Source organism: Somniosus microcephalus, chromosome 34, assembly GCF_052327205.1.
Source record: "Somniosus microcephalus isolate GS21.2 chromosome 34, FLI_Smic_1.0, whole genome shotgun sequence".
Taxonomy (NCBI): Eukaryota; Metazoa; Chordata; class Chondrichthyes; order Squaliformes; family Somniosidae; genus Somniosus; species Somniosus microcephalus.
In genome coordinates, this window is record NC_141020.1 from 18,684,937 (window position 1) to 18,809,419 (window position 124,483).

At 50.1% G+C, this 124,483-nt stretch overlaps 1 protein-coding gene across 1 annotated transcript; it reads left to right on the top strand.

The window, feature by feature from the left end:
* The first annotated feature begins 41,206 nt into the window (after positions 1–41,206).
* LOC147096855 (tyrosine-protein kinase receptor UFO-like) lies at positions 41,207–121,582 on the top strand. The gene is made up of 7 exons (XM_085973134.1): positions 41,207–41,828; positions 86,631–86,826; positions 89,357–89,457; positions 92,950–93,132; positions 119,586–119,666; positions 121,004–121,155; positions 121,271–121,582. The coding sequence occupies exons 1-7, from the start codon at positions 41,756–41,758 to the stop codon at positions 121,580–121,582; spliced, it is 1,098 nt and encodes a 365-aa protein (XP_085829260.1). The 5' UTR covers positions 41,207–41,755.
* Positions 121,583–124,483: the final 2,901 nt, after the last annotated feature.

The window sequence follows — 124,483 nt, forward strand, 5'->3', positions numbered from 1 at the left end:
GAGGAGAGCGGCGCCGAAAATAGCAAAGTGGCACAAAAGTGTTCGAAATGGCAGGCGATATTTAGCATCGACTACGGAAGGGAGAGGTTTGAACACCTTTTGAGAAGCTTAATCCCCTTTCACAAGCCCAAGCAAGCATCACAAACTGTTGGGCTGTTCAGCCTGAAAGCGTATTCCCCACTCCATGCTGATTTGCGCTTTGGTTAATCAGGGTTGAAAGGAGTTGCATTCCTTAAATAAAATCAATTGCATCAGCTGTTTTGTTCAGTTCCCCGTTCCTGAATGCTCGCCTGCGCCACGACCTTTTCAGATTTGCTTCCACAAGCAGCAAAGGGTTTACCATCCATCGCAATCACGAGTTTCCGATCCCCCCCCCCCCCCCAGCTAGTTTCTGCTTATTTTTTTTACCAAAAGTTGTACCTGCCCCCCTTCCTTCCCCCTCGGTGAAGCAGGATTCCGACTGCATCGGGCAAGGGAGCTGAGTCCAGTCTCCGTGCGTCCCGGCCGGGATGCTTGCCAAGTGCGAGTCCAGACAGTGTGCGTCAGCAGACTATGCGACCAGGGTAAGGCATCACAGCCCAATCCGTGAGCTCACCCAATGTCTGCAGGCATTCACTTTCCAGTCAGGGGGAGTCACTACATCACAATCAGGAACAGCTACAGACCAGCCGTGATCTAAAGGAATGGCGGAGCGTGCTCAAGGGGCTGAATGGCCTCCTCCTGTTCCGCGTAAACCTGGCTGTTTTTCACCTTTCTAGCCCAGGGGTGGAGAGGGGGATTGTTTTATAGAAACATAGAAGATAGGAGCAGGAGTAGGCCATTCGGCCCCTCGAGCCTGCTCCGCCATTTAATGAGATCATGGCTGATCATCCAAATTCAGTACCCTGTCCCTGCCTTCTCCCCCTTGATCCCTTTAGCCTTAAGAAATATATCTAACTCCTTCTTGAATACATTTAATGAATTGGCCTCAACTGCCTTCTGTGGCAGAGAGTTCCACAGGTTCACCACTCTCTGGGTGAAGAAATTCCTCCTCATCTCAGTCCTAAATGGCTTACCCCTTATCCTTAGACTGTGACCCCTGGTTCTGGACTCCCCGACCATCGGGAACATCCTTCCTGCATCTAGTCTGTCTAGTCCTGTTAGAATTTTATAAGTTTCAATGAGATCCCCTCTCATTCTTCTAAACTCCAGCGAGTATTATGTAATGAGGGAGGATTAATTAGCAATCTTGTTGTACGAGGCCCCTTGGGTCAGAGCGATCATAATATGATAGAATTCTTCATTAGGATGGAGAATGAAGTAGTTGACTCTGAGACTAGGGTCCTGAATTTAAATAAAGGAAACTACGATGGTATGAGGCGCGAGTTGGGTAGGATTGATTGGGGAATGTCACTCAAAGGGTTGACGGTGGATAGGCAATGGCAAACATTCATAGACCGCATGGATGAACTACAGAAGTTGTTCATCCCAGTTTGGGATAAGAATAAAACAAAAAGGGTGACTCAACCGTGGCTAACAAGGGAAGTTAGGGATAGCATAAGATCCAAGGAGAGGGCATATAAATTGGCCAGAAAAAGCAGTAACCCTGAGGATTGGGAGCAGTTTAGGATTCAACAAAGGAGGACAAAGGGATTAATTAAGAAGGGGAAAATAGAATATGAAAGTAAGCTTGCCGGGAACATAAAAACTGACTGTAAGAGCTTTTATAGATATGTGAAGAGAAAAAGATTAGTGAAATCAAGTGTAGGTCCCTTGCAGTCAGAAGCAGGGGAAGTTATAATGGGGAACAAAGAAATGGCAGACCAATTAAATGCATATTTTGGTTCTGTCTTCACAAAGGAGGACACAAATAACCTCCCAGAGATGTTGGAGAGCATAGGGTCTGATGAGAGGGTGGAACTGAATGAAATCAGTATTTGTAGGGAAATGGTGTTAGGGAAATTGATGGGATTGAATGCCGATAAATCCCCAGGGCCTGATAATCTACATCCTAGGGTACTTAAGGAAGTGGCCCTAGAAATAGTAGATGCATTGCTGATCATCTTCCAAAATTCGCTGGAATCTGGAACTGTACCCATGGATTGGAGGGTAGCTAATGTTACCCCACTATTCAAAAAGGGTGGTAGAGAGAAAGCGGGGAATTACAGACCGGTAAGCCTGACATCGGTAGTGGGGAAAATGCTAGAGTCCATTCTAAAGGATGTAATAGCTGAGCACTTGGAAAACAGTGACAGGATCGGACAAAGTCAACATGGATTTACAAAAGGTAAATCGTGCTTGACTAATCTACTGGAATTTTTTGAGGATGTAACTGGGAAAATAGATAAGGGAGAACCAGTAGATGTGGTGTATTTGGACTTTCAAAAGGCTTTCGATAAGGTCCCGCATAAGAGATTAGCGTGTAAAGTTAAGGCACATGGGATTGGGGGCAAGGTATTGACTTGGATAGAGAACTGGTTGGCGGACAGAAAGCAAAGAGTAGGAATTAACGGGTCTTTTTCCGAGTGGCAGGCAGTGACTAGTGGGGTACCGCAGGGATCGGTCCTTGGACCCCAGCTATTCACAATATACATTAATGATCTAGATAACGAACTAGATGTAATATCTCCAAGTTTGCAGACGACACAAAGCTGGGTGGGCGTGTGTGCTGCGAGGAGGATACCGAGAAACTCCAGTATGATTTGGACAGGTTGGGTGATTGGGCAGATGCATGGCAGATGCAATATAACGTGGATAAATGCGAGGTTATCCACTTTGGTGTCAAAAACAGAAAGGCAGACTATTATCTGAATGGCAATAGATTGGGAGAAGGGGAAGTGCAACGAGACCTGGGTGTCCTTGTGCACTAGTCGCTGAAGGTAAGCATGCAGGTGCAGCAGGCGGTGAAGAAGGCAAATGGTATGTTGGCCTTCCTGGCAAAAGGGTTTGAGTACAGGAGCAAGGCTGTCCTGCTGCAGTTGTACAGGGCCTTGGTGAGACCACACCTTGAGTACTGTGTGCAGTTTTGGTCACCTTATCTGAGGAAGGATGTTCTTGCCATGGAAGGAGTTCAGCGAAGATTCACAAGGCTGATCCCTGGGATGGCAGGAATGACGTATGAGGAGAGATTGGGTCGATTGGGCTTATACTCGCTGGAGTTTAGAAGAATGAGAGGGGATCTCATCGAAACTTATAAAATTCTGACAGGTCTGGACAAACTAGATGCAGGTAGAATGTTCCTGATGGTCGGAGAGTCCAGAAGCAGGGGTCATAGTCTAAGGAAAAGGGGTAAGCCATTTAGGACAGTGATGAGGAAGAATTTCTTCACCCAGAGAGCGGTGAACCTGTGGAATTCTCTACCACAGAAGGCGGTTGAGGCCAAGTCTTTAAATATATTCAAGAAGGAGTTAGATATATTTCTTAGAGCTAAAGGTATCAAGGGATATGGAGAGAAGGCAGGTATGGGATACTGAGTTTGGATGATCAGCCATGATCTCATCGAATGGCGGAGCAGGCTCGAGGGGCCGAATGGCCTACTCCTGCTCCTATCTTCTATGTTTCTATGTTTCTATAATTGACCCAATCTCTCCTCATACATCATTCCTGCCATCCCAGGTATCAGTCTGGTGAATCTTCGCTGCACTCCCTACATGGCAAGAACATCCTTCCTCAGATAAGGTGACCAAAACTGCACACAATACGCAAGGTGTGGTCTCACCAAGGCCCTGTACAACTGCAGCAAGACATCCTTGTTCCTGTACTCGAACCCTCTCGCTACGAAGGCCAACATGCCATTTGCCTTCTTAACTGCCTGCTGCACCTGCATGCTTACCTTCAGCGACTGGTGCACAAGGACACCCAGGTCTTGTTGCACTTCCCCTTCTCCCAATCTATTGCCGTTCAGATAATAATCTGCCTTCCTGTTTTTGCCACCAAAGTGGATAACCTCGCATTTATCCACATTATACTGCATCTGCCATGCTTCTGCCCAATCACCCAACCTGTCCAAATCATACTGGAGTTTCTTGGTATCCTCCTCACAGCACACACGCCCACCCAGCTTTGTGTTGTCTGCAAACTTGGAGATATTACATCTAGTTCCCTCATCTAGATCATTAATATATATTGTGAATAGCTGGGGTCCTAGGACCGATCCCTGCGGTACCCCACTAGTCGCTGCCTGCCACTCGGAAAAAGACCCGTTTATTCCAACTCTTTGCTTCCTGTCTGCCAACCAGTTCTTTATTCAAGTCAGTACCTTACCCCCAATCCCATGTGCCTTAACTTTACACGCTAATCTCTTATGCGGGACCTTATCGAAAGCCTTCTGAAAGTCCAAATACACCACATCCACTGGTTCTCCCTTATCTATTCTACCAGTTACAGCCTCCAAAAATGCCAGTAGATTAGTCAAGCATGATTTACCTTTTGTAAATCCATGTTGACTTTGTCGGGAACATCCTTCCTGCATCTAGTCTGTTTTGCTCCTACTGCTACCCTATTTGTCATTTGCTAACTGCGCGTGGGTCAAAGTTCGGTCCTTACTAGCCTCAGCAACTCGGGAGATTTCCAGTCCGTGCTCTGGCCCCATATCGTCTCCATCGCCAAGACCACCTACTTCCACCTTCGTAATATCGCCCGTCTCTGTCCCTTGCCTCAGCTCGTCCGCTGCTGAAATCATCACCCCTGCCTTTGTTACCTCGAGGCTTGACTATTCCGACGCTCTTCCTGGCTCCTCCCACCTTGCACCCTCCGTAAACCTGAGCTTACCCAAAACTCTGCTGCTCGTATCTTTCATAGCTTGAATCCTAAGCCCCGTTCACTCATCACAGTTGTGCTCGCTGACCTACATTGGCTCCCGGTCCGGCAACGCCTCGATTTAAAAATTCTCATCCTCTTGTTCAACTCCCTCCGTGGCCCTCGCAACCCCCCTTCTTATCTCTGTAACCTCCTCCAGCCCCACAACTCTCCGAGATCTCTGCGCTTCTCCAATTCTGGCCTCTTGAGCATCTCTGATTTTAATCGCTCCACCATTGGCGGCCGTGACTTCAGCTGCCTAGGCCCTAAGCTCTGGAATTCCCTCCCTAAACCTCTCTCCCTCGCTCTCCTCCTTTAAGACTTTCCTTAAATCCTAGCTCTTTGGCCAAGCTCTTGGTCACCTGTCCTAATATCTCCATTGGTGGCTCGGTCAAATTATGTCTGAAGCGCCCTGGGACGTTTTACTGCAATAAAGGCGCTATATAAATGCAAGCTGTTGTTGTTGTAAACTGTGGTCTTGTCAGCCTGTGCCAGAGGAAGTCTCTCAATGTTGCACTTTCACATTCATCCCAGGGCCCGAATATTCAGAACATAAACAGGATTTTAATGCATTCTCTTCATTCCTTCATCAGCAAGGTGCATGTAAATTATGCACCGGAGTAAAGACAGCAGGATCCCTGCAAGTGTTTCACCCCACCCTCCCAGCTCACCCTAGCCTCCCAACTCACCCAACCCTCCCAACTCACCCAACCCTCCCAACTCACCCTACCCTCCCAACTCACCCTACCCTCCCAACTCACCCTACCCTCCCAACTCACCCGACCCTCCCAACTCACCCAACCCTCCCAACACACCCTACCCTCCCAACTCACCCTACCCTCCCAACTCACCCTACCCTCCCAACTCACCCTACCCTCCCAGCTCACCCTAGCCTCCCAACTCACCCAACCCTCCCAACTCACCCGACCCTCCCAACTCACCCAACCCTCCCAACTCACCCAACCCTCCCAACTCACCCAACCCTCCCAACACACCCTACCCTCCCAACTCACCCTACCCTCCCAACTCACCCTACCCTCCCAACTCACCCTACCCTCCCAACTCACCCTACCCTCCCAACTCACCCGACCCTCCCAACTCACCCAACCCTCCCAACTCACCCTACCCTCCCAGCACACCCTACCCTCCCAACTCACCCTACCCTCCCAACTCACCCTACCCTCCCAACTCACCCAACCCTCCCAACACACCCTACCCTCCCAACTCACCCTACCCTCCCAGCACACCCTACCCTCCCAACTCACCCTACCCTCCCAACTCACCCTACCCTCCCAACTCACCCAACCCTCCCAACTCACCCTACCCTCCCAACTCACCCGACCCTCCCAACTCACCCAACCCTCCCAACTCACCCAACCCTCCCAACTCACCCTACCCTCCCAACTCACCCGACCCTCCCAACTCACCCAACCCTCCCAACTCACCCTACCCTCCCAACTCACCCAACCCTCCCAACTCACCCAACCCTCCCAGCACACCCTACCCTCCCAACTCACCCAACCCTCCCAGCACACCCTACCCTCCCAACTCACCCTACCCTCCCAACTCACCCTACCCTCCCAACTCACCCAACCCTCCCAACTCACCCTACCCTCCCAACTCACCCGACCCTCCCAACTCACCCAACCCTCCCAACTCACCCAACCCTCCCAACTCACCCGACCCTCCCAACTCACCCAACCCTCCCAGCACACCCAACCCTCCCAACTCACCCAACCCTCCCAACTCACCCTACCCTCCCAACTCACCCTACCCTCCCAGCCCTACCCTCCCAGCACACCCTCCCCTCCCAGCACACCCTACCCTCCCAGCACACCCTACCCTCCCAACTCACCCTACCCTCCCAGCACACCCTACCCTCCCAGCTCACCCAAACCTCCCAACTCACCCAACCCTCCCAGCACACCCTACCCTCCCAACTCACCCAACCCTCCCAGCTCACCCAACCCTCCCAGCACACCCAACCCTCCCAACTCACCCAACCCTCCCAACTCACCCAACCCTCCCAGCACACCCTACCCTCCCAGCTCACCCAACCCTCCCAACTCACCCAACCCTCCCAACTCACCCAACCCTCCCAGCACACCCTACCCTCCCAGCACACCCTACCCTCCCCATCATAGCATGCTCTTGCAGGGTGCTGTCACAGCGCACACCAGAAACACTTCAATAGAAAAGTGTATCTTTGCCTATATGGCTACAAAGCAATCAGCTTCAGACTCCATGAACCATGCAACCTTTGGTAAATACACGACTTGCAACCCATCAGTTCAACGTGTGAGCCAATCACCATTCAGCGTAGGGTCGCCAACTCTGATTGGACATATCCCTGGAGGTTTCATCACATGACCTCCAGCCTCCAACCGCCCCGCCCCGCCCGGTCAAACAGCCTCTTTTAATCCATCCCCAATATTTGAATACCTAACAAACAAAAGCGAAAAATAAACACCATTTTTTTTTAATGCCCCTATCTATGATTTCTTCCGATTAGGCACTTTACAGCCTTCTGGACTCAACATCGAGTTCAACAATTTCAGACCATAACCTCGGCCCCCATTACATTTTTGCTTATATATATATATATTTTTTTCTCTCTCCCACATGGCAGCTGTCTCCCATTCTGCCAGAACATTTCACACCTAATCTAGAGCCGTCTTTTGTCTCCACTAGTCCTACCACCATCTCGTCTGGTTTTGAATACCTCTTAATGTCTCTTCATTTCTTTTGTTCCCTCCCCAGCCCTCCTTTCGATCTATTTAATTTCCTTTCCAGTTTTGAAAAAGGGTTAGACCCGAAACGTTGACTCTATTTTCTCTCCACCGATGTTGCCTGGCCTGCTGAGTTTTTCCAGCATTTTCTGTTGTTATTTATGATTTCTTTCCCCCAGGTGTTGTTGACGGCCGGTTCCTGGAGATTAATCTTCAATTCCTGGAGACTCCGGGGAAATCCTGCAGGGTTGGCCACCCCCTAGCCGCAGCACCAAGAGAGAACAGACTAGACCCTATTCACGGCCATACGATGACTCGCGTAGTGTGTGAGCTGCGCGGTTTGGACACACGCACAATGTACAACTCTCAGTCTCACAGCAGGGCGACCGTTCTGACAGGATCACTGCAGAAATTCAATCAAATACAATCGGTGCAGCATGGCGCAGTCAGTGAACTGCGGACTATGTCAGTAACCTCTGACAGGGAGCAGAGCACTGACACTCCGAGTAAACTGGGAATGAGGAACGCACAATGGCACGCTGAGATTCTATCACCCAGAGAGTGGTGAACCTGTGGAATTCTCTACCACAGAAGGCAGTTGAGGCCAATTCATTCATTAAATATATTCAAGAAGGAGTTGGATATATTTCTTAAGGCTAAAGGGATCAAGGGCTATGGGGAGAAGGCAGGGACAGGGTACTGAGTTTGGATGATCAGCCATGATCTCATTGAATGGCGGAGCAGGCTCGAGGGGCTGAATGGCCTACTCCTGCTCCTATCTTCTATGTTTCTATGTGGCTGAAGGTGACAATTCTGCTTTGTCAATGTTTCTTTGCTGATTTTGTCCTTTCCCACCTCTCTGGGTAACTCGGACCAAGTCCCGTTCGCCCATCACCCCCTGTTGCGCGCTGACCTACATTGGCTTCTGGTCCAGCAGCGCCTCGATTTGAAAATTCTCATCCTTGTGTTCAAATCCCTCCACGGCCTCGCCCCTCCCTTTCCCCGTAACCTTCTCCAGCCCCACAACCTTCCAAAATCTCTGCATTCCTCCAACTCTGGCCTCTTGCGCATCTCCGATTTTCATCGCTCCACCATTGGCGGCCGTGCCTTTAGCTGCCTAGGCTCTGAGCTCTGGAATTCCCTTTCCGCCTCGCCGCCTCTCTCTCCTCCATTAAGTCGTTCCTTAAAACCTGCCTCTTTGACCGAGCTTTTGGTCACCTGTCCTGATATCTCCTTTTCTGTCTCGGTGTCAAATTCTGTTTGCGATCTCTCCTGTGAAGGGTCTTGAGGTGTTTTGCTATGTTAAAGGCGCTATATAAACACATGGTGTGATTCGGATTTTTCCAACGGTGACAGGGGCCTTCCAACATCTTGTCCAATTGACCATATGAGGCTCGACAATGAGTGTTGGCAGGCTGTTGGGACATCCCAGCCACGGCCAATCCTGTCCTCACATGGCGTCTGAACCCGTGCACTTCCAGCGGGGGAGTGGGGGGGTTCCGAAGCTGGATAGCCATCAGGAGCAGGAAGCCAGGGTGACTTTCCCCTCCTAACTCAATGACACCACTGGGACTGAGAAGAAAATCTCAGACCTTCCTGGTCTCAGTTACACCTGGTGAGCCAGTGACGGAAGTTCCTAAACAGTCAGCTAGGCCTTGCATTTATCTTCTTCTTCTTAGGCAGTCCCTCGGAACCGAGGATGACTTGCTTCCACATTAAAAATGAGTTCGCAGGTGACTGATGAGTCCAATGCGGGACCTACAGTCTCTGTCACAGTTGGGGCAGACGGTGGTTGAAGGGGCTGGTGGGTGGGGTGCTTGGGTTGACGTGCGCTCCTTGCGCTGCCTGCGCTTGGCTTCCGCTTGCTCCCGGCGAAGAGACTCGAGGTGTATTTATATAGAGCCGATCACAAACTGCGCCTCCGACAGTGCAGCACTCCCTCAGTACTGCCCCTCCGACAGTGCGGCGCTCCCTCAGTACTGCGCCTCCGTCAGTGCAGCACTCCCTCAGTACTGACCCCCCGACAGTGCAGCACTCCCTCAGTACTGCCCCTCTGACAGTGCAGCACTCCCTCAGTACTGCGCCTCCGACAGTGCGGCGCTCCCTCAGTACTGCCCCTCCGACAGTGCGGCTCCCCCTCAGTACTGACCCTCCGATAATGCAGTGCTCCCTCAGTACTGCCCCTCTGACAGTGCAGCGCTCCCTCAGTACTGCCCCTCCGACAGTGCAGCGCTCCCTCAGTACTGCCCCTCCGACAGTGCAGCACTCCCTCAGTACTGCCCCTCCGACAGTGCAGTGCTCCCTCAGTACTGCCCCTCCGACAGTGCAGCACTCGCTCAGTACTGCCCCTCCGACAGTGCGGCGCTCCCTCAGTACTGTCCCTCCGATAGTGCAGCGCTCCCTCAGTACTGCCCCTCCAACAGTGCAGCACTCCCTCAGTACTGTCCCTCCGACAGTGCAGCGCTCCCTCAGCACTGCCCCTCCGACAGTGCAGCTCTCCCTCAGTACTGTCCCTCTGACAGTGCAGCACTCCCTCAGTACTACCCCTCCGACAGTGCAGCACTCCCTCAGTACTGCCCCTCTGACAGTGCAGCGCTCCCTCATTACTGACCCTCCGACAGTGCAGCGCTCCCTCAGTACTGCCCCTCCAACAGTGCAGCACTCCCTCAGTACTGCCCCTCCCCAACAGTGCAGCGCTCCCTCAGTACTGCCCCTCCGACAGTGCAGCGCTCCCTCAGTACAGCCCCTCCGACAGTGCGGCGCTCCCTCAGTACTGCCCCTCCGACAGTGCAGCACTCCCTCAGTACTGCCCCTCCGACAGTGCAGCGCTCCCTCAGTACTGTCCCTCTGACAGTGCAGCGTTCCATCAGTACTGCCCCTCCGACAGTGCAGCGCTCCCTCAGTACTGTCCCTCTGACAGTGCAGCGCTCCCTCAGTACTGCCCCTCCGACAGTGCGGCGCTCCCTCAGTACTGCCCCTCCGACAGTGCAGCACTCCCTCAGTACTGTCCCTCTGACAGTGCAGTGCTCCCTCAGTACTGCCCCTCCGACAGTACAGCGCTCCCTCAGTACAGCCCCTCCGACAGTGCGGCGCTCCCTCAGTACTGCCCCTCCGACAGTGCAGCACTCCCTCAGTACTGTCCCTCTGACAGTGCAGCGCTCCCTCATTACTGACCCTCCGACAGTGCAGCACTCCCTCAGTACTGCCCCTCCGACAGTGCGGCGCTCCATCAGTACTGCCCCTCCGACAGTGCAGCGCTCCCTCAGTACTGCCCCTCCGACAGTGCGGTGCTCCCTCAGTACTGCCCCTCCGACAGTGCAGCGCTCCCTCAGTACTGCCCCTCCGACAGTGCAGCGCTCCCTCAGTACTGCCCCTCCGACAGTGCGGTGCTCCCTCAGTACTGCCCCTCCGACAGTGCAGCGCTCCCTCAGTACTGCCCCTCCGACAGTGCAGCGCTCCCTCAGTACTGTCCCTCTGACAGTGCAGCGCTCCCTCATTACTGACCCTCTGACAGTGCAGCACTCCCTCAGTACTGCCCCTCCGACAGTGCGGCGCTCCATCAGTACTGCCCCTCTGACAGTGCAGCGCTCCCTCAGTACTGCCCCTCCGACAGTGCGGTGCTCCCTCAGTACTGCCCCTCCGACAGTGCAGCACTCCCTCAGTACTGCCCCTCCGACAGTGCGGCGCTCCCTCAGTACTGCACTAGATTGTCAGCCTAGATTTTGTGCTCAAGTCTCTTGAACGAACAACCTTCTGACTCAGAGACGAGAGTGTTCCCTACTGAGCCACGACTGATACTGTGGAACAACATTGCCTCAAGCACACTGAGAGGCAGCTGCCACCTAATTTGACGTTCAGTGCCTCACACTGTCTGGTTGAGATGTCAGTTAATCCCAAATGTGACACCCAGCACTCTCTTAACTCCGATCAAATAAGACATCGTCCCATTGAACTCGCGAACTGGGCCTGTGGCTGAGAAATGATCTGCTCTTAAAATGACCGGAATGCTTGATATTCTTCAGCCCCCGAGGAGGCTGATTACAGAAAAAGTTGTTCTGCTGCAGAAACCACTCGTTATTTAGGGTTGGGGAGGAATGATTTGAAAGGATTTTGAGTCAAATATCAGCATAAGGCAGTGGATCAGGTATAATGAAGCTTCGCAGGTGTATACGAAGAAGATCTAGAGGGAGAAACAATGAGGGGATGAGGATAGGTGGGTCCTCGACCCCACCATGACCCCTGCCTGGGTCAGGGGTCATTACGTAACCATGGTGGGCTCCCGGTGGGAGCGTGCCCTTTGCCCCCCTCCCCCCAGGAATATACAGGCACTCCTGGGGCCAATATTCACCCCTCAGCCAACGTCACTAAAACAGATGATCTGGTCATTATCACATTGCTGTTTGTGGGAGCTTGCTGTGCGCAAACTGGCTGTCGCGTTTCCCACATTACAACAGTGATTACACTTCACACACCATCCTGACTTGGAAATATATCGGCCGTTCCTTCATCGTCGCTGGGTCAAAATCCTGGAACTCCCTCCCTAACAGCACTGTGGGAGCACCTTCACCACACGGACTGCAGCGGTTCAAGAAGGCGGCTCACCACCACCTTCTCGAGGGGCAGTTAGGGATGGGCAATAAATGCTGGCCTTGCCAGCGACGCTCACATCCCGTGAACGAATTAAAAAAAAAACACTTCTAAAGTACTTCATTGGCTGTAAAGCACTTTGGGATGTCCTGAGGTTGTGAAAGGCGCTATAGAAATGCAAGTCTTACATTTCTTTCTTCTATCTGAAAGGGGGCAGAAAGATCTCAGAGAAAGTCAGCTCAGGACTTGGCTAGGACTGAGGCCCATAATGAAAGACTTGCATTTATATAGCGCCTTTCTCGACCTCAGGACATCCCAAATCACTTTACAGCCAATTAAATACGTTTGTCACTGCTGTGATGTAGGAAATGCGGCAGCCAAATTTGCGCACAGCAAGATCACACAAACAGCGATGAGATCATGACCAGATAATCTGTTTTAGTGATGTTGATTGAGGGATAAATATTGGCCCAGGACACCGGGGAGAACTCCCCTGCTCTTCTTTGAAATAGTGCCACAGGATCTTACACGTCCACCTGAGAGAGCAGACGGGGCCTCGCTTTAATGTCTCATTCGAAAGTCGGCACTCTCTGACAGTGCAGCACTCCCTCAACACTGCACTGGGAGCGTCAGCCCTGGATTTTTGTGCTCAAGTCTCTGGAGTGGGGCTTGAACCCGCAACCTTCTGACTCAGAGGCGAGAGCGCTGCCCACTGAGCCACGGCTGACATGTCATAACGGTAGATTTAGGACTCGGCCTGTCTCTCCATTCTCTCAGTTTGCGGCCTTCCCACCGCCCACCGCTCCAGGGGAGGCTGGAAGTGGACAAGCCCAAGAAGGATGTGGTAGGCCTCACTGTCCGATTTGTTCCCCGCTGCTAGCCGCCTGATTCAGGGTGGGATAGTGCAGGGAAATCCAGGCCTTGAAGTCTAGTTTTTCCCATTAATTTCTGTCTCAGGATGTAGTGTCAGCAGGTTAGAGACATTTTCAATTAATTTTTTTATCAGCAGCAAAATAAACATCAGAGCTTCAGCTTGGATCCCACAGTGGACCCACCCCCACCCCATCCTCACCCCCACCCCCCCTCACCCCCCCATCCTCACCGCCACCCCCCCTCACCCCCACCCCATCATCACCCCCACCCCTCCTCACCCCCACCCCCCTCACCCCCACCCCCCTCACCCCCCCATCCTCACCCCCACCCCATCCTCACCCCCACCCCCCCTCACCCCCCCATCCTCACCCCCACCCCCCTCACCCCCACCTCATCCTCACCCCCACCCCCCCTCACCCCCCCCATCCTCACCCCCACCCCCCCTCACCCCCCCATCCTCACCCCCACCCCCCTCACCCCCGCCCCATCCTCACCCCCACCCCCCTCACCCCCACCCCATCCTCACCCCCACCCCCCTCACCCCCACCCCCCCTCACCCCCCCATCCTCACCCCCACCCCCCCTCACCCCACCCCATCCTCACCCCCACCCCCCCTCACCCCACCCCATCCTCACCCCCACCCCCCTCACCCCCACCCCATCCTCACCCCCACCCCCCCTCACCCCCACCCCCCCTCACCCCCCCATCCTCACCCCCACCCCCTCACCCCCCCATCCTCACCCCCACCCCCCTCACCCCCACCCCATCACCCCCACCTCATCCTCACTCCCACCCCCCTTCACCCCCACCCCATCATCACCCCCACCTCATCCTCACCCCCACCCCCCTCACCCCCACCCCATCCTCACCCCCACCCCCCTCACCCCCACCCCATCATCACCCCCACCCCATCATCACCCCCACCTCATCCCCATCCTCACTCCCACCCATACCCGGCCTCACCCCCACCCCAGCCTCCTGTCTGGTTTTGGGCACGGCAGTAGTTTTCAAGCCTTCTTGAATGAGTTTGTTGAAGGCTCCAGGTTTGACCGCAGGAGTCCCCAGCCTTTGAAGATTATTTTGCAGCTGCAACCAAGTGCGGCACCTTGAGTGTGGCATCGGAATCTGCTAAACGTCCAGGCTTTACCATAGTACTGATGGACCTCCCGTGACATTGCTCACCGTGGTTAGCCCATGGTTAGACCACATCTGGAGTACGGTGTACAGTTCTGGGATATACAGGCCTCGGAAGGAGTGCAGCGCGGATTCACTAGAATATTACCAGGGCTCCAAGGGTTAGATTATGAGGAAAGATTACATAAACTAAGCTTCTATTCCCTGGATTATAGAAGGTTAAGGAGTGATTTGATTGGGGGTTTTTAGAATTTCGAAAGGAATTGACAGGGTAGAGAAAGAGAAACATTTTCCGCTGGTGGGGGGAGTCTAGGACACGGGGACAGAACCTTAAAATCAGAGCCAGACCGTTCAGGGGAGAAGTTAGGAAACACTTCTTCACACAAAGGGCGGTAGAAGTGTGGAACTCTCTCCCACAACAAGCAGTCGATGCCAGCTCAACTAATAATATTAAACCTGAGATCCATCCACCTGCACACTCAGCCATGATCTCATTGAATGGCGGAACATGTTTGAGGGGCTGAATGGCCTCCTCCTGTTCCTATGTTCCTAATCCAAACCTCTCTGCCTCTCCTCCTCTCTACCTCTCTTTCATCCTTTAAGACGCTCCTTAAAACCTACCTCTTTGACAACGCTTGGAATACTGTGCTCAGTTCTGGTCTCTATATCACAAAATGGAAATAGAAGCACAACAACAACAATAACAAAATAACAACAGAAAATGCTGGAAAAACTCAGCAGGCCAGGCAACATCCATGGAGAGAGAAATAGAGTCAACGTTTCGGGTCGAAACCCTTCGTCAGGACTGAGAGAAAAGGCAGGAAATGAAACAAAAGGCAGTTTGGGGGCTGGGAAATGGGGGAGGGGATGAAAGAAGAGACATTAAGAGATATTCAAGGTGAGACGAGATGGTAATAGGACAGGTAAAGAAACAGACAATGGCTCTAGATGAAGTGTGAAATACGCTGGCCGAGTGAAAGACAGCTTGTAATTATATAGCGCCTTTAACGTAGTAAAACGTCACAGGGTGCTTCACAGGAGTGTTATAAGACAAAAAAAGTAGGCCGGGAATTCCAGAGCTTAGGGCCCAGGCAACAGAAGGCACAGCCACCAATGGTGGAGCGATTATAATCAGGGATGTTCAAGTGGGCAGACTTAGAGGAGCGCAGATATCTCGGGGGTGTTGTGGGGCTGGAGGAGATTACAGAGATAGGGAGGGGCGAGGCCATGGAGGGATTTTAAAACAAGGATGAGAATTTTAAAATCGAGGCGTTGCTTAACCGGGAGCCAATGTAGGTCAGCGAGCACAGGGGTGACGGGCGAACGGGATTTGGTGTGAGTTAGGACACGGGCAGCCGAGTTTTGGATCACCTCAAGTTTACGTAGGGTGGAAAGTGGGAGGCCGGCCAGGAGTGCGTTGGAATAGTCAAGTCTAGAGGTAACAATGATTTACAATGGATGATACCAGAACTGAGAGGTTATAACTTTCAGGAAAGATTGAACAGGCTGGGGTTCTTTTCTTACGAAAAGAGAAGGCTGAGCGGTGACCTAATAGAGGTCTTTAAAATTATGAAGCTTAAGCGGAAGCTAGATAAGTATATGAGGGAGAAAGGAATAGAGGGATATGCTGATAGGGCGAGATGAGGTAGAGTGGGAGGAGGCTCGTGTGGAGCATAAACACCGGCACAGATTTTTTGGGCAGAATGCCCTGTTCTGTGCGGTAAATACTATGTAACACTAGGCAATGATACGCTGTTTTCTAAGGACAGGCGTGTTATACTATGTCAAAGCAAAATACTGTGGATGCTGGAAAAGCTCATCGACCTGAAACTGTTAACTCTGTTTATCTCTCCACAGATGCTGCCTGACCCGCTGAGTATACCCAGCACTTTCTGTTTTTAATTTATACTATGTAATGGACAGTGTGCGTTATAAATCTCATCATCATAAAGAAACTACTCATGAAATAACGCTGGACGGCCAGCTGGTGGCGCCGTCCAAGGAGTATAAATACTCGGGCGTGGGCCCAGCTTGCTCAGGGACATTTTGTAAGACAGGAACTAGTGAAGTACAACTAGACCTCCATGTTCTGAAACAAGTTGATTAAAGCCTTGCTTTATACTCGAACCAAGTGCGTAGTGAGTTTATTACGTCAGTGTGCTTATCTACTGCCAAGGTAAAGTTGTTCTCCGTTAACGGGTGAAATGAAATGTTTTCTTTTTTTACATGTGATTGCTAAGGTCAGTTGGCGAGTACAGACATCCTGGCCGGAATCTTTAACTGAGTGCTGGGGCGGGTGCGTGCGGGCCGCGCAGCAGGTCCCCATCCCGAAATTTTCAACAGCGCGTTCTGCTCTGCGCGTTTAACTCAATTACATCAAACAGTCATGTGGGTTTCCCGGCCAATTAAATGGAGCGGGTCTGATGACGCCACCGATGACTCGTTTTCAGCGCGGATATTTAAAGCAGCCTTGCACACGTCCCTCTTAAAGGTTCTTGTAGGAGTGATGAAGGTGTTTGGGAGAGCTACAAATTGCTGGACAGTTGTGTGGGTCATGGAGCCCCACAGACAGAAGGCTGCGCCACGATGCCCCGATGCCTCCCTGGAAGTGCTGGTCCGGGGAATCAGAGCACGCAGGGAGGTCCTCTTCCCTGCGGATGGCCGCAGAAGACCAGCCGGAGACACTAAGAGGGCATGGCTGGAGATCGCGGAGGGGGTCAGCAGCAGGGATGTCGTGAAGTGGACGTGGATCCAGTACCGCAAAATGTTTAATGATCTCATGCGGTCAGGAAAGGTGAGTGCAATGCCACGCTCACCTGCACCCTGATGTGCCTGTCACCCCAACCCCATCACACTGCCTTCCCGAGCCTACTCACAGAACACAGAAACCCCACAGTGCAGATAGAGGCCATTTCGGCCCATCGAGCCTGCACCGACACATATCCCACCCGATCCCCATAACCCCACGTATTTAATCCCCCGAACACTAAGGGTCAATTTATCATAGCCAATCATCCTAACCCGCACATCTTTGGACTGTGGGAGGAAACTGGAGCACCCGGAGGAAACCCACGCTAACACGGGGAGAATGTGCAAACTCCACACAGACAGTCACCCGAGGCCGGATTCGAACCCGGGTCCCTGGCGCTGTGAGGCCACCGTGCTGCCCCTCACCCCTTACACCAACCTACCTGGCAGGTGCACCCATCCCTCTCTGTCTATGCACCTACTCACCTCACTAACCACCACTAACAAAGCCGAGCGCCCGCTCAGTAACACTGACGTCATCAGGGGCAAAGTTGATATAATTGGCTGACTTGTGAAACATGGCATCGGTCACCTGGGTGATGCACGTGTGGCCGGCCGACTGTGAGAGCCCACAAATGTCTGCTGCAGATCCCTGGAAGGAGCCTGAGGGCAGTGACAGCCACTGGTAAGGCGTGTCCACCAGGTCCTCTGGGCAGCAGGTCTTGCTCCAGCAAGGTACAAATGTCTGCAATGACCTGGCCCGATACTCCTGTTCGGTCATGACCAGGAAGCTCATCCGCTGCCTGCATACCCTGTGTTGGGGGTATTGCCTTCTGCTCAGTGCAGCCCCTGTGCTGACCCCCTCTCTCTCCTGTGGAGCATCAGGTCGTTGAGGAGAAGGCTGCTGGTGTTGTGGCTGCGGCTCATCTTGGTCCGATTCCAAGGCCCAAGGTGAGACAGTGTCAGCAGCACCCATCAGTGAACCAGATGGGTTTTTACAACAATTCAGTAGTTTTCATGATCACCATTACTGATACTAGCTTTTTTAAATTCCAGATTTATTTAATTAACTGAACTTAAATTCCCCAGCTGCCGTGGTGGGATTTCAACTTATATCTCTGGATCATTAGTTCAGGCCTCCAGATTGCTAGTCCAGTAACATAATCACTATGCTACCGTGCCCCTTGTGTGATGGACACAGACCTGTATTTATTGTATTACTGTTGGATCTCCCTTGGCGTCATTCAAGCTAAATTGGGTGATAGGCTACAATCCACAAGAGAACAGTTACTTAATACTGGCATCCAATAGATGGCGGGTAAAGTGGAGGTCAGAGGCCCAATCCCTCAACGTAGTGAGAGTGACTAGCAATGTGGTGAGAGTGGCTTCCGAGGTTGCAGAAATGACCTGCCAACTCCTGAAAGCTAAATCTCTTCACAGAATGGAGCCAGCAACAGCCTCTCCCTTAGGCAAGAACGCAGGCGTAAGGTGTGTGTATTTATGTGTTTTTTTCCCCAGCTGTCACTTAATGAACTCGCACAAGGGCCACCGCGCTCCCGCCTCCCCTTCACAGGCGAGATTCCCGAGGTGCGCGAATCCCCGGCGCAACAAGTTAGAGTCCAAAGCTGAGGTTAAAAAGGCAGCTGAGGGTCTGTAAACGGGCAGTTCATGACCTGAACGAGGTCGCCGGCCGCTCCCGAGCGGGTCCAAGGCGCGCCTCGAAACGCGCCCGAGTCAAACGTGGAAGTCGGCGGGGTGGCGGCGGGTTCCCCGCGGGCTGTCAATCTCCTCGCTTTTAACCGCTGACCCGCACGCTCTGCAATGGGAAAATTCCTGCCCCTGCCTCCTGTGTTATCAGCTGTTGGGGAGTTTCTTTATAGATCCAAAGAAATGGCTTGTTTCTTGTTAAAAAAAAAATGTTTTAAAGTGTGACACCTCAAGTGTTCTATTCATTCCTGGGATGTGGACGTCGCTGGCAAGGCCAGCATTTATTACCCATCCCTAATTGCCCTTAGCTAAGAGTCAATCACATTGTTGTGGGTCTGGAGTCACATATCGGCCAGACCGGGTAAGAACGGCAGATTTCCTTCCCTAAAGGACATCAGTGAACCAGATGGGTTTTTACAACAATTCAGTAGTTTTCATGGTCACCATTACTGATACTAACTTTTTTTTAAATTCCAGATTTATTTAATTAACTGAATTTAAATCCCCCAGCTGCCATGGTGGGATTATGAACTCATGACTCGGGATCATTAGTCCAGGCCTCTAGATTGCTAGTCCAGTAACATAATCACTATGCTACCGTGCCCCTTGTGTGATGGACACAGACCTGTATTTATTGTATTACTGTTGGATCTCCCTTGGTGTCGTTCATGCTAAATTGGATGATAGGCTATTTTGTGAGGACAGGAGGTTTAAGCCATATTATTCTGTTGTGGTGGGACGGTGTCCCTTTAAGAGAAACAACTAAAATCATGAAGTAAGGATAACCTTAGCTCACTCAAACTTTGGCCCGGAAACTTGGCCAATGTAAAGTCAGTTTCAATTCCAAGTCAGCAGTGCCAGTATTAAGTAACTGTTCTCTTGTGGATTGTAGCAAAGTTTGCAGTGTAACATCTACATGTGCTGATACAACATTTTAGATATAATGCTGCTGGATCTCCCATGGTGTTGCTCGGAAGGTGCACTGTTCTATTGGGCCGGGGGGTTATTCCGTGCAATGCACATTGTATTTTTCTGCTAAGGTGGAGCTGAGTCCTTCTCAGGCCACTAAGTCAAATTGTTGTTAAGTAACCACAGGCTCAAAGATCATTTAGAGTTTAATTGCGTGGAGTTACATCGAGTCCACAGCACCGAAACATAAGGACATAAGAATTAGGAGCAGGAGTCGGCCATTTGGCCCTTCGAGCCTGCTCCGCCATTCAATAGGATCATGGCTGATCTTTGACCTCAACTCCACTTTCCCGCCCGATCCCTTGATTCCCCTAGAGTCCAAAATTCTCTCAGCCTTGAATATACTCAACGACTCAGCATTCATAGCAATCTGGGGTAGAAAATTCCAAAGATTCACCACCCTCTGAGTGAAGAAATTCCTCCTCATCTCAGTCTTAAATGGCCGACCCCTTATCCGGAGACTGTGGCCCCCCTAGTTCTAGACTCCCCAGCCAGGGGAAACAACCTCTCAGCATCTACCCTGTCAATCCCCCTCAGAATCTTATACAAGGGCCACAACACAAAAAGTGCCCCAGATTCAGCACAAAATGGTCAATCGCGCTCAGGAGATCATAAAGGTAGGAAATAACAACAGGCCAGGCAACATCCGCGGAGAGAGAAACAGAGCCAACGCCCCGGGTCGAAACCCTTCCATAGAACTGAGAGAAAAGGCAGGAAACGAAACAAAAAACAGGCCATTCGGCCCAACTGGTCCGTGCCGGTGTTTCTGCTCCACACGAGCCTCCTCCCACCCCTCTTCATCTCACCCCCATCAGCATATCCTTCGACTCCCTTCTCCCTCATGTGCTTATCAAGCTTCTCCTTAAATGCATCTGTGCTACTCGCCTCGACCACTCCCTGTGGTAGCGAGTTCCACATTCTCTGGATAATGAAGTTTCTCCTGAATTCCCGATTGGATTTATTAGTGACTACCTTATCGTTTTGGACACCCCAATAGTGGAAACATTTTCTCTACGTCTACCCTATCCAAACCTTTCATTATCTTAAAGACATCTATAAAGTCCCCCCTCAGCCTTCTATTTGCTAGAGAAAAGAGCCCCAGGTTTTCCTGATAGTGACAACCTCTCAGTTCTGGTATCATGTGCGTGAATCTTTTTTGCACCCTCTCCAGTGCCTCTATATCCTTTTTGTAATATGGATTCCAGGACAGTGCACAGTACTCCAAGTGTGGTCTAACCAAGGTTCAATACAAGTTTAACTTAACTTCACTACTTTTCAATTCTATCCCTTTGGAAAGAACCCTAGTGCTTGGTTTGCTTTTTAATGGCCTTATTAACCTGCGTTGTTACTTTTAGTTAGTGATTTCTGTATCTCATTGAAACTTATAGAATTTTGACAGGACTGGACAGACTAGATGCAGGAAGGATGTTCCCGATGGCGGGAGAGTCCAGAACCAGGGGTCACAGTCTAAGGATAAGGGTGACACAACACCAGGTTATAGTCCAACAGCTTTATTTGAAATCACAAGCTTTCGGAGCGCTGCTCCTTCGTCAGGTGAAGTGGAGAGATGCATAAAGACACAGCATATATAGTCAGAGAACACTGCCAGATGATTACAGGTAATCTTTCTAACTGCCCTTTATCGCACCTCGGCAGAGAGATAATCACAGCAATCAAAGGTGTGGATGGTGTCCAAACAGGTCAGTCAGGAAAACATTACATCAAAGAACAATGAGGTGGGGTCACAAGGGGTCAAATGTTGCAGATGCTGGGGTCTGTATGAAAAACAAAAAACACGTGAGGACACCACCCACCAGGTACATGGTACATACTCATGTGACTCGGCCAACGTTGTCTACCTCATACGTTGCAGGAAAGGATGCCCCGGAGCATGGTACATCGGCGAGACCATGCAGACGCTGCGACAATGGATGAACGGACACCGCACAACAATCGCCAGGCAGGAGTGTTCCCTCCCAGTCGGGGAACACTTCAGCAGTCAAGGACATTCAGCCTCCGATCTTCGGGTAAGCATTCTCCAAGGCGGCCTTCAAGACACATGACAACGCAAAATCGTCGAGCAGAAACTGATAGCCAAGTTCCGCACTCATGAGGGTGGCCTCAACTGGGATCTTGGGTTCATGTCACGCTACATGTAACCCCACCTGACGTAGAGTCATCCAGACTCGAGTCGTCGTTGGCTTGTTCTCTCTACACAGATGCAGCCGGACCTGCTGTGATTTCCAGCAAAAAAAAAAATTATTTTATTGTTTTTTGTTTGTTTTTTGTTTTTCATACAGACACCAGCATCTGCAACATTTGACCCCTTGTGACCCCACCTCATTGTTCTTTGATGTAATGTTTTCCTGACTGACCTGTTTGGACACCATCCACACCTTTGATTGCTGTGATTATCTCTCTGCCGAGGTGCGATAAAGGGCAGTTAGAAAGATTACCTGTAATCATCTGGCAGTGTTCTCTGACTATATATGCTGTGCCTATATGCATCTCTTCACTTCACCTGACAAAGGAGCAGCGCTCCGAAAGCTTGTGATTTCAAATAAAGCTGTTGGACTATAATCTGGTGCTGTGTGACTTCTCACAATTGTCCACCCCAGTCCAACACCGGCATCTCCACATTAAGGATAAGGGGTAAACCATTTAGGACAGAAATGAGGAGGAATTTCTTCACCCAGAGAGTGGTGAACCTCTGGAATTCTCTACCACAAAAGGCAGTAGAGGCCAATTCATTAAATATATTCAAGAAAGAGTTGGATATATTTCTTAAGGCTAAAGGGAGCAAGGGATATGGGGAGAAAGCAGGGACAGGGTACTGAATTTGGATGATCAGCCATGATCGCATTGAATGGCGGAGCAGGCTCAAGGGGCTGAATGGCCTACTCCTGCTCCTATCTTCTATGTTTCTATACCCCTAGAGCCCTCTGCTCCTCTACCCCATTCAGACTCTTAAATCCAAGCAGTATGTCCCTCCTTGTTTCTCCCACCTCAACACTTGCCTATATTGAAATTCATTTGCGAATTACACGCCCGTTGTGCAAGTTTACTAACGCCATCTTGTATTTTGTCGCAGTCTTCCTCTGTATTAACTACACCCCCCAATTTTGAGTCGTCCACAAATTTTGAAACTGTGCTTCCGATTCCCGAGTCCGAATCATTAATGTAAATGGTGAACAATGGTGGCCCCAGCACCGACCCCTGTGGATCATCACTTCCCACCTTTTGCCCCTCTGAGTAACTACCTTTAACCCCTACTCTCTGTCTTCTGCCTTCCATCCCTATCCTTTCCAAATCCTGCAGTATTTAATTGTCAGTCCTGTTCTTTATTAAGCAACGTTTCAGTAACAAAAGAAAGAATTGCATTTCTATAGCGTCTTTCATGACCACCGCATGTCCCAAAGTGCTTTACAGACAATGAAGTACTTTTTGAAGTGTGGTCACTGTTGTAATGTAGGAAACGCAGCAGCCAATCTGCGCACAGCAAGCTCCCACAACCAGCAATGTGATAATGGCCAGATAATCAGTTTTTTGTTATGTTGATTGAGGGATAAATATTGGCCAGGACACCGGGGAGAACTCCCCTGCTCTTCTTCGAAATAGTGGCCATGGGATCTTTTACATCCACCTGAGAGAGCAAACGGGGCCTCGGTTTAATGTCTCATCCGAAAGGCGGCACCCCCGACAGTGCAGCACTCCCTCAGCACTGCACTGGGAGTGTCAGCCTGGATTTCTGTGCTCAAGTCCCTGGAGTGGGATTCGAACCCACAACCTTCTGACTCAGAGACGAGGGTGTTCCCAACTTATCCCTATTAAATCTGGCTCCTCACTACGAATTATTGGCTCCAGTTCCCCTGTTTTGTTTCAGATGCTGTGTACATTGCTGTACACTCACTTAATTTTTAATAGTTATTTTATACTTATGCTCTGTAACTGTATTTGTTCTCTGACCATTTATGTTAACTTTATTCTTTACCTTGGTCTGACCTTTACTCTCATCTCCTATTTCTTTTATCTTCAGGCCTAACATGTGGCTCGGTGTCACAGTTTGTTTGATAACACTCCTGTGAAGCACCTTGGGATGCATTAAGGCCACATTAAGGCCTAGAAATTCATTGTAGCCACTTTTGGGGCGGTAAAGTCGGGCGGCCGCTAAAGTTTGCGCCCGCCGCCAAATCGAGGCCACTTCTCCGATATTCATTAGCTTCGCCCTAAGAGTTTGCTCGAGCGCTAAAACTGGCGCTGCACGCCTCTCTTTAGGCGCTAAGCCGGCGGGCCCGGGCGCTAAACCGGAAGTTGGGCGCAGGGCAGGTGCGGCGAGCTGCTGATTGACGGCAGACACTCTGGCTCCGGTGAGCTCTTAAAGGGGGAGGGTGGATTTGTTTTTTTGAAAGGCCGACACTGGTGTATTTGTGGTTTTGAGGAGGGTTTCTCTCCATCAGTTTGTTATGTGTTCCCGGCACCACACACCACACACCACTCCTCCTCCTCCTCCTCCTCCTCCTCTCCAGCCAGCCGTACCATTTCTAGTACCGGAGGGCCCTTTAATTTGCGCTCCCCGCGGCCCGCATCGGCTGTGTACCGTTCCACTTCACAGTCGTTAGGGCCGCCCGGCGCACAATGGGCCGGCGCGAGTGAAGTTCCGGTTCGGGGCGCACAAAGGGCGTTGCACGACGAAATGACGTCATGATCTGCGTGCGCAGCAGGGCGCGCGCTAAGATTTTGCGCCGGCGCTAAATGTGTACTGAAGTTGGCGCGAGGCGCAGATCGCGCTGCGCCCGGGCGCTAAGCGCCTAGCGCTCGAGATCTACTCCTCCTAAGGCGCTAACGGCTGGTGCGCCCAACTGAATTTCTAGGCCTAAAGGCGCTATATAAATGCAAGTTGTTGTTGTTGGACCAGTGTCTGTGGAACCTTCTCTACGGTAGCATAATGTCACTGGGCTAATAATCCAGAGGCCTGGACTAATGAGACGTGAGTTCAAATCCCACCACGGCAGCTCGGGAATTTAAATTCAGTTAATTAAATAAATATGGAATTATAAAGCTAGTGTCAGTGATGGTGAGCATGAAACGAGCAGATTGTCGTAAACCCTGGGTGTCCTTGTGCACCAGTCGCTGAAGGTAAGCATGCAGGTGCAGCAGGCGGTTAAGAAGGCAAATGGTATGTTGGCCTTCATAGCGAGAGGGTTCGAGTACAGGAACAAGGATGTCTTGCTGCAGTTGTACAGGGCCTTGGTGAGACCACACCTTGAGTATTGTGTGCAGTTTTGGTCGCCTTATCTGAGGAAGGATGTTCTTGCCATGGAGGGAGTGCAGTGAAGATTCACCAGGCTGATACCTGGGATGGCAGGAATGACGTATGAGGAGAGATTGGGTTGATTGGGCTTGTACTCGCTGGAGGTTAGAAGAATGAGAGGGGATCTCATTGAAACTTATAAAATTCTAACAGGACTAGACAGACTAGATGCAGGGAGGATGTTCCCGATGGCGGGGGAGTCCAGAACCAGGGGTCACAGTCTAAGGATAAGGGGTAAGCCATTTAGGACAGAGATGAGGAGGAATTTCTTCACCCAGAGAGTGGTGAACCTGTGGAATTCTCTACCACAGAAGGCAATTGAGGCCAATTCATTCATTAAATATATTCAAGAAGGAGTTAGATATATTTCTTAAGGCTAAAGGGATCAAGGGATATGGGGAGAAGGCAGGGACAGGGTACTGAGTTTGGATGATCAGCCATGATCTCATTGAATGGCGGAGCAGGTTCGAGGGGCCGAATGGCCTACTCCTGCTCCTATCTTCTATGTTTCTATGGTTCACTAATGTCCTTTAGGGAAGGAAATCTGCTGCCCTTACCCGGTCTAGCCGACATGTGACTCCAGACCCACAGCAACGTGGTTGACTCGTAACTGCCCTCTGCGGTTCAAGGAGGCGGCCCACCACCACCTTCTCAAGGGCAATTAGGGATGGGCAATAAATGCTGGGCCTTGGCAATGACGCCAACATCCCGTGAACAAATAAAAATAAAATCCCCCCTTGGGTTCCCGTGCTGACTGACAGTCACAATCTCCCCTTACTGCACCTGTGATTTGCTCTGAGGTGTAACTCCCCCTCCCTAATGTGTCGGACTATCTCTAACTTACACTCCAGCTCAACGACTCTGGGTGGGAGTTATTCAAGGCAGAGACTTTTCTGCGGATGTGGCAATCTGGGACAATCTTGCTGTCCCCAAACTCCCAAACTCCCACATTACATAGAATTACAACAACAACGTATATTTCCATAGCACCTTTAACATAGTAAAACGTCCCAAGGTGCTTCACAGCAGTATTAAAAGACAAATAAATTTGACACCGAGCCACATAAGGCGATATTAGGGCAGGTGACCAAAAGCTTGGTCAAAGAGGCAGGTTTTAAGGAGCGATTTAAAGGAGGAGGTAGCGAGGCGGAGAGGTTTAGGGAGGGAATTCCAGAGCTTAGGGCCCAGGCAACAGAAGGCACGGCCACCAGTGGTTGAGCGATTATAATCAGGGATGCTCAAGAGGGCAAAATTAGAGGGGTGTAGATATCTCGGGGGGTTGTGGGGCTGAAGGAGATTACAGAGATGGGGAGGGGCGAGGCCATGGAGGGATTTGAAAACAAGGATGAGAATTTTGAAATCGAGGCGTTGCTTAACTGGGAGCCAATGTTGGTCAGCGAGCACAGGGGTGATGGGTGAACGGGACTTGGTGCGAGTTAGGACACGGGCGTGGGTTTTGGATGACCTCAAGTTTACGTAGGGTAGAATGTGGGAGGCCAGCCAGGAGTGCGTTGGAATAGTCAAGTCTAGAGGTAACAAAGGCATGGATGAGGGTTTCAGCAGCGGATGAGCTGAGGCAAGGGCGGAGACGGGCGATGTTACGGAGGAGGAAATAAGCGGTTTTAGTTATGCTGCGGATATGTGGTCTGAAGCTCATTTCAGGGTCAAATATGACACCAAGGTTGCGAACATTGTGGTTCAGCCTCAGACAGATGTTAGGGAGAGGGATGGAGTCAGTGGCTAGGGAACAGAGTTTGTGGCAGGGACCGAAAACAATGGCTTCGGTCTTCCCAATATTTAATTGGAGAAAATTTCTGCTCATCCAGAACTGGATGTCGGACAAGCAGTCTGACAATTTAGAGACCGTGAGGGGTCGAGAGAAGCGGTGGTGAGGTAGAGCTGGGTGTCGTCAGCGTACATGTGGAAACTGACGCTGTGTTTTCAGATGATGTCGCCAAGGGGCAACATGTAGATGAGAAATAGGAGGGGTCGAAGGATAGATCCTTGGGGGACACCAGAGGTAACGATGTGGGAGCGGGAAGAGAAGCCATTGCAGGTGATTCTCTGGCTACCTTTAGATAGATAAGAATGGAACCAGGCGAGTGCAGTCCCACCCAGCTGGGCTACAGTGGAGAGGCGTTGGAGAAGAAGGGAGTGGTCAACCGTGTCAAAGGCTGCAGATAAGTCAAGAAGGATGAGGAGGGATAGTTTACCTTTGCCACAGTAATATGATGTCATTTGTGACTCTGAGGAGAGCTGTTTCGGTACTGTGGCAGGCGCGGAAACCTGATGGGAAGGATTTAAACATGGAGTTGCGGGAAAGATAGGCACGGATCTGGGAGGCAACAACACATTCAAGGACATAGAATTACATAGGATATACAGCACAGAAATGGGACATTCGGCCCAACCAGTCCATGCCGGCATTTATGCTCCATTTGAACCTCCTCCCAGTCTTCCTCATTTAACTTTATCAACCTTCTATTCCCTCCTCCCTCATATGCTTATCTAGCTTCCCCTTAAATGCATCTACACTATTCGCTTCAGCCACTCCCTGTGGTAGCGAGTTCCACCACTCTCTGGGTAAAGAAGTTTCTTCGGAATTCCCTGTTTGACTTCATGACGACTATCTTTTATTGCTGGCCTCTAGTTTTGCTCTTCCCCACAGGACATACTGCAGTCCCAACACACTGCCTGTGCCATCATTTCTCATTTTTATTTATTAGTTAGCAGTAATTTGTTTCTATAACTAATAGTTGAGGGATTCGTTTATTTGATATTAATTAGTAATTAATTGCACTGATTATTTATTAATTTATGTATATAGCAGATACTTATTTAAGGCAGATTGGATCCCTTTAATGTTGGTTTTCTCTACTTAGTTTATTTTGTCCGGTTAGATCTGTTTAGACTACAGTATTTAGCCTCAGGTCTATTTGTTTAAAATATTATGCACTGAATAGACAAACTGTTGGTTCTGGGGATTCCCACTTCTTTTATCAGCTGCTCACTGCTGCCTGTCCAATTAAACTGTTGGTTCTGGGGAATTCCACTCGTTTTTTTTCTGGCCAATTGTGGTTGGTCAGCTAACACTGATATTGGAATGTGCTTGACAATTCCAGCCTACAGTTCAGAAAGATCCAATGCTTTAAAGTTGGTTGAGGGATAAATATTGGCCAGGACACTAGGGAGAACTCCCCTACCCTTCCTGAATAGTGCCACGGGATCTTTTACATCCACGTGAGAGGGCAGACATGGGGGCCTCGGTTTACCGTCTCATCCGAAAGATGGCACCTCCGACAGTGCAGCGCTCCCTCAGTACAGGAAACTTTTTTTTATCCAGCATGGACGGGACCGACGTGGTGCCGGTTCATCAAAAATTCCGGATAACCGAACGCTATAGTAAAAGATAGGGGGAGCTGACAGCTCCGTATAAAGCAACAAACCCTGTTGCTTAGCAACAAGTGTAGAACAATGGCCACAAGTTCCAAGCGTCTCTGTAGCTTAGCAACAGCTGCAGCCACACCCTTGCACAGCAACAGATGGAGGAAGGCAAATACAATATGAAGTAAAACCTACTCCTGAATTTTGCCGGTTAACCGAGATTTCCGGTTATTTAGGTGCCGGTAAATCGAAAGTTTCCTGTACTGCACTGGAGTGTCAGCCTAGCTTTGTGCTCAAGTCTCTGGAGTGGGAACTTGAACCCACAACCTTCTGACTCCGAGGTGAGAGTTATACCAACTGAGCCACAGCTGACAATCCGTTACCAAATAGCCTGGAGATACCATGGCACTAAGGTGAGGACTACTCTCCCTGCAATCTCTTGTTTATCCCCCTACGTCCTAAGATACGATAATCATTTAATCAACCTCAGGAAGAAGAAAGACCGAGTGAACACCTCTGGGATTTAGTCCCAAGCCTGGCACTCAACCAACTGAGCTACCAAACCTTAAAAGAAGGTGGTAGATAACTAACTGGGTTTGACATGGCTTTGGTAATCGGACTATAACTGTGATCCATTAGGACCACTGGACTACGTAAGGCTGGCTGGCTCCATGCCAGTGTCCATCTTGAACAGATCTGGCCACACTGTCAGTCCTCAATAAACTTAGGACTGAAACCACACCACAAGAGTCTCTAGCGCTTGAGCTGGACCTCCATGCTTATGCCAGGAACATTCGAGCTGCTCCAGCTGCACTTCGACGTTGTACATCAATTGAACAGAGTGAGCACAGAATACCAGCTGTGAAGCTTCACACAGTGTTCTTTCCTGTTTGTTGGGACTCTCTCGCTTCTGTTGCCTGGAACTCTGTTCCTTGTATTCAGAAGTCCAAAGGCACGTATTCCTATTTCTCAGCAAGCCAGTGTTTTTTTTGATGATGTAACTGGTAGAATAGATAAAGGAGAACCAGTGGATGTGGTGTATTTGGGCTTTCAGAAGGCTTTCGATAAGGTCCCGCATTAGAGATTAGCGTGCAAAGTTAAAGCACATGGGATTGGGGGTAAGGTACTGACTTGGATAGAAAACTGGTTGGCAGGCAGGAAGCAGAAGTATTGAATTTGGATGATCAGCCATGATCTCATTGAATGGCGGAGCAGGCTCGAGGGGCCAAATGGCCTACTCCTGCTCCTATCTTCTATGTTTCTATGTTTAAGCAGAGAGTTGTAATAAACGGGTCTTTTTCCGAGTGGCAGGCAGTGACTAGTGGGGTACCGCAGGGATCGGTGCTAGGACCCCAGTTATTCACAATATATATATTAATGATCTAGATGAGGGAACTAGATGTAATATCTCCAAGTTTGCAGACGACACAAAGCTGGGTGGGCGTGTGTGCTGTGAGGAGGATGCCGAGAAACTCCAGTATGATTTGGACAGGTAGGGCGATTGGGCAGATGCAGTTTTATGTGGATAAATGCGAGGTTATCTACTTTGGTGGCAAAAACAGGAAGGCAGATTATTGTCTGAACGGCAATAGATTGGGAGAAGGGGAAGTGCAACGAGACCTGGGTGTCCTTGTGCACCAGTCGCTGAAAGTAAGCATGCAGGTGCAGCAGGCAGTTAAGAAGTGTAGGCGGTTTTTACAGTCCTTTAACCCAGATCCTGTAGCTGGTCGCCAGGAGCTATGGTGGACGCTGATTCCACCCCTACCAACAAATTACCCAGTCGCATAAACTCCTTTCGCCTGGCTAAACCAAACGAAGCTCCCACCCTCGGAATAGTCCAAAAATGTCACTTCTGAGAGACTATGCTTACCCCGGTTTCGATCGCTCTGCTCGTCGGCTTTCTCTGGTACTTGTCTTGTTGGAGCAGGAGCGAGCGAGAGAGAGAGAATGGTGGAAAAGAATCTGCCTTTATAGATAGAAAATGCTGGAAAAACTCAGCAGGCCTGGCAACATCCGTGGAGAGAAAATAGAGTCAAGGTTTCGGGTGAAAACCCTTGTCTTGACAAAGGGTTTCGACCTGAAACGTTGACTCTATTTCTCTCTCCACGGATGTTGCCGGGCCTGCTGAGTTTTTCCAGCATTTTCTGTTGTTATTTTGGATTTCCAGCATCTGCAGTATTTTGCTATCGTGCCTTTATAGATAGTCTGCCTGTCTTTTCCCACCAATCTTAAAAATCCATTTGCTTCTGAGCACTTTGGTGCTTAATCAGTGATGGGTCATCGTCGGACCCATGTGTATTGGGTTAATGGCCCTAAGTCTGGGACATATCTTTCGGTCTTTGCTGGGTGAGCTAGTGGATTCATTGTTCTGCTTCTCTTCTGAGATGGAGGTGAGAAATGCTTTGCATATTAGAGTGGTTTTTCTAATCAAGTTCAATAGCCCACTTCCTTTTTCCAGGGCTGTCGGGCGGACCCATACATACTGGATGAGTTCTTTTGTCACAGCCAACTGCCATGTGTTCTCTGGAGTTTTAACAAAACCAGTCTTTCACGTATCTGCACAGGGCGATCCCATAACAGGGAAAATACACTCCGAAAAATCCCATGAAGTCCACAAAAAAAATATTCTTGACTGAATCCATTCTTCAGAGACTTTGCGATCTCTTCAGAAGGCAAATGGCATGTTGGCCTTCATAGCGAGAGGATTCGAGTACAGGAGCAAGGATGTCTTGCTGCAGTTGTACAGGGCCTTGGTGAGACCACACCTTGAGTATTGTGTGCAGTTTTGGTTGCCTTATCTGAGGAAGGATGTTCTTGCCATGGAGGGAGTGCAGCGAAGATTCACCAGACTGATACCTGGGATGGCAGGAATGACGTATGAGGAGAGATTGGGTCGATTGGGCTTATACTCACTGGAGTTTAGAAGAATGAGAGGGGATCTCATTGAAACTTATAAAATTCTAACAGGACTAGACAGACTGGATGCAGGAAGGATGTTCCTGAAGGCGGGGGAGTCCAGAACCAGGGGTCACAGTCTAAGGATAAGGGGTAAGCCATTTAGGACAGAGATGAGGAGGAATTTCTTCACCCAGAGAGTGGTGAACCTGTGGAATTCTCTACCACAGAAGGCAGTTGAGGCCAATTCATTAAATATATTCAAGAAAGAGTTAGATATATTTCTTAAGGCTAAAGGGATCAAGGGATATGGGGCTATATTTCCTAAGGAGGCTGAAGGGATGTAACCTGTCACCCCTGATCCTCTCTAACTTTTACCGCTGCACAATAGAGAGCATCCTGACGAACTGTATCACAGTATGGTATGGCAGCTGTGGCTACTATGACCGGAAAGCCCTGCAGCGGGTAGTCAAAACTGCCCAACGCATTACCGGCACCCGGCTACCGACCATAGAGCACATATACCAGAAACGCTGTTTACGGAGGTCACGGACCATCATCAAAGACCCTACCCACCCCAGCCACAGTCTGTTCGCCCTCCTGCCATCTGGGAGACGCTACAGATGCATTCGCACCCGAACGACCAGATTTAGGAACAGCTTCTTCCCAAGGGCTGTCATCCTACTGAACTCCACAAATAAACTCTAAAGCCTGCACATCTGCCAATGCACTTTATTATGGTTATGTTTATGTTAATGTATTACAAGCCAAATGAATGTTGAATGTTTAAATGTCTTAATCTAAATGTACACTCTCGGGAGCCGCAAGCCTACATTTCGTTGTACTGCACTTGTGCACTAACAATGACAATAAAGTTGATTATTATTATTATTATGAGAAAGCAGGGGCAGGGTACTGAATTTAGATGATCAGCCATGATCTCATTAAATGGCGGAGCAGGCTCGAGGGGCCGAATGGCCTACTCCTGCTCCAACCTTCTATGTTTCTATGTTGGGTCAGGGATCTGTGTGGCCTCCCCAATAGCTCAGAAGTAAAGCCACCAGGTCGGTGTCACATAGACCAGGAAGATACTGGGTTCTGATACCTGAGCTGGATAATCTCAGTCTTATGGCCGCTGCAATTGGGTGCAGTGTTCCAGGATCGGGAAGGAATAATTGACCAGAGTTCCTGCTTCTCATGACCCCTAAGGTGGATATTGGTCGAGGACAGGATTGAGTTCAGCTGAGACCTACCCCCCCCAGTTGGATAGCCTGTCAACACTCAATGTCAAGACTCATGTGTAAATGGTATTGGAGAATAGCTGCTAGCTGTAGAACAAGTAAAGGAGTCAATGCCTTCAGAAGATGAAAGGCTGGAGATAACTGGTGGGGGAAAAAAAGGACTCGCAGCTCGTTAGTTGGTCATTTCTGTGTTCTGACCAGCCACCCTGGTCGATTTGGTGAGACTTCTGTCTTTATTGCAGTTGCTTTTAACCGAACCTTTGGTTGGCTATGCTGCCTAACTTTACAAAAAATAGAGATGCACTAGAGTGGTCCAGGGTGACCCACTTTCCAGATGTTCTTCCCTCCTGTTGGGGGCAATAAGTACCGTGCCCTGCAATCGGCCCAATTTCCGATTTGGCAAAAGGTGCCAACCTTACAGTGCCTGAGTTCCTCACACGGTGGGATATCAGCCTCAGCCGCTCCGTCTTGGGGAATCATTGAGTGTCAGCCAGTAAGAGAGAGAGAGAGAAAGAGAGAGAGAGTGAGAGACTTGCTGGGATAGCCATTGTAACTTGTACCATGGTGGCAGCTGGTCACCGAGCAATAATACCTTGCATTTATATAGCGCCTTTAACGTGGCAAAACCTCCCAAGACACTTCACAGGAGCGTCAACAGACTCCGAGCCAAAAAGAGGTGACATCAGGATAGGTGACCAAAAGCTTGGTCAAAAAGGTAGGATTGAATGAGCGTCTCAAAGGAGGGGAGAGAGAGGCGGAGAGGCTTAGGGAGGGACTTCCAAAGCTGCTTCTTCTTTGACATGAATCTTGTCATGCAGGTGGAATTGACTTATGAAATAATACTGGGCGGCCTGCGGGTGGCGCTGTCCAGGGAGAGTATAAATACTCGGGCACGGGCCCAGCTTGCTCAGGACATTCTTTAACAGGAACTAGTGAAGGACACAACTAGATCTCCATGTTGTAAAACAGTTGATTAAAGCCTTGTTTAACGCTTAGACCAAGTGCCTAGTAGTTTTCTTACGTCATTCTTCTCCTTCTTAGGCAGTCCCTCGGAACCGAGGATGACTTGCTGCCACAGTAAAAATGAGTTCTCAGGTGACTGATGAGTCCAATGTGGGACCGACAGTCTCTGTCACAGGTGGGGCAGATGGTGGTTGAAGGGGGCGGGTGGGTGGGGTGCTTGGGTTGACGTGCGCTCCTTGCGCTTGGCTTCCGCTTGCTCCCGGCGAAGAGACTCGAGGTGTTCGGCGCCTTCCCGGATGCTTCTCCTCCACTTTGTGCGGTCTTGGGCCAGGGATTCCCAGGTGTCGGTGGGTTCCAAAGCTTAGGGCCTCGATGGCTGAAGGCACGGCCTCTAATGGTGGGACAAAGGAAGCGGGGGATGCACAAGAGGCCAGAATTAGAGGAACACAGACTTCGCGGTGGGTTGTAGGGGCTGGAGGAGGTTACAGAGATAGGGAGGAGCCAGGCCGTGGAGGGAGTTGAACACGAGGATGAAGAATTTTGAAATCGAGGCGTTGCCGGACTGGGAGCCAGTGGAGGTCAGCGAGCACAGGGGGTGATGGGTGAACGGGACTTGTTGTGGGAAATCTAGGAGTGGTCTGCTCTTCTCTTCGACGGGATCTCCCTTTGGCTCTTCAACCTTGTTCATCTTCATTACTTTCAGTTTCCCTTCTCGTGTTTGCCTATCACCATCTCGTCTCGTTTTGAATACCTCTTAATGTCTCTCCACTTCTTTTGTCCCCTCCCAGCCCTGCCTTTCGATCTATTTCATTTCCTTTCCAGTTTGAAAAAGGGTTTTGACCCGAAACGTCGACTCTAATTTCTCTCCACGGATGTTGCCTGGCCTGCTGAGTTTTTCCAGCATTTTCTGCTGTTATTTCGGATTTCCAGCATCCGCAGTATTTTGCTATCGTCTCCTGGTCACTTTCTTGGCTGGTGATGGTGGAGAGATCGCAGACGGAAAGAGGAGAAAATGACACTTAACAATAAACAGGGAGTGTCAGCAGGAGATCTAACCACGGCGTCGGGGGCGGGGGGAGGGGCAACTCAGGAAGCGTCCCGGAGAGTACCGGCGCATCTGGAAACGTAACCCAGCATAGCCTCAACGCCTTTAGGAGAGTAAGAGAGGTAGAACATTTGGCAAAGGAAAAAACAAACTAAATAAATAAAAAAACAAAAGGTTGTTTTAAAAGCTGCAAATGAGTTCGATCCCAGACGGAGTTAATGCTTAATTGAGAACTGCTGGTGTTAGCAGGGTCGGTGGGGGGTTGGAATTAATGATGTGAGGAGGTGGCCTGCTTTGAAGTTAAGGCTGCTTTGTTTGTGAAGCTTTTTTGGGCATCAGTTGTCAATAGGAAGGGAGCTTTTCATTCATGTTGCTGAATGTAAACAGGCTATAAATTCAGCTTGGAATAGCCCAGCCCAGCCCAGCCCACTACAGCCTGTTCAACGGTAATTGTGATGTTCAAAGAAGGAATGTCACCACTGTTGCTTGTTAAACCATTGGTAGCCCGGTGAGTATGATGGGGAAGGGCCACAGTTTGTCATTGTTAGTGCACAAGTGCAGTACAACGAAATGTAGGCTTGCGGCTCCCGAGAGTGTCCATTTAGATTAAGACATTTAAACATTCAACATACATTTGGCTTGTAATACATTAACATAAACATAACCATAATAAAGTGCATTGGCAGATGTGCAGGCTTTAGAGTTTATTTGTGGAGTTCAGTAGGATGACAGCCCTGGGAAAGAAGCTGTTCCTAAATCTGGTCGTTCGGGTGCGAATGCATCTGTAGCGTCTCCCAGATGGCAGGAGGGCGAACAGACTGTGGCTGGGGTGGGTAGGGTCTTTGATGATGGTCCGTGACCTCCGTAAACAGCGTTTCTGGCATATGTGCTCTCTGGTCGGTAGCCGGGTGCCGGTAATGCGTTGGGCACCGAGGGTCTGGAACCAGTATATAAAAAAAACCTCGGGCCGCAGGTATCAAATTGTTGAAATCTAAATGTACATAACATTTGAAATGTAACTGGCATGAAACGAAAGAGAGTGCCATGTAATATATTCAACCTGGACTGTAGGATGTAAAATAGGACCTGTGGATTGTACTGTAATGTAATTGAACAAATTTTTATGAATAAAGTATATTTTTGAAACAAAACAAAAATGAGTAGCCCGGTGAGGTACTAAGCCATACCGAGCTAGATGTAATATTTCCAAATTTGCAGACGACACAAAGCTGGGTGGGCGTGTGTGCTGTGAGTAGGATGTCGAGAAACTCCAGGATGATTTGGACAGGTTGGGTGATTGGGCAGAAACATGGCAGATGTAATATAACGTGGATAAATGCGAGGTTATCCACTTTGGTGGCAAAAACAGGAAGGCAGATTATTATCTAAATGACAATAGATTGGGAGAAGGGGAAGTGCAACGAGACCTGGGTGTCCTTGTGCATCAGTCACTGAAGGTAAGCATGCAGGTGCAGCAGGCGGTTAAGAAGGCAAATGGTATGTTGGCCTTTGTAGCGAGAGGGTTCGAGTACAGGAGCAAGGATGTCTTGCTGCAGTTGTACAGGGCCTTGGTGAGACCACACCTTGAGTATTGTGTGCAATTTTGGTCGCCTTATCTGAGGAAGGATGTTCTTGCCATGGAAGGAGTTCAGTGAAGATTCACCAGGCTGATACCTGGGATGGCAGGAATGACGTATGAGGAGAGATTGGGTCGATTGGGCTTGTATTGCTGGAGTTTAGAAGAATGAGAGGGGATCTCATTGAAACTTATAAAATTCTGACAGGACTGGACAGACTAGATGCAGGAAGGATGTTCCCGATGGCCGGGGAGTCCAGAACCAGGGGACACAGTCTAAGGATAAGGGTTAGGCCATTTAGGACAGAAGTGAGGAGGAATTTCTTCACCCAGAGAGTGGTGAACCTGTGGAATTCTCTACCACAGAAGGTTCATCTACCTTTCTATATATATAACGCGGTTGATCTGTCTGTCTGTCTGTCTGTCTGTCTGTATGTCCTCTATACACTCAAAAGTTACACTCAAAAGTTAAAGAGCGTACCTACACATATGTTATATCAAAAGAAAGCTTATGATTATGGAAGTGTCATAGGCGTATTTACTTTTTGGTCAGACAAAAATTGTTCGGACAGTATACAAAAAACGTTCAAAAAACGGACAACTCCGCTCATTAGCGTTGAGTGACGTGATGGTTGACCAATCATACAGGGGATAGGGTTGAGCGACATGATGGTTCACCAATCATAAAGGGGATAGCGTTGAGTGACGTGATGGTTGACCAATCGGTGCATCACGGGGGGGGGGTTCATTGTGTGTGTGGGCGGGCCTAATCCTTCTGACCTGAGGTGAGTGGTGGCCATTTTGATTCCTAACTATTGATTTATTTTTCCCACTTTGTGTGTGTGGTAATGGGGATTAAATGATATGAAATATAGATTTCCAGCAAAAAAAAAGTTGGTTTTAAAAGAAAAAAAAATCAATTTGCAAAGGGGACTCGGGCTTTCCCCCCCTCGGCGGTGGATGAGCTGCCTGCAGGTCTCAGGCCTCGAAGCCTCGGCCTCTCCTCACCAGCCACGCCCGAGCTAGGCACCGTCCGTCCCGATTCCAAACCAGCGGCCCGCGGTCGCCGCCATCTTGGTAAAGGCTTCCACGGTGGGGCCGAGCGTAGCCATTGCCGCCATCTTGGTAAAGGCTGGCGGGGCGGGAGACAGCGAGCGTGTGAACATCGGCGGCGGCCCGGAGCGGGACCTGAGCTAAGGTGAGTCGGGCTGGGCCTCATGCGCTAGGCCGCGCACAGGCTGGCCCTGAGGTGCTGATCCGCACACGGGGGCTTCGGGTCACCGCGTCCGGGCCCTGAGGAAAGGGAGAGAGAGAGGGGGAGGGAGGGAGAGAGAGAGGGGGAGGGAGGGAGAGAGAGGAAATCAGGGAGACACGGGGGAGGGAGAGGAGTGACAGGGGAGGGAGAGGAGGGGGGGAGGGAGAGGAGAGGGGGGAGGGAGAGCAGAGGGGGAGGGAGAGGAGAGGGGGGAGGGAGAGGGGGGAGGGAGAGGAGGGGGGGAGAGAATGGGGGAGGGAGAGGAGAGGGGGAGGGAGAGGAGAGGGGGGAGGAGGGAGGGGAGAGGAGGGGGGAGGGAGAGGCGAGGGGGGAGGAGGGAGAGGAGAGTGGGAAGGGGAGGAGGGAGAGGAGGAGGGAGAGGAGGGAGGGAGGGGAGGGGGAGGGACAGGAGAGGAGGGAGAGGAGAGGGGGAGGGAGGGGGGAGGGAGGGAGAGGAGGGAGGGAGAGGAGAGGAGAGGGGGAGGGGGAGAGGGAGGGAGAGAGAGTAAAGCAGGGACAGGGGGAGGGAGAGAGAGCAGGGAGAGAGGGGGAGCAAGGGAGAGGAGAGGGGGAGGGAGGGAGAGGAGAGGGGGGAGGGAGGGGGAGGAGAGGGGGGAGAAGAGAGAGGGAGGGAGGGTGAGGAGAGGGGGAGAGAGGGAGGGTGAGGAGAGGGGGAGGGAGGGAGGGAGAGGAGAGGGGGAGGGAGGGAGAGGTGAGGGGGCCGGAGGGAGAGGAGAGGGGAGGGAGGGAGAGAGAGTAAAGCAGGGAGAGACAGGCGGAGGGAGACAGAGGGTGAGGGAGGGAAAGAGTGAGGGGGTGGGAGAGGGAGGGAGAGCTCGCCTTCTTCCTTCCTTTTTTCTTTCGCAGGGGTCCATCGGGCCAGACCTGAGGCGCTCCTTCCCCCCCTCTCTCTCCAGGCTAATCCCGAACTAAATCCAGCAGTCTCTCTCTCTCTCTCTTCCCCCCCGTCTCTCTCTTCTCCCCCCAGTCTCCCTCTCTCTCTCTCTCTTCCCCCGTCTCTCTCTTCCCCCCGTCTCTCTCTTCCCCCGTCTCTCTCTTCTCCCCCCAGTCTCTCTCTCTCTCTTCCCCCCCCAGTCTCTCTCTCTCTCTTCCCCCCCCCAGTCTCTCTCTCTCTCCTTCCCACACAGACAGACAGACAAACTCTTTTATATATATAAAAATTATTTCTACTTTTTTCATAACAACATGCCCTCAAAAAACCCTCGGCACCGCCGGGCACTCCAGCTCGTTAAATATATTCAAGAAGGAGTTAGATATATTTCTTAAGGCTAAAGGGATCAAGGGATATGGGGAGAAGGCAGGGACAGGGTACTGAGTTTGGATGATCAGCCATGATCTCATTGAATGGCAGAGCAGGCTCGAGGGGCCGAATGGCCTACTCCTGCTCCTATCTATGTTTCTATGAGCCCGGCGAGATACTGAGCCATACCGAGCCCGGCGAGGTACTGAGCCATACCGAGCCCAGCCTCAATCCCTGGCCTGTCCTGACTCACCTAACCTCAATCACGGCTGCAAGAGGAGACAACAGTCGGCCTTAGCTCTAGGGCTAAGAGAGGATAAATTGAGCCAGTGGTTTCTGCTCCTAATTGCTTTCTAATTGTCCCTACATTACCTTCCAAAGTATCTAGTTACTTGTAATGTGCTTTGGGACATCCTGAGGTCATGAAAAGTGGCTATATAAATGCAGCTCCAGCCCACCAAACTCATCTTCCTCTCCCCTCCCCTTTCAGCATTCCGAAGGGACCGCTCCCTCCGCATTACCCTGGTCCACTCTTCAATCACCCCCAACACCCCCTCCCCTTCCCACGGCACCTTCCTGTGCAAGCGCAGGAGATGCAACACCTGCCCTTTTACCTCCTCCCTTTCCACTGTCCAGGGCCCCAAGCACTCCTTCCAGGTGAAACAGCGATTTACTTGTACTTCTTGCAATTTAGTATACTGTATTCGCTGCTCACGATGCGGTCTCCTCTACATTGGGGAGACCAAATGCAGATTGGGTGACCGCTTTGCGGAACACCTCCGTTCAGTCCGTAAGGGTGACCCCGAGCTTCCGGTCGCCTGTCACTTTAATTCACCGCTTCACTCCCACTCTGATCTCTCTGTCCTCGGCCTCTTACACTGTTCCAATGAAGCTCAATGTAAGTTCAAGGAACAGCACCTCATCTTTCGATTAGGCACTTTACAGCCTTCCGGACTCAACATAGAATTCAACAATTTCAGATCATAACCTCGGCCCACATTTTTTCCAGACAGCAGCTGTTGATGATTCTGCGATTTCCATTTATGCCTCTTCTAGACCCATCTTTTGTTTCTTTACTTGTCCCATTACCATCTCCTTTTGCCTCGCACCATCGTCCCTTTTGTCATTTAATCTCTCCCACCTTCCACCCTATCACAGACCTTCCCTTTTGTTCTTTCCTCCCCTCCCCCCTTTCCCTGCCCCGACACTTGCTTAAAACCTGTTACATCTCTAACTTTTTCCAGTTCTGACGAAGGGTCATCGACCTGAAACGTTAACTCTGTTTCTCTCTCCACAGATGCTGCCTGACCCGCTGAGTGTTTCCAGCAGCTTATGTTTTTATATTATATATAAGGCAAATTCTTTCTTTCTTAATGATTCCTGTGGTAAGGACAGGACTGGGCGAAGCCCTCTACAGTCACATAGCTTCTCACTCACTGATCAGACTTATTTACATTACATTACAACAGTGACTACGCTTCAAAAGTACTTCATTGATGGTGAAGCGTTTTGGGGTGTCCTGAGGTTGTGAAAGGCGCTATAGAAATGCAAGTCTTTCTTTACGTGAGGAATGGGCTCTCGGCTCAGATGATTTCCGTGGGTCTGTCTCCTACCGGTTTCTATAACAGTGAGCAGACATCGCCATCCATGCCTGTCCTATGTTGTGATCCCCGGCACTGAACACTTTTTACAGGCAACTTGGCAAGAGTTTCAATATCCGAGACTGGATGGAAGCACCATCGACTGAAAGGGTTGATCTGGGCTCGTACACTTGGGGGTCTGTATTGGGCTGTTGCAGACCACGGGTAAATGAGACTATGAAAGAAAGAACTTGCCTTTATGTAGCGCCTTTCACAACCTCAGGACATCCCAAAGAGCTTTACAGCCAATGAAATACTTTTGAAGTGTAGTCACGGTTGTAATTTCAGAAACGCCACAGCCAATTTACGCACAGCAAGCTCCCATAAACAGCAATGCGAGAATGACCTGATAATCTGTTTTTTAGTGATGTTGGTTGAGGGATAAATATTGGCCCAGGACACCGGGGAGAACTCCCCCTGTTCTTCGAAATAGTGCCGTGCGATCTTTTACATCCACCTGAGAGAGCAGACAGAGCCTCGGTTTAACGTCTCATCCGAAAGACGGCACCTCCGACAGTGCCGCACTCCCTCAGCACCGCACTGGGAGTGTCAGCCTAGCTTTCGTGCAGCACGGTGGCATAGTGGTTAGCACTGTTGCCTCACAGCGCCAGGGACCCGGGTTCGAATCCGGCCTCGGGTGACTGTCTGTGTGGAGTTTGCACATTCTCCCCGTGTTTGCGTGGGTTTCCTCCGGGTGCTCCGGTTTCCTCCCACAGTCCAAAGATGTGTGGGTTAGGTTGATTGGCTATGATTAAAAAAATTGACCCTTAGTGTTAGGGGGATTAAATATGTGGGGTTATGGGGATAGGGTGGGATATGTGTTGGTGTAGGGGTTACGGGGATCGGGTGGGATATGTGTCGGTGCAGGCTCGATGGGCCGAAATGGCCTCTATCTGCACTGTGGGGTTTCTGTGATTCTGTGTGTGAAATCTCTGGAGTGGGACTCGAACCCACGACTCCAACACACTATAAAATAAAATATATTCAATAAGACTTTTAACGAGCAGATCAATCAATTTTAATTAAGAAAAATAAAGGCGGGTGTGTGTGAGAGGAGTTAAAAGCAGACTCCTCTTGTTGTGGAAGACTGAGGACTCTCCTGTTGCCAGAGAGAGAGATGAGAACGGCACAGGGGGGCGGGAGGTTGAATTAGCCTCCTTGGAATCGACAATAAAAGCTAATGGATCGAGTGAGGGGAGCAAGAAGCAGTCTGAAACCATACAGGGAAGCTCCAGGCGCCAGGAGACACTCACCTTATAAATCAAAACAAAAAGAGAAGAAACTGAAGTGGAATTTTTCCAGATTTGCTTGAGTCAGTTTTTCTGCCTTTGGTCTAGCGCCGGTTGGACTTTTACAGATGCTGATCTGTTACTTTTAAAAGTTTCAACCCAACTTTTTTTTAACTTCCCCCCCCCCCCCCCCCACCCCCACCGCTTCAGTGAAATTGATTTCTCAGTTTGTGGACTTTACGTTTAAACCGAAACATCTCTGCCCGCGAGTCACTCACAAAAGTTTTGGAAGAAGTTTGAAAAGTTTTTTTGCGAACTTGTTGTTCTTTCTCGCTCCCTCTGTGTCGAGGCGCTGGGACCGATGTGTGGGATTCGCTGAGAGGGAGACACTTTTTAAAAAAAATCAAAGAAGCTTTAGAAATCCTTTAGAAAATGAGAAGATTGTGGCTGGCATCGTTTTGCTTGTGGATTGAGACCATGTCCCAGACCTCAGGAGTCCCAGAAGGTGAGAGTTCAATAACTTTTCTCTCTCTCTCTGCAGATTTTTGTTTTGTTTAAGTTAGTTGGAGAGTTTAAAACAGGAGCAGTCTGAAACATTACAGCCCGAAGATTGGATGTGGAGTAAAGTTAACTGTTTGTGTTACCCCTTTAAGGAAATGCTTCAGTATTTATCATTTCGCTGTTCAGTTACCGTGGGAAATTGCACCGCACACCAGTTTCAATCATTCTGATCATTCCACATTTTCTGTAACAATCCCGGGGGAAGGGAGAGAGTTCGTTGTGTGGCCCCACAAGATCAGCGGTTCCTGCTTCCTGGCGGAGAGGGACTCTCTATTTAGATTCTGATTTGGGATGCCCTGGGATTGAGAGGATGTGTGTGTGTGTGAGTGAGTGAGGTTTATCATTTTTGGGGAGGGGGGGTTAGATCTCATTTTATTCTCAAAAATATATGTAGCACCTTTTTTTTGTGGAAGTATAAACTGGAAACATGCCGGGCTAAAGCAGGAGAGATTAGGATGGACGACCAGACAGGTGGGCTTTAAGGAGGAGAGGCGGAGGGGGTGGGTTTAGGGAGAGACTTCCAGAGAGAGGGAGACTTGGGCAGGGTGCCAATGGGCTGGGGTACAGTTCCCCTGGGAAGGGTGTCAGTTGATTGGGGTACAGTTCCCCTGGGAAGGGTGTCAATTGATTGGGGTACAGTTCCCCTGGGAAGGGTGTCAATTGATTGGGGTACAGTTCCCTTGGGAAGGGTGTCAATTGATTGGGATACAGTTCCATTAGGAAGGGTGTCAATTGATTGGGGTACAGTTCCCCTGGGAAGGGTGTCAATTGATTGGGATACAGTTCCATTAGGAAGGGTGTCAGTTGATTGGGGTACAGTTCCCCTGGGAAGGGTGTCAATTGATTGGGGTACAGTTCCCCTGGGAAGGGTGTCAGTTGATTGGGGTACAGTTCCCCTGGGAAGGGTGTCAATTGATTGGGGTACAGTTCCCTTGGCAAGGGTGTCAATTGATTGGGGTACAGTTCCCCTGGGAAGGCGACCAATTGATTGGGGTACAGTTCCACTGGGAAGGGTGTCAATTGATTGGGACCCCAATGGGCTGGGGTACAGTTCCCCTGGGAAGGCGACCAATAGATTGGGGTACACTTCCACTGGGCAGGCTGCCCTCTGCCATTTCACCCAAGTGATCATTCTTCACGTGCAGGCTTAGATAGTGCCGGCATCCTATTCGACCACAGGAGGCAGCGCAGCTGAGCCTGATTGTGTCCTCACATCTGCAGTTTCCAGCGGAGGTGGCTGGACGATGATGAGAAGTGGCAACCTCTAATGAGCAATTATAGAGCCCTTTTCATGACCTCAGGTCATCCTAAAGCGCTTTACAGCCAATGAAGTACTTTTTGAAGTGCAGTCACTGTTGTAATGTAGGAAATTAACCAATTTGCGCACAGCAAGCTCCCACAAACAGCAATATGATAATGACCAGGTAATCTGTTTTTTAGCAATGTTGATTGAGGGATAAATATTGCCCAGGACACCAGGGAGAACTCCCCCTGCTCTTCGTTGAAATAGTGGCCATGGGATCTTTTGCATCCACCTGAGAGAGCAGACGGGGCCTCAGTTTAACATCTCATCTGAAAGACGGCACCTCTGACAGTGCAGCACTCCCTCAGTACTGGCACTGGGAGTGTCAGCCTAGCTTTTTGTGCTCAAAGTCTCATGGAGTGGGACTTGAACCCACAACCTTCTGACTCAGAAGCGAGAGTGCTGCCCACTGAGCCACGGCTAACACTTTCGACCCCGTGCCCGCTCCCGCTCCGCAGCCTCAGGTGGCGCGACCAATGATCCCAGCCCCTCACCTCAGCTCCAGCTGTGAGGAGCGAACTCGGCACAGGCTGTGGACCGAGCCTAGGATGTCGCTGGTCCTGTATAACTCCGCTGTATACTGGGCAGTGCAGTTAGTAATCGAGCCGTCAGTGGAACCCCTTCAACTTGCATTTTATTCTTTGTTATTCCTGGCTGTGTACGCCCTGGTTCTAACAGAACGTAGGGGTTAACACAGTACAGAGTGATCAATGTTTTAATAACACTAAGAAATAACTGATAAGAACATGAGAAGCAGGAGCAGGAGTAGGCCATTTGGCCCCTCGAGCCTGCTCCGCCATTCAATAAGATCATGGCTGATCTGATCTTGGCCTCAACTCCACTTCCCTGCCCGCTCCCCATAACCCTTGACTCCCTTATCGTTCAAAAATCTGTCTATCTCCACCTTAAATATATTCAATGACCCAGCCTCCACAGCTCTCTGAGGAAGAGAATTCCAAAGGTTCACGACCCTCTGAGAGAAGAAATTCCTCCTCGTCTCCGTCTTAAATGGCCGACCCCTTATCCTGAGACTGTGCCCCCTAGTTCTAGATTCCCCCACAAGGGGAAACATCCTCTCTGCATCTACCCTGTCGAGCCCCCTCCGAATCTTATATGTTTCAATAAGATCACCTCTCATTCTTCTAAACTCCAATGAGTATAGGCCCAACCTGCTCAACCTTTCGTCATAAGACAACCCCTTCATCTCAGGAATCAACCTAGTGAACCTTCTCTGATGGCCTCTGAGCTCTCTCCACCCTGGAACTTGCAGAACGGAACTTGTTTTCGCTGTAGCATCGCAGATCGAGAAGGGGCAATAATCCAGGTCCTTCACACTAAGAGGTGAATGGACAAAGTTTGTAAGCAGGGCACTTAACTTGAATTTGAAAACAAGAACATTGCTGGAAACACACAGCAGGTCAGTCGGCACCTGTGAAAAGAACAGACAAGTTAGCCTTTCAGACATGGGACCCTGCTTCAGAACTCCGCTGTGTGTTCCCAGGACTAGCTGTTTTCCTATCTGATCTCCTGCAGCTGCGATCTTTTGCTGTTTAACTTGGTGTGTGAGAGTGGAACGCGACAACGAGGGGTTAAAGTGACTCGCAGGGCAGAAGCTACATAATAATGTCGCGTCAGGAGCTAGATTAATATCTGTTTATGAGCAGGTTTGAAAGTTCCGTCGGACGTAAATGTTCCATGGAACATTCTGGACCTTGTGCCACTGGGTCCATGGGAATGTAATCTGTGGAATGTGAAAGGTCAGGGTTGAATTCTGTTGACGGAATGTTAGACTGATGTTCCAGAGTCTTCATTCATGATTCAGAGTTGAAGACAAATTTTCAATTTTATCTTTCTAGATTCATGCAGCACAGAAGGAGGCCATTCGGCCCATGGTACCTGTGCTGGCCCTTTGACAGAGCGATCCAATTAGTCCCACTCCCCTGCTCTTTCCCCGTAGTCCTGCAAATTTTTCCTTTTCAAATATTTAACCAATTTCTCTTTTGAAAGTTATTATTGAATCTGCTTCCACCGCCCTTTCAGGCAACGCATTCCAGATCACAACAACTCGCTGCGTAAAAAAAAAAAATTCTCCTCATCTCCCCTCTGGTTCTTTTGCCAATTATCTTAAATCTGTGTCCTCTGGTTTCTGACCCTCCCCCTGCCTGGGGGAAACAGCCTCTCCTCAATTACTCGATCAAAAACCCCTCGTAATTTTGAACACATCTTCTTGGAACTGCTCGCTGAGGAGGTTTAGTGTGTGGCGAGGGTTACTGTCCATGTAAATTGGGACACGGAGTCTGTGCTTGCGTTCAAATCTCAGTGCGTCTGATATTGTTTCCCTCCAATGAGTGTCCGTATATGTACAGGAAACTCTCAATTTGCCGGCCCCTAAATAACCGGAAATCTCTGTTAACCAGCAAAATTCGGGAGTAGGTTCAGGTAAATTTTACTTCATCTTAGTGGCCGTTCCTCGATCTGTGGCTGTGCAATCGGGGTTCCTGCACATGTTGCTAAGCAACAGGGATGCTTGGTCTGTGGCCGGGGTTCCTGCACATGTTGCTAAGCAACAGGGAAGCCTGGATTTGTTGCTGTGTACGGAGCTCTCGTACCTTTTAACTATACCTCTCCGTAATCCAGACTTTTTGATAAACTGGCACCACGCCGGTTCCGTTGGTGCCGGATAAAAAAGAGTTTCCTGTACCACGCAGTTGGCCTTCGAAACTCCCATTGCCGAAACGATTGCGACAGGCTGCTCGCTGTCAGGCTGAGTATGGAAGTTTTGTTTTTGTCACTAACAGAGGTTTCTGTTCCTCTTCACAGCAACCCTTGGGGGGGTCATTGTACCTTTTAAGACCTCCATCAAGCCCATGGTGCTTGGGTTTGCCAATCCTGCAGGGGCAAAATATTAAATGTGGGGCATTCCCAAGATAAATTTTGAAGACACATTCGATAAATCGTTAGCCCATTCGTCACCGAAGAATGAAAGTTGGAGCAAGGATATTGAGAGATAAGGCAGCAACATATAGCTGCACTTAACTCCCTGGTACATCATTTGAACAATCTTCAGCAAACCTCTTAAGTGTCAGCTGTGGCTCAGTGGGCAGCACCCTCACCTCTGAGTCAGAAAGTTGTGGGTTCAAGTCCCACTCCAGAGACTTGTAACACATAAAGCTAGGCTGACACTCCCAGTGCAGTGCTGAGGGAGTGCTGCACTGTCGGAGGTGCCGTCTTTCGGATGAGACGTTAAACCGAGGCCCCGTCTGCTCTCTCAGGGATGTAAAAGATCCCACGGCACTATTTCGAAGAAGAGCAGGGGAGTTCTCCCCGGTGTCCTGGGGCCAATATTTATCCCTCACCCAACATCACTAAAACAGATTATCTGGTCATTATCACATTGCTGTTTGTGGGAGCTTGCTGTGTGCAAATTGGCTGCCGCGTTTCCCACATTACAACAGTGACTATGCTTCAAAAAGTACTTCATTGGCTGTAAAGCGCTTTGAGATGTCCGGTGGTCGTGAAAGGTGCTATAGAAATGCAAATCTTTCTTTTTTCAGTTTTGGGAGTGGTGGGGGGAGATAAAGAGGAGACTCCAGCCGCAAAACTGAATCACATTTAACTTTGAGAATGGCATACTTGTTAATTACCGGGCGGGATGGCAGACACCATGATTTGGAAATAGATACTGGTGCAAACGAAAGAAAGAACTTGCATTTCTATAGCACCTTTCACGACCTCAGGACGTCCCAAAGCGCTTTGCAGCCAAGGTGTGATAATGACCAGGTAATCAGTGAAGTGTGGTCACTGTTGTGATGTAGGAGCCACAGCAGCCAACATGCGCACAGCAAGCTCCCACAAACAGCACTGTGACAATGACCAGATCATCTGTTTTAGTGACGCTGGTTAGCCAATCTCTGGTTGTGTTGGCGCGGTTGGGTCAGACGCCAAGGAGCCGTGCCCTATTAGAGACATGCATTCAACGCTGGCAGGATGGGCAACACTGAGGTGGCACAGGTTTGCTGTGAACCTGTGTGAGTGGTGGCTGAACCTTTGCCGTGCCAGTTTGAGAAGATGTTTTGTTTTTTGGGACACTCAGCCTGTCAGGAGATAGAGTGATGGCGGTTGTCCCGGCCTGTTTTTGCTGGTCGTCTGATTCACTTGGTCATTGGAAGGATGTTCCCGATGGCGGGGGAGTCCAGAACCAGGGGTCACAGTCTAAAGATAAGGGGTAAGCCATTTAGGACAGAGATGAGGAGGAATTTCTTCACCCAGAGAGTGGTGAACCTGTGGAATTCTCTACCACAGAAGGCAGTTGAGGCCAACTTATTAAATATATTCAAGAAGGAGTTAAATATATTTCTTAAGGCTAAAGGGATCAAGGGATATGGGGAGAAGGCAGGGACAGGGTACTGAGTTTGGATGATCAGCCAGGATCTCATTAAATGGCAGAACAGGCTCGAGGGGCCGAATGGCCTACTCCTGCTCCTATCTTCTATGTTTCCAGTCTCTGTCTCAGCCGTTCATTTCTACCGCACTTCATTGCGTAGCTCAGAAGTGTCGCAAAGTCCTCACTCCCGATGGCCTAATGTGGGAAAGGCTTCACCCGCTGTGGCAAAATAATATACTAGTAGTCACGGGCTGGTCAGCGGGTTCAAAACGTTTGTGGACGAGGAACTCTCTGTAAATATCGACCGATACTCGAGGACTGCCTGTCTGAACTTCTGACAGACAGAGTCAGGCAGTGTTATCATTGCAGACACTGTTTATTAGTGTACAACAACTTGTATTTATACAGCGCCTTTAACATAGTGAAAGGTCGCAAGAAAGAATTGCATTTCTATAGCGCCTTTCACGACCACCGGACATCTCCATGCGCTTTACAGCCAATGAAGTACTTTGTGAAGTGTAGTCACTGTTGTAATGTAGGAAACGCGGCAGCCAATTTGCGCACAGCAAGCTCCCGCAAACAGCAATGTGACAATGACCAGATCATCTGTTTTTAGTAATGTTGATTGAGGAATAAACATTGGCCCAGGACACCGGGGAGAACTCCCCTGCTCTTCTTCGAAATAGTGCCGTGGGATCTTTTACGTCCACCTGAGAGAGCAGACGGGGCCTCGGTTAACGTCTCATCTGAAAGACGGCACCTCCGACAGTGCAGCACTCCCTCAGCACTGCACCAGGAGTGTAAAACAAAAGCCCCAAGTCACTTTGGAGTTGTGAGGGAATTAAAAGCTGAACCAAAGTTGACCCAAATCCTGGTCAAAGAGTGGGTTTTTCCCTCCTTAAACCCCTCCCCATCCCTCTCCTCCTTTATGAGCTTCTTTAAAACCCACCTCTCTGATCAAGCTATCTCCTTCCTTGGCTCCGTGTCCAGTTATAATCTTTGCCCTCGGGAGTTTTCGCCATGTTAAAAGCACCTCGTGAATGCAAGTTGTTTTGTCATTAAGGAGGGGGGTTAGGTGGGGGGGGGGTGGGTTTCGGGCGAGATTTCCAGAGACTGGGCCATAGGCACGGGCAGTTTATGTGCGTCCACTCATTGATATTACTGGGCGCCACTGGGCAAGAGGTTTCTGGTACAAAGGGGCCCACCGTGGAAGTGGTTTTTGTGGGTTTATGAGGTCCGCCAGCCTTGACCAGGTGGGATTGTTTCATTTCTCCCATTTAACAATCACACCACCCAACTTCCTGCTACAGTTAACTAAGGATTTGTAACGTAATCGAAGCTTTAAATAAGTTATTTGAAAGAATCAAAGACTTGCATCCCTAAAACAGATTATCTGGTCATTATCACACTGCCATTTGTGGGAGCTTGCTGTGCGCAAATTAGTTACCACGTTTCCTACATTACAACAGTGACTACACTTCATTGACTGTAACGCGCTTTGAACATAAGAACATAAGAAATAGGAGCAGGAGTCGGCCATTCGGCCCTTCGAGCCTGCTCCGCCATTCAGTGAGATCATGGCTGATCTTCTGCCTCAACTCCATTCACCGGCCCTATCGCCATATCCCTTGATGCCCTTACTAGTCAGAAATCTACCGACTTCTGCTTTGAATATACCCAATGACTGAGCCTCCACAGCCCCCTGGGGTAGAGAATTCCAAAGATTCACCACCCTCTGTGTGAAGAAATTTCTTCTCATCTCAGTCCTGAATGGCCTACCCTTTATCCTGAGGCTGTGGCCCCTGGTTCTAGACTCCCCAGCCAAGGGAAACATTCTCCCAGCATCCATCCTATCAAGCCCTGTAATAATTTTGTATGCTTCAATGAGATCCCCTCTCATTCTTCTGAATTCAAGAGAATACAGGCCTAGTTTACTCAATCTCTTGGGACGTCCTGAGGTCGTGAACGGTGTTCTAGAAATGCATTCTTACTTTTCTCTTCTACTAGCTTTTTTTTCACAATTTTTCTAATTTCTAAGTTCCCTCCCCCCTTTCTCTTTCCTTATCCAGCCTTGCAGCCCTGGAGGTGTGAACTCCCAACCCTCACTGAGTGGTTCCAGAAGTCAGCCATCCATTAGAAAAATGTAGGAAACGCAGCAGCCAATTTGCGCACAGCAAGCTCCCACAAACAGCAATGAGATAACGACCAGATAATCTGTTTTAGTGATGTTGATTTAGGGATAAATATTGGCCCAGGACACCGGGGAGAACTCCCCTGCTCTTCTTCGATCTAGTGCCATGGGATCTTTTAAGATCACCTGAGGGCAGACGGGGCCTCGGTTTAACATCTCATCCGAAAGACGGCACCTCCGACAGTGCAGCACTCCCTCAGTACTGAACTGGAAAGTCAGCCTATATTTTTGTGCTCAAGTCTCTGGAGTGGGACTTGAACCCACAACCTTCTAAGTCAAAGACAAGGATCTGACCAACTGAGCCATGGCTGACACTTAAAGTATTAGGCATTCCACACCCGTCAATCTCCTTTAGGTTTAGTATCTCTATCTGAAAGACATCACTGCTGTTCTGGAGTACAAAATACTCAGTGTAGTACTGTGTAGTACTGAAGTGGGACAAAATACTCAGTGTAGTACTGAAGTGGGCATAGTGGTTAGCACTGTTGCCTCACAGCGCCAGGGACCCGGGTTCAAATCCAACTTCGGGCGACTGTCTGTGTGCAGTTTGCACATTCTCCCTGTGTCTGCGTGTGTTTCCTCCGGGTGCTCCGGTTTCCTCCCACAGTCCAAAGATGTGCGGGTTAGGTTGATTTGGCTATGATAAATTGACCCTTAGTGTTAGGGGATTAAATACGTGGGGTTACGGGGATAGGGTGGGATATGTGTCGGTGCAGGCTCGATGGGCCGAAATGGCCTCTATCTGCACTGTGGGGATTCTGTGAATTCTGTGAAAAACCTTCTGACTCAGAGGCAAGAGTGCTACCCACTGAGCCACTGCTGATTTCATGAGTGGTGAAATTGGCCTTGGCCTTGAATGATCCACACTTTCTCCATCCATAGCAAATTTGCACATAGCAAGATCCAACAAACATCAATGTGATAATGACCAGATAATCTGTTTCAGTGATGTTGGATTGAGGGATAATTACATCCACCTGAGTAGCAGACAGGGCCTCGGTTTAACATCTGATCCGAAAGACGGCACCTCCGACAGTGCAGCACTCCCTCAGTGCTAGCACTGGGAACGTCAGCCTGGATTATGTGCTCAAGTCTCATGGAGTGGGAACTTGAACCCACAACCTTCTGACTCAGATGAGAGTGCTACCCACTGAAGCAAACTGACACTGCTGGTGTGACTTTAATCTACATATAGATTAGGCTAACCAAATTAGTAACAATACTGTGGAGGAGGAATTCCTGGAGTGTATACGAGATGGTTTCCTGGACCAATATGTCGAGGAACCATCTGGAGATCAGGCCATCTTAGACTGGGTATTATGTAATGAGAAAGGATTAATTAGCAATTTTGTTGTGCGAGGCCCCTTGGGGCGGAGCGATCATAATATGATAGAATTCTTCATTAAGATGGAGAGTGAAGTATTTGACTTGGAGACTAGGGTCCTGAATTTAAATAAAGGAAACTATGATGGTATGAGGCGTGAGTTGGCTAGGATGGATTGGGGAACATTACTTAAAGGGTTGACGGTGGATAGGCAATGGCAAACATTTAAAGATCGCATGGATGAACTACAGAATTTGTTCATCCCTGATTGGCATAAAAATAAAACAAAAAAGGTGACTCAACCGTGGCTAACAAGGGAAATTAGTGATAGCATAAGATCCAAGGAGAGGACATATAAATTGGCCAGAAAAAGCAGCAAACCTGAGGATTGGGAGCAGTTTAGGATTCAGCAAAGGAGGAAAAAGGGATTAATCAAGAGGGGAAAATAGAGTATGAGAGTAACCTTGCAGGGAACATAAAAACTGACTGTAAAAGCTTCTATAGATATGTGAAGAGAAAAAGATTGGTGAAGTCAAGCGTAGGTTCCTTGCAGTCAGAATCAGGGGAATTTATAATGGGGAACAAAGAAATGGCAGGCCAATTAAATACATACTTTGGTTCTGTCTTCACAAAGGAGGACACAAATAACCTCCCAGAGATGTCGGGGAACATAGGGTCTAGTGAGAGGGAGGAACTGAATGAAATCAGTATTTGTAGGGAAATGGTGTTATGGAAATTGACGGGATTGAAGGCCGATAAATCCCTAGGGCCTGATAATCTACATCCTAGGGTACTTAAGGAAGTGGCCCTAGAAATAGTAGATGCATTGCTGGTCATCTTCCAAAATTCTATGGACTCTGGAACAGTTCCCATGGATTGGAGGATAGCTAATGTAACCCCACTATTCAAAAAAGGTGGTAGAGAGAAAACGGGGAATTATAGACCGGTAAGCCTGACATCGGTAGTGGGGAAAATGCTAGAGTCCATTATAAAAGATGTAATAGCAGAGCACTTGGAAAACAGTGACAGGATTGGACAAAGTCAACATGGATTTACAAAAGGTAAATCGTGCTTGACTAATCTACTGGAATTTTTTGAGGATGTAACTGGTAGAATAGATAAGGGAGAACCAGTGGATGTGGTGTATTTGGACCTTCAGAAGGCTTTCGATAAGGTCCCGCATAAGAGATTAGCGTGCAAAGTTAAAGCACATGGGATTGAGGGTAAGGTACTGACTTGGATGGAGAACTGGTTGGCAGACAGGAAGCAAAGAGTTGGAATAAACGGGCCTTTTTCCGAGTGGCAGGCAGTGACTAGTGGGGTACCGCAGGGATCGGTGCTAGGACCCCAGTTATTCACAATATATATTAATGATCTAGACAAGGGAACTAGATGTAATATATCCAAGTTTGCAGACGACCCAAAGATGGGTGGGTGTGTGTGCTGTGAGGAGGATGCAGAGAAACTCCAGTATGATTTGGACAGGTTGGGTGATTGGGCAGGTGCATTGCAGATGCAGTATAATGTGGATAAATGCGAGGTTATCCACTTTGGTGGCAAAAACAGGAAGGCAGATTATTACTGAACGGCAATAGATTGGGAAAAGGGGAAGTGCAACGAGACCTGGGTGTCCTTGTGCACCAGTCACTGAAGATAAGCATGCAGGTGCAGCAGGCGGTTAAGAAGGCAAATGTTATGTTGGCCTTCATAGCGAGAGGATTCGAGTACAGGAGCAAGGATGTCTTGCTGCAGTTGTACAGGGCCTTGGTGAGACCACACCTTGAGTATTGTGTGCAGTTTTGGTCGCCTTATCTGAGGAAGGATGTTCTTGCCATGGAGGGAGTGCAGCGAAGATTCACCAGGCTGATACCTGGGATGGCAGGAATGACACATGAGGGGAGATTGGGTCGATTGGGCTTGTATTCGCTAGAGTTTATAAGAATGAGAGGGGATCTCATTGAATCTTATAAAATTATAACAGGACTAGACAGAGTAGATGCAGAAAGGATGCTCCTGATGGTCGGGGAGTCCAGAAACCGGGGTCACAAGCCTAAGGATAAGGGGTAAGCCATTTAGGACAGAGATGAGGAGGAATTTCTTCACCCAGAGAGTGGTGAACCTGTGGAATTCTCTACCACAGAAGGCAGTTGAGGCCAATTCATTAAATATATTTAAGAAGGAGTTAGATATATTTCTTAAGGCTAAAGGGATCAAGGGATATGGGGAGAAGGCAGGGACAGGGTACTGAGTTTGGATGATCAGCCATTAAATGGCGGAACAGGCTCGAGGGGCCGAATGGCCTACATGAAGAATGGGCGGAGATACATGTAGACAACAGCAGGTCAATCTCCAACAAGACAACTTCACCGTAGGTGCTCGACAAACCAGTTGTCTAACTGATACGTTGTCAGTTGCTGTTTATTAAGGGGACGTCTCTAAATTACATACTGAAACTGACCAGAAACAAGACAGGTTGCCACTAGAATCATTGGCCAAAAATGCGGCTTCGCGATTTCAGCTCCCGCCAGTGTGATTCAGGAGATCAAGTCTTCGCTGGACTCCTGGTTCTGCACGTTGAGCAGTCTGTAGGAAGTGGAGCAGTTCCCCTCAATCGCGCCTCCGGTTGGCTTTAGTTTCTCACCGGCACGATACGCCCAAGGGTTTTTTGGAGCTCTGCCTCGCAACTTAGGAAATCTCTCGGAAAACCCCTCCTCTGTTTTGCTCCTGGACATCCTCGAATACATCCACTTCCTCACCATCACGTTCCACAGGGTTCCCCTATGGGGGCGGGCGGGGGGATGGGGGCGAACTACTCACCCCCTGATTTTCTTGTATTGGCTACCCCCAATAGTCCCGGGAACAGGAATGCCTGCTCCAATTAGGATTGGCCATGGAGTCGCCAGGAATTGAAGATTGATCACCAGGATACTGCTTCAAGCAACACAGAATCACAGAATCACAGAAACCCCACAGTGCAGATAGAGGCCATTTCGGCCCATCGAGCCTGCACCGACACATATCCCACCCTATCCCTGTAACCCCACGCATTTAATCCCCCTAACACTAAGGGTCAATTTATCATAGCCAATCAACCTAACCTACACATCTTTGGACTGTGGGAGGAAACCGGAGCACCCGGAGAAAACCCACGCAAACACGGGGAGAATGTGCAAACTCCACACAGATAGTCGCCCGAGGCCGGATTCGAACCCGGGTCCCTGGCGCTGTGAGGCAACAGTGCTAACCACTATGCCACCTGGGGGAAAAAGGGAAACTAGATAAGAACATGTAGATAGAAGGCTATGCTGATAGGGTGAGACGTAGTACATTGGGAGGAGGCTCGCGTGGAGCTCAAACACTAGCATGGACCAAATGGCCTGTTTCGATGCTGTAAATTCCATGTAATTTTATGCGTTCCTGGGAGTCGCTGGCAAGGCCAGCATTTATTGCCCATCCCTAATTGCCCTTGAGAAGGTGGTGGTGAGCCGCCTTCTTGAACCGCTGCAGTCCGTGTGGTGAAGATTGTATACAACTGAGTGGCTCGTTAGGCCATTTTAGAGGGGGGTTAAGAGTGAACCAGATTGCTGTGGGTCTGGAGTCACATATAGGCCAGACCGGGTAAGGACATTATGCAAACCAGATGGGTTTTTACAACAGCCCGATAGTTACACGGTCATCATTACTGATACTACACTAGTTTTTGGATTCCAGATTTATTTAATATAACTGAATTTAAATTCCCCAGCTGCCGTGGTGGGCTTTGAACTCACGTCTCTGGATTATTAGGCCAGTGAGCTAACCACAATGCTACCGTTGATGTAGTTATAGGGATATTGGAGATGGGGGGAAAATCATAATCAACTTTATTGTCATTGTTAGTGCACAAGTGCAGTACAACGAAATGTAGGCTTGTGGCTCCCGAGAGTGTACATTTAGATTAAGACATTTAAACATTCAACATTCATTTGGCTTGTAATACATTAACATAAACATAACCATAATAAAGTGCATTGGCAGATGTGCAGGCTTTAGAGTTTATTTGTGGAGTTCAGTAGGATGACAGCCCTGGGAAAGAAGCTGTTCCTAAATCTGGTCGTACGGGTGCGAATGCATCTGTAGCGTCTCCCAGATGGCAGGAGGGCGAACAGACTGTGGCTGGGGTGGGTAGGGTCTTTGATGATCGACCGTGACCTCCGTAAACAGCGTTTCTGGTATATGTGCTCTATGGTCGGTAGCCAGGTGCCGGTAATGCGTTGGGCAGTTTTGACTACCCGCTGCAGGGCTTTCCGGTCATAGTAGCTACAGCTGCCATACCATACTGTGATACAGTTCGTCAGGATGCTCTCTATTGTGCAGCGGTAAAAGTTAGAGAGGATCAGGGGTGACAGGTTACATCCCTTCAGCCTCCTTAGGAAAGGCTCTGTTACGGGGGCGGGGCGGTTGGAGGCGGGAGGTCATGTGATGAATCCTCCAGGAGTATGTCCAATCAGAGCGGGTAACCCGAGCTCCAATGCCTGCTCCTGTAGGAATTGACGAATTCCTAACCAATAACTGAGGTCGACTCAGGAGATCAATCAAACAGATCTTTAATGTAAGACTAAACGAGTTCAAATAGTTTGTTGAGATCGATACAGGAGAACCACGAAAACAGGTCTTAACAAGATGGAGATTCCACGAGGACTGCTTGGGCAGTCACGTGGTTTGCGACGTGATGTCATCGCGTTTACCCGCGTTTTCTCGTGCTCTTAAAGGGGCCACGCCCCGTGCATACAAAACACTATATACAAAACAAAGTAATGTCTAACACCATGGTACAGGCTTAGGCTGGTGTTAGAACATCGTTAAAGGGAATTATATACAGTTGCCCGGAGTCATTCAGTGGCTCCGCCACACTCCAGCCTTGAATGAAGTAAAGGATCTCCCCTAAATGCTCAGACATTACGCTCCTCACCGCACCATTGCCAGTTACCATTCCCTGACCAGCCGTCCTCGTACCAGATTTTCACATCCAAGTCAGGCAGCTAGTTTGATGTTGTCTGAGGAAATTCTGAGCTCAGTTGGCATCCGAGTGACGACTGACGCCTCCGACTACTAACGAGCCTCTGTATCTGGGTTTGGCGAAATGTGTTTGCTGTTCCTTCCTGGCATCTGTCAGGTTGCTGGGGGGGCGGGGGGGGGGGGGTTATGTTTCTTTCTGCAGCTCCTTGGGAAATTCAGACACCACGGGACCCGGATGATGTCGTTGTGTCATCTTCCACGGCAGCGTATCACAGCTTGCCTCTGCGTTCGGGCTGGTGGTTGAGCCAGAGCCTTGAATTAAATGAGCCACGCATGGCTTTCGTCCTGGGACTCATCAAGACACACAGTTGCAATTCAAAACAGATTGAAGCTGTGACGTTAGATGTGTTCAAACCCAGGCTAAAATTGGAATTTTAACTAAGCCTTCGCCCCAGCAAACAATTTAATTGCATCTATTTATTCGAATGTGCGATAGGAATCGAGGCGAAGGATTAGTGGCAATTTGGGGTTACTGTCTTGTTTACGTTATGGATCTCCTTCAGGACCAAGTGGTTCTGTAATGCCCGAGGCTTCTGGTGTCATGGGGTCTGCCCCTCCCTCTAGTTCTCCCCTCCCACATTGTTTACATCTATATGTCTCATTTAAAATTATTTAAATCCCTCCGTGGCCTTGCTCCTCCCTATCTCTGTAACCTCCCCCAGCCCAACAACCATCTCCCCCAGCCCAACAACCATCTCCCCCAGCCCAACAACCTCCTCCCCCAGCCCAACAACCTCCTCCCCCAGCCCAACAACCTCCTCCCCCAGCCCAACAACCTCCTCCCCCAGCCCAACAACCTCCTCCCCCAGCCCAACAACCATCTCCCCCAGCCCAACAACCATCTCCCCCAGCCCAACAACCTCCTCCCCCAGCCCAACAACCTCCTCCCCCAGCCCAACAACCATCTCCCCCAGCCCAACAACCTCCTCCCCCAGCCCAACAACCTCCTCCCCCAGCCCAACAACCATCTCCCCCAGCCCAACAACCTCCTCCCCCAGCCCAACAACCATCTCCCCCAGCCCAACAACCATCTCCCCCAGCCCAACAACCATCTCCCCCAGCCCAACAACCATCTCCCCCAGCCCAACAACCTCCTCCCCCAGCCCAACAACCTCCTCCCCCAGCCCAACAACCATCTCCCCCAGCCCAACAACCTCCTCCCCCAGCCCAACAACCATCTCCCCCAGCCCAACAACCTTCTCCCCCAGCCCAACAACCATCTCCCCCAGCCCAACAACCTCCTCCCCCAGCCCAACAACCATCTCCCCCAGCCCAACAACCTCCTCCCCCAGCCCAACAACCATCTCCCCCAGCCCAACAACCATCTCCCCCAGCCCAACAACCTCCTCCCCCAGCCCAACAACCTCCTCCCCCAGCCCAACAACCATCTCCCCCAGCCCAACAACCTCCTCCCCCAGCCCAACAACCATCTCCCCCAGCCCAACAACCTTCTCCCCCAGCCCAACAACCATCTCCCCCAGCCCAACAACCTCCTCCCCCAGCCCAACAACCTCCTCCCCCAGCCCAACAATCTTCTCCCCCAGCCCAACAACCTCCTCCCCCAGCCCAACAACCATCTCCCCCAGCCCAACAACCTCCTCCCCCAGCCCAACAACCTCCTCCCCCAGCCCAACAACCATCTCCCCAGCCCAACAACCTCCTCCCCCAGCCCAACAACCATCTCCCCCAGCCCAACAACCATCTCCCCCAGCCCAACAACCTCCTCCCCCAGCCCAACAACCATCTCCCCCAGCCCAACAACCTCCTCCCCCAGCCCAACAACCATCTCCCCCAGCCCAACAACCTTCTCCCCCAGCCCAACAACCATCTCCCCCAGCCCAACAACCTCCTCCCCCAGCCCAACAACCTCCTCCCCCAGCCCAACAACCTTCTCCCCCAGCCCAACAACCTCCTCCCCCAGCCCAACAACCTCCTCCCCCAGCCCAACAACCTCTTCCCCCAGCCCAACAACCTCCACCCCCAGCCCAACAACCTCCACCCCCAGCCCAACAACCTCCACCCCCAGCCCAACAACCATCTCCCCCAGCCCAACAACCTCCTCCCCCAGCCCAACAACTTCCTCCCCCAAACTCTCCGTTCTTCTGACCTCTGGCTTTTTGCGCATTCTCTCTGCCCCCCCCCCCCCTTCAACGTACCGTTGCCGGCCGTGCTTCCACTTGCCTAGGTCCCACCCACTGGAATCTCATCCCTAAGCTTCTCCACCTCCCTCTCCTTCTTCTTTGACTTGATGTCCGTGTTCCGCACGGCTCTTGTGAAGCAACTTGAGGCATTTTCCTACGTTGTAGGCGCTTTATAAATGCAAGTGCGGGTGTCCGCTGTAGCTGAGTGGTCGAGAGTCAGAAGGTCATGGGCTTAGGTCCTACTGTAGATACTTGAACATATGCCCCTTGTGCATGCTCCCCTTCCTTTGCCTTACCGTTGGCAGCTGACTAGACCCCAGTCTCTTGTATTTCCACTCTCTACCTCCTTAAAACCCGCCTCTTTGAGCAAGGTGTTGACCATGCCTCCTAGACTTCCCAAATTTGGTTTGCCGTCCATTGTTCCTCTCACTTCCCTGAAGCCCCTTGGACCAACTTTCCACTGTAATGGGCAGTGAATGATGCTGATTTGTGCGCGCACTCTCACTCTTGCTCGCTGTCTCTCATCTGGAGATTATACAGGTCTTGATTCCAGTGGGGAAAAAACTATTTCCTGTGGTTGGGAAGTCTTTGATGACAGGTCATCAATTTAAGTTTGTGATTGAGAGCGAGGTGAAAGGTTAAGAGTGATTTATTTTACGCAGAGTGTTGTTGGAGCTCGCAATGCTTTTCCGAAGCTACTTGTTGAGGACGAGACCATTTTATCTTTTAAGGAAGGATGCTTTGAAGCAGAGGAGGTTACAGGGCTCTCGGGAGAGAGCAGGAAAGTGGGATTCGTCTTGGCCTGCTCCAGCGAAGAGTTGGCACAGGAACAAATGGCTTAATTCTGTGCTGCAATGATCGATGGAGCATTTTCTCTCCCAAGCCAATTCCGCAGTTCACTGATTTTTAAAGTGGAAATTCTACCGAGTTTAACGAGTACTGCAGGGAGGCCCTCAAAGGCAGATGGACAGCGCACAGGCACCTTCACACCCTTCTTGTTGGTGGCCCTTGTCTCGGGAGACCAACCTACAAGCCCCGTGTCACTGCATTCACACAAAGACCTGCCCTTCTGTCAGAGTGTGGTCCCTGCCACTGTTGACACCCTCCGCAGTGCGTCTGCATGTCGTGAGGGCAGGAGGTGCCGAGCTGAGTCTGTGTCACGATCAGGATGTTTATATCTGCCAATACTGTCAATCGTGTAGGATCAATGGCACTGCTGGAACACTCTGATTGTAGAAAGTCCTTTAATAAGAGTTTTTATTCAATCACTTTAAATCCTGCTGTTCGCCACGATTTCCCCTCCTCTCCTGAAGGTGCTGACTATTGCTGGGCTTCGATGGGCAGCACCTTCACCTCTAATACCTCACCCCAGTGGCAACTTTGAGATGTGAGCTCCGAGGTCGAATGTCATAGCAACGTAGGACCAGGAGGAGGCCATTCAGCCCCCTCGAGCCTGTTCCGCCATTCAATAAGATCATGGCTGATCTGTGACTAAACTCCATTTACCCACCTTGGTTCCATATCCCTTGCCTAACATCAATCAATCTCAGTTTTGAAATTTTCAATTGTCCTCCAGCCTCAACAGCTTTTTGGGGGAGAGAGTTCCAGATTCCCACCACCCTTTGTGTGAAGAAGTGCTTCCTGACATCACCCCTGAACGGCCTGGCTCTAATTTTAAGGTCACGCCCCCTTGTTCTGGACACTCCCACCAGAGGAAATAATCTCCCTCTATCTACCCTATCAACTCCTTTAATCATCTTAAACACCTCAGTTAGATCACTCTTTAATCTATACGCTAGTGGATTCCAGTGTTGGCAGCTATTCAAGCGCCAACTCCAATTCTGCCATCGTCAACCATCCACACGATTACACTTCCCAGCAGGGATCAACCACCGGATAATAATAAGGGTCGCCAATTCTGGCTGGACGTATTCCTGCAGGTTTTGACACATAACCCTCCGACCTCCAACCTCTCCCGCCATTGGACGCCCGACGTGTCCATCCTCACGGTGCCCTGCCTTCCAATTGGACAGCGCACAGACTCCTCGTTACCCGATTGGACGATTCTTGACTGCCAGTCAAACGTCCTTTGCCCTCCCAGCTCCACTATTTAATAACTACTGAAATAAAGAAAATCTTTAAAAAAATCACACCGTTTTTTTTTTTGGAATGGTTTTTCTCCAGGGTGTTTGCTCGCAGTGGTGTCCTGGAGGTTAAACTCGCAATCCCTGCAGAAGCCAGGGCAATCCCGGACGGTTGGCAATGGCAACCCTAGATAACAATCCGGATTGGGAACCCGACTGAAATTCCCCAAAAGCACGGCGGTCAATTATTTACACACAACCTGGCTGGGATCTGCTAACTCCGAGCAGGCTAGGGGTTTAACCAGAGCCTCTCCTGATCCCTGTGGCTCACTACCACACCCGGCACGGCTAGAAACATAGAAACATAGAAGATAGGAGCAGGAGTAGGCCATTCGGCCCCTCGAGCCTGTTCCGCCATTCAATGAGATCATGGCTGATCATCCAAACTCACTACCCTGTCCCTGCCTTCTCCCCATATCCCTTGATCCCTTTAGCCTTAAGAAATATATCTAACTCCTTCTTGAATACATTTAATGAATTGGCCTCAACTGCCTTCTGTGGCAGAGAATTCCACAGGTTCACCACTCTCTGGGTGAAGAAATTCCTCCTCATCTCTGTCCTAAATGGCTTACCCCTTATCCTTAGACTGTGACCCCTGGTTCTGGACTCCCCCGCCATCGGGAACATCCTTCCTGCATCTAGTCTGTCTAGTCCTGTTAGAATTTTATAAGTTTCAATGAAGGGTGCTAAGAATGGTTTAAAAGTCAAGTGAAGCAAATACAGATATTTGCACTTTTCCTGTGAATACTGGTGCAGTTTTTCACTTAATAGCTGCTTCTGCCATTGTTTTTAAGGTTCGCCTGCTAATGACAAATTTGCCAATACCAGGCACCTTATTAGAGGGCTCTTTATACACCTTCAGTCCCGTTTGTGATACTCCCCCAATTCCACAGTGGTTCGGCCCGCTGATTACGTCACCGGTTGAATCCCTGCCAATGAGTTCGTCAGTGCATGACATCACCTGCGGGACAGTTCATTGGAAAAAGGGAGCGTTGCAATTTTGGCAACTAAATGCAAGGAGCTATTTTTAGCAAGTGGGTTGCAGTCCAGACACTGACTTTGTGTCTCAGTTCCTGCCATGGGCTTTTAGGCTCGAGTGAAGTCAACGGCAAACGCGCTGTTCATTCCATCTAGTGGTGCTTGTCAATGGCTCGGCCCATCGGGCCCAAACCTCTGCGGGTCCCACGAGCTCCCATCATCTCTCGGTTTAAAAGGGAAAGTACAGAGCTCACCAGTTTCCCTCACTTCTAGACCTGGGAATCTGGGTCTGCGGTTCCCAAGAGAAGGGATGGCGCCAGGTGAAATAAGCAGGGAGGGGTGAATCGCCAATTCTGTCTGGACGTATTCCTGGAGGCTTTAACACATAACCCTCCGAACTCCAACCTCTCCCGCCATTGGTCGTCCGATGCGTCCATCCTCACGGTGCCCCGCCTTCCAATTGGACAGCGCACAGACTCATCCAGAATTGGAGTTGGCGCTCGGATAACTGTCAACACTGGAATCCTCTCGAGTATAGATTAAAGAGTATCTAACTGAGGTGTTTAAGATGATTAAAGGGTATATAGAGAGAAACTATTTCCTCTGGTTGGGGGAGTCCAGAATGGTTTAAAAGTCAAATGAAGGAAGGATGTTCTTGCTATGGAGGGAGTGCAGCGAAGATTCACCAGACTGATACCTGGGATGGCAGGAATGACGTATGAAGAGAGATTGGGTCGATTAGGCTTATATTCGCTAGAGTTTAGAAGAATGAGAGGGGATCTCATCGAAACTTATAAAATTCAACAGGACTAGACAGACTAGATGCAGGAAGGATGTTCCTGATGGCCGGGGAGTCCAGAAACAGGGGTCACAGTCTAAAGATAAGGGGTAAGCCATTTAGGACAGAGATGAGGAGGAATTTCTTCACCCAGAGAGTGGTGAACCTGTGGAATTCTCTACCACAGTGGGCTCGAGGGGCCGAATGGCCTACTCCTGCTCCTATCTTCTATGTTTCTATGTGACGATACCTCCAGGACTTTATCCAATCAGTGGAGCTCAGTTTGAACCTGCGAACCCTGACCCCTGGTGATTATTTAGTGCCAATAGAGTGAAATCAGTGTAAAAACCGTGTTCTGTTTGTACTGTGTGCATTTACGAGGGTGCAGGGGCTGCTCACACCCGGGTCTCCGCAGTCGTGCTTTCAATTCATTGCTTTGATTCATTTCCCTGGGATTGGTCTGGACTAGCGCCATCATATCGCCTTGCCAAGCACATCGGGGCTTCCATGTGTTGGCTAAAGGCCTTCACCAGAAACCCCTCTCCTCCCAACATCTTTCAGCCATGCCCCTCACCCCCCTGACTCCCTGGACAGCAGAGCAGTCAAACATGGCAACAGTGAGTACACTTTTAAAGAAAAGCACTTAATTGGCTGTGAAGTGCTTTGGGCTGTCCGGTGGTCGTGAAAAGCGCTATAGAAATGCAAGTCTGTCTGTCTTTCTTTCTATTGGATTTTCAAAGGAGCGCGTAATCCTGGCTGACACTCCCAGTGCAGTGCTGAGGGAGTGCTGCACAGTCAGAGGTGCCGTCTTTCAGATGAGACGCTAAACCGAGGCCCCGTCTGCCCTCTCAGGTGGACGCAAAAGATCCCAAGGCCACTATTGCGAAGAAGAGCAGGGGAGTTCTCCCCGGTGTCCTGGGACCAATATTTATTCCTCAACCAACATCACTAAATCAGATTATCTGGACATTATCACATCATGTGTTTGTGGGAGCTTGCTGTGCACAAATCGTCTGCGTTTCCTACATTACAACAGTGACTGCACTTCAAAAAGTACATCATTGGCTGCAAAGCGCTTTGGGATGTCGTGATGTTGTGAAAGGCGCTACATAAATGCAAGTCTTAATTCTTTCTTTCAAAAATTGGTTGGCTGGACAGTGTGTTTGGACGAGTGGTGGAGTTTACTTCTACACTATTCAGTGGTCTGCAATACCCCAAGGACCCATGTACTTACTGGGACCCTTCAACATTGACCACTTTGTTAGATCCTTGCTGTAACTTTTCTGAATCCCTTGAGTGGATAATCTAGGCTGATACTGCGGTGTAGAAGTGGGGGAGTGCTGCGTTGTAAGAAATGATGTCCGTCAGATGAGGCCTTGAACTGAGGCCCCTTTTAACCTGCTCAGTGAATGTTTTTTTAAATTCATTTTATGGGATGTAGGCGTCGCTGGCAAGGCCAGTGACATGAATCTTGTCATTCATGTGGAAAGACTTATGAAATAATACTGGGCGGCCTGCTGGTGGCGCTGTCCAGGGAGAGTATAAATACTCAGGCATGGGCCCAGCTTGCTCAGGACATTCTTTAACAGGAACTAGTGAAGGACACAACTAGATCTCCATGTTGAAAAGCAGTTGATTAAAGCCTTGTTTAATACTCAGACCAAGTGCCTAGTAGTTTTCTTACGTCAGCCAGCATATTGCCCTTCCCTAATTGCCCTTGAGAAGGTGGTGGTGAGCCACCTTCTTGAACCGCTGCAGTCCGTGTGGTGAAGGTACTCCCACAGTGCTGTTAGGGAGGGAGTTCCAGGATTTTGACCCAGCGACGATGAAGGAATGGCCGATATATTTCCAAGTCAGGATGGTGTGTGACTTGGAGGGGAACTTGGCGGCGGTGGTGTTCCCATGCGCCTGCTGCCCGTGTCCATTGAGGTGGTGGAGGTCGCGGGTTTGGGAGGTGCTGCCGAAGAAGCCTTGGCGAGTTGCTGCAGTGCATCTTTAAAGATCAACACGGCACTATTCGAAAAGAGCAGGGAGTTCTCCCGGTGTCCTGGCCCAACCATCCCTCCCTCAACTAACACCATTCAAAAATAGATTGGCTGGCCATTCATCTTAGTGTTGGTTGTGTTGTAGGGATTGATGTATTCCTAACTAATAACTGAGATCGATATGAGAGCCATTAAACAGGTTTTTAATGAAGGAATAAACGAATTCCAACAACTAAGGAGATGGACACAAGAGAGCCATGAAGCAGGTCTTCACTCAACGGAGGTGCCACGAGGACTGCCTGGGCAGCCCTGTGGATTGCGGCATGACGTCATCACGTGACGTGACGTCATCGCGTTTGCCCGCGTTTTCCCGTGCTCTTAAAGGGGCCACGCCCCATACATGCAAACTCTACATACAAAACCCACTAATGCCTAACACAATGGTACCAGTTTAGGCTGGTGTTAGAACATCGTTAAAGGGAATTATATACAATTAGCCAGAGTCATTCAGTGGTTTCGCCACAGTGTGGTATTTTGCACAAAATGGCTGCCACATTTCAGACATAAAAGCAGTGGCTACACTTCAAAATAGACATAGAAAAGTGAAGGAGCGGAAAATACTCTAGTCTAGCCAACTAGTCCCAAAAAACAAATACCTCCTAATTGCCTACTCCCTCAAATGCCTGTCTAGTTCTGTCTTAAACCTCTTCACAACATCAGCTCCCACTGGACCGGCAATTCCACATCTTCCCCACCCTCTGTGTGAAGTAACTAAATCTAACTTCACTGTGACCTCTGCTTTTTCTTAGTCTGAACCCGCTTCCCCTGGTTCTAAAATTTGCAGCAATCTCGCAACATATTATCAAGGTTCAATTTATCTATTCCTTAACAAATCTTGACTAATCTCTTCCCCTGAGCCTTCTCTTCTCCAGAGTAAACACTCTCAGGCTCTTCAATCTCTGCTCACGGCTCAGATACTTTAAACTAGGCATCGGTTGAGTTGCCCTTATCTGCATTGTCTGCAATGCCTGGATATCATTCATCGTATGTGAGACGGTTCTGAAAGAAGTGATAAGCCGTTATGTAAAAGCCAGTCTTTGATGTGCAAAATGGAGGGAATACATCTGCACTTCCAAAGAACTCTTTACTGAGGTGATGGGGTCCACATTGAAAAAGAAAGGCTTGCATTTCCATAGCGCCTTTCACGACCACCGCATGTCTCAAAGCGCTTTACAGCCAATGAAGTACTTTTGGAGTGTAGCCGCTGTTGTAATGTGGGAAAGGTGGCAGCCAATTTGTGCACAGCAAGCTCCCACAAACAGCAATGTGATAATGGCCAGATAATCTGTTTTAGTGATGGTGGTTGAGGGAGAAATATTGGCCAGGACACTGGGGAGAACTCCCCATCTCTTCTTCGAAATAGTGCCGTGGGATCTTTTACACCCACCTGAGAGATCAGACAGGGCCTCGGTTTAACGTCTCATCCGAAAGGCGGCACCTCTGACAGTGCAGCACTCCCTCAGCACTGCATTGGGAGTGTCAGCCTAGCTTTATGTGCTCAAGTCCCTGGAGTGGGACTATGAACCCACAACTTTCTGACTCAGGAGGCAAGTGTGTTACCACACTGAGCCACGGCTGACACCAGCATTGATTGAAGAGCAGGCACATGATGGAATTAAGATATTGGTCAGCCAGGATCTAATTGAAGAGGGGAACAGATTCAGGGGGGCTCAATGGCCTACTCCTGCCTCTATGTTCCTAACTGGAAACCAGCAGCGGGTGAGAGCTCATTAGGAACATTAAATGAGCCAGCGGTGAGCTTGTGTAAATCTAACTAGATTGTTTAAATTGACTTCAGGCTGTGTGTCAGCTGTGGCTCAGTGGGCAGCACCCTCGCCTTTGAGTCGGAAAGTTCTGGGTTCAAGTCCTGCTCCTGAGACTTGAGCATAAAAAATCCAGCCTGATACTGAGGGAGTGCTGCACTGTCGGAGGTACCATCGTTCAGCTGAGATGTTAAACCCAGGCCTCGTCTGCCCCCCTCAGGTGGATGTAACAGATCCCACGGCACTATTTCAAAGAAGAGCAGTGGAATTCTCCAATATATATCCCTCAATCAAAATCGCTAACAGCAGATGATCTGGTCATTATCACTTGGCTGTTTGTGGGAGCTTGCTGTGTGCAAAATTGGCTGCTGCGCTTCCTACATTACAACAGTGACTACACTTCAAAAGTACTTCATTGGACGTAAAGCACTTTGGGACATCCTGAGGTTGGAAAAGGCGCTATAGAAATACAAGTCTTTCTTTTTCAATGTATCAATCGTGGGAATTTCACAATTGGCACTGGCTAGCGCTTACCTGCCCAACCCCCCACCCTATATAAACTTCAGCTCATCCAAAGCCCGTATCCTAACTCGCTCCGAGTCCCGTTCACCCATCACCTTTGACTCCCAGTCCGGCAATGCCTCGATTTTAAAATTCTCATCCTTGTTTTCAAATCCCTCCGCGGCCTCCCCCCATCTCTCCCTATCTCTGTAACCTCCTCCAGCCCCACAACCCTCCGAGATCTTTGCGCTGCTCCAATTCTGGCCTCTTGCACATCCCCCGATTTTCATCGCTCTGCCATTGCCGGCCGTGTCTTCAGCCGCCTGGACCCTGAGCTCTGGAATTCCCTCCCCTAAACCTCTCCGCCTCTCTCTCTCCTTCTTTAAGATGGTGCTTAAAACCGACTTCAATGACCAAGCTTTTGGTCACCTGTCCTAATATCTCCTTATGTGGCTCGGTGTCAAACTTTGCTAACGCTCCTGTGAAGCGCCTTGGGACGTTTTACTGCGTGAAAGGCACTCTATAAATGCAAGTTGTTGTTGTTGAGTAGGAAATTGGCTAATTTTCCTTAAAGAAAGCAACTGCCTTGGTATAGTGCCTGTTACGTCCTCGGGCTGTCTCCAAATGCTTCATACTCGATGGATTGTTCTTAAGTGCAATCAACTTTTGATATGTTAGTCTTGTTCTTACCTCAGGGGGACTTTCGATGCCCAGCGTAGACCAGTGAATAGCACCAGTCCATGGCGCTCATTTCCACCACCCCCCCATGGTTTCCTTGACAACAACGGCGTTTTGTGGCTGTTTCTGGACGCCATTTTTTATATATCAGGATAGAAAGCCAAGGTGGCTCTTACAGCTAAAACCTGACTATTATTATATTGTATATTTATAAACATATAAACATTTTGCTTTATTAAAAAAAAAGCTAAAATGAATGGCAATTACTATAATGGCCTCTAAAATTAGATCCTAACAAGGCCTGAGGGGCTCATTAAATCTCAATGACAATCTCTGGGGCATGAATCACCACAGTAATTCCTGCACGAATCTAGTTCATATTTATCTAGATTTGAGGCAACTAAATGATTTATCGTAGATTTATGTTATTAAGTGAGGTGTTTTCAATACTGACTCAACTTGACATCACCCAAGAGCTTGACAAGAACAGTTGGCGTGTTGGCAGCTTAGGTCAGAGGCTAGGTATTCTGCGGCAAGTGATTCACCTCCTGACTCCCCAAAGTCTTTCTGCCACCCACGGTGCACGAGTCAGGAGTGTGATGGAATACTCTCCACTTGTCTGGATGAGTGCAGCTCCAACAACACTCAAGCAGCTCGACACCATCCAGGACAAAGCAGTCTGCTTGATCAGCAACCTATCCACCCCCTTAAACATTCACTCCCTCCACCACCGGCGCACCGTGGCTGCAGTGTGTACCATCTACAAGATGCACTGCAGCAACTCGCCAAGGCTTCTTTGGCAGCATCTCCCAAACCTGCGACCTCTTCCAGCTAGAAGGACAAGGGCAGCAGGCGCATGGGAACACCGCCACCTCCAAGTCACACACCATCCTGACTTGGAAATATATCGGCCGATCCTTCATCGTCGCTGGGTCAAAATCCTGGAACTCCCTCCCTAACCGCACTGTGGGAGCACCTTCACCACACGGACTGCAGCGGTTCAAGAAGGCGGCTCACCACCACCTTCTCGAGGGCAACTAGGGATGGGCAATAAATGCTGGGCTTGCCAGCGCCGCCCACATCAACAACAACAACTTGTATTTATATAGCACCTTTAATGTAGTAAAACGTCCCAAGGCGCTTCACAGAAGTGTTATAAGACAAAAAAAAAGACATCCTGTGAATTAATAAATAAAAAAAGCTTTCAAAGAGTGGGCAGCACATTCAGCCCTGAGTCAGAATGGTTGTGTGTTCAAGCCCCACTCCAGAGACATGAGCAACAACGCTCCCGCTAAGCGGTCTGGAGGTCCCGTGCAGGCCGCTCACCGGCATTTATACGGAAGAAACCGAGTGCGTGCGCGTGAAAATTTTGAATGGGCCGCGCAACCAGTTAAAGGGACCGCGCACAAAAAAAAAAAATTAGAGGGAAAATTGGTGAGCGCACAATCTAGGCTGAGACTCCAGTGCAGCACTAAGGCCGTGCTGTACAGTTGGACTTGCTACACCGAGGCCCCGTCTGCTTTCTCGGGTGGACGTAAAAGATCCCATGCAAAGAAGAGCAGGGGGCGTTCTCCCCGGTGTTCTGGCCGACATCCAACCCCTCAACCAACGTCACAAGAACAGATGATCTGGTCATTGTCACATTGCTGTTTGTGGGAGCTTGCTGTGCGCAGATTGGCTGCCGCATTTCTTACATTACAACAGTGTCTGCACTTCATTGGCTGTGAAGCGCTTGGGGGGCGTCCTGAGGTTGTGAAAGGCGCTATAGAAATGCAGCTGCTTTCATTTGTTAATGATTGGCGGAACGGGGCAGAGCTACCATGGACTCCCTCCCACCCCACCATCCCCCGCCACTCCTCTGAATGGGTTTTTTGGTTTAATTGTCTTGGAACACTTTTGTTTGTTAATTATAAAAAATTGGGAGCTGGGGAGAAAAAGGCGGGAGGTCACATTCAATCAATTCAATTTTATTTGTCATATATGCAGCAAACGTGTGTACCGCATAATGAAATGTTGATTTTTACGAGTCCTCCCAACATTGGAATAAATATGGCATAGCAATGATAAAAATACTAATAGAAATACAGTAGTAATAAATAAGACAACAGTAATAAATAATAAATTATTCGTTCATGAGTCTTATGGCCTGGGGGTAGAAGCTGTTTCGAAACCTGCTGGTACGAGACCGTATACTTCGGTATCTCTTACCGGACGGGAGCAGGGCGAAGAGGTTGTGGCTGGGGTGGCTCGCGTCTTTAATGATTCTCAGGGCCTTCCCCCGGCACCTCTCGGGGTAGATATCCTGCACAGCAGGTAGTTTAATTCCTATAGTATGTTGTGCAGCTTTCACCACCATCTGTAGAGCCTTGCGGTCTATGGCGGTGCAGTTGCCATACCAGGTAGTGATGCAGCCGGACAGGATACTCTCGATGGTGCACCGGTAGAAGTTGGTGAGAATCTGGGCGGCCATTCCAAATTTCTTCAGTCTCCTGAGGAAGAACAGGCGTTGGCATGCCTTCTTGGTTACGACGTCGATGTGATGGGACCACGTTAAGTCCTCCGTAATGAATACACCCAGAAATTTGAAGCTGCTAACCCTCTCCACCTCAGCCCCTTCGATGTAGATTGGGGTGTGTCCCTCCCCCTGCCACTTCCTGTAGTCCACGATCATCTCCTTTGTTTTGCTGATGTTGAGGGAGAGGTTGTTGTACTTGTACCATTCTGCTAGGGCTCTTACCTCCTCCCTGTAGCCTGTCTCGTCGCCATCTGTGATCAGGCCTACAACGGTAGTGTCATCAGCACACTTGATGATGGAGTTGGAGTTGTGCGTGGCCACGCAATCGTGAGTAAACAGGGAGTACAGAAGGGGGCTGAGCACACAACCCTGGGGAGCTCCCGTGTTCAGGATCAGTGTGGAGGAGGTGTTACTGCCTATTTTCACCACCTGGGGTCTGCCCGATGAAACCTGCAGGGAATACGTCCAATCAGAGTTGGCGACCCTATAGTGGGGTTAATTGGCAATTGTTGGACAGAATAGGAGGAGGTTAACCTGCATTAAACCCATGTGTCTGATCTGGGAGCGGCTGGTCCTCTTTTGGTTAGAACCACTTAACTGTAAATTAAATAGAACTTAAAATAAAACTTATCAAATCAAATTAAAATTTCATTGGCCCGAGCGGATGATGCACTCCAGTCCCCGCGGCGCCCACCGGTCGCGGAAGGCCTCGAGCGTGCCGGCGGACACCTCGTGCTCCATCTCCAGGGCCACCCGGACGCGAACATGGCCGCGGAAGAGAGGCAGGCAATCGGGCCGGACGATCCCCTCGACCGCCCGCTGCCTGGACCTGTTAATGGCCACTTTGGCCTGGCCCAGGAGCAGTCCTACGAGGAGGTCCTCCGACCTGCCCGCTCCCCTCCACACCGGGTGACCGAAGATCAGGAGCGTGGGACTGAAGTGCAGCCAAAAAATCGAGGAGCAGCCCCTTTAAGTCATGGAACAGGGGCTGCAACCTCATACATTGAATATAAACATGGAACACGGACTCCTCTAGGCCACAAAAAAGGCAGGCGGCCTGGGAGTCCGTGAACCTACTTAACATTTTATTGCACGGGATTGCTCCGTGCAACACCCCCCATGCCAAGCCCCCAATAGAAAAGGGGGGGACTCCTGCGTAGAGAGCCCCCCCATTGGGGACCTGGGAACAGCTGGTGTCGGTGTTACTAGTTAGAGTCTGTTCTCCTGCATTGATGCACATCCCTCAACTTGAGAAGCAAAACATAAACCTGAACGCACCATGAGAGGGTCGGACTGGTTTGGTTCCATTTGCCTCAGATTGCCTTCACGCTTGTTAAAAGCCCCGAGGGTAGCGGGTCTGCTGTTACTTATATCTTGTGCCCGAGCTGTCTGATTTCTCAGCTATCCGCTGGCAATTGCGATGCCCGATGCATAACTGAACATAGAAACATAGAAGATAGGAGCAGGAGTAGGCCATTCGGCCCCTCGAGCCTGCTCCGCCATTCAATGAGATCATGGCTGATCATCCAAACTCAGTACCCTGTCCCTGCCTTCTCCCCATTTCCCTTGATCCCTTTAGTCTTAAGAAATATACCTAACTCCTTCTTGAATATATTTAATGAATTGGCCTCAACTGCCTTGTGTGGTAGAGAATTCCACAGGTTCACCACTCTCTGGGTGAAGAAATTCCTCCTCATCTCAGTCCTAAATGGCTCACCCCTTATCCTTAGACTGTGACCCCTGGTTCTGGACTCCCCGACCATCAGGAACATCCTTCCTGTATCTAGTCTGTCTAGTCCTGTTAGAATTTTATAAGTTTCAATGAGATCCCCTCTCATTCTTCTAAACTCCAGCGAGTACAAGCCCAGTTGACACAATCTCTCCTCATACGTCATTCCTGCCATCCCAGGTATCAGTCTGGTGAATCTTCACTGCACTCCCTCCATGGCAAGAACACCCTTCCTCAGATAAGGCGACCAAAACTGCACACAATACTCAAGGTGTGGTCTCACCAAGGCCCTGTACAACTGCAGCAAGACATCCTTGTTCCTGTACTCGAACCCTCTCGCTACGAAGGCCAACATACCATTTGCCTTCTTAACCGCCTGCTGCACCTGCATGCTTACCTTCAGCGACTGGTGCACAAGGACACCCAGGTCTCTCTGCACTTCCCCTTCTCCCAATCTATTGCTATTCAAATAATAATCTGTTCCTGTTTTTGACACCAAAGTGGCACCAAGAGCAGCACAGGGCAGGAAGATCCCAGGCTCGATTCCAGGTGCATGCTGAGTTAATGGGCCTCTGCTTGTTGGGGGTTGGGGGCGAGAAACGGGGGGGGGGGGGGAGTGCGGTGCTACAGTTGTCCTCAGTGGTCCCCTGGCTAAGAGGGATCCCACACCTGACCACTGCTCGGCGAATCCCGTTCAAAGATGTGTGGGCATTGGGTGGAAACCGGATTGGATCAGTATGATGATGAACCCCATGGTGAAGTAGCCCGCTGACAATCGCGGATAGGGTTATAGATTGAAGACTGGACACTTGGTGAGGCCGTGGGGCAATGATAGCGGAATTCCCTCCCTAATCCTCTCAGCCTCTCTTTATTTAAGGCGCTCCTTAAAACCCACCTCTTTGACCAGGTTTTTGGTCGTCTGCCCTAATTTATCCTTATGTGGCTCGGTGTCAATATTTGTTTGATAATCGCTCCTGTGAAGCGCCTTGGGACTTTTGCTACGTTAAAGGCGCTGTATAAATGCAAGTTGTTGTTATGGGACTGTAACCCAGCGAGAGTGTATTCATCCTGACTTCACCCTCAGTGCGGGGACAGCTGTCTGTTGATGTACGTTTGAACACTGCTGATTGGCTGCGTCTGAATCAGACCCTCCCAGCCCACCTCCCCATCCCCTCCTCCCCACTCCCCTCCCACTCCCTCTCCCCTCCCCACTCCCCTCCCACTCCCTCTCCCTCTCCCCTCCCCACTCCCACTCCCACTCCCTCTCCCCTCTCCCCTCCCACTCCCCCTCCCCACTCCCCCTCTCTCCCACTCTCCTCGCCAGCACCTCCCTCACTCCCTCCTCCACGCCCAACCTGAGCACTCTCCCTCCCTGCCCCATCACCCCCCCCAACCGCACCACTCCTGCCCCTCCCCCTCCCATCCACCTCCCCACTCCCTCCTCCATGCCCACCCCTCCTGCCCCTCCCCTCCCCATCCCCTCCTCCACTCCCTCCCATCCCCTCCCCCATCTCCCACCCCCCTCTCCCACCCGCTCCTTCTGTCTGCACCCCATCCTCCCCTCTCCCTTCCTCCCACCCTTCCCCCAACCCCTTCCGCCTCCCTCCCTCCCCAAACACCCTTCCCCACCCCTCCTCCTCCTCTCTCTCCACTCCTCCACCCCCTCTTGCCTCCCACACCCCTCACCCCCGCTCTCCACCCTCTCGTGCCTTCCCTCACCCGCTCCCCACCTGCACCCCCCCCCAAGCCTCTCCTCCCTCCCCTCCTCCTCCCTCTGCCCCCACGCATTGTTCTCTCCCCCCGCCCGGAGCTGTGATAGAGAGCGGCCAGTCTGTACCAGCGATGGACGCTCGCTGCCTCGGTCGCCCCCTCCGCAGCATGTGTGGGGAGTGAAGTCGGAGCGAGTGCCACTTGCCTCGTCACTCAAGTGGGCACGGCGCTGGAGCAGAGTGCCATCCAGAACATTCCTCGGCCATTTCAAATTGTAGGCACTCGGCTAAATTACAGATCCGAAGCCCTGTCCCTGTCCGCACCCACCCAGTCATCTCTTTAATTTTCCACAGTATTTTTAAATCTAATTAGATTAAGCTCAATGACATCAATCGTGCCATTTATGTAGAAAGGACTTATGAAGTATACTGGGTGGCCTGCTGGTGGCACTGTCCAGGGAGAGTATAAATACTCGGGCATAGGCCCAGCTTGCTCAGGACATTTTGTAAACAGGAACGAGTGAAGGATAACTAGACTTCCATGTTGTGAAACAGTCGATTGAAGCCTTGTTTAATACACTGACCAAGAGCCTCATAGTTTTCTTACATCACTCAGGATTATGGGTAGTCATCGAGGAGCTTTCTGACAATTGCAGTTTATGTACCTTAATTAAGTTTTATTTAATACGGTGTCAGCCGTGGCTCACTGGGTAGCACTGTCGCCTCGGCACTGTCGGAGGCGCCGTCTTTCAGATGAGACGTTAAACCGAGGCCCCGTCTGCTCTCTCAGGTGGACGTAAAAGATCCCATGGCACTATTTCGAAGAAGAGCAGGGGGAGTTATCCCCGGTGTCCTGGCCAATATTTATCCTTCGACCCAACATCACTAAAAAACAGATTATCTGGTCATTCTCACATTGCTGTTTGTGGGCTCTTGCTGTGCACAAATTGGCTGCCGCGTTTCCCACATTACAACAGTGACTCCACTTCAAATAGTACTTCGTTGGCTGTAAAGCGCGTTGGGGTGTCCTGAGGTCGTGAAAGGCGCTATAGAAATGCAAAGTCTTTCATATTTTGCTTCCTTCTCTCCTCCCCAAGGTGGTGACTGGAGCTGTGACGCATTTCACAGCCACCCTCGAGTATCTCGCCCAAGGGGCCTGCTTCACCTTTGGGCCTAGACAGTGACTGCTGCCATGCTATTTGACCATGAGGGTGTCATGAATCTTATCAGTCATGAAATAACACTGGGCGGCCAGCTGGTGGCGCCGTCCAAGGAGTATAAATACTCGGGCGTGGGCCCAGCTTGCTCGGGATGTTTTGTAACCAGGAACTAGTGATGTAACCAGCTGTTCACAATATATATTAATGATCTGGACGAGGGAATTGGATGTAATATCTCCAAATTTGCAGACGACACAAAGCTGGGTGGGAGGGTAAGCTGTGAGGAGGATGTCGTGAAACTCCAGTACGATTTGGACAGATTGGGTGATTGGGCAGAAACATGGCAAATGCACTATAATGTGGATAAATGTGAGGTTATCCACTTTGGTGGCAAAAACAGGAAGGCAGATTATTATTTGAATGGCAATAGATTGGGAGAAGGGGAAGTGCAAAGAGACCTGGGTGTCCTTGTGCACCAGTCGCTGAAGGTAAGCATGCAGGTGCAGCAGGCGGTTAAGAAGGCAAATGGTATGTTGGCCTTCCAGCAAGAGGGTTCGAGTACAAGAACAAGGATGTCTTGCTACAGTTGTACAGGGCCTTGGTGAGACCGCACCTTGAGTATTGTGTGCAGTTTTGGTCGCCTTACCTGAGGAAGGACATTCTTGCCATGGAGGAAGTGCAGCGAAGATTCACCAGACTGATACCTGGGATGGCAGGAATGACATATGAGGAGAGATTGTGTCGATTGGGCTTATACTCACTGGAGTTTAGAAGATTGAGAGGGGATCTAATCGAAACTTAGAAAATTCTGTCAGGCCTGGACAGACTAGATGCAGGAAGGATGTTCCCGATGGCGGGGGAGTCCAGAACCAGGGGTCACAGTCTAAGGATAAGGGGTAAGCCATTTAGGACAGAGATGAGGAGGCATTTCTTCACCCAGAGAGTGGTGAACCTGTGGAATTCTCTACCACACAAGGCAGTAGAGGCCAATTCATTAAATATATTCAAGAAAGAGTTGGATATATTTCTTGAGGCTAAAGGGATCAAGGGATATGGGGAGAAGGCAGGGACAGGGTACTGAATTTGGATGGTCAGCCATGATCGCATTGAATGGCAGAGTGGGCTCGAGGGGCCGAATGGCCTACTCCTGCTCCTATCTTCTATGTTTCTATGTAACTAGAATCTCCTGGTTGTGAAACAGTTGATTAAAGCCTTGTTTTATACTCAAACCAAGGGCTTAGTGAGTTTTCTTATGTCAGAGGGTGAGCCTTATCCTGCTCTCATCCAGCCTCCACACACGCCCACTTCTCAGCTGAGCATCAGGGGTCATTAGACAGCGACCGCAAGGAGTGGGCTCCCTCTCGAATGTTCCCATGCTCTAGCCCGGGAGAACAAGGTGAATTGCACCACCCCCGCCCCCCCCACCCCCCGCCAATCCCCGTAGCCCAACCTGAGACCAGCTAACTCAATGGAGACTGGATATCGAATCTGGAGGTGGGCATCGATTAAACTAATCGTATACATCATGGGATAAAATCAGAGAGTGCTGGAAACACTCAGCAGGTCAGGCAGCATCTGTGGAGAGAGAAAGAGAGTTAGCGTTTCAGGTCGCTGACCCTTTGTCACAAACAATTACGTCACGGGACCTGATGGCGAGGCAACGGGCGGCTGAGGACGGTGGAGTGAGGATGGATGGATGGATATTCTGGGTTACCTTTATAGATCTGGCAGTGCTTGTATGGGAATTTCCCTCAGGCAGTTAAATGGGACCACAATCGGATGGATTATACCAAGAATAGAAGAAGATTACACCACAGAAATGAATCACTGGTTCACCCTGAAGACTACAGTAAACCGTGACCGACTGGTACAAGTGTCGGCAATCAGCTGCAGTTTGCAAGTTGGATCCTGTGATTCCTCAAAATAGCCACACCACCTCAGTGGTAGCGCCGTAATGGGAGTAGGCTGTGGTGAGCTTTCCCCAGACGCTAATGAAAATGCATACGGTATATCTAGACGCAGCGCTTTCAGTCTCTCCCTCCTCCCAAGCCAGGGCTGTTTTGTGTCGTTGCCAATCTGTCCAGCGTGGAAAGTAGCGTCCCCTCACATAGCTGTCTCTATTGTTGCATTTGTAGTGTTCTGGCTCTTTGATATCTTGCGACGCTGTGACCTCACGCTGCAGCTACTGGGGCTTGCGTGGGCTTGTTCAGAGGTACTGACTGCTGGATGCAGAGACGCACTTTTTTTTATTCGTTCACGGGATGTGGGCTTCGCTGGCAAGGCCAGCATTTATTGCCCATCCCCAATTGCCCTTCAGAAGGTGGTGGTGAGCCACCTTCTTGAACCGTTGCAGTCCGTGTGGTGAAGGTCCTCCCACAGTGCGGTTAGGAAGGGCGATGCCGGGTGGTCCGTCCGGTTTTATTATTCTTATTGTAGGGCCGAATAGCCTATTCCTATTTCTTATGTTTAACATGACTTCCTGAGTCAGAAGGTCGTGGGTTCAAGCCCCACTCTAGAAACTTGGAACATCGAATCCAGCCGGACACTCCAGCGCAGTACAGGAAACTTTCTGGTATCCGGCACTGACGGGACCGAGCTGGTGCCATTAGATCAAAACTGCCGTATAAACCAGCGGCAATGTTAAAACATACAGAGCTTTTCAGCTCCGTGTGAATCAACAAACCCTGTTGCTTAGCAACAGCTTCAAAACAGTCAGCTGCAGCTGCAAACATCTCTAGCTGAAGCTGTTGCTTAGCTACAGACCTTGCAGAGCCTGACTGGGAAAAAAAAAGCAATGAGAAGTAAAAAAACTCATAGAAAACGGCTCCTGAATTTTGCCGGTAGATAGAGCTTTCCGGACTTTTAACCTCCGGTTAAACGAAAGTTTCCTGTACTGAGGGAGTGCCGCGCTGTCGGAGGTGCCAACTTTCAGACGCCTGTCGAAGTGGACGTAAAAGATACTGAGGCACCTTTTTTTCTCGAAGAAGAGCAGGGGAGTTGTCCTGGTGTCCTGGTCCCTCAACCAACACCAGCAACAACAGATGAGCTGGTCACTCCTCTCACTTGTTGCTGTTACAGGGACCTTGCCGTTGCTGACTAAAACAACAGTGACTGCAAGTGAAAAGTAGTCTCACGTTAAGGGCGCACTATAAAAATGCGAATTCTTTCTTTGTGCCAGCCCAGGTCTGTCTGCCTCAGCTCCTTGCTGACGAACTTGCTGGGTCATCAGAGCAGCAGATCTCCTGTTTGTGGATCTTGAGCTAAAGCTTGAGCTGTGTCAGTCCGTGGCTCAGTGGGTGGCGCCCTCGCCTCTGAGTCAGAAGGTCGTGGGTTCGAAGTCCCACTCCAGAGACTTGAGCTCAAAAATCCAAGCTGACCCTCGCAGTGCAGTGCTGAGGGAGCGCCGCACTGTCGGAGGTGCCGTCTTTCGGATGAGACGTTAAACCGAGGACCCCGTCTGCTCTCTCGGGTGGATGTAAAAGATCCCATGGCGCTATTTTGAAGAAGAGCAGGGGAGTTCTCCCCAGTGTCCTGGCCAATATTTCTCCCTCAACCAACATAACCAAAACAGATTATCTGGTCATTATCTCATTGCTGTTTGTGGGAGCTTGCTGTGCGCAAATTGGCTGCCGCGTTTCCTCTTCTTCTTAGGCAGTCCCTCGGAACCGAGGATGACTTGCTTCCACATTAAGAGTTCTCAGGTGACTGATGAGTCCAATGCGGGACCTACAGTCTCTGTCACGGGTGGGGCAGACTGTGGTTGAAGGGGCACTGTTGGGGTTGTCCATGAGGGTCCTGACGTTCCAGGTCCCGACCTTCATTTTAAAGGGTGGAAGATGCCTGTGCGTGAATTCTTTTAACGTGGGGTGGCCGTTGCACACCAGCTACCACACGGGCGTTTCCCACATTACAACAGTGACTCCACTTCAAAAGTACTTCATTGGCTGTAAAGCGCTTTGAGACGTCCGGTGGTTGTGAAAGGTGTCATAAATCGCAACTTCTACAAGAAGTAACTCAGGAAGTACTACTGAACGGCCAGCTGAGGGCGCCGCCCGAGGAGTATAAATACTCAGGTGTGGGCCCAACTTGGCCAGAGACAGTCTGGAAACAGGAAGCTAGTGACTACTAACTACACCTCCATGTTTTGTTACAAGTCGATTAAAGCCTTGCTTTATGTACAACCAAGTGCGTAGTGAGTCTTTATTACGTCAAAAGGCGCTATAGAAATGCAAGTCTTTTTAAAGAAACTTGGAGGCGATCTAAAAACATCAACATGTTTGTTTATGAAATGCTCTGGGAAGATTCTGGGAGACAGAGGTGGAGCTGGGGGGTCTGAATCTTTCATCCCTTGTGGAATGCCTGGAATTCCATGGAATCCTCTGCCCCATGCATAATATTAAATCTACGTTCCTATTAATATATCTCGAGCTGCTGATAATAACAGACTTTGGGGTTCTGATTTGCGGTGTATCCACCAATGAGACACCTGAAAAGGGCTGGGACCAAGGTCCTAGCGGAAAGGATAAATAGGGCCGTCGACAGGACTTTAAACCAAGAAATAGGGAGGGATGGTTAGGACATAATGCTAACATGAAGATAAGAAGAAGAAGGAATGAGAGCAAAGGTCTGAGTACAAAACGCGATAAAGATTAAAATACAGGAAAGGTTATAGTGATTCATAAAACAGCTGTTCGAACTGAAGCAGCAGTGATGAAAAATAAGAACATGTTAAATGTATAACTGGACAGAGCAACAGCAACCGAACATGTTAGACAAACGCCAGCAGGACATAATGAGTTCGGTACATGAATGCACTTAGTATAAGAAATAAAACGAATGAGTTAGAAGTTCAAATTCAGCTTTTAAAAAGAAAGACTTGCATTTATATAGCGCCTTTCACGACCACCGGATATCCCAACGCGTTTTACAGCCATTTAAGTACCTTTTTTGAAGTGGAGTCACTGTTGTAATGTGGGAAACGCAGCAGCCAATTAGCGCACAGCAAGCTCCCACAAACAGAAAAGTGATAAAGGCCAGATAATCTGTATTAGTGACGCTGTTTGAGGGATAAATATTGGCCCGGACACCGGGGAGAACTCCCCCTGCTCTTCTTTGAAATAGTGCCCGTGGGATCTTTTTACATCTGCCTGAGAGAGCAGAAGTATGGTGTAGTGGCTGTTATAAATCTCATCATTCATCAAGAAACTGCTCGTGAAATAACGCTGGACGGCCAGCTGGTGGCGCCGTCCAAGGAGTATAAATACTCGGGTGTCGGACCCAGCTTTCCAGGGACATTTTGTAAGACAAGGAACTAGTGAAGTACAACTAGACCTCCGTGTTCTGAAACAAGTTGATTAAAGCCTTGCTTTATACTCAAACCAAGTGTGTAGTGAGTTTTATTACATCAGCGACCATTACAGAGATTTAACTACAAGCTTGGGCATGACTGGGAGCTAAATATTCCAGGCTATAAGATCTTTGGAGAGGATTCCTCCTGGTGCTCCGGTTTCCTCCCACAGTCCAAAGATGTGTTGGTTAGGTTGATTGGCTATGATAAATTGACCCTTAGTGTTAGGGGGATTAAATACGTGGGGTTACGGGGATAGGGTGGGATATGTGTTGGTGTAGGGGTTACGGGGATCGGGTGGGATATGTGTCGGTGCAGGCTCGATGGGCCGAAATGGCCTCTATCTGCACTGTGGGGTTTCTGTGATTTCTGTGATTCTGTGACGGGGGAATTGGGAAAGGAGGAGGAAGTAAAAGACGCGATTACAGCAATGGAAAGCAGGGGTTTCAGTAAGGGTGAACCAGCAGTGGAAACACCACGGGTAGAATTAGCAGCGAAGGATGCAAGGCTCTGGTGGGAGTTGTCTGCGCACCTCCTGGCAGTAGTGATGCATTCAGGGGATGTATAAATACGGAGAAGCCTGGAGCAAAAACAACGTGGTTATAATGGGAGCTTTTAATATTCACACAGACTAGGGGGAGCAGAATGGCTCAAGCATTAAAGGCAGCAAATTTCTAGAGTGTGTTCGGGACAGTTTTCTGGAACTATGGGGGAAAAATTCGGTATCGCCCCGTTTGGGGGCGCCATTATCGGTTGTGCGCAAAGTTTAGCGCCTGGCGCTAATTATCGCCTCCAACAGCAAACTTGGCTTTTATCGCCCCTGGAGGTGATTGGAGCGCTAAATCAGGCGCTTCACACCTGTCTTAAAGGCGCAAAGGCCGAGGAGCGAGGTGCTACTTCAGAGCGCTGGCGAAGCAAGGAAGGGCAAATCAAAATAAACCTGCAAAGTGCTGCTCAGTACCCAAAACTCCTTCACACAGCGTTGAATCTCTCCAGAAGTCTCTCTCTCTCTCTCAGACTGCGTGGTGCAAAAAACGTCACCGACAAAAAAAGGCAGGAAGCGGTTGCCTTTAAATAGCGCTCCCCCAGTCCCTTTCTGACAGCATAACGCTCCCCTCAACCTGTCGTTGCTAGCAGCAGGCGGTAAGGCAGGGGGCGCCACTCAATATCTGGTCCGGGCGCTACCGGAGCGTTGCGCACTTGACTGACGTCACAATCTGCCGGCGCAGGAGATTGTGGCGGTAGTGTTTAGCGCCACCGCAAAATGTCTAGTTAATTTCGTGAGCGGCGCAAACATCGCCGCGCCTGGGCGCTGGTTGCTTTGCGCCCCATTAGCGCCCTCTTAAGGCGCTAACGGGAGGCGCAAACAACTGAATTTTTTCCCCCTATACGTTTTAGAACTGACAAGGGGAACAGGCCAGACCTGATTTAGTGATGATTAACGAACCAGAATTAGTTAATAATCTGATGGTAAGGGAACATCTTTGGAACAGTGATATGATCAAATTTGATGTTAAGTTTGAGAGGGAGAAGGGAGAAATATTCGGTAAAATACAAGCCTGGACATGCCTCTAAAAGGCAAAAGCACCAGTTAAGCAGCCGTGGTCACCAAATGAGGTAAGAGACAATACCAAGAAAAAACAAGGTTGACACAGGTGCAAGGAAAAGACAAAATGCTTTTAGTAGTTAGAGAACTGTAAAAAGCAACAAAGTGATACAAAAAATGTCATGAGGTTCAAAAATGGAATATGAAAAACAAAGTTAACCGTAAAAGTTTTATATTAGTGAAAGAGAGTGGCTCAGGGGACGGTGGGCCCATTAAAGACTGGTGATACCACAATCAACAAAATGGAAATGGCAGACTTGTTAAATGAGCACTTTGTATCCGTCTTCACAGTAGAGGAAGACAACAAAATACCAGCGGTATAAGGGAACTTAAAAATAAGTCAATGGGAGGAGCTTAGTGGAGAATATGTTTTAAAATAGTAATGGAGAAAATAGTGGGACTTAAGCTCGACAAATCTCCAGGAACTGATGGTTTCCACCCCGTGCTATCCGCTCCTCCGGCCGCCGGTTACTCACCTGCCAGCGCGTCTTGCAGCGAGTGACTGAAGATTTGCAGCTGTCCTGGGCTCACCAAGCCCGTGTTCTGTAGCAGCCTGCTGACAAAGCCCACGGCAGCCGTGATCTCCATGGTCATAAACCCCGTGCTATTAAAAGAAGTAGGTGAGGAAATTGCAGATGCGTTAGTCATCATTTTTCCAAGCTCCCAGTTTCAGGAGTTGTGCCTTGGGATTGGAAAATTGCAAATATCACTACAGGTAGACTACCCTTTATCCGAACTTCCGAAAACCGAAACCCTCTAAAAACCGAAGGTTTTTTCGTTCAGCGTAAGTCGTGCGCACGACATGACCAGAGTGGCGCACGACTTACACTGAGCAGGGCAGAGGGTCACAGAGTTCCCTCCTGGGTAGGAGATTGCAGGCCGAGCCGGGCAGTGTGAAGGAGGTATACCGGGAGAGTGAACCCAACAATACAGCGGCCCGTCCGATAGCTGCAGCGGCCTGTCCGATATTCTTTTCTCCCCCCCCGACCCCCGACCCCCCCGCCGACCCCCACCCTTTCGGATAAGGGATAGTGTATCCTTTATCCGCACTTCCGAAAACCGAAATCCTCTGAAAACCGAAAGTGTTTTCGTTCAGCGTAAGTCGTGCGCACGACCCCGACCCCCGCCGACCCCCACCCCCGACCCCCCGCCGACCCCAACCCCCCGCCGACCCCCCCGCCGACCCCCCGCCGACCCCGACCCCCCACTGACCCCGACCCCCCCGCTGACCCCGACCCCCCCGCCGACCCCGACCCTCCGCCGACCCCCACCCCCAACAAATTTCCCAGTCTTATAAAATACCTTCTGAAATCCGAAATTTTCCGAAAACCGAAACACAGCTGGTCCCGAGGTTTTCGGATAAAGGATAGTCTACCTGTATTATTAATGAAGGGAGGGAGAGAGAAAGCAGGTAATCACCGACTCATTAGTCTAATGACAGGTGTGGGGAAGTTACTGGAATCTGTCATCAGGGACCGAGCGACTGAACACTTGGCCAAGTATGAGCTGATAAGAAAGACTCAGCATGGGTTTGTGAAGGGTAACTCGTGTCTAACTAATCAATTTTGAATTTTTTGTGGTGATCACTAACATGGTGGATAAGGGAGTGTCGATGCACGTTGTCTATATGGACTTTCCAAAAAGGCATTTGATAAAAGGTTCCACACATGAGCTTATTAGCAACAATGAAAGCAAGGTTGGAGGCAACCTTATGACATGGGTTAGAAATTGTTTGGGAAAGTAGACGACAGAGAGTAGGGATAAAGGGAATGTACTCTAGTAGGATTTGACAAGTGGTGTTCCCCCAGGGATCTGTACTGGGGCCTCGGCTTTTAATCGGATATAATCGATGACTTGGTGGAAGGAATAGAGAGCTGTATATCCAACTTTGCAGCTAGCAGGGACAGTAAGTAGTGCAGATGGAAACAGGAAGTTACAAAGAGACAATGACAGACTAAGTGAGTAGGCAAAAACTGTGGTGAATGGAAAACAATGTGGAGAAGTGGGAGGTCATCCACTTTGGATCTATGAAAGACAAATTGAAGTATTTTCTGTTGAGAAAGTAGGAATGTGCAGGAGTAAAAGTGATTTGGGTGTCCATGTACACTTCTTCTTCTTCTTCTTAGGCAGTCCCTCGGAACCGAGGATGACTTGCTTCCGCATTAAAAATCAGTTCGCAGGTGACTGATGAGTCCGATGCAGGACCTACAGTCTCTGTCACAGGTGGGGCAGACGGTGGTTGAAGGGGCGGGTGGGTGCGGTGCTTGGGTTGACGTGCGCTCCTTGCGCTGCCTGCACTTGGCTTCCGCTTGCTCCCGGCGAAGAGACTCGAGGTGTTCAGCGCCTTCCCGGATGCTTCTCTTCTACTTTGTGTGGTCTTGGGCCAGGGATTCCCAGGTGTCGGTGGGGATGTTGCACTTTTTCAAGGGGAACAGTCGGGGAACACTTCAGCAGTCAAGGACATTCAGCCTCCGATCTTCGGGTAAGCATTCTCCAAGGTGGCCTTCGAGACACACGACAACGCAAAATCGTCGAGCAGAAACTGATAGCCAAGTTCCGCACCCATGAGGACGGCCTCAACCGAGATCTTGGGTTCATGTCACGCTACATGTAACCCCACCTGATGCAGGGTCATCCAGACTCGAGTCGACATTGGCTTGTTCTCTCTACACAGATGCGGCCGGACCTGCTGTGATTTCCAGCCAAAAAAAATGTTTTTTGTCTTTTTTTGTTTTTCATACAGACCCCAGCATCTGCAATATTTGACCCCTTGTGACCCCACCTCATTGTTCTTTGATGTAATGTTTCCCTGACTGACCTGTTTGGACACCATTCACACCTTTGACTGCTGTGATTATCTCTCTGCCGAGGTGTGATAAATGGCAGTTGGAAAGGTTACCTGTAAACATCTGACATGATTCTCTGACTATATAAGCTGTGTCTTTATGCATTTCTCCACTTCACCTGAAGAAGGAGCAGCGCTCCGAAAGCTTGTGATTTCAAATAAAGCTGTTGGACTATAACCTGGTGTTGTGTGACTTTTTACATTTGTCCACCCCAGTCCAACTCCGGCATCTCCACACCATGGCTTTTTCAAGGAGGCTTTGAGGGTGTCCTTGAAGTGTTTCCTCTGGCCACCTGGGGCTCTCTTGCCGTGCCGGAGCTCCGAGTAGAGCGCTTGTTTTGGGAGTCGCGTATCGGGCATGCGGACAATGTGACCCGTCCATCGGAGCTGATCGAGCGTGATCAAAGCTTCGATGCTGGGGATGTTGGCCTGAGCAAGAACACTGACGTTGGTGCGCCTATCCTGCCAATGGAATTGCAGGATCTTGCGGAGGCAGCGTTGGTGGTACCTCTCCAGTGCTTTGAGGTGCCTGCTGTACATGGTCCATGACAGACTAAGTGAGTAGGCAAAAACTGTGGTGAATGGAAAACAGTGTGGAGAAGTGGGAGGTCATCCACTTGGGATCTATGAAAGACAAATTGAAGTATTTTCTGTTGAGAAAGTAGGAATGTGTAGGAGTAAAAGTGATTTGGGTGTCCACGTACACAGATCAGTAAAAGCAGGTACAAAAAGTAATCAAACAGGCTAACGGAATGTTGGCCTTTATCTCGAGGGGCTGGAAGACAATGGGGAGAAAGTTATGCTTCAGCCTTAGTCAGACTCCCAGCTGGAGCAACTGCGTTCAGCTCTGGGCACCGCACCTCAGGAAGGCCTTGGAGGGGGTGCAGCGCAGAATAATACCGGGTCTTAAAGGTTTAAATTATGAGGGCAGGTTGCATAAACTTGGCTTGCATCCCCTTGAGTATAGAAAGCTGAGGGCTGATCTGATTGAGATGCAAGTCACAAAAGGATTTGATAGGGTAGATACAGAGAAACTATTTACTCTTTTAGAACAAAAGGGCTTAATCTATGAATTTAAGAGCTAGGTCATATAGGACTTAAATCAGGAAGCACTTTTTCACACCAAGACCAGTTAGAAATCTGGAATTCTCTTTGCCAAAAGGCTGTCGATGCTGGGACAATTGAAATTTTCCAGAGGGATTTTGATAGATTTTTGTTATTAAGGGTATCAGGAGGTATGGGGTCAACGGCGGGTAAAGGGAGTGGAGCTACAGATCAGCCATAACCTGACTGAATGGCAGAACGGCCTGTTCCCCTGAAGTAGGGCTAAATGCAACCGTTTCCAAAACCTCCGGGCCCACGGCATTCGAAAACAGGACAAGGCAGCGGGTGAGAAATACAAGCAGGCGATGGGACTGAGCAGCTTGAGTTTTAACGGTTTGGAGTGTCGAGGCTTGTCGGCCATGCTTGACTTGCAGGCCCACGGTTTGGACATGCCGTCAATGGTTTGGAGTGTCGAGGCTTGTAGGCCGTGCTTGACTTGCAGGCCCACGGTGTGGACATACCGTCAATAGAGGGACTTTCCGCCACACAGCGGGGCTGATGGGAAAAGGAGATCTGCTTGGTTAAGAAACGATGAGTCAGTGATGCTTCTTTTATTCTGCTGTTAGTCCGGTTTGGTTGCTTTTATACTTATTACAGGTGGGGGGAGGGGATTGTTGGTTGGATTTCTAACACATGATGTAACCACATAGTCCTCACCAGAAAGCATCATTGTGTTGCTTTAGTCTGATATTGCGACAAGTGACCCACACGCAGTTCTGGGCTGTTTTTCCTTCTGAAGTGCTGACACTGCCCCCCCCCGACCCATGGCGTGATGGAGTGATTATTCAGATACTCCGTGGCTGCAGTGCCTGCCATCTACAAGATGCACTGCGGCAACTCGCCAAGACTTCTCCGGCAGCACCTCCCAAACCCGCGACCTCCACCGCCTAGAAGGGCAAGAGGGCAGCAGGCGCGTGGGAAATCCACCAGCTGCATGTTCCCCGCCAAGTCACGCCCCCGCCCAACTTGGACATAAATTGCCGTTGCCCCCATGGTCGCTGGGTCACAATCCTGGAACTCCCTCCCTAACGGCACCGTGGGAGCACCTTCACCGCACGGACTGCAGCGGTTCAAGAAGGCGGCTCACCGCCACCTTCTCAAGGGGCAACTAGGGACGGATAAAATAAAAACAGAAAATGCTGGAGATACTCAGCAGGCCAGGCAGCATCTGTGAAGAGAGAAACAGAGTTAACGTTTCAGGTCGATGACCTTTCGTCAGAACTGGAAAAAAAGCGGGTGATGGAACAGATTTTTAAGCAAGTGTAGGGGCTGGGAAAGGAGGAGGGGATGAAAGAAGAAACGGGAAGGTCTGTGATAGGGTAGAAGGCAGGAGAAGTTAAGAGACATTAAAAGATAGTCAAGGCAATGGATGGATAAATGCCAGCGACGCCCACATCCCAAGAATGAATAACAAAAACGCTCCTGTTTTTTTCTTTCCCCCAGACGTGCACTTCCTCAAGGATCCGGAGAGTGTCACCTCCTCCCAGGGGAAGGATGTGAAACTACGCTGCTCGATCCAGGTGACGGGCGAACTCCCTGAAATAAACTGGCAGCGAGATGGCACACTGTACGGGGCGGATATCAACCAAGTGCTGGTGCCCATGAGTGACAACGAGTGGCTGGCCATCAGTGAACTAAGGTAATTGCAGTGAAAGGATTATTACTAGTCCTAGCCCCTTTACAGCGAATCTGCCTTCCCATTTGAAAGTTCAATTTTTATACCCTTTTTGCAGTGGTATTTCCTTTGAAGTTTTCTGCTGATGTAAGCTAATTATCTCTAGTCATTTTTCTGTTGACCCCTGCTATTTTTACAGTTAGATCAGCTTGTAGCATTAAGAATTATGTCTCATGTGTAGGTGTCTCAAGCTTAACACAAAAACAATGTGATGGCTGGTGCATCTATTTGATGTCATTCTTACCAAGGTCTTCTGTTTGTATCTTTTTACGACATGTAAATTAAAAACACCTCAACCGGGTGCACCATTGTCTTCTTAGTTACCTCAACTGGTTGTAACACAAACTCATGTCTCCGTGTTTCATTTGATGTCATTTTTACGAAGGCATATGCTTCTTTAATTTATGTGATTCTTTCCGAAGTGTTGGTTTAAGACACTGATGTGCCTTCAATAACCACAAAACTAGAAGTTATAGACTTTAACAAGTTGGCTTTTAATCACTAAGATCAGAGCTAACGTCTCAACACACCGACTGGCTCACAGGAATGAGTCATACAGATCCTGGAATCTTTAAGTAAGAGAAGTCAGGGGCGGAGCCAAGAGCCAAGACCTGGAACCTTCCAGGTTAGTCAGGAAAGAGGAAGTGAAACTATACACCGTGTGGGGGAGGGTAATATACATGAGTGCAAAATGAATACAGGCAAGACAAACAGATTTCATTACAGACACTTTAACAGGGTATACCATTGTGTTCTTTCCAAGGCTTCAGACTTTCAGGAACCTCCAACCTCCTGCTTCAATAAGGCTATTGATTCAGTGTCAACAACTTATCTTATCTCAATAGCCTGTATGCTGTTTACAGCTTTTCCATTGTTAGATTTTTAGATTTTCAAGCCCAGTTTGTCATGTTTTAATAAAGTCAAAATTCTTTCATAGGATGGTGTATTTTTCTGAATAGGTATAGTGCTTATTCCTTCACAGCAGCTCACGGGTACAGAGCAGGACTGCGTAACATGTTAACCACCTGAGTTTAATAGAGGCCCGCCATAACGTTGATACTCCAGCTAACCTGGAACTGTGCTACATCTCCTGTGCTTCCTGTGCGTCACACTTCAGGTGTCACGCATGATCTAAATGTCTGTGTCCGCACTTAATAACGACAGCACCAACAACCGCCGCTTGCATTTATGTAGCGCCTGTAACATCGAAAAATACCTCAAGGTGCTGCACAGGGGCGCAATCAAAAAACAAGTGGGCGCCAAACCAAAGATTGAGATATTGGGAGGTGACCCAAAATGCTTGATGGAGGAGGTGGGTTTTAAGAAGGGAGAGGGGCTTACGCAGGGAGTTTCCAAAGTGATGGCTGAAGGCACGGCCGCCAATGGTGGGTCGATGGAAGCACTAGAGGCCAGAGTTGGAGGAATGAAGAGTTTGGGGGGGAGGTAGGGTGGGGGGTGGCAAGTGGAGTTGGTGAGACTTCAGAAGGTTACAGAGATAGGGAAGAGATGGAGTCATGAAGAGATTTAAAGATCTGGATGAGAGCAAGTCAGCAGATGACAAAGGTATGATGAGGGTTTCCACAGCAATAGGGGCAATGATTTGGAAGAGGCACTGGGAGTGTCAGCCTAGATCTTGTGCTCGAGTCTCTGGAGTAGGACTCTGAACCCACAACCTTCTGACTCTGTCGCTGAAGGTAAGCATGCAGGTGCAGCAGGCGGTTAAGAAGGCAAATGGTATGTTGGCCTTCGTAGCGAGAGGATTTGAGTACAGGAACAAGGATGTCTTGCTGCAGTTGTACAGGGCCTTGGTGAGACCGCACCTTGAGTATTGTGTGCAGTTTTGGTCACCTTATCTGAGGAAGGATGTTCTTGCCATGGAAGGAGTTCAGCGAAGATTCACCAGACTGATACCTGGGATGGCAGGAATGACGTATGAGGAAAGATTGGGTCGATTGAGCTTATACTCGCTGGAGTTTAGAAGAATGAGAGGGGATCTCATCGAATCTTATAAAATTCTAACAGGACTAGACAGACTAGATGCTGGAAGGATGTTCCCGACGGCCGGGGAGTCCAGAACCAGGGGTCACAGTCTAAGGATAAGGGGTAAGCCATTTAAGACAGAGATGAGGAGGAATTTCTTCACCCAGAGAGTGGTGAACCTGTGGAATTCTCTACCACAGAAGGCAGTGGAGGCCAATTCATTAAATATATTCATGAAGGAGTTGGATATATTTCTTAAGGCTAAAGGGATCAAGGGATATGGGGAGAAGGCAGGGACAGGGTACTGAGTTTGGATGATCAGCCATGATCTCATTGAATGGCGGAACAGGCTCGAGGGCCGAATGGCCTACTCCTGCTCCTATCTTCTATGTTTCTATGACTCAGAGGCAAGAGTGCCACCCACTGAGCCCCGGGCTGACCCTTGATCTCCAGGCTCTCCCACTTGTTATCTTTCTACTTCATGCATTAACATCCTCTCCCTTTTTATTTATAGTATTCCCTCAATCCATCGCTCAGACGCTGGGAGTTATCGATGTGTCGTTTTACTAAAAGGGCGAGAAATCGTCTCTAAAGAAGCTCAGCTGGAAACTGAAGGTGCGTCGTTAACCCTTTAACTGCCGAGTTGGTGTTAGGGCTGTCAAAGTTCTGCTGTGAGTTAGGGCACTGTGTACCTTTAAAGAGGGGTGGGGGGTGGGGTGGGGGGATGGACCCTGCTTTCCTTTCCCCAGTAGAACTGCGTGCAGTTCCTCAGCCAGCGGTGGGTGTAAGACTGCCATTTGCAGCCTCCCCTGATGGCGCAGCATAGTCAACGTGCAATAAAAACAGAAACTACTGAAAACACTCAGCAGGTCAGGCAGCATCTGTGGAGGGAGAAACGGAGTTAACGTTTCAGGTCGATGACCCTTCGTCAGAACTGGAAAAAGCCGGAGATGGAACAGGTTTTTAAGCAAGTGCAGGGGCAGGGAAAGGGGGGAGGGGAGGAAAGAACAAAAGGGAAGGTCTGTGATAGGATGGAAGGCAGGAGAGATTAAATGACAAAAGGGATGATGGTGCAAGGCAAAAGGAGATGGTAATGGGACAAGTTAAGATGACTCTAGATGAAGTGTAAATGGCACTGGCAGAATGATCGACAGCTGCCAAGTGCTTTTGTATTATAGTCAAAGAGGCCAGAAAGTCCCTGCTTAAACTTTGATTGATACTGTGGCTGGTAGGAGCCAGATTCGGGAACAGGAACACAACAATCGGCCTCTGGGGCTCCTGCTGACCATGCAGCGCCTCCTACTGGTAGTGCACAGAGGCATGAGGTCAGGTTTGAGCCCGCTTGCGACGCCCTCCATGGCTGAAGTGCCACAGGCACGCGCTGTCAAGAGTGGCAACTGGCGCGGGCGGTTGGAAGCCTGCCTTAACCCAGCAAGGGAGAAAGTTTGAAAAAGGCAAGGGAATGCTGGCTCACAGAGCGACGCCAGTGGACCTGCCACAGGAGGAGCTGCTGCTCTCGGACGCACCAGCAGGGGGAGGCACTGCGTGGAGGCCACACCCTTCTCTTGCCCCTCCCAGTGGCTGGCTTCAGAACTGCACTGGTCAGAGGTCAGTTGTGGGGCGAGGAGCAAGTGAGGACAAAAAAAATAGCTTTCAACAGAATTGTTGACATTTCTGAAATTTGCGCCAACACAGATTTTAAACCTATATATAAAGGGACAAAAAAGATGCACGAAGCTAGGCCGCAGCCTAAACCAACGTGGCATTGATAGAAAACAGAAAATGCTGGAGATACTCAGCAGGTCAGGCAGCATCTGTGAAGAGAGAGAAGCAGAGTTAACGTTTCAGGTCGATGACCGTTCGTCAGAACTGGAAAAAAGCAGGAAACGGAGCAGATTTTTAAGCAAGTGTAGGGGCTGGGAAATGGGGGAGGGGATGAAAGAACAAAAGGGAAGGTCTGTGATGGGATAGAAGGCGGGAGAGATTAAGAGACATCAAGAGATATTCAAGGCGAGAGGAGGTGGTAATGGGACAGGTTAAGAAACAAAGGATGGGTCTAGATGAAGTGTGAATTGCGCTGGCAGAGTAAAGGACAGCTGCCATGTGGGAGAGAAGAACAGAAGGCACAAACAAAAAGTGTGGTTAAAAAATACATATACGATAGGGGCCGAGGTTATGATCTGAACTTGTTGAACTCGATGTTGAGTCCAGAAGGCTGTCAAGTGCCTAATCGAAAGATGAGGTGCTGTTCCTCGAGCTTACACTGAGCTTCCGTGGAACAATGCAAGAGGCCGAGGACGGTGAGGTCCGAGTGGTAATGGAGCGGTGAATTAAAGTGACAGGCCACCGGGAGCTCGGGGTCCCCCTTATGGACTGAACGGAACTTACAGCATTGATAGACCTGCTTTAAAAAGGGGGCAGCCCAGCCCTCAAGAACAAACGTTTAAAGAATGAAAGACTTGCATTTATATAGACAGGAAACTCTTGTTTAAACGGCACCTAAATATCCAGAATTCTCTATTAACCGGCAAAATTCTCACTCCGAAAACAACACCTCAATAACCGGCAATGTTGCCGAGTCCGAGTCCGAGTCTCCCGCGGTGGCCGAGTTAGTCAGTGGGGGTAGTTCGCCAAACTGCCACTACGCGGCTTCTTGGTGCTGTCGGAAGTCGGAACACCTCAATCCCCCTGTAACAGGAGTCTGACTCTCCCGCGCTGCCGGGAGTCTCTTCTGATCCGTCATTTTACAGGGGTACTGTGTGTCTCCCACGCTGCTGGTAGTCACTGCATTGCATTACCCTCAACTGGCAGTGCTGTACTTAATCAAGCATCTTCCACCATCCATTTAACACAACATTCTGTAGCTGAGTACCCAATTACTGTATACTGCACATTTCTTGATCTTTTTATTTTTCTTTGTTAAAAATAGTCTCGGTAGATAACCTTCTCCGTCATCCGGAATTTTTGATTAACCGGCAACACGCCGGTCCCGTCGGTGCCGGATACCAAAGAGTTTCCTGTAATTTGCTTTTTTATTTTTCCTGCCAAAGTGTATAACCTCGCACTTTCCCACATTATACTCCATCTGCCAAATGTTTGCCCACTCACTTAGCCTGTCTATATCCCTTTGCAGGTTCTTTGAGTCCTCTGCACAACTTGCTTTCCCACCCATCTTTGTATCATCTGCAAACTTGGCTACATTACACTCGGTCCCTTCATCCAAGTCATTAATGTAGATTGTAAATAGTTGGGGCCCCAGCACCGATCCCTGTGGCACCCCACTAGTTACCGTTTGCCAACCGGAAAATGACCCATTTATCCCGACTCTCTGCTTTCTGTTAGTTAGCCCAATTCTCTATCCTATTCCCGTAGCACCTTTCACAACCTCAGGATGTCCCAAAGCGCCTTTGAAGTGTAGACGTGTTTGCTCCTGGCTCCTGAACCCACCCCAAGCCTGGATGACTGTTCGAGCTCCACCTGATGACGTCCGACCCTTGCGGTCCCGCTCGACCCCGAGCTGAGCTTCGAGACTACAAACCCAAGTCGTAACTAAGACCTCAAGCATCACCATCTGTGCCCCTACCTCATTCCCCCTGTCCCTGAAATTCTCAAACACGCTTTTGTCACCTTCAGACTCGACAGTGTTCAAATCGCTCCACGGCCTCGCCCCCCCTGCCTACCCCTGTAACCTCCTCCAGCCCAGCAACCCTCCGAGATCTCTGGGCTCCTCCAACTTTGGCCTCGTGCACATCCCCAATTTCCTTCACTCCACCATTAGTGACCGTGCCTTCAGCTGGGCCCTAAGCTCTGCAATTCGCTCCCTAAACCTCTCCATCTCTCCACTTGCCTCTCCTCCTCTAAGACGCGCGTTAAAAACTATCTCTTTGACCAAGCTTTTAAGTCACCTGCCCTAATATCTCCTTATGTGGCTCGGTGTCAAATTTTGTCTGATGGCACTCCTGTGAAACGCCTTGGGAAAAGTCTTACCAGGTGCAAGGCGCTATATAAATGCAAGTGATGGAAAGGTGACATGTGTTGTCTTGACGTTGAGTAGCTCAGAGATTGCCTGATGTTCTGACGAGTTTCTTTCTCTTGTGCCCCCCTTAGGGTTGCCCCACTTCACCGAGGAGCCGCAGGACATCAACGTGTACCGGGACACGCCCTTTAACCTCAGCTGTGCCGCTGCAGGGTCACCGGAACTTGAGGAGCTGCTGTGGCTACAGGACGGGGTGCCAGTACCTCCCAGGGAGAAGGCAGCGGCGCTTTCCCCCTCAACCCTCTCAATCCAAGGTTAGGACGTTTTAAAATAGGGTACGGGGAGGGATGGTATTAGGCCGGGAATCTAGACTAACAAAGACCAAGGTCCATCTCATTGAAACGTAGAAAATTCTGAAGGGGGTAGACAGACTGGCTGCAGGGAGGATGTTTCCCCTGGCTGGGCGGGGTGGGGGGGTCGAGAACGAGGGGTCACAGGCTCAGGATACGGGGTAGGACATTTAGGACTGAGATGAGGAGGAATTTCTTCACTCAGAGGGCGGTGAACCTGTGGAATTCTCTACCCCAGAGGGCTGTGGAGGCTCAGTCATTGAGTATATTCAACAAGACAGAGATCGATAGATTTTTGAATATTAAGGGAATCAAGGGATATGGAGATAGTGCAGGAAAGTGGAGACGAGGTAGAAGGTCAGCCATGATCTTATTGAATGGTGGAGCAGGCTCGAAGGGCCAAATGGCCGACTCCTGCTCCTAATTCTTATGTCCTTATGAACATTGGTCCCAAGGCGCTTCAATGCATCAATGGCCATACAAAGTCCTGACAGAGGATTACAACGAGATCAGGCGGTCTGAAGATTACTTTCAAAAGCCTCTCGGATATCTCGGGAGGCTCGGACGTTCTACGATCATCTGGTGCCTACGCGCATGTTCCAGCAGGACTCGCTCAACAGCGAAGAGGCGACTGAACCCTAGCATGAGCCTTTACTCCTCCTCATCCCAAGGGGGCGCTGTCGAGAAACGTCCAAGCCCCAGATGAGGTAGAAGATCAGCCATGATCTTATTGAATGGTGGAGCAGGCTCGAGGGGCCGAATGGCCGGCTCCTGCTCCTATTTCTTATGTTCCGTACATTGATGTCCTTGAATGATCCCTCACCTCCCCGAGTCTACAGAATTATCTTAGAATACACCATCCTGGGAAACAAACTCAACTGAGTGAGTTCAGGGGTCGGAGTTACATAGAAACATAGAAACGTAGAAGATAGGAGCAGGAGTAAGCCATTCGGCCCCTCGAGCCTGCTCCGACATTCAATGAGATCATGGCTGATCATCCAAATTCAGTACCCTGTTCCTGCTTTCTCCCCATATCCCTTGATCCCTTTAGCCTTAAGAAATATATCCAACTCCTTCTTGAATATATTTAATGAATTGGCCTCTACTGCCTTCTGTGGTAGAGAATTCCACAGGTTCACCACTCTCTGGGTGAAGAAATTCCTCCTCATCTCAGTCCTAAATGGCTTACCCCTTATCCTTAGACTATGACCCCTGGTTCTGGACTCCCCCGCCATCGGGAACATCCTTCCTGCATCTAGTCTGTCCAGGCCTGACAGAATTTTATAGGTTTCAATGAGATCCCCTCTCAATCTTCTCAACTGCAGCGAGTACAAGCCCAATCGACACAATCTCTCCTCATACGTCATCCCTGCCATCCCAGGTATCAGCCTGGTGAATCTTCGCTGCACTCCCTCCATGGCAAGAACATCCTTCCTCAGATAAGGCGACCAAAACTGCACACAATACTCAAGGTGTGGTCTCACCAAGGCCCTGTACAACTGCAGCAAGACATCCTTGTTCCTGTACTCGAACCCTCTCGCTACGAAGGCCAACATACCATTTCAATGTAATTACGGCACTACAGAGGAGCGGGTTTGATGGGCCGAATGGACTCAAGCTCCCACAAACAGCAATGAGATAAATGGCTGGGTCAGCGGTGTGTGAGTGACAGTGGCGGAGGGATAAATATTGGCCGGGCATCAGTGAGCATTTAGGTAAAATGCGCGCCTGACGGGTAATGTGCCATCCTCCCGCCTTCGGCTGCACTCTGAACCCGCGACCGTCGGAGTCGGCGAAGATATGCGTCCGCCTGTGGGCCTCGCGAGCTGCCGTCGGAACCACCGGTTCGAATCAGCGCGCCCGACATCAGCGCCCAAAGCTTGCCCAATTTAAAAACAAAATGCTCGGCTTGGCACGGCGCTCAGTAATGACATCAGTTGTGCTGCGCGTGTACAGGAAATGGGAAAGACTTCGCCTGCCCAGCACGCGGTTTGTTCACTGGAATGGGGGCCGTGCCCGGGAACGGAGCATTGGGGTCGCCAACTCTGGTTGGTCGTATTCCTGCAGGTTCCATCACATGACCTCCTGTCTCCAACCACCCGCCATTGGCCGCCCGGCATGTCCGTCCTGACAATGCCCCGCCCCCACACTCCTGCCATTGGCTGCCCGGCATGTCCGTCCTGACAATGCCCCACCCCCACACTCCCACCATTGGCCGCCCGACATGTCCGTCCTGACAATGCCCCGCCCCCACACTCCTGCCATTGGCTGCCCGACATGTCCATCCTCACAATGCCCCGCCCCCACACTCCCACCATTGGCTGCCCGACATGTCCATCCTCACAATGCCCCGCCCCCACACTCCCACCATTGGCTGCCCGACATGTCCGTCCTGACAATGCCCCGCCCCCACACTCCCACCATTGGCTGCCCGACATGTCCATCCTCACAATGCCCCCCCCCCCCCACGGCCGATTGGAGAGCGAACAGACTCTTGGTTACCCGATTGGGTGTCAGCGTTTTTCCCCCATCTGCAATATTTTTATAACTAACAACAGAAGCGTTGAAAGAAAATGAACACAGCCAGACATTTGTTTTTTAAAGAGCTGGAGATTAATCCTCAATTCCTGGACAATCCTGGAAGGTTGACGACCCCTATTCTCATTCCGCTCAGCCCCGGTCAGTCACATGACAACGGGCTGACAGCCAGGGCCTCTGTTGTCCGAAACGGGAGCCCGCTGCTCAGCTATTCACTCAGTCACATTCCGACGCATCAGCAGACAGAATGGATCATTTGTCTCAATCTGCTCTCCTTTTGTGTGGCCTCCATCAAGGTCACATTATTGTGACAGCGAGCGGGCACTCTGCCTATCCTGCAGCGGGACAAGAGCGGGGGAGGAGGGGGAGGAGCTGGTCCTTTCAAAATAACATGGGCTCCGATCCACCACAGCTCCTGGCTCAAGACATTGTCAAGCGTGGGAACGCTCGATTGGATAATATTAAGACAGCCACCTCAAAGACTGTTTAGTGATAGCTTTTGCTTCTATTTACTGTCGAGGGTCAGAGAGAGAAGGAGGAGGGGGTTCTGGTTCCTGAGACTGTCGGGCCAGGTGTGGGGAGGTTATCCTGTAAAACGCCTGGGGCTGTTTCGACAGTCTGCTTTGTGGGCCATTGTGTGTTGCTCGCAGGCAGCAAGTTAAATATGTAAGTGAAATCTTTCCCCTCCATCCTCATTCTCTTCCCCCTCCCCCACCCCCCCCAGGCCTTCACTCTCGCCTCCGAGTCAGAAGGACGTGGGTTCGAATCCCACTCCAGGGACTTGAGCCCCATAATCTAGGCTGACGCTCCCAGCGCAGTGCTGAGGGAGTGCCGCACTGTCGGAGGGGCCGTTTGCCTCAAAGGCAGTATACTGGCGGTCCTCAGGGAGCTGGTGGTACGCTGATTTCAGGTCAATGGTCGAGAAGACGCGGTACTGCGCGATCTGGTTGACCATATCAGCTATGCGGGGGAGTGGGTAAGCGTCCAGCAGGGTGTAGCGATTTATTGTCTGGCTGTAGTCGATGACCAGGCGCTGCTTCTCGCCGGTCTTAACGACCACAACCTGGGCTCGCCAGGGGCTGGTGCTGCCCTCAATAATCCCTTCCTTCAGGAGCCGCTCCACTTCGGTTTTAATGAAAACCCTGTCCCCGGCACTGTATCGCCTGCTCTTTGTGGCGATGGGCTTACAGTCGGGGGTGAGGTTAGCAAACAGTGGCGGGGGGGTGACTCTGAGTGTGGAGAGGTTGCACCTGGTGCGCGGCGGGCAATTTGGAAGCTGCTGGCTGCGGACTGTGAGTGGGGGGAGGGGTCCACCGTACGCCATCATAACACTTTTAAGGTGGCACTGAAAATCTAACCCCAGTAGAACGGCAGCGCAGAGGTCGGGCAGGACCAGAAGTTTAAAATTATCGTACACAGTCCCGTCTACTACGAGTGTCACCATGCAGTAGCCGCCAATGTCCGCCGACTGGGACTCGGAGGCCATAGAAACCCGCTGGTGCGCAGGCAGGACTGGGAGAGAGCAACGCCGCACCGTGTCGGGGTGGATGAAGCTCTCTGTGCTCCCAGAGTCAAAAAGGCAGATTGTTTCGTGACCATTTACCTTAATGTCCATTGTGGAACTGGCCAGCTGGTGCGGTCTCGCTTGGTCCAGTGTAACGGAGGCCAGCGTAGGGGTCGGTGTGTCGCTGCGGGTATCAGATGAGGCGGTGTTGGGGGCCTGCTGCGTCCCGGCTGTCGTCCAAGATGGCGGCGTCCATGATCCCCATGTGGCTGGAGGCGTCCAAAATGGCTGCTGTTCCGGTGGTTCGCACATGGCTGGGGAGGCCCAAGATGGCGGCCCGCACGGCCCACACGCGGCGCTGCTGGGGTTCGGGGTGGCTTTGGCCCTGCAGACGCTGGCGTAGTGTCCCTTCTTCCCGCAGCCCGAGCAGATCGCATTTTTCGCCGGGCAGCGTGCTCTTGGGTGTTTGGCCTGGCCACAGAAGTAGCATTTCTGGCCTTGGGGCACTGCTGTCTGGCCTTGGGACACTGCTGCGGTCGTTGGGCCGTTGCTGGGATGTGGCTGGGGTGGCACGGCGCTATGAGACGGTCCTACCATGTCCCAGGCTGTCGTTCCCCGCGGCGTCCACGGTGCAGAGGAGTAGGCATCCATGCCCCGGTAGGCTGCGTCCAATGATAGTGCGAGTTCAGAGGCCTTGTTGAGGTCGAGGTCACTCTGCTCCAACAGTCGCTGTCGGGTGTAATTGGACCTGTGGCCCGCTACAAAAGCGTCCCGGATAAGTTCCTCTGTGTACACGGCGGCCTTTACATCCTTACAACCACAGGCCCGGCCAAGCACAGACAGTGCCTGAAGGTATTCCTCGGTCGATTCCCCAGGTTGTTGTTTACGACTCCCCGGAAGGTGCCTGGCGTACATTTCGTTCACTGGGCGCGTGTACTGGTCCTTGAGGAGCTTGATAGCATCCGCGTACGAGGTCACGTCTTGGATGACCGAGTACACTCGGTGGTTCACTTTGGAGGTCAGGACATCCAGTTTGTCCTCGTCCGATTTGACCGTTTCAGCGGAGGCGATCAGGAATTTTTCAAAGCACCTCAGTCAGTGAGTAAACTTGGTGGATGCGTCCGCCTCCCGATGGTCTAAGTCTAGGCATGCTGGTGTGAGGATCTTCTCCATTATAAAATCTTGTTAATAAAATTGATGCACTATCAATAACTCAAAAGACTGAGATTAAGCGAGTAATTAACAGGCTTTTATTAACAAGAGAATGAAGGTGCGCCTCGAGTGGTCGACTGGTCCAGAATACAAAGGGGCTGTGGAGCAGTCACCTTTATACCTGGATTCGTGGAAGGAGTCAGCCGAGGCATGTACAGGCATGTACACAGTGGAATACAAACAGTGGTTTAGCACACTCTGGGCCTTGGGTTGACTTTAAAATGGGGACAGAGTTACGTCTCGGCTCCCTGTTCCAGTTGTCCGCTCCGCCCTCTATACCTGCCTTACCCGAAGGCTACACCTGGGGTCCACTCCCTGGAAGTAATTTGAACTGTGGAGGATGGTGCGAAATGGGCAAATTGGCCGACCATTGTACACCCTGACGTAAGAAAACTACTAGGCACTTGGTCTAAGCGTTAAACAAAGCTTTAATGAACCGTTTTACAACATGGAGGTCTAGTTGTGTCCTTCACTAGTTCCTGTTAAGAATGTCCTGCGCAAGCTGGGCCCGTGCCCGAGTATTTATACTCTCCCTGGACAGCGCCACCCGCAGGCCGCCCAGTATCATTTCACAAGTCTTTCTTTCATGAATGACTGATTCATGTCACACCCCACATAATTGACTTTGATGGAACAAAAAATCGGGGGGGGGGGGGGGGGGTTCTACAATAGGCGTTTAATTCAACAGTGCCCAGTATACATTATCGCCCAAAGTTAGAATTAGCCCTATTACCATGGGGTGATCAACTAGTAAGTTTTGAATAGTTAACAGGTGGTGTATTTTCAGCAAAAACTGCTCCCCAGAGATATTCTTTCTCTGTGAGGGGAAGGGCAGGTGTGTAGCCCACACGTTCCGCTAGTGGGGGAGGTCGAGCACTGTGGTGTGCCTGCATGGCGAGCCGGCGGGGGCTTTTGGCCAAGGCCGCTGGCTCAAGCAGCTGTGGAGCGGGAGAGCAGCCCCTCATCTGGAGCTGGTTGGAAGAAGAAAAGCACAGCGTGTTTACACAGAGCATACTCTGCATTCCCAGCCCACCGCTCAGCCCCGCCGAGCGGCTTCTGTTCCAGCTGGAGGCTGACAGAGCAAGGGCGGACTGGACCTGTCTCCCCCCGCCCCCCCAACCCCGCCGTATCCTGTAAACAGCGGGGCTGACTCAGCGTTCGAGGCCACCGGTCTGGTCACCGCGCAGAGCTGCGGCATGTGATGCTGAGTCGAAACGCTGGCAAGCGGCCGGAGCAAAGGAATGCCGGCGCCTGGTGGGGCGCAGCTGTTGCATTCGGCTTTATTTGAAGTCGATTTTTTAAATTTCCGTAGCCTTTCCTGCAAATCAAGACTTGCTGCGTGACGAATCAGAAGACGCTGGGGGGGGTTTGCGCATTTAGTCACAGCCGTGATTGTAATCTCTTGCTTCCTCGCACAAGCAGATCGTTGTCAAGGGTCGGCCCAGGCAGTGAGTGTTGGCGGGCTGTTCGACTGTAGAGGCATCACCTGATGACTACAAGTGTGCGCTCCCTAGCAGCAGGGGCCGAGCGCTGATGAGGAGCAGGAAACCCCGCCCGATCGCTTGTCCCCGCTCCGCTCCTAGGGGACGCTGCTCCCCCCGCCACCCCTTGCCTTGCCGGACAGCAGCCAATAGCGCAAAACATCAGAGCTGTCTCGTTTGGAAGGTTTTATTTTCACTGCTCTTCTCCCCTTCGGGCCCTTACCGTTGCTAGGGTTACAGCTCCACACAGCCAGTCCCCACTAGCACCTTGTCCCAAGGTCTCGCTGAATGGCCGAACAGGCTCAAGGGGGCTTAATGGCTTACTACTCTTCCGGTGTTGCTATGGTAAGTGTTCGCGGGCTGTTTGACCGCTTGAGGCTTCACGCAATCCTATCCCCACCCAGCGCCCCCACAAATGCCCATCCAGTGGGAGTCACCAGATGGCGATCATGAGTGCGAACCCTGGCTGAATTTTTTTTGCTCTTTTCCTAAACCCAGGGGTGACGAGCGCAAGCTGAGATGAGTTTGGGCCTTCCTAGACGAGCAGGGGAGTTCTCCAATATTTATCCCCCCAACCAACATCACTAAAAACAGATTATCTGGTCATTATCACATTGCTGTGTGTGGGAGCTTGCTGTGCGCAAAATGGCCGCCGCGTTTCCCACATTACAACAGCGACTCCACCTCAGAAAAGCACTTCATTGGCTGTAAAGCGCTTTGGGATGTCCCGAGGACATGAAAGGCGCTACAGCAATGCAAGCCTCTTTTTGTTACTGGAGTGCACCACCACCACCACCACCACTGCGATTCCGTCACCGTTATTTCACTGGCACCTTTTGTATTGAGCGGAATCGGTGAAGGGTTTGTGGCCTCAAAAGCTGCCCCAATAAACCCATCCACGCCTTCGCCTTCCGTCCTCAGTTGTGGTTTAACGTGGGGCCCGGCTCAGCCTGAAGTCCTTGGCCGGATCTTCGCCGGTGTCAAAGGCACATGGACATGCATTTCTGTGGCGCCTTTCACAGCCTCAGGACATCCCAAAGCACTTCGCAGCCAATGAAGTACTTTCTGAAGCGGAGTCACTGTTGTAACGTAGGAACGGTGGCGGCCATTTTGCGCACAGCAAGCTCCCACAAACAGCAATGTGAGAATGACCAGATCATCTGTTTTTCAGTGATGTTGGTCGAGGGATGAATATTGGCCCCAGGACACCGAGGGGGTGGGGGGGGGGGGTGCGGGGGAACTCCCCCTGCCAAAGATCCATCACTTTTTTTTGGGGCGCCCGGCCCCTTTAACGGGGCGCGCGGCCCGTTCAAATCTCCACATGTGCGCGGCTTTTCCATTTAAAACCCAACGAGCCGGCCGCGCCGTACCTCCAGACCGCTGCATGGCCGTGCAGCTTAACGGGAACATTGCCTCCCCTGCCCATTGTAATAATGGCCGTGGGATCTTTTACATCCACCAGAGAGAGAAGATGGGGGCGGGGGGGGGGCTCGGTTTAACGTCTCATCCAAAAGACGGCACCTCTGACAGTGCAGAACTCCCTCAGAACTGCACTGGGGAATGATTTTGTGAATGCCAGTGCTGCACTGTCGGAGGTGCCATCTTTCAGATGAGACGTTAAACCGAGGCCCCGTCTGCTCTCTCGGGTGGACGTAAAAGATCCCACGGCCACTATTTCGAAGAAGAGCAGGGGGGAGTTATCCCTGGTGTCCTGGGGCAATATTTCACCATCAACCAACAAAACAAAAACAGATTCTCTGGTCATTATCACATTGCTGTTTGTGGGAGCTTGCTGTGCGCAAATTGGCTGCCGCGTTTCCCACATTACAACAGTGACTGCACTTCACAAAGTACTTCATTGGCTGGAAAGCGCTTTGAGACGTCCGGTGGTCGTGAAAGGCGCTATAGAAATGCAAGTCTTTCTTTTAAAGTCGCGGGAGTGGGACTGTGAACTCCACGATCCTCTAACTCCAAGGCGGGAGTGCTACCCACTGAGCCAGGGCTGAGACATTGCTTGAGGCCGGAAGCTATGAAAAGGGGGAAGCCCGCGCTGATAGCCTGCCGGGGAGGCCGGCTCTCCTGCTACTCCTTGTGTCCCAGAGGCCGGTGAGAAATCCGTTCACGGCCCGCACTGCAATTTGAGTTGGGCCGGCTCGGATCTTGGTGCTTGACACAACTGGGAGCTGTTACTCTGAACTCCAGTGGAAAGGGCTTTTCAGGTCAATAACCTGGAATTACGAGGATGTGGTCCGACTGTGTACTTAAGCAAATGGGCGGGTGACCAAAAGAACTGGATTAAGAAGCCAGGTCCTGCAAGCACTAACTGATGACTGCAGTCAGGGATAAATTGAGTGCAGTGCTTTAATTTATACAGCTCTCACCCGCCTAAAGCCTATAACTCCGTTCCCACAGCCATAAATACACACAAGCATAAAAGGTGAATTTTATTTCTTTTAAATGCTGATTTGTCTCACTCTTCACTGTTGAGGCCACCAATTAGCGCTGGGCTCCATTTTTAAGTGTCTACCCTTCATTGCTGGTGTCGCGCAGTGAGGGTCGCAGATTGTTCGACTGGTAGTTGGGGGGTTGGGGGTGGGGTGTTGGGAAGACGCGGCAGGTTCTCAAATTGACGTCCGCGAGTGTGCACTGTCCCAGCAGAGTGATTGCTACCCTCCCTTCCCTCCGCCTCCCCCCTTAAACCACAACTGAGACTGCCCCGATGGCCCAGCCAGGCTACTTCATAGAATCAGAGAATGATACAGCACAGAAGGAGGCCATTCGGCCCATCGTGCCTGTGCCGACCCTCTGACAGAGCTCTCCAATTAGTCCCGCTCCCCCCTGCTCTTTCCCTATAGCCCTGCAAAATGGTTTCTTTTGGTGAGTCTTGCAGACCAGGTGCAGACTATAGTCAGTGCGGAGATGGCCCATCTCCGCATGGGGGCAAGTGGGGTTGCTCCACTTGTCCCTGGTGTACCTAGGCCTGTATTCGAGCCTCGGATTTCCAATCTGCTCCATCCCAAGATCTGAGTGTATGACGCAAAGTGGAGACTCGACTGTGACGCAGTGACTGCACCAGCCCCAGTGTCAAGTGTGCAGCGGCAGAATAGACCTCCTCCGCTGACAAATACCTTCCTTCGCCTTGTTCCTTCCCTGCTCCAGCAACACCCTGGATTCCACTGCTAATGCTGTGTCAATCCAGCTGATTTCTAACTGTGCTAGAACCAGCGGTGGGCCTCCGCCCCCTCAGAGCCAAGACGATATCACAGGGACCTTGCCCTTTGCTCGTTTGTCTGGGTGATAAAATTAACTGAGGAGAATGTTTACACTTATTTGGCTCTGAATGGTCCTGTTCTCATTTTTTTAAATCTTCAGCTGAAAAGAATCCGTTGGACCTCGCTACACTTTGTATAAATTATTCTTGGAATTTGTTTTTTATTTTTGTGAATTCTCCACTCAATATGTCAGAGTTGTCACTGTACTGGGGATTGGGCCAATCATTGCCAGGATGATATCAGACGGCCTTGTCCCGGTGCTATTTTGTTTCACTGGGAGATTAAAATTAACCGCAGAGCTACATTGTGAGAGATGCCAACTTCTGCTTGAGATGCTAAACCGACCGCCTGTTCAGGTGGACGCGAAAGATTCCATGGCGCCCATTTTGAAGAGGAGCTGCGGAGTTCTCCCAGGATCCTGGCCAATATTCGTTCTGCAATCGACACCCACCCAAAAGTACCTCAATGCACTGGCCATTTATCTCATTGTTTTTTGAGGGAACCAGACTGCGCGCAAATTGGTCGAAGCGTTTGCCATCAGTCCTTTTCTGTTCCAGCTATTCACAATATATATTAATGATCTAGACGAGGGAACTAGATGTAATATCTCCAAGTTTGCAGACGACACAAAGCTGGGTGGGCGTGTGTGCTGTGAGGAGGATGCCGAGAAACTCCAGGATGATTTGGACAGGTTGGGTGATTGGGCAGATGCAGTATAATGTGGAGAAATGCGAGGTTATCCACTTTGGTGGCAAAAACAGGAAGGCAGATTATTGTCTGAATGGCAATAGATTGGGAGAAGGGGAAGTGCAATGAGACCTGGGTGCCCTTGTGCACCAGTCGCTTAAGATAAGCATGCAGGTGCAGCAGGCGGTTAAGAAGGCAAATGGTATGCTGGCCTTCATAGCGAGAGGATTCGAGTACAGGAACAAGGATGTCTTGCTGCAGTTGTACAGGGCCTTGGTGAGACCGCACCTTGCGTATTGTGTGCAGTTTTGGTCGCCTTATCTGAGGAAGGATGTTCTTGCCATGGAGGGAGTGCAGCGAAGATTCACCAGACTGATACTGGGATGGCAGGAATGACGTATGAAGAGAGATTGAGTCGATTAGGCTTATATTCGCTAGAGTTTAGAAGAATGAGAGGGGATCTCATTGAAACTTATAAAATTCTAACAGGACTAGACAGACTAGATGCAGGAAGGATGTTCCCGATGGTGGGGGAGTCCAGAACCAGGGGTCACAGTCTAAGGATAAAGGGGTAAGCCATTTAGGACAGAGATGAGGAGGAATTTCTTCACCCAGAGAGTGGTGAACCTGTGGAATTCTCTACCACAGAAGACAGTTGAGGCCAACTTATTAAATATATTCAAGAAGGAGTTAGATATATTTCTTAAGGCTAAAGGGATCAAGGGATCTGGGGAGAAAGCAGGGACAGGGTACTGAGTTTGGATGATCAGCCATGATCTCATTGAATGGCGGAACAGGCTCGAGGGGCCGAATGGCCTACTCCTGCTCCTATCTTTGTTTCTATGTTTCTATCAGGCCCCTCTGTGGTTAGGGATAGCACAGCCAGTTGCAGAGTGAAGCTCACTCTGCCTCAACTGAAACTGTTTTTATATCTACAACCTCTCAATCTTTGTATCATTCTAGTGATTTTTACGGGTCCCCTTTGCATGGCTCTAATGTCCTTCCTACAATTGGATGCCGAGATCTGATAGTCCAACCTTGGACTAACCAATGTCTTGTTGTGTGAGACCATACCTGGAGTACTGCGTACAGTTTTGGTCTCCTTATTTAAGGAGGGATATACTTGCATTGGAGGCAGTTCAGAGAAGGTTCACGAGGTTGATTCCTGAGATGAAGGGCTTGACATATGATGAAAGGTTGAGCAGGTTGGGCCTATACTCATTGGAGTTTAGAAGAATGAGAGGGGATCTTATTGAAACATATAAGATTCTGAAGGGGCTCGACAGGGTAGATGCAGAGGGGATGTTTCCCCTCATGGGGAAATCTAGAACGAGGAGGCATAGTTTCTGAATAAGTGGGCGCCCATTTAAAATGGAAATGAGGAGGAATTTCTTCTCTCAGAGGGTCGTGAATCTGTGGAATTCTCTTCCCCAGAGAGCTGTGGAGGCTGGGTCACTGAATATATTTAAGGTGGAGATGGACAGATTTTTGAACGGTAAGGGAGTCAAGGGTTATGGGGAGCGGGCAGGGAAATGGAGTTGAGGCCAAGATCAGATCAGCCATGATCTTATTGAATGGCGGAGCAGGCTCGAGGGGCCGAATGGCCGACTCCTGCTCCTACGTCTTATGTTCTTATGTTGTTCAAACACCACCTCCTCGCTTTTATATTCAGTGTCCTATGTACAATAATCTAGAATCCAAAGCACTTTTCTATGACCTTTTCTATCTGTAGTCCCATTTCTTACTGATCTACGTACCTACACCCTTTCATCTCCCTGCTCCACCACATTGGGAACCTTGGTATTTCTTTTTGCAAAATGTACTAAAGAATGAAAGACTTGCATTTCTATAGCGCCTTTCATGACCTGAGGGCTTCCTAAAGCGCTTTACAGCCAATGAAGCACTTTTTGAAGTGGAGTCACTGTTGTAATGTAGGCAACGTGGCAGACAATTTGCACACAGCAAGATCCTGCAAACAGCAATGTGATAATGACCAGGTACTCTTTTTTTTTTTAAAGTGGCATGTTAGGGAAAACTCCCCATCTCTTCTTCGATAGTGCCATGGGATCTTTTACATTCACTTGAGAGGGCAGACAGGGTCATGGTGTAATGTCTCATCCGAAAGACGGCACCTCCGGCAGGGCAGCGCTCCCTCAGCACTGCACTGGAGTGTCAGCCTGGATTTTGTGCCAACACGTTTCTCTGCATTGCACTGTATTCGCCACCTATCTGCCCATTCCACCAACCTGAATAATCCCATTGCAGTGCACATTTCCCTTTTGACCAGAGTACACAATGTACCATATTTACAGACCCTAGGGTATACTGGCCACTGTTGGATTCCTCACTTTGTTTGTGCGACTCCCCGTGCTCATTGACGCGAGGGATGCCAACACTGGGAGAATGGCCCAAGCCCACCATTGCAGCCTAGGTTACCCAGTGTCGGTACCAAGCACTCCCAGGCCAGCTGTAGCATGGGTCAGACACAGCGTCAGCTGACAGTGTCAGCTGTGGTTCAGTGGGTAGCACACTTGTCTGAGTCAGAAGGTTGTGGGATCAAGTCCCATTCCAGGGACTTTGAGCACATAAATCTAGGCTGACACTCCAGTGCAGTGCTGAGGGAGTGCTGCACTGTCGGAGGTGCCGTCTTTCGGATGAGAGCGAGGCCCCGTCTGCTCTCTCAGGTGGATGTAAAGGATCCCATGGCTACTATTTCGAAGAAGAGCAGGGGAGTTATGCCTGGTGTCCTGGCCAATATTTATCCCTCAATCAACATAACAAAAACAGATTATCTGGTCATTATCACATTGCTGTTTGTGGGAGCTTGCTGTGCGCAAATTGGCTGCCACGTTTCCCACATTACACCAGCGACTACACTTCAAAAAGTACTTCATTGGCTGTAAAGTGCTTTGGGACGTCCGGTGGTCGTGAAAGGCGCGATAGAAATGCAAGTATTTCTTTTCAGAGCAACGCTCCATCTACCCTACCCCATTACAGGAAACTCTCGATTTACTGGCACCTAAATAACCGGAAATCTCTGTTAACCGGCAAAATTCAGGAGTAGGTTCAGGTAAGTTTGACTTCATATTAGTGGCCGTTCCTGGATCTGTGGCCGTGTACGGGGCTCTCGTACCTTTCACTATACCTCTCTGTAATCCGGACTTTTTGATAAACCGGCACCACGCCGGTCCAGTCGGTGCCGGATAAAAAAGAGTTTCCTGGTATTATGCTTCCATTCATCCCTCAGAAGAACACCCGCTATTACACCACTGTGACTGGTTTCTGATTTTCACCCTGCGGCCTCTCCTCCGCAAGGGGCTGACTTCTGCGCAAAACCGGTCCTGCCGCATCCTTTTCTTGCAACCGTGGTTTTTTTTCATGTAGTTTCAAAAGCGCAAGTGCATTCGAGCCACTTCTGGCCAGTTTACATTTATTTGCTGTCCCTCCCTGATCAGAGTTCAGAATCGAGGGGTGGTGGGGTGGCGGGGTGGGGGGGAGCGGCGGAGATCACCTCAGACTGATCCAGCTCAGCACCCACAACTGATGTTCAGGCTACACCAGTGAAAGAGGATTTGTACCGCTCGGTGCGAACCCTAACTTCAGGCAGAGTGAGCCCGGGTAGCGTGTTATGAATTCTGGGAGGGGACGGGCGGAGACACAGGGCAGAGATCATATTGATTTACAACTTGAGGAATTTATTAAGAGACCACAGGCAAAAATAAATAAGAAGCGAAATAACTCGGTTGACTTAATTTTAAGGCCAAAACACCAGATGATTTCTGTTGCAGACAAAATGCTGACGTCTATTTTGCAACGTTTGCCCAGATTTAATGTACCATCTAACTGCTGGATCCAAGCTAACCTTCCTGTTAACCCATTCATAACTCAGGCTGAAGAGATGTTGGTGTCGTTGATATTGGCAGCGTCGCTGGCAAGGCCGGTATTTATTGCCCATTCCTAGTTGCCCCTTGGGAAGGTGGTGGTGAGCCGCCGCCACCTTCTTGAACCGCTGCTGTCCGTGTGGTGAAGGTGCTCCCACAGTGCTGTTAGGCCGGGAGTTGTCCAAAGGTTTGACCCAGTGATATTGAAGGATCGGCAATGTATGAAAGAAAGAAAGACTTGCATTTCTATAGCGTCTTTCAGGACGTCCCAAAGCGATTTACAGCCAATGAAGTACTTTTGAAGTGGAGTCACTGTTGTAATGTGGGAAACGCGGCAGCCAATTTGTGCACAGTAAGCTCCCACAAACAGCAATGTGATAATGGCCAAATAATCTGTTTTAGTGATGTTGGTTGAGAGATAAATATTGGCCCCAGGACACCGGGAAAAACTCCCCCCTGCTCTTCTTCAAAATAGTGGCCGTGGGACCTTTTACATTCACCCGAGAGAGCAGACGGGGCCTCAGTTTAACGTCTCATCCGAAACACGGCACCTCCGGCAGTGCAGCACTCCCTCAACACCGCACTGGGAGTGCCAGCCTGGATTTTTGTGCTGAAGTCTCTGGAGTGGGACTCGAACCCACCACCTTCTCACTTGGCTGGCGAGGGCGCTGAGCCGCGGCTGACCCTCAAATCCCTTCAGTGAGCAGGGCAGCTTTGAGAGACCGTGTAGCCAATGGCACTGGATCCCTGATAGCTTTTGAAATGAAGCATGAGGCACTGGACAAAAATGGAGATCGTTTCAGTCAGCCATTCCGTCCTGGGGACCGATATCCAGCTTACGTTGCCAGGATTCATTTCAGAGCACAAGATGCAACCTTGGAGCTGGCATTATGCTGCCATTTCTTATTCCTTTGAGGTTTTGGGGGTTTGCTGTAAACCCCCTCTTTAGACCCCAATCCAACAGGATCGATGTACCACGGAGTCATAGAAACATAGAAGATCAAATCAAATCAAATCAAATCAACTTTTATTGTCATTGTTAGTGCACAAGTGCAGTACAACGAAATGTAGGCTTGCGGCTCCCGAGAGTGTACATTTGGATTAAGACATTTAAACATTCAACATACATTTGGCTTGTAATACATTAACATAAACATAACCATAATAAAGTGCATTGGCAGATGTGCAGGCTTTAGAGTTTATTTGTGGAGTTCAGTAGGATGACAGCCCTGGGAAAGAAGCTGTTCCTAAATCTGGTCGTACGGGTGCGAATGCATCTGTAGCGCCTCCCAGATGGCAGGAGGGCGAACAGACTGTGGCTGGGGTGGGTAGGGTCTTTGATGATCGACCGTGACCTCCGTAGACAGTGTTTCTGGTATATGTGCTCTATGGTCGGTAGCCGGGTGCTGGTAATGCGTTGGGCAGTTTTGACTACCCGCTGCAGGGCTTTCCGGTCATAGTAGCTACAGCTGCCATACCATACTGTGATACAGTTTGTCAGGATGCTCTCTATAGTGCAGCGGTAAAAGTTAGAGAGGATCAGGGGTGACAGGTTACATCCCTTCAGCCTCCTTAGGAAATATAGGCGCTGCTGGATAGGAGATAGGAGCAGGGGTAGGCCATTCGGCCCCTCGAGCCTGCTCCGCCATTCAATGAGATCATGGCTGATCATCCAAACTCAGTACCCTGTCCCTGCCTTCTCCCCATATCCCTTGATCCCTTTAGCCTTAAGAAATATATCTAACTCCTTCTTGAATATATTTAATGAACTGGCCTCAACTGCCTTCTGTGGTAGAGAATTCCACAGGTTCACCTCTCTTCAATTTAAAAGAAATTCTCCCAACAAATCCAAGCTAACCACAAAGCCCCCGGCAGCAGACCAGAGTGTTTCTGATATTTGTCCACGGAATCAAGATACTTGGATTCAAACCTAAGTCAAGCTGAAATCGGAGATGGGTGGGAAGGCAAAGCAGCTGGTATCCCATTGGTCGCCCGTTATACGTCATGCCCGCTAGGACTTCAGGAGAACTCGATATTGGGCGTGTCGTATAATGGGCAGCAGAAGTGGTTCAGCCTGTTTTGCATCCCCGCTCAATGTCCCAATTTGCCTCCAAAATTCCTAATCCATCACCTCAAGGGAACCAAGGGACATGGGGATCGGGCGGGAAAGTGGAGTTGAGATGGAAGATCGGCCACGATCTTATTGAATGGCGGAGCAGGCTCGAGGGGCCGAATGAATAGATTAGGGAGAACCAGTGGATGTGCTGTATTTGGATTTTCAGAAGGCCTTTGATAAAGTCCCACATAAGAGATTAGTGAGCAAAATTAAAGCACATGGGATTGGGGTTAATATACTGGCATGGATTGAAAATTGGTTAACAGACAGGAAACAGAGAGTAGGAATAAATGGGTCTTTTTTCGGGGTGGCGGGCGGTGACTAGTGGAGTTTAGAAGAATGAGAGGGGATCTCGTGGAAACATAAAAAATTCTGACAGGGCTAGACAGACTGGATGCAGGGAGGATGTTTCCCCTGGCTGTGGGGGGGGGGGTCTAGAACGAGGGGTCACAGTCTCAGGATATGGGGTAGGACATTTAGAAACATAGAAGATAGGAGCAGGAGTAGGCCATTCGGCCCCTCGAGCCCGCTCTGCCATTTAATGAGATCATGGCTGATCATCCAAATTCAGTACCCGGTCCCTGCCTTCTCCCCATATCCCTTGATCCCTTCCATAAGAAATATATCTAACTCCTTCTTGAATATATTTAATGAATTGGCCTCCGCTACCTTCTGTGGTAGAGAATTCCACAGGTTCACCACTCTCTGGGTGAAGAAATTCCTCCTCATCTCTGTCCTAAATGGCTTACCCCTTATCCTTAGACTGTGACCCCTGGTTCTGGACTCCCCGACCATCGGGAACATCCTTCCTGCATCTGGTCTGTCTAGGACTGAGATGAGGAGAAATTTCTTCACTCAGAGGGTGGTGAACCAGTGGAATTCTCTACCACAGAAGGCTGTGGAGGCCAAGTCACTGAATGTATTTAAGAAGGAGATAGATAGGTTTCTAGACACAAAAGGCATCAAGGGGTATGGGGAGAGAGCGGGAATACGGTATTGAGATCGAGGATCAGCCATGATCTTATTGATTGGCGGAGCAGGTTAGAAGGGTGGGGGGTGGGGGGGGGAGGCCGTGGAAGGATTTGAAAACTGTGATGAGAATTTTTAAATCGAGGCGTTGCCAGACCAGGAGCCAATGTAGGTCAGCGACCAGGAAGACTGAGCACCACCTAGAATGGATTTCTAGGTTGGGTAGTGGAGGCAAAAGCCTTAGAATCACACTTGAGACATTTAGGTGTTCTGATGGGTCAGGGTCAGGGGCGGGGGTCGGGGGTTGGGGGTCAGGGTCGGGGTCAGGGGTCAGGGTCGGGGACCAGGGTCAGGGTCGCGGTCAGGGTCTTCTAAATGGATAAGCTAAGACGGGCGTTTTGACTTCCCTCGTCTGTCTTTATCTTGGGACTTAGTCGGACTAGACTTGAAGCAGCGGCCCAGAGGTAAACGATCAGCATGAGCTCATGACTCCACCCAGCCCCCCCCAACTCATTACTTGCTGATCTGAATGAGGTCTCCGTAAGGACTGATACCTGGGCTGGCAGGAATGATGTATCAAGAGAGATTGGGTCGATTAGGCTTATATTCGCTAGAGTTTAGAAGAATGAGAGGGGATCTCATCGAAACTTATAAAATTCTAACAGGACTAGACAGACTAGATGCTGGAAGGATGTTCCCGATGGTGGGGGGAGTCCAGAACCAGGGGTCACAGTCTAAGGATAAGGGGTAAGCCATTTAGGACTGAGATGAGGAGGAATTTCTTCACCCAGAGAGTGGTGAACCTGTGGAATTCTCTACCACAGAAGACAGTGGAGGCCAATTCATTAAATATATTCAAGAAGGAGTTAGATATATTTCTTAATGCTAAAGGGATCAAGGGATATGGGGAGAAGGCAGGGACAGGGTGCTGAGTTTGGATGATCAGCCATGATCTCACTTAATGGCGGAGCAGGCTCGAGGGGCCGAATGGCCTACTCCTGCTCCTATCTTCTATGTTTCTATGTTTACTGCCCAATATCTAACCATACAATACTGTACCCCAGGGGAGTAAAACTAGGACCTGCTTGAGATCAGAACTGGATACTGTGCCTCTTGCACATGTCCCCAAGTGTGCCTCTCCAAACTTTGCAAGGGTGGACCGAGAAAATACTTGGTAGAAAGAGGCCAGGTATGAATCATGAAGCTGCTGCATTTCACAGCAAGTGAACCTACAGAACAACAGTTATTATTGGACTCACCTAATTGAACCAGTACACCTTATCATAGAAGCATTTAAGGATATGCTGATAGGGTTAGATGAAGATGGGTCGGGAGGGGCCTCATTTGGAGCATAAATGCCGGCATGGACCAGTTGGGCCGAATGGCCGTTGCTACGAACATAGGACCATAGGAACAGGAGGAGGCCTTTTTAGCTCCTCGAGCCTGTTCCAACATTCAATGAGATCGTGGCTGATCTGTGATCTAACTCCATATACTGGATGTTGCCCCATATCCCTTAATACCTTTGGTTAACAAAAAGCTATTAATCTCCGATTTAAAATTAACAATAGATCTCGCATCAATTGCCATTTGCGGAAGAGAGTTCCAAACTTCTACCACCCTTTGTGTGTAGAAGTGTTTCCTAATTTCACTCCTGAAAGGTCTGGCTCTAATTTTTAGACGATGCCCCCTCGTCCTAGACTCCCCAACCAGCGGAAATAGTTTCTCTCTATCTACCCTATCTGTTTCCCTTAATATCATTAAAAACTTAAATCAGTTCACCCCTTAACCTTCTAAATTCTAAACCCTAATCTGTGTAACCTCTCCTCATAACTTAACTCTTGGAGTCCGGGTATCATTCTGTTAAACCTACGCTGCACTCCCTCTAAGGCCAATATATCCTTCCTAAGGTGTGGGGCCCAGAACTGCTCACAGTGCTCCAGGTGTGGTCTAACCAGGGTTTTGTACAGCTGCAGCATCACTTCTACCCCCTTGTATTCTAGTCCTCCAGATATAAAGGCCAGCATTCCAATAGCCTTTTTGATTATTTTCTGTACCTATTCATGACTGTAATGCTATGTCATTCTATATCGTCACATGACAATACAAAATAGTGAACTTGCTATGCTTCCCCACATCAGTGGGTTGTCTTACTCCTCTTAAACAAAATAACGCCGAACTACTCTCCTGAATGCTGAGCATCTACCTTTCCTAAACCTGATGATCTACATGTGTCTCTCCCTATCTTTTATTTCCCTGTGTTTAGAAACATAGGGAAGAGCCTGTGCCAAGCCCCTTTGCCAAGCTCCTGGGACACCTCCACCCCTATGTAATGGGTGTAAAGTGTTTATTAATTATTAAAACAAACTAACAAATTGCTTATTGTTTACATTGATTGGGGAAACTAGGGTATTACTCACGTTTCATTTTTTTTTACAAATCTTGTGCGAATACACTTTGCTTTAAAAAATACAATCCTTTAATGTAGCCTTTCTTTTCTCTCAAACCCTTTCTATGGGAAAATGGTGAAAAGCCCTGAAACGTGGCAGCCTGTAAGAGTGGTGGAGAAAGTTGGAAGGCAGTGAAAGACTCTGAGTGTAGACGGAGCAGACCAGGTGCCCCCCGTGCCCAGTGACTGTGGTTTATCCTGTCTGACCCTCAGCAATGGCATCCTGAGGAACCACTGGTAAAGTTTTCAAATTAAAAGCACCCTGGGCTTGGCGACAATCTTACTGCGTGAAAACACTTTGAACAATATGTTAAAACAGATGCAAGAAAAGCATTAAAATGGCAGATGTTGCAGCTAAGGGAGGATAATAGAAGCGAGCAACCAGAGTGATCGAGGGGGTTGGAGGGATTGGATTACGAGGAGCGATTGTGTAACATGGCCATGTTCTCACTGGAAAAGAGAAGGTTGTGAGCTGAGGGTTAAGGGTTACGGAACCAAGGCGGGTAGATGGAGTAAGATCTATGATCTCACCTCCTGACTCCCCAAAGCCTTTCCACCATCTACAAGGCACAAGTAAGGAGTGTGATGGAATACTCTCCACTTGCCTGGATGAGTGCAGCTCCAACAACACTCAAGAAGCTCGACACCATCCAGGACAAAGCAGCCCGCTTGATTGGCACCCCATCCACCACCTTCAACATTCACTCCCTCCGCCGCCGGCGTACCATGGCTGCAGTGTGTACCATCTACAAGATGCACTGCAGCAACTCGCCAAGGCTTCTCCGGCAGCACCTCCCAAACCCGCGACCTCTTCCACCTAGAAGGACAAGGGCAGCAGGCGCGTGGGAACACCACCACCTCCAAGTTCCCCTCCAAGTCACACACCATCCTGACTTGGAAATATATCGCCGATCCTTCATCGTCGCTGGGTCAAAATCCTGGAACTCCCCCCCTAACAGCACTGTGGGAGCACCCTCACCACACGGACTGCAGCGGTTCAAGAAGGCGGCTCATCACCACCTTCTCACGGGCAACTAGGGATGGGCAATAAATGCTGGTTTTACCAGCGACGCCCACATCCCATAAGCAAATTAAAACAAAACTAGGGTTGTGTTCCCTGGAATTTAGAAAGTTAAAGGGTGATTTGATCGAAGTTTTCAAGATATTAAGGTAGATCGAGAGAAACTATTTCCGCTGGTTGGGGATTCTAGGACGAGGGGGCAGAGTCTAAAAGTTAGAGCCAGACCTTTCAGGAGTGAAATTAGGAAACACTTCTACACACAAAGGGTGGTAGAAGTTTGGAACTCTCTTCCGCAAACAGCAATTGATGCTGGATCAATTGTTAATTTAAATCTGAGATGGATAGATTTTTGTTAACCAAAGGTATTAAAGGATATGGGGCAAAGGCAAGTATATGGAGTTAGCTCACAGATCAGCCATGATCCATTGAATGGCGCAACAGGCTCGAGGGGCTGAATGGCCTCCTCCTGTTCCTATGATATGATTGCTGTTTTTCAGATTCTAAAGGGACTAGATAATGTCGACCATGACAAGCGGTTTCACCTTGTCCAGAACAATGGAACCAGAGGACATGGCCTGGGCTGGAAGGGGGTAAATTCAAAGCTAATCTGTGGAAACAATATTTCAATGAGCAAGTGGTCAATCTATGGAACAGACTCTTTAGTGAGATGATGGAAACAGTTAATATTGATTCATTCAAATGGAAATTAGATAGATTTCTTTCAGAAAATAACATTTTTGGAATACAGTCTGAGTAATTTGAGACATGACATGTGCAATGTTCCCGTTAATTTTTTTGGGGGCGCGGCCCCTTTAAGGGGCTGCGCGGCCTATTCAAAATACCGCGCGTGTGTGGTTTTTCGCATTGAAAAGCCGGCAAGCTGACTGTGCGGGAGGTCCAGAGAGCCTCGCGGCCATATGGTGAGTGTGGAGAGGGTGCAGAAAAGATTTACGAGAATGGTTCCAGGGATGAGGGACTTCAGTTACGCGGATAGACTGGAGAAGCTGGGGTTGTTCTCCTTAGAGCACAGAAGGCTGAGAGGAGATTTGATTGAGGTGTTCAAAATCATGAGGGGGCTAGACAGAGTCGATAGAGAGAAACTGTTCCCATTGGCGGAAGGGTCGAGAACCAGAGGACAGAGATTTAAGGTGATTGGCAGAAGAACCAAAGGCAACACGAGGAAAAACTATTTTACGCAGCGAGTGGTGAGGATCTGGAATGCACTGTCTGCGAGGGTGGTGGAGGCAGACTCAATCATGGCTTTCAAAAGGGAGTCGGATAAGTACCTGAAGGAAAAAAAATTTGCAGGGCTACGGGGAAAGGGTGGGGGAATGGGACTAGCTGAAGTGCTCTTGCAGAGAGATGGCACGGGTTCGACGGGCCAAATGGCCTCCTTCTGTGCTGTAACCATTCTATGATTCTATGAGTAGCTTGCTTGGGTGGAACAGGTGACTTTGGACCTCTGGTTCCCAAAGCTCCCCACCACTGGGGTTTTCCTCGCCTTGTGTCTGGCTCTGTTGTAGACTCGTTGACAGAGATCGATTGAGATAATGGGGTCGATTTTCCTGAAGCTGTCGGGAAGAAGGCGGGACTACAACTTTCGGGTTTTAGACCCGCCTACTTTGACGCCCGGCCAATCCGCGCGATTTTCCCTTGATTGACCTTGTTGAGCCCGCCCAGCGGGCTCAGCAGGCCAATTAAGGGCCACCCGGCAACAGGTGACATCACAGACTGAAATTTCATCTGTCAAGAGTTCTTGACAGATGAAATATCAGTGTTTCACAGCTGTTTGAAGCTGCGAAACACTGACAGTCTGAGTTCTAACCTGAGTCCTTCTGCACAGACTCAGTTAGAACTCTCAGCAGCACTCAAAGCTGAAGGCTGTCACTTTTCACAGATCGCAGCTGTTCAGCTTTAAGTGCCGGCTGAGTGATGGGCTCCCGACGGCTACAGGAAGAAAGGCTGTTAAGGTAAGTACAGGTAAGTAAAAGTTCTTTACACACTTTAGACACACCAAACACACTTACCTTTGTACTCACCTGAGCACCGAAATCGCGACCCCTCCAACTCCTTCAACCCGACGGCCTGCCTGCTCTAACCTGGCGTGGTTTGGAGCCGTCGGGAATCCCACACGAAACCCCTCAAAATAGGGATTAGGCTAAAAACTGCCTGTTAACTACCTGATAACAGGCAGTTAATTGGCACTAATCCCTTCCCGCCTGGTTTCGGCGGGTCCCAGTGTGGGGCGGGTACCCGCCGCCCCTGAAACTTGCGTGGGGCGGGGTTTTGGACGGGATGGTGTCGGGACCCCCAAATTCGGGATTTCACCCCCCCCCCCCCACACGCCTGAAACCCCACCTGACGACTCCAGGAAAATCGACCCCAATTAGTCAACAACTCCATTATCATTGGATCATGTGACGACCAGAATAGTAGAAGGCGAACTAGATGGGCCTCGGTCTTTATTCATCTAGTAATTTCTATGTTCCTATGAAAGCAGTTCCACTGTTCCTGATCATGGTGGCTCTACACGTTATGGGTCAAGATTGTTTGCACAACTACCCTGCCATTCAGTCTAGCAATTCCTAAGTAAATAGCATGGGCTAGATTTGGACTTGGTGCTTATTTTTTTACTGGTTTGCCCTGCTGTGAAATGTGTGGCCCTCGTGAGTTTGAAAAGGGCTCCACTCTTAGTGCTGTTGCCTCAATAGTGGAAAATGCTCAATCGGAACACCAAGACCTGTTAGGATACAGAAAACGCAGTGGTTATGGTACTGGACCAACCCAGAGCTCATGAGTTCACATCCCACCATGACAAGTTGTGAAAATGGATCCGGTACTTCTGGTAACTTGTGGGCTACCACTAGCGCATGACTGGGAAACCTGCCGGATTGCAGTAAAGAAAAAAAGAACGACTTGCATTTATACAGCGCCTTCACACGACCCCAGGATGACCCAAAGCGCTTTACAGCCAATGAAGTAATTTTGAAGTGTAGTCACTGTTGTAATGTGGGAAACGCAGCAGCCAATTTGCACACAGCAAGCTCCCACAAACAGCAATGTGGTAATGACCAGATAATCTGTTTTTGTGATGTTGATTGAGGGATAAATATTGGCCCCAGGACACCGGGGAGAACTCCCCTGCTCTTCTTCGAAATAGTGCCCTGGGATTATTTACAGACGGGGCCTCGGTTTAATGTCTCCTCCGAAGGATGGCACCTCCGACAGTGCAGCGCTCCCTCAGCACTGCAGTGTCAGCCTAGATTTTTGTGCTCAAGTCCCTGGATTTGAACCCACAACCTTCATGATTCAGAAGCAAGAGTGCTACCCACTGAGCCCCTGGCCGAAATAACAACAGAAAATGCTGGGAAAACTCAGCAGGCCCGGCAACATCCGTGGAGAGAGAAATAGAGTCAACGTTTCAGGTCGAAACCCTTTGTCAAGACAAAGGGGGAAAAATTCGGTATCGCCCCATTTGGGGCGCCATTATCGGCTGTGCGCAAAGTTTAGCGCCTGGCGCTAATTATCGCCTCCAACAGCAAACTTGGCTTTTATCGCCCCTGAAGGTGATTGGAGCGCTAAATCAGGCGCTTCACACCTGTCTTAAGGTGCAAAGGCCGAGGAGCGAGGCGCTACCTCAGAGCGCTGGCGAAGCAAGGAGGGGCAAATCAAAATAAACCTGCAAAGTGCTGCTCAGTACTCAAAACTCCTTCACACAGCGTTGAATCTCTCCAGAAGTCTCTCTCTCTCAGAATGCGTGGTGCAAAAATGTCACCGACAAAAAAAGGCAGGAAGCGGTCGCCTTTAAATAGCGCTCCCCCAGTCCCTTCCCGACTGCAAAACGCTCCCCTCAACCTGTCGTTGCTAGCGGCAGGCGGTAAGGCAGGGGGCGCCACTCAGTATCTGGTCGGGGGCGCTAACGGGGCGCTGCACCTCGACTGACGTCACAATCTGCCGGCGCAGGAGATCGTGGCAGTACTGTTTAGCGCCGCCGCAAAATGTCTAGTTAATTTCGCGAACGGCACAAACATCGCCGCGTCCGGGCGCTAGTTGCTTTGCGCCCCAATTGGCGCCCTCTTAAGGCGCTAACGGGAGGCGCAAACAACTGAATTTTCCCCCCAAAGGGTTTCGACCTGAAACGTTGACTCTATTTCTCTCTCCATGGATGTTGCCTGGCCTGCTGAGTTTTTCCAGCATTTTCTGTTGTTAGTTCCGATTTCCAGCATCCGCAGTATTTTGCTATTGTAGCCACTGGCCGACACTGGTTTAACTCTGTCCTACCGGGAAGGGGCCTTGCCACCCCCTCCTTGGTGCGTCCTACACGTGACTCCAGTCCCACGCTACACGGTTGACTCAATGTCCTCAGGGTCACCAGGGACGGGCAATTAGAACCACCCTCGCCAATGTCACCCAGATCCCGAGAACAAACTAAAATAAAGTATCAGGCACTTGATATCAGCAAATTAACGGGAATTAGGATTTAAACTTTAGAGGAGTGATTTTCTAAGTACAGGAAACTCTTTTTTATCCGGCACCGACGGGACCGGCCTGGTGCCGGTTTATCAAAAAGTCCGGATTACAGAGAGGTATAGTAAAAGGTACGAGAGCCCCGTACACAGCCACAGATCCAGGCATCCCTGTTGCTATGCAACAGGTGCAGGAACCCCGGCCACAAGATCCAGGCGTCCCTGTTGCTATGCAACAGGTACAGGAACCCCGGTTACACAGCCACAGATCCAGGAACGGCCACTAATATGAAGTAAAACTTACCTGAACCCACTCCTGAATTTTGCCGGTTAACAGAGATTTCCGGTTATTTAGGTGCCGGTAAATCGAGAGTTTCCTGTATGCGCCGACGGGAAACCTTGTCTGAAGAATTCGGACCTCTTGTGGCCCCTGAGGCTCCATGGTAGTTACCGACAAAATGAGCAGGGCCACCAACATGGGCATCTGAAATGATTTGAATTTCATTTTTGTTAAAATCTTTTGTTTATTAAACAATATGGGAGATGGGGGGGGGCGGGGGGGAAAGGCTGTTTGGCCGGGCGGGGCGGTTGGAGGCGGGAGATCGTGTGATGAAATCCCCAGGATTGCGCCCAATCAGAGTTGGCGACCCGACCCATGAGGCTTGAGGGGACCGTTGCCCCCCACCCCGGGTCCCCCGATTTTAACAGCCGGGCTGCTTCTTCCCAAGTTGTTTCTTTCTTTCTTTGTAGCTGTGTGCAGGGCCCTGAGCTCGTTTCCTGTCAGCCAGACTAACTCCTGCCTCTTTCCCCCCCACAATCAGGATTGACGAAGCCGACAACCTTCCGGTGTGAAGCGCACAACGCCAAAGGGGTGGCCACCTCCAGGACGGTCACCATCAGACGTAAGTGGACCTCTCCAATGCTATTGGTTTTTGTTCAGATTCATTCTCGGGCTGTGGGCGTCGCTGGCATTTCTCGCCCCGAGGCCGCGTGCCCCCTTGAACCGCCACAGTCCGCGTGGTGAAGGTGCTCCCAGGTGCTGTTAGGTGGGGGGGGTTATCGATTCTGACCCAGCGACCATGAAGGAATGGCCGATATATGTCCAAGTCGGGTTGGCGTGTGACTTGGAGGGGAACTTGGAGATGATGGTGTTCCCATCATTGATTTACACGTTTGAACAGATGACATTCTATTCATTTCTACTGGTTGGAAAGGGAATCCATCAAACATCTTGGGCTTGAGGGTGTGTGTCGCAGACTGTGACAAGAACCTGGGAGGAAGTGTCCCACGGGAAGTGAGGCCCAAGAGGAAGTGTCCCACAGGAAGTGAGGCCCAAGAGGAAGTGTCCCACAGGAAGTGAGGCCCAAGAGGAAGTGTCCCACGGGAAGTGAGGCCCAAGAGGAAGTGTCCCACGGGAAGTGAGCCCCAAGAGGAAGTGTCCCATAAGGAATTTAACACAGCCCCAGGACCTCAGCTACAGCCAGTTCAGCTTCTGGATGTGTTGTGTGATGCACACCTCAAGAGACCTGAACATTCGAGCAAAGCAAAACCAGGAGGGTTTCAGCATGTGACTTAGGGAGCAGAACGCTGTGCGGGAAGGGAGGGGTTCCATAGCTTTGAGGTCTTGCGAAGGAATGAGTTAGCATGGGAGACGGTGTGGCTGGTCTTCATTTCCAAAAAGTGGGAACTTGTCCCCACAGTGGAGTTAACGGAGGGGGGGAGGGCAGAGGGAGAGCGAAGGAGGGCTGAGGGAGGGCAAGCAGCCAACTCCGAGGCCAGTCTTCTGCCCAGCTCACCGCTAGAGGACTGCAACCAGCTGCTGAGTGTGGCGCAGTATGATCCCACGAGAGTGACTGCCTGCCCTCGTGAGCGTGACAGAGGCGCTCGAATGTTCACCAACTGGATTCATTCAATTAAAAAGATCAAACAGAACTCTGTCCAATATTTCTGCCCTTTCCGTCTGAGTTGAGGTACCTTACTTGGTTAGCCAGTGAGAGATAGCGACATCACTGGGTTACAAGAGGGAAGGAGGTACGCGACCTCACAGCAAGCAGGTACTGAGTGGTCAGGGGCAGTGACACAGATAATAAACACAGAGGTGAATCAGCATCGAGTGTGCACACTAACTCACACTGTCAGTCTGTGTAACTCATTCAAGGCTGTGTGGTTAATAATATCTCGAGATTAACGGTTAATAATATCTCGGGATTAACGGTTAATAATATCTCGGGATTAACAGTTAATAATATCTTGGGATTAACGGTTAATAATATCTCGGGAATAACGGTTAATAATATCTCGGGAATAACGGTTAATAATATCTCGGGATTAACGGTTAATAATATTTCGGGATTAACGGTTAATAATATCTCAGGATTAACGGTGAAACTGGTTTGGAATGGACGGGGTCAACAGGATCTTTGTGAAAGTTAAAAATTCTTTCATTGTCTGATTTTTTTTCATATAAAGTTCCTAACCCTGATCCTCCTCCCTCGCCCCGTGACAGCTCCGTATCCAGCAGATAAACGTTCTATACACGGCGGTGGGGGGCGGACTGGTGAGGACTCTGTGGGTAAATGCACTGCCCACCGTGATACTGAGTCACACCAATCGGGATCGCCCCCCCCCCACCACCCGCCGTGATCCCAGCCAGGGTGGCAGCAGCAGCAACGCGATCGTCCTCAGAGTCCCCTTTTCGAAGGAGGGCGGAGAAAATAACCGGCCCAGCTTCAACGGCCCTGCGACACCCTCCCACTCGAAGCGGCTGACCCGTGGGCAGGACATGGCTGAGGCATCAGAGGCCCTCTCCCTCGCCTGATGAACACTCTGCCGACACTCAACATCTCTGCACGCAAAGCACGTTTCATAGAGTGATCCAGCAAAGAAGGAGGCCATTCGGCCCATCGTGCCTGTGCCGGCTCGTTGAAAGAGCTCTCCAATTAGCCCCAGTCCCCCGCTCTTTCCCCGTAGCCCTGCAGAATATTTCCTTTTCAAGTATTTATCCAATTCCCTTTTGAAAGTTACTATTGAATCTGCTTCCACCGCCCTTTCAGGCAGCGCATTCCAGATGACAACAACTCGCTGCGTATATTTTTTTTCCTCATCTCCCCTCTGGTTCTTTTGCCAATTAACTTAAATCTGTGTCCTCTGGTTACTGACCCTCCTGCCAGTGGGAACAGTTTCTCCCGATCTAATCTCGGGGCAGTCTAGAAGACGCCTTCTATTTGTTGAAATGTGAGGTGTTTCTGGGAAGGGTTTGTCGAGGCTGCATCAAACGTTCAGGGATGGGGTTTTTTTCTGTTCGGTGTGCTGGTGTGACTGGGTGTGGTCGTGAACAAGGGGTCCTTACTACACAGTGTGTGGACCAGCCCCACAGCCCTTTGTACCGTAACCAGAGGATGGCTGCTATAGTGTTGCTGGCTAAAGGCGTTCTATCTCCCTCGCTTTTATCTCCACCTTTTGGTCTCTGTCTGTGTTTCTGTGCCTTCCCTTCTCATTCTGTCCCTCTCGCTGTGCCTCCAGTGTCCTCATTCTCCTTCTGTCTCTGTCTCTCTAGCCTGTGTTTTCTAATCATCATTAATTTTAATCCCACTGTTAAAACACATTATGATAACGACAATTTGGATTGTGCCTCTTTCACTCTCTATGGCTCTGTATTTGTGTACAACTCACCGTCTCGCTGTCTCACTGTCTCTGTCTCCCCCTCACTGTCTGTCCCTCTCTCCCCCTCACTGTCTGCCCCTCTCTCCCCCCCTCACTGTCTGGCCCTCTCTCCTCCCTCACTGTCTGCCCCTCTCTCCCCCCTCACTGTCTTCCCCCCCTCTCCCCCCTCACTGTCTGCCCCTCTCTCCCCCCTCACTGTCTGCCCCTCTCTCCCCCTCACTGTCTCTCTCTCCCCCTCACTGTCTCTCTCTCTCCCCCTCACTGTCCCTCTCTCCCCCCTCACTGTCTGCCCCTCTCTCCCCCCTCACTGTCTTCCCCCCTCTCCCCCTCACTGTCTGCCCCTCTCTCCCCCCTCACTGTCTGCCCCTCTCTCCCCCCCTCACTGTCTGGCCCTCTCTCCTCCCTCACTGTCTGCCCCTCTCTCCCCCCTCACTGTCTTCCCCCCTCTCCCCCCTCACTGTCTGCCCCTCTCTCCCCCCTCACTGTCTGCCCCTCTCTCCCCCTCACTGTCTCTCTCTCCCCCTCACTGTCTCTCTCTCTCCCCCTCACTGTCTGCCCCTCTCTCCCCCTCACTGTCTCTCTCTCCCCCTCACTGTCTCTCTCTCTCCCCCTCACTGTCCCTCTCTCCCCCTCACTGTCCCTCTCTCCCCCCTCACTGTCTGCCCCTCTCTCCCCCCTCACTGTCCTGCCCCTCTCTCCCCCTCACTGTCTCTCTCTCCCCCTCACTGTCTCTCTCTCTCCCCCTCACTGTCCCTCTCTCCCCCCGCACTGTCTGCCCCTCTCTCCCCCCTCACTGTCTGTCCCTCTCTCCCCCCGCACTGTCTGCCCCTCTCTCCCCCTCACTGTCTGCCCCTCTCTCCCCCTCACTGTCTGCCCCTCTCTCCCCCTCACTGTCTGTCCCTCTCTCCCCCCGCACTGTCTGCCCCTCTCTCCCCCTCACTGTCTGCCCCTCTCTCCCCCTCACTGTCTGCCCCTCTCTCCCCCCTCACTGTCTTCCCCCCTCTCCCCCCTCACTGTCTGCCCCCTCTCTCCCCCTCACTGTCTGCCCCTCTCTCCCCCTCACTGTCTCTCTCTCCCCCTCACTGTCCCCCACTCTCCCCCTCACTGTCTGTCCCTCTCTCCCCCTCACTGTCCCCACTCTCCCCCCTCACTGTCTGTCCCTCTCTCCCCCTCACTGTCCCCACTCTCCCCCTCACATTCTGTCTCTCTCTCTCCCCCTCACAGTCTGCCCTCTGTCTCTCACTCCATTTGTACCACCCCCACTCCCGCCCCCAATCATTACTGGTTCATTGTGATTCAGGCCGCTATTTCAAATCTGTCCCCCGTGCCCGAGCACTTGCCCGCCTGCCAGGCCCGGGGCAGGAATCACCCTCCGTGCCGGTTTTATCAGCAATTGAGTGGGACGAGTGGACTGAGCTGAGACCTCTGCTGAGGTGGCACAGTACGCTGGCACTCCAGTGCCCCGTACCAGCTGGGCTCGGGCAGTTCCTCTGACAGATGGCGTTCCCGTCAATTCTCCCTCCCCCACAGCCCCATAGCTCATCAGCAGTCCCCTGGTGTTGCTCAGTGAGCTGCCCTTGGCCTGTTTCTCAGTTCTGGGCAGCCACAGCAGTAACCTTCAGAGATCCCAGGCGCAGGGCATCACAGTCGTTCTTTGTCTCACTCGGCTGTTGACCGCATTAGTTGCGAGGCTGCTGTTATTCTCCAGCGCGAGGCTTGTTAGCAAGAGCCTGTTTTTCTTTTACTCACTGGCAGCTGCACTCGTTCATTCCTTTGGCAGACTCCTCCGTGAAGAGATCCATCCATCCAGCCAGGAAAAGCTTTGATCCCTGCCTCCCAACAAAAAGCGACACTCAGTACTGGCGCTTCCACAAAGAAAACAGATTTCTTTCTTTGGCTGTGTTTTGTTGGTACAGTATTGAAAACCCACCACTGGAATCAGGCTGCAATGGGGCCTACCTTTGAAACTCCAGGTTCCTCCATCTTTCTGTCTCTGTTTATGCAATTTTGTTTTCCTTTATTAGTAAAAAAATATATTTTAACCCATAACTTGCTG

Bases quoted from the DNA above. Each gene is read 5' to 3' on its own strand.
- LOC147096855 (XM_085973134.1), top strand. From the start codon at position 41,756: ATGAGAAGATTGTGGCTGGCATCGTTTTGCTTGTGGATTGAGACCATG. The intron at 41,829-86,630 runs GTGAGAGTTCAA...TCTTTCCCCCAG, and splicing joins GACCTCAGGAGTCCCAGAAG to ACGTGCACTTCCTCAAGGAT. The intron at 89,458-92,949 runs GTGCGTCGTTAA...TGCCCCCCTTAG, and splicing joins AGCTCAGCTGGAAACTGAAG to GGTTGCCCCACTTCACCGAG.